The 144,179-nt window shown below is 42.7% G+C and overlaps 1 protein-coding gene and 1 long non-coding RNA gene across 4 annotated transcripts; one reads left to right on the top strand and one right to left on the bottom strand.

Annotated features, from left to right (window-relative positions):
- Window positions 1-27,461: 27,461 nt before the first annotated feature.
- MME (membrane metalloendopeptidase) lies at window positions 27,462-129,717 on the bottom strand. Of its 3 annotated transcripts, none has more exons than XM_029068977.1 (23): window positions 129,629-129,717; window positions 123,902-124,069; window positions 123,099-123,134; window positions 89,881-90,042; window positions 88,945-89,025; window positions 88,733-88,828; window positions 88,503-88,621; window positions 85,712-85,777; window positions 82,505-82,639; window positions 81,140-81,241; window positions 73,918-74,054; window positions 73,730-73,823; window positions 72,658-72,786; window positions 70,477-70,575; window positions 68,246-68,326; window positions 66,555-66,658; window positions 54,045-54,103; window positions 43,081-43,200; window positions 40,154-40,287; window positions 39,970-40,035; window positions 36,933-37,028; window positions 36,461-36,537; window positions 27,462-28,819 (listed from the first exon to the last, which is right to left on the bottom strand). In XM_029068977.1, exons 2-23 carry the CDS (start codon window positions 124,059-124,061, stop codon window positions 28,720-28,722), a joined length of 2,253 nt encoding a protein of 750 aa, XP_028924810.1. In that variant the 5' UTR covers window positions 124,062-124,069; window positions 129,629-129,717; the 3' UTR covers window positions 27,462-28,719. The 3 variants fall into 3 exon arrangements, with proteins under 3 accessions (XP_028924810.1, XP_028924818.1, XP_028924823.1); XM_029068985.1 differs by lacking the exon at window positions 129,629-129,717 and adding an exon at window positions 128,870-128,974; XM_029068990.1 differs by lacking the exon at window positions 129,629-129,717 and adding an exon at window positions 128,070-128,086.
- On the top strand, window positions 117,670-124,448 carry LOC114813223. The gene is made up of 4 exons (XR_003760897.2): window positions 117,670-117,869; window positions 118,623-118,756; window positions 120,043-120,225; window positions 124,218-124,448. It is a non-coding gene; the product is annotated as an uncharacterized LOC114813223 (long non-coding RNA).
- Window positions 129,718-144,179: the final 14,462 nt, after the last annotated feature.

Raw genomic sequence — 144,179 nt, 5'->3', positions numbered from 1 at the left:
GGATGTCAGGAAGACAAGAAGGAGTTGAGAATTTGATGAAGCGTCTCTAAGGCCTTGTTGGTGTTCAGGAATGCAGGAGTGGTGGCAAGTGAAGGGGCCAGGTCTGCCATTTCCCTAAATTTCCAGGTTTTCTAGGAGGAAACAAGAAGGCCGTGGAAGCAAAGGCTGTGATCTCTTCTCTGCAACCTTGATCAATCCATGAGTAACATTCAGTAAGTACTTAAAATGTACCCAGCACCATACTCAGGCCTGGGGCAATCCATAGATCTTGACACTTTCTTTGTCCCCAAAGGGCTCGCTATTTTAAGAGGGAAGTCTAAGGTGTTGAGAATACAAGTTGACTAGTGAGAAGAAGCTTGGCTTAGTGGAAAGAGCATGGGCTGGGAGTCAGAGGACATGTGTTCTAATCCCAGCGCTGCCACTTGTCTGCTGTGTGACTTTGGGCAAGCCACTTAACTTCTCTGTGCCTCAGTTATCTCGTCTGTAGAATGAGGATTAAGCCTGTGAACCCCATGTGGGACAGGACTGTGTACAACCTAATTAGCTTGTACCTACCCCAGCACTTAAAACAGTAAGTGCTTCACAAATACCAGAATTATTATTATTATTTTCATTATTAATAATAATAATAAAGAGCTCAGGGCCAGGAGTTACAGGCTCAGGTTCTATTCACAGCTCTGCCACTTGCCTGCTGTGTGATGTTGAGTGAATCATCTAACTTCTCTGTCCTTAGTTTCCTCATCTGTAAAATGGGGATTAAATATCTGTCCTCCTACACTCTATGCTAACAGCCCCATGTGGGACAGGGACAGGGACTGCATCTGATCTAGATTAAATTGTAAATATCTCAGATTTAGCAAAGTGCTCTGCACATGCTTTTAGTAACTGTCACAATTATTATTATTATTATTGAAGGCACATTTCCAAGAGGCCTTCTCTAACTCCTAATTTCATCTTCTCCCTCTCCCTTCTGCATCACCTGTGTACTTGGATTTCCACCCTTTATTCACCTCTCCCTCAGCTCCTCAGGATTTATGTACATATTTGTAATTTGTTTATTTCTATTAATGTCTGTCTACCCTTCTAGACTGCAAGCTTGTTATACTCTATTCTCCCAAGCACTTAGTAAAAAGTGTTCTGCACATAGTAGGCATTCAATAAATACCACTGATTGGTGGACTGATTATTATTACTAAGAGGGAAAGAAAAGTCAGCAAGAAACAGGCTCATGCAACTAAAAAGGTACTGGTTCAGTACAGCCTGGAGGAGATGGTCCTCCCACTCCTTGCTATTCCAGGGTGGGAATCTGTGGACAAGCATCCAACTCTCCATTTCAAATGTTGGAAAGGAAATTGCCTCCTTCCCCAGCTCCAGAGGAGTTGGAGGTGGCATCTTAGTCCTCGGGCCATGGGGCAGCATCTCATGGGATTGTCTGAGATAGATCCCTGCTCCCCCAACTCCAGCTTCTGCAAAAGTCAGATGGCAGGAGAAAGGGAGGGCATTATTTTAACATCTGTCTCCCCCTTTAGATTGTAAATTTCTTGTGGGCAGGGATTGTGTCTACCAACTCTCTTGTACTGTGTCTCCCAAGTGCTTAATACTGTGCTCTGCACACAGTAAGTGCTCAATAAATACCACTGATAAGAGCCAGAGAAGTGCCTCCTTTTCTATTTTCCCCCTTTCCCCCTTCCTCTTTGGTCTCTTTGTCTTTCTTATTTTTTTCTTTTCTTCAGATAGGTGCACTTCTGAATCAAGCATCCTGAGAGGATCTGGCACCTCACTCCCATTTTACTGTACAAAATGTATACAGATTTGCTCTGTTCTTCCTTTTCTCAGACACCATACTGAGAGTCAAGCAAAGTCCTATCCAATCAATTAATCAGTGGTATTTATTGAGTGCTTATTGTGTGCAGAGCACTGTACTAAGCCAATCATAGTCAATCTTATTTAATGACCTCTTGCTGTGTTCAGAGTACTGTACTAAATGCTCAGAAGAGTACAATATAACAATATTAACGACATTCACAGCCCACAACAGGCTTACAGTCTAGAGGGACGGTTCCTGGGAGAGTAGAGTGTAACAGTTTTAGTAGACACATTCCCTGCCCACAGTGAGATTTCCATCAGTCAGCCTGAATTTACCGTCAGTGAAGTCAGTCAGTCAATCACATTTATTGAGAGCTGACTGTATGTCAAGCACTGAACTGTTTGGGAGAATAAACCATAACAATACTACAGACACATTTCTTGCTCTATACTTTCTAAATTCATTTAGATTAGCTCAAGTTTAGCTTTTCCATGCACTGGACAGTGGTCTGAGACCACAGAGGAGTTAATTTTCTTCCAGTGTAGCAAATACCTTGTCAATGTAAATTGGATTATTCCAATTTTTCTTTATGGTCCCATTCTCCCCATCATCTTTGAGCAGTGCCCACTGAAGGCAAAAATTTCGTCTAGCTCCTTTCCCACTGAATGACTCATTGATCGTTTTTAAATGGTAGTAAATCTGGCCAATCTGACACTTAGGAGAGAGTGAACTCTTTCCCGCTGAGCTAGTAGAAACTGTAAAGTTAACCACAATTCATTATCCTTGGGCACTGGTTAAACTCAGCTTTCAGGGAAATGAAATGTTTGCCCACTGAAGTAGTAAAAGATGATTTGCAGAACCAGCTACATTTTCACAGCCTTCTCTTGTTGGTTTTCTGGGCTGTGGAAGATATTTTTGTTTTAGACGCTATAGAAGAGATACCTATAAATATTTTCCTGACACTCTAATGCTTGCAGAACGAAAATTCTCACTGTGGTTAATTAGTTTGCAAGCTGTGATGAAAGGTGGTGATTGGCAAGGCTTGTTTGTGACGGGCGTAATGTTTCTTTTATAAAGGCCAACATTTGGTCTTTGTACTAGTGAATCAAAGAGGCTTCCTGATTGCAGCTGGAAATGAAAATTCTAATTATAAGGCAGTGGGCAGTACAAGTTAATTCCACATGAAATAGGTGAGTGAAAAGATGTTATTATCCTTTCAGCTTCCTTCGACACTATCGACCGTGCCCTTCTCCTGGAAACATTATCCAACCTCCACTTCAGTGACAGTATCCTTTCCTGACTCTCCCGCTATCTCTCTGGCCATTTGTTTTCATTCTTTTTCTTAGGCTCCTCCTCTGCCTCCCTCCCTCAAGGTTCAGTTCTGGGCCTCCTTCTAGTCTCCCTCTACATCCTTCCCTTGGAGAACTGATTCACTCCAATGGCTTCAACCACCACCTCCATGCAGATGATTCCCAAACCTACATTTCTAGCTTTTCTCTCTCCCCCTCACTGCAGTATCACATTTCCTCCTGCTTTCAGGACATCTCTACTTAGATATCCCTCTGACACCTCAAACTTAACATGTCTAAAACTGAACTCCTTATCTTCCCACTCAAACGCTGTCTTCCTCCTGGCTTTTCCGTCACTGTTGATAGTGTCAGTCAGTTGGTCAGCCAATCGTATTTTTTGAGTGTTTACTGTGTGCAGAGCACTGTACTAAGTGCCTGGGAGAGTAAAATATAACAATATAGCAGGCACATTCCCTGTCCACAAGAATCTTACAGTCAAGAAGGAGAGACAGACTAATTTAAACATGATGCTACCATCCTTCCTGTCTCACAAGCCCATAATCTTGACATTATCTTTAACTCTGCTCTCTCATTCATCCTGCATAATCAATCTATCACTAAATCCTGTTGGTTCAACCTTCACCACATCACTAAAATCCACCCTTTCCTCTCCATCCAAACTGCTACCACGTTAATCCAAGCATGTACTGTATCAGCCTCCTCGCTAACCTCCCTGCATCCTGCCTCTCCCCACTCCAGTCCGTACTTCATTTTGCTGCCCCGATCATTTTTCTATAAAAACATTCAGCTCCATGATTCCCCACTCCTCAAGAACATCCAGTGGCTGCCCATCCACCTCCCCATCAAACAGAAACTCCTTAACGTTGGTTTTACATCAGTCACCTCACTGTTCTATTACAACACAGCCCATACAATTCTCTTCTCTACTGGCAACCTATCCACTCTACCTCGATCTCATCTATCTGGCTGCTGGCCTCTCACCCACGTCCAACCTCTGGCCTGGAATATCCTCCCTCACCATAGGATCCAGCCCCACAGCATTTATATACAGATCCATAATTTATTTATTTCTATTAGTGTCTCTCTCCCCCTTCAGACTGTAAGTTTACTGTGGGCAGAGAATGTGCCTACCTACTAACTCTGTTATATTGTAATCTCCCAGGAGTTTAATACACGGTAAGTGCTCAATAAATACAATTGATTGATTGAGGAAACATATTTTTCAAAAAAGAACTGGATCTAGATTTGTATCTTATTTTCAGAATTAGGTTGCAACATCATAAATACGTATAACCATGGCCTCTAAGGATCCCATAACTTTTATCAAGCAATATCTAATACTTACTTGAGACTTTTCAAAGAGTCAAAGCTGCAGTTGTTTTCAAACTGGGGAAAATAAATCCCTTTTCCAAGATCTCTTAAGGTATGTTTACATTATTCAATGCCAAGAAATAAATTACCCAGGAAAGCATTCTCATTCTTTTTACCACCATCTGGGCCAAAAATCTCCATTTGATTTTTGCCTCATTTGGAGCAAATTAGTAGGAGGTATTTTACCCAGTCGAAACCACATAAGAGAGAGGGGAAAGTGTGAAATATCTTTTTTGCTGCTGGAGAATATGCTACATGGTCATCTCTTTAAGCCAGAAAAAAGTCCCATTTTCCCAATAGTGACTCTATGGAAACGCCTCCGTTGAGGCTATTGGGTTAAAGAGATTCTCTAGGAAACTGGAAGATTATATAGTTGCTTTCTATAGATCCATGATGATCCATGATGAGCTCCCTGGTCATTCAATCAATCAATCATATTTATTGAGACCTTACTGTGTGCAGAGCACTGTACTAAGAGCTTGGGAGAGTACAATATAACAGAGTTGGTAAATATATTCACTACCCATAATAAGCTTACAGTCTCCTATGCTTTCTCCAGACATCATGATGGCATTGGGCCTCAGTTTGGCTTCTGCCGTGGTCTTAAAAACTTTCAATTTAAGTTTTTTGTGTATGGGGGGAAAAAATCATGCTTTTAAAGGACAGCTTTGTAAAGATACATATATCTTTATGAGAGATAGATGGATACAAAGATATATAGGTAGATATATAGATAGATAGATATTCTGATTGTGATTATGTGTTGGGCAGAAAATTAATGCAAATCCAAGTTAATTTACTGCAATGGAGTCTTGCAACACAACAAATTTGAACAGAAAGGAAATGTAGTAAAAATAACCCCAATCCATAGCTCCAAGCTTTAGATAAGGTTGTGTTATTTTATTTTATCTCCAAGCCTATAGATAGCCTTACATTGTCATATTTCAGGAAAAGTTCTGGCTGTGCTGTATTATTAACAGAATCTGCTTCTCCTGGCCCCTTACTGCCATTTTCATCCTGGATTCTTCACTCTTCTTACAAAGACTTCAAAGCCTGCCTGGGGCATTTTTTTTTTTTTTTATAATTCATGTTCCTGCCACCCGTGTTCAAAGCCAATCAACTATGCAGTGGTTGCTGCATCCATGCTGCTGACTTCAAGAGGAAGATGAGCATGAGGTAGAGAGGGGTCTGTGAATGGAAGTGGGTAGGCATGTGTGTGTATGTGTGTGTATGTATGAGAGAGAGAGAGAGATGGGAGGAGAAAGAGAAAGGGGGAAGAGAAAGAAAGAGAGATGAGAGAGGTGGGGTAGAGAGAAAGAAGGAGAGATGGGAAAGGAGAGAGAGATAACTCATATATGTTAAGGTTGTACAGGGAAAAGCTAGGAATCCTTTAATGATTATGGTATTTGTTAATAATAATAATAATGATGGCATTTGTTAAGCACTTACTCTGTGCAAAGCACTGTTCTAAGCACTGGGAAGGATATTAGATGATCTGGTTGTCCCACATGGGGCTCACAGTCTTAATGCCCATTCTATATATGAGGGAACTGAGGCACAGAGAAGTGAAGTGACTTGCCCAAAGTCACACAGCTGACAAGCGGCAAAACCGGGATTTGAACCTATGACCTCTGACGACTCCCAAGCCCATGCTCTTTCCACTGAGCCACGCTGCTTCTCAAGCACTTACACTGTTAAGCACTTACACTGTGCTGAATACTGAGGCAGATACACTACGCGCCCATCAGGCTCATCAAGGATTTAAATACATTTACAAATAGCTCCAATTATGGGTTATCGGAAGGCTGTTGGAGGGTAGTTTCTTAATTGGCCATTACTTTGCGTTGTCAGGTGATTTCTGTCAAAGTTTCAGCATCACTGTCCACTCTTGCACTGAAATCTCCCATTATAATGGTGATATTTTTAAGCACATATTATGTGTCAAGCACTGCAGTAAGTGTTGGGATAGATACAAGAGAATTAGGTCAAACACAGTCCTTGTCCTGCATGGAGCTCACAGTTTTAGTAGGAGGGAGAACAGGGATTTACTTCCCATTTTACCATAATAATGATGTGTTACATTTGTTAAAAGCATACTATGCACCAAGCACTGTAGTAAGCACCTGGGCAGATACAAATTAATTAGGTAGGACATAATCCCTGTCCCATATGGGGCTTGCTGTTTAAGTAGGAGGAGAACAGTTATTGAGTTCACATTTTTGAGATTAAGAAAATGAGAAACAGTGAAGTTGAATGAGTTGCCCATGCACACAAGTGGCAAAGCTGGGTTTAGAACCCAGGTCCTTGGGCTTCCAGGCCTGTGTTCTTTCTACTAGGCCATGCTTCCTATACTTCTGAGGAGGTCCAGATTAACCCAGGGGCTTTTAGGGCCTGAAGCCCTGGGCCCAAAGTTAAGGGGGGAAATCGTTACCCATTCCCCATCCAGGGGTCTATGACTCAAGCTACTGCCACTTCAGATGGCAATTGCATGTCTCCTGACCAAACCAACATGGCCATATCTTGGACACTGTAAAGATGGCACCCATGCCAAGCCAACCATATCCAGGATGGCCGGCATACATGTGCGATGTCATCTAACCCTATCCCTCGTTCTGATACTGTGCTTGCATAGCAGTCATGTAAAATTTCTTCGCTTTGTGAAGGGGAGTGTGGCTGAGAGAGATGTGTGGTGTGGAGTTGGTCTGGGGCTCCATGCAGAGTTTATTTCCACTCCCTAGATGCTGCCCTGCCCACCCCATGGTCCCTACCAAGCCCACCACCAGGGAAGAAGGAGCCCACTCCAGCCAATCTGTAGTTTGCCCAAGTCCTTGCACCCGGGGTGGGGGTGCACGGGGTGGGGGTGGGAGGGCGGGGAGTGCCTGGCTCTTAAAGTGGACCCAGCCCTGTACATAAAAGCATGGTAACTATTCCCCAGTCCTGAGCCAGCAGACCCCAAGTCCTGGTTAAATGTGTCAAATGGGAAAACCCAAGCTAAGTGAGGAAGAGGTATACGTGAAGAGAAGAGGCATGGCGTAGTGGATCGAACACAGGCTTGGGAGTCAGAAGGTCATGGGTTCTAGCCCTGACTCCAGCACTTGTCTGTTGTGTCACCTTGGGTAAGTCACTTTACTTCTTGGTGCTCTCATCTGTAAAATGGGAATTGAGACTGAGCGCCCCTCATGGGACAGGGACTGTGTCCAACCCAATTTGCTTGTATCGACCCCAGCACTTAGTATAGTGCCTTGCATATAGTAAGCACTTTACAAATACCATAATTATTATTATTATTACACAAAACTGTCTAGGCTTTAGCAAGTGGAGATCGTTGCCAAGTCTTCCTCCCTCACTCTTGTGTGTTCATTCACTCTCTTGTCCTCTCCCTGAGGTCAGGATCAAGGTAGGGTCCTCCACCCTATGGAGTAAGCATAAGTGGCTTAATGAAAAGAGCCCAGGCTTGGGAGTCAGAGGTTGTAGGTTCTAATCCCAGCTCTGCCACTTATCAACTGTGTGACTTTGAGCCAGTCACTTGACTTCTCTGTGCCTCAGTTACTTCATCTGTAAAATGGGGATTAAGACTATGAGCCCTATGTAGGACAACCTACTTACCTTGTATCTACCCCAATGCTTAGAACAGTGCTTGGCACATACTAAGCGCTTAACAAATACCATCATCATTATTATTATTATGAGTGAAAGTGGTAGATTGATGGTGATCCCATTGGAAAAAGCCAAGCCTGCCAGCTTTACCCTTTTCCCCTCAGCATGGTTCCTGTTCCCCTCCCAGACCCCCAGCAGATGGTGTTGGAAATCAAGACTCTCTTTTCCAAGTGGGGAGGAAGAAGGTGAGGAAAGGGTCTCTAATAATAACTATGGCATTTCTTAAGTATTTACTATGTGCTAGGTACCGTTCTAAGCACTGGGGTAGATACAGGTTAATCTGGTTGGACACAGTTCCTGTCCCACATAGGGTTCACAGTCTTAATCCCCATTTGACAGATGAAGTAACAGACACAGAGAATTTAGGTGACTTGCCCAAGGTCACACTGCAGACAAGGGACTGAGCCGAGATTAGGACCCAAGATCTTCCGACTCCCAGTTCTGGGGTCTATCCACTAAGACATGCTGCTTCTCATCTGGTGACCAGGGAATAGAAAAGGTGCAAAGGGGTCCCCATAAAATGGATTATTTCCAAGGTCCATGGGATATTAACCTGGCCCTGATGCTGGGGTAAATCTACTTTAAGGAATCTTCCTCCGCATTGGTGTCAGTCTTTGTGCGATCATATGCACGGTTGCTGATAGCCTAGAGGGAAGCACAGGTCATTTAGAAGCTCGTTAATGTCTTTGAATAGATTTGGAAAGCTTGAGACAAGTAAATGATTGCAAAGCCTGCACCTGTGAGTCTTCTTTCAGAACAGAAAAGAGCTCTGGAGAAAGAAGAGCATCTGGTTCTATTTCTGGGAACTGTCCTTGTTACAGTAATCATTATTATGGGATCTGTTAAGCACTTACTATGTTCCAGGCATTGTACTAAGCGCTGGAGTGGGTACAAGCAAATCAGGTTGGACACAGTCCCTGTTCCACATGGGGCTCATAATCTCAATCCCCACTTGACAGATGATGGAACTGAGGCACAGAGAAGTGAAGCAACTTGCCCAAGGTCACACAGCAGACAAGTGGTGAAACTAGGATTAGAACCCATGACCTTCTGACTCCCAGGCCTGTGCTCTAGCCAATATGTCATGCTGAGCTCTGCAAGATTGGGAAGGAAAGGAGGTGCTTTGTTTGACTGGGCTCTTCTGAGACAGATGGACAATTGAAGAGATGCTCTTGGTTTTCCAAGATGCTTATCAGTAGACTGAAAAAAATTGTGCCTTTTTAAATGGTATTTATTGAGCACTTACTATGTGCTAGGCACTCTACTAAGTTTTGGGGTAGACACAAGCTAATTAGGTTGGGCACTACATAGGGCTCATAGTCTTAATCTTCCTCTTGCAGATGAGATAAGTGAGACAGAGAGAAGTTAAGTGTCTTGCCCAAGGTCCCACAAAAGACGAGTGACAGAGCCAGGATTAGAACCCAGATCTTTCTGGCTTCTAGGCCTCTGCTTCATCCACTAGGCCATGCTGCTTTTCGTATGTCGATTGTGCTCTGGAATAAAAGACCCAAGAAGACATGCAGCTGATTATGAGCCCTATCGGAATCAGCAAGGTACACTGAACTGGAAATTTGTCTGAAAACGACCAGGTTACAATCCAACCCAAACCTGGAAATCCCAATCTCCAAAGAACACCTAGAGTTGAATTCAGGGTCACTGAATTCTGCAACTTGGGCAGTACACTGCCCAGTGGCCCAAGGATCAGCAAGAAGGAAGAAAATGTAATCCAACCAAACTCAAACCAAAGTATACTGTTCCTCTCACTGTGGGAGACTGTTGACAGAATGTGACCCAAACATGGCATTGTTACAAAGGGAACTTCAATCAATCAATAGTATTTATTGAGTGCTGACTGTGCAGAGCACTGTACTAAGCACTTGGAAGAGTACAAAATAACAGAGTTGGAAGGACATGTTCCCTTTCCACAATGAGGTTACAGTATAGAGAGGAGTGGAGTGGCCAACCTCCTGACAGGCTGCAAGACCCATGTATAGTACAGGCAGCAACTCAGACTACCAGAGCAGATTCACCATTGCCTTCTCTGGGCAACCAGTTCACATCCAGTGGCAAGGTAGGACTTTAAAGGATGAGGTCCTGGAATGCATTCTGCTTATCACCATTGACGTAATTCTCTTCATATTATAGTAGTGCAAAGGGGAACATGAGATTGAATGAAAACAGGAAGCCAAACTCTTTGGGGAGACCAAATAGGGAAAATATACATGAGATGTACAGAAATTGGACTTCATTGGCACATTGAAATGGGCCTCAAAAGACATGGCATGACAATGAACCAATTGACAGACGGCAGCAGAAGGGAAGAGCCTGGCATGTTGCATTTAGAAATTGAATGATTAACATACTGCAGAGATTTATGGACGATCATATAACCAGAAGGGAGAAATAAGTCAAACACTCCAACAATACATCAAGGGACAAATTTACATGGCCACGATGACTTATCAGTAGTGTTATCCAAAGGACGGCTCTCACTTTTTTTTCCCTATCCCTCTCCTGTCTTATTTCTTTCTCTTTGTGTCTCTCTCCCTCTCTCTTCATCTCCTCTCTCATGTATCTGTACATATGATTACACACTCAACATACTAGTCAGCTCAAACATTCACCACTCACAGAGAAAGTACCTTTTTTGTCCAACATCACCCTGCAAGTCATTGACCAAGCCTAAACCAAACTCAGTAGTCCCAAACTGGCAAATCTAACACTACTCCAGTAAACTGTACTGTTCCTCACTAAATGCAAGATAGGTTTAAATCTTCTTTCTCAGAGGCTAATAGGAATCTTCAAACAGTAACATGCATAGGTAGAATGAATAAGGGCAGATTTCTTGGGTAATGGAGGCAGAGGTGAGAATGATGAAGAGTTAATGTTTTGTGGTATTTGTTAGATGCTTTCTTTGTGCCAGGCACGGTTCTGAGCGCTGGGGTAGATACAAGATAATTGAATTGGACACAGTCCCTGTTCCACATAAGATTCACAGTCATAATCCCCATTTTACAGATGAGCAAACTGAGGCACAGCAAAGTTAAGTCACTCGCCTAAGGTCACACAGCAGACAGGGGCAGAATCGGCATTAGAACCATGACCTTCTGACTCCCAGGGCCATGCTTGATCCACTATACTATGCTGCTTCTCAGTTGTAAGTGAATCATTTGCTGAAGTGTTTCTTGAAGCACAAGAAGTCAAAGCTAAGGCCCTTGTAAAGAAATTCTGCCAGAGAGTGACCTAGTGGAAGATGCACGGGCCTGGGAATCAGAGGACCTTGGTTCTAATATTGGGTCTGCCACTTTACCTGGTTTGTGACCTTGATTAAACAACTTACCTACTGTGTGCCTCAATTCCTTATCTGCAGAATGGGGATTCACTACCTTATTGTTATTATTATCATTATTATTATTAATGCCTAGAACAGAGAAAGCCCTTAACGATATCACAATTTTTATTGTTATTGGTGTCTAGCACATAATAAGTGTTTAATAAATGCCATTAAAAAAGAGGATTGTTATAGCTAAATTCCTTTTGCTTTTCCAGTCCCTAGCTCAACGAGACCTAAGTGAAGTCATTTTCTTATTGCTACTGCTATGTTGTAAATGAATCAAATCAGTGGCAAGAAATTGCCAGTTTTTCCCACTTTGTTTAATTTTTTCCCCTCTTTTCTTCCTTGCTATTATAATTTAAATCCCTCTGTCCCTTGAAGTAAAGAAATGTTTAGCAGCTGTCTGTTTACATATGAAATAACCATCAGAAATTGGTCACATGTTGCTCTCATTGCATTCATTCATTCATTCATTCATGCAATCCTATTTTTTAAGTGCTTACTGTGCAGAGTACTGTACTAACCAGTTGGGAAAGTACAATACAACATTAAACAGTGACATTCCCTGCCTACAGTGATCTTACAGTCTAGAGGTGGGGAGACAGGCAACGGTACAAATCAATAAAATTACAGATAGGTACATAAGTGCTATGGGGCTGAAAGAAAGGAAGATCAAAGAGAGCAAATCAGGGCAACCCAAAAGGGAGTGGGAAATGAAGAAAAGTGAGGCTTAGTCTGGGAAGGCCTCTGGGAGGAGATGCATCTTCAATAAAGCATTGAATATGGGGAGAATAATTATCTGTCGGATTTCAGGAAGGAGGGTGTTCCAGGCCAGAGGCAGGACATGGACTAGAGGTTGATGATGATACAAGCGAGAGGGAAGCACAATAAGAAGGTTAGCACCAGAGGAGTGAAGTGTGCAGGCTGGGTTGTAGAAAGAGAGAAGCAAGGTGAGGTAGGAGAGGGCAAGGTGGTGGAGTGCTTTAAAGCCAATGAAGAGGAGTGTTTGTTTGATATGGAGGTGGATGGGCAACCACTGGAGTTTTTTGAGGAGCCAGGTGACATGTCTTGAATGTTTTTGTAGAAAAATAATCCAGGCAGCAGAGTGAAGTATGGACTGGAGTGGGGAGAGATAGGAGCCTCGGAGGTCAGCAAGGATGCTGATGCAGTAATCCAGGCAGATTAGGATGAGTGATTGTATTAATGTGGTAGCAGTTTGGATGGAGAGGAAAGGGTGGATTTTAGCCATTTGTGAAGGACAGGATTTAGTGATGGTTTGAATATGTGGGTTGAATGAGAGAGAGGAGTCAAGGATAATGCCTAGGTTGTGGGCTTGTGAGACAGGATGGATGGTCTACCATCTACAGTGATGGGAAAGCCAAGCTAAAACAGAGTTTGGATGGGAAGGTAAAAAGTTCTGTTTTGGACATGTTAAGTTTGAGGTGATGGGAGGACATCCAAGTAGAGATTTCATGAAGGCAGGAATAGATGTGCGACTGGAGAGAGGGCGAGAGATCAGGGCTGGAGTTGTAGATTTGGGTATCATCCTCATAGAGGTGGTAGTTGAAGCCATGGGAGAGAATTTCTCGAAGGGAGTGGGTGTAGAAAGGGAATAGAAGGGGACACAGAGCTGAACTTTAAGAATGTCCACAGTTAGGGGGTGGGAGGCAAATGAGGAGTCCGTGAAGGAGACTGAGATTGAATGCCCAGAGAGATAAGAGGATAACCAGTAAAGGACAGAGTCTAGGAATAATAGGTTGGATAACATTTTCAGGAGAAGAGCATGGTCCACAGTGTCAAAGGCAGCTGAGAGTTTGAGGAGGATTAAGATGGAGTAGAGACAGTTGGATTTGGCTACAAGTAGATCATTGGTGACCTTTGAGAGGGCGGGTTTCTGTGAAGAGGATGGAAGCCAGATTGAAGGGGGTCCAGGAGTAAATTGGAAGAGAGGAATTTGAGACAGCAGGTGTAGACAACTTGCTCAAGGAGTTTGGAGAGGAATGGTGGGAGACATGGTAGTGTGCCTTACTGTAGCATGTTGCTATATTTGCGATCTCGCTTTTTATTGTTTATTGTCGTCAGACTTTGAATTTGATCAGGTCGCCCCTTAATCGAGTCTACCCCCGACCCTGATCATCACCCCTTTTATTAACACGACTATATTGTATCATACTGTATCATGTTGCTATATTAGCACTACTGTATTGTATCATATTGTATCATGTTGCTATATTACCGATTTCGTTTATTACTGTTTATTGTTGTCAGTGCTGCCACCCACCTCTCTGGCCTCGTCATGTCCCTCCTCCCCCCCTCCCCCCTCTCGCCCCTTCCTATCCTCCCCTTCCCCTCTCTTGCTCAGCTCTTTCCCGCTCTCTCCTCTGTCTCCTCCCCCCCTCCTCTCTCCCGCCCTAGAACCCCACTTTACCAGCGCTACCCCTCTTCCCCCTCCCCCTACTCTTCCCCCCACCAAACCCCCTCTTCACCCCCTCCCCCCTTCTCTCTTCCCCACCCATGCCCCATCCCAGTCCTCTTGTCCCACCGCCACCCCTCATCCCCCTCTCCTCGTCCAGGGCCCTGCCACCTCCTTCCCATCCAAACCCTCCCCTCCCCCTGCCCTTCCCCCCCTCCTCCCCTTGCACCCACAGCTACTTTCAAGTGTGGCCTCTGGAACCCCCGCTCTATTACAGGCAAGCTACCTTTCATCCATGACCTTTTCCTCTCCCGCTCTCTCCTCCTCCTCGCCCTTTCGGAAACGTGGCTCTCTCCCGAAGACACGGTCTCCGCCGCCGCTCTCTCCGGCGGAGGCCTCTCCTTCTCCCACTCCCCCAGACTCACAGGTAAGGGAGGAGGCATCGGCTTCCTCCTCTCGCCCCATTGCCGCTTCCGCACTATCCCTCCTCCCCCCTCCCTCTCCTTCCCCTCCTTCGAAGCCCATATCATTCGCCGCTACCACCCACTCCAGTTACTTGTCGCCGTCATCTACCGCCCTCCCGGTCCCACCTCCGACTTCTTCAACCACCTTGACCCCTTTCTCACCTTCCTTCTCTCCTTCTCTCTGCCCACTCTGATCCTTGGAGACTTCAACATCCATACGGATGTACCCGACGACTCCTCTGCCGCCCGCCTGCTATCCCTCCTCGACTCTGCCGACCTCCTCCTCCACCATACCGCGCCCACTCACCGACTCGGTCACACCCTCGATCTCGTCATCTCCTACCGCTGCACTATCTCCTCCCTCACCGACTCTGAAATCCCTCTCTCTGACCATAACCTTCTCACCTGCCTCATCTCTCACACTCCCTCCCCCTGCAAATCTTCGCTACTGCCCCACAGAGACCTCCGCTCTCTCGATCCCATCCGTCTTTCCAATAGCATCTCTCCTCACCTTGCCGCCCTGTCCTCTCTTCCCACTCTCGACGAGCGGGTCTCCGCTCTCAACTCCACCCTCTCTACTCATCTCGACTCTCTCGCCCCCCTTTCCCTCCGCCGCTCTCGCTCCACCACAGCCCTGGATCACCTCCTCCGTCCGCCTCCTACGCTCCTATGCTCGAGCTGCTGAGCGCCGCTGGCGAAAGTCCAAGCACCAAGCCGACCTCACACACTTGAAATTTATCCTTTCCTGCCTTAACTCTGCCCTCTCTTCCGCCAGGCAAAGCTTCTTCTCCTCCCTCATCGACACCCATGCCCGTCACCCCCGCCGATTGTTCCGGACCTTTAACTCTCTCCTTAGGCCCCCTGTTCCTCCCCCTCCCCCATCTCTCACCCCTAATGATCTGGCCACCTATTTCCTCACGAAAATCAACACGATCAGGTCTGAGCTCCCCAAAGTCACCCCTCCGTCTCTCCCCTCCCCCCCAACAACCCCCTCCCCTACTTTCCCATCCTTCCCTGCAGTATCCTCAGAGGAGATCTCCTCCCTCCTCGCAAGTGCCATCCCCTCCACCTGCGCCTCGGACCCCATTCCCTCTCACCTTCTTAAAACCATCGCCCCTGCCCTCCTCCCTTCCTTAACTTCTATTTTTAACCACTCAATCTCCAAGGGCTCCTTCCCCTCTGCCTTCAAACATGCCCACGTCTCCCCCATCCTAAAAAAACCCGCTCTTGACCCCACTTCCCCCTCCAGTTATCGTCCTATCTCCCTACTACCCTTCCTTTCCAAAATCCTAGAACGAGTCGTCTACAATCGATGCCTAGAATTCCTTAACTCCCATTCTCTCCTAGACCCCCTCCAATCTGGCTTCCGTCCCCTCCACTCTACCGAGATTGCTCTCTCTAAGGTCACCCATGACCTCCTTCTTGCCAAATCCAATGGCTCCTACTCCATTCTGATCCTCCTTGACCTCTCTGCTGCCTTTGACACTGTCGACCATCCCCTCCTCCTCCATACCTTATCTCACCTTGGCTTCACGGACTCTGTCCTCTCCTGGTTCTCCTCTTACCTCTCTGGCCGATCATTCTCGGTCTCCTTTGCTGGAGCCTCCTCCCCCTCCCATCCTTTAACTGTTGGAGTTCCTCAAGGGTCAGTTCTTGGCCCTCTTCTGTTCTCCATTTACACTCACTCCCTCGGTGAACTCATCCGCTCTCACGGCTTTGACTACCATCTCTACGCAGATGACACGCAGATCTACATCTCCGCCCCTGTCCTCTCCCCCTCCCTTCAGGCTCGCATCTCCTCCTGCCTCCGGGACGTCTCCACCTGGATGTCGGCCCGCCACCTAAAACTCAACATGAGCAAGACTGAGCTCCTCATCTTCCCTCCCAAACCCGGTCCTCTCCCAGACTTCTCTATCACCGTGGATGGCACGACCATCCTTCCCGTCCCGCAGGCCCGCAATCTCGGTGTCATCCTTGACTCATCCCTCTCGTTCACCCCACACATCCTATCCGTTACCGAGACCTGCCGGTTTCACCTCTACAATATCGCCAAGATCCGCCCTTTCCTCTCCACCCAAACGGCTACCTTACTATTACGGGCTCTCGTTATATCCCGGCTAGACTACTGTGTCAGCCTTCTCTCTGACCTCCCTTCCTCCTCTCTCGCCCCGCTCCGGTCTATTCTTCACTCCGCTGCCCGGCTCATCTTCCTGCAGAAACGATCTGGGCATGTCACTCCCCTTCTTAAACAACTCCAGTGGTTGCCTATCGACCTCCGCTCCAAACAAAAACTCCTCACTCTAGGCTTCAAGGCTCTCCATCACCTTGCCCCTTCCTACCTCTCCTCCCTTCTCTCTTTCTACCGCCCAACCCGCACGTTCCGCTCCTCCGCCGCCCACCTCCTCACCGTTCCTCGGTCTCGCCTATCCCGCCGTCGACCCCTGGGTCACGTCCTCCCGCGGTCCTGGAACGCCCTCCCTCCTCACCTCCGCCAAACTGATTCTCTTTCCCTCTTCAAAACCCTACTTAAAAATCACCTCCTCCCAGAGGCGTTCCCAGACTGAGCTCCTCTTCCCCCTCTACTCCCTCTGCCATCCCCCCTTTACCTCTCCGCAGCTAAACCCTCATTTTCCCCTTTTCCCTCTGCTCCTCCACCTCTCCCTTCCCATCCCCACAGCACTGTACTTGTCCGCTCAACTGTATATATTTTCGTTACCCTATTTATTTTGTTAATGAATTGTACATCGCCTTGATTCTATTTAGTTGCCATTGTTTTTACGAGATGTTCTTCCCCTTGATGCTGTTTAGTGCCATTGTTCTTGTCTGTCCGTCTCCCCCGATTAGACTGTAAGCCCGTCAAACAGCAGGGACTGTCTCTATCTGTTGCCGACTTGTTCATCCCAAGCGCTTAGTACAGTGCTCTGCACATAGTAAGCGCTCAATAAATACTATTGAATGAATGAATGAATGTTTGAAAGCAGTGGGGAAGAAGCCATTGGAGAGCAAATAGTTGAAGATGGCTGTTAGGGAGGGAAGGGGCAAGAGTTTCAATAAGGTGCAGAGGATGTGCTTGTGGAGGGTATGGCTTTTGAGAGGAGGCAGGAGATCTCCTCTAGAGATATTGATGGAAAAGATGGGAAAGTTGAAGAAGGGTTAGGAAGGGGGAGGAACTGGGGAGGGGCAGGGACAATTTTAGGGAGCTCACACCTGATGTGTCAATTTTCTTAATAAAGTAGATGGCCAGGTCACTGGGGCTAGGAGTGGGGGAAGTGGAAGGACAGGGGGCCTGAGGAGGGAGTTAAATGTCTGAAACAACTGGCAAGGGTGATGGACATGGATACCAATAAGGGTAGAATAATAGTTTTGCCAGGCAGAGGAGAGAGCAGTGTTAGTGCATGCAAGGAAACACTTGAAGTAGAAAAAGCCTGATATTTAGATTTCTGCCAGCAGCCCTCTGCTGCTTGAGCACAAGAGCGAAGGAGGCAGACTTTGCAGGTGACCCAGGAGTGTGGGTTAGGGGGACAAAATCGGTGAAGAGATAGGGGACTGAGTGAGTTGATCTGAGTAGAGAGGTTGGTGCTGAGAATGTCTATTTGGTCATCAAAGGAGGGTAGCTTGGGTATGGAGGCTAAGCACTGTGGCTCAATGGAAAGAGCGCAGGCTTGGGAGTCAGAGGTCATGGGTTCTAATCCCAGCTCTGCCACTTAGCTGTGTGACTTGGACAAGTCATTTAACTTCTCTGTGCCCCAGTTACTTCATCTGGAAAGTGCGGATTAAGACTGTGAGCCCCACGTGGGACAACCTGATTACCCTGTATCTACCCATCGCTTAGAATAGTGCTTGGCACATAGTAAGCACTTAACAAATGCCAAATTATTATTATTATTATTAAGGGGGGCATGATGAGTTCAGAAAATTGGATGGAGTCCAGAGATCAGAGGTCTCTGTTGGAGAATAGTATAGATTTGTGGGGAGGAGGTGTTTGGGAGAGGAGGCAAGTGAGGAGGTTGTGGTCAGATTGAGGTATTTCAGAGTTAGTGAGGTTAGAGATGTGCAGTGATTAGAGATGATGAGCTCTAGTATGTGTCCAAGTTCGTGAGTGGGGGAAGTGGGAGTGGAGGAGTGATAGAAGGAGGGCAGCAGAAGGGTCATCAGGAACAACTAAGTGGATATTGAAGTTCTCAAGGGTCAATGTGGGCATGGAGAAAGAGAGAAGGAATGTGAGAAAGGGATCAAAATGGTTAAAGAAGTTGGAGGTGGGACCTGGGGAGTGGTAGATGACAGGTACAAGAATCTGGAGGGAGTGTTAGAGGCAGATGATATGGGCTTCAAAAGAATGGAAAGAAAAGGGATGAGGGACATGGAATGCTGCAAAAGTGGCACTGGGGTGAGGGAAGGAAGCCAACACCTCCTCCTTTCCCAGTGAGTCTGGGAGAGTGAGAGAAGATGAGGCCCCTTCTGGAGAGAGCAGCGTGGGAGACCGACTGTGTTGTCTTGGGAAATTTAGGTTTCAGTGATGACGAGGAGGAGTGACTAAGACTAGAACAAGTAAAGGATGAAGGGAAGCTTCCCCATGGTGGAGCGACGGTTCCACAGGCTACACTTGGTGGAGGTTGGGGAGAGGGTGTTGGGAGAGGGGACAGTGGGAGGGGTGGGGAGGATTTGGATGGGAGTGGGTTTAGGATGTCCAGCACAGGGGAGGGGGATTGGGGTGACACTTGGACAGGAGGACAGGGATAGGGCAGGGAGGAAGGATGGGGGAAGTGTAAGGGGAGGGGAAGAGTTGGGTGGTGGAGGTGAGGTGGGAGGGGAAGACTGGGATGGGATGGACTGGGATGATGGGAAGTGGAGGGAAGGAGGAATTAAAGGGCCATAGTGGGGTCGAGGAGGTAAACGACAGCCATAACAATTTAGTAAATGACAGAAATCCTACAGTCATAACAATTTAGTAAATAACAGAAATCCGGTGATACCCATAGATGGTTGAATTGTCCTTGGGCCTTGAGTGTGAAAAGGCCAGTGACTATGGGAGCCCTAGGGTGAGAGTTGAATTGCCCTGGGCTGTGGAGAGTGAAGAATCCAGTGTTCAGGAAAATCCTGAGAAGGTGGTTGAATTGTCCTAGGGGGCTAGGGAGCAAAGAGGCCAGAGAATAAGAGTAAATACCCTAGGTTGGGCAGAGTAGGTGAAAAGGGAAGCAGCTATTGCACTGTGGTGATTAAAGACAGCAGTGTTTCTAAAATCACTGGTGTCTGGCAGTTAGTAAAGTTAACTTCCCATAGGTGTAAATATGCTCTGTTTCAATGTGATGTTTGACTGCCTGGATTGTTCCCATTGCCCAAACAGGACAATATGATATGTCTGAGCTCCTCAGGATGATCAGTGTAGATTAAAATCATAGTGATTTTGCCAAAGAAATTTAGTAATAAGCCTTATTTCTTCTCAGAAACATGCTTAGTGCAAGAAGTTACTTCCAGCAATCCATGGAGGAGAAAGTTTGTGGGATTTACTGCATTATATCCATGTTCAATTATCTCATTTTAGGAGTCATTCATCTCATAATTGTGGCATTTAAGTGTGTTTTATGATCCAAGCCTTATACTAGGCACTGGGGTAGATTCAATATAAGCAGATCAGACAGAGCCCCTGCCCCTTGCTAAGTAAGCCCAGGTGCTCTGCTTCTTATAAACTCCCAATTACATACTATGAGTATGAGTTCCAAATAGTATGTTCTCATAACCATCATCATCCTCTCCACAAAATAGACTGAATTTCAATTGGCAGAAACCTTCACACTTAAATTCAAACTCTACCATCAGATATCAAGCATCTTAATTCAATTGCATTTCTCCCGGCCTCTTAAGGTGGTTGAGCCCCCTGTGGAACTGGGGCTGTGTCTGTGATGAGTTTTTTTGACTCCCCCACTGCTTAGCAAAATGCTTTGGCACATAGGTAACACTTAATGAATGCCATAATTGCTATGAAAACTGCAGTAGAGTATTTAATAACAATAATGGTATTTGTTGAGCAATTGCAAAATGCCAAGTACTGTAGTAAATTCTAGAGTAGATACAGGATTATCATCAGATCAGTCACAATCTCTGTCCCACTAGGGACTCAGAAATTTGTATTTGTAGAATTCAAATTCAAGACTTTAGTATGTACAGACTCTGAATATAACATCTGAAGCATTTAGATTCATTAATTTTCTGGGTTCTATGTATGGAGATTGAAAATTCAACATATATGCTCAGAAGGACCTGGGTCATTAACTGGGCTTCATAACTGAAAATGATCGTTGTTTTCCTAGTCCAAAGGAAATTCAGAAGTATAAAAATAAATTAGTCATAATTACAAGTCTTCCTCTTCTCTCTTCCCTGCCACAACAGATATCCCAACATTATTTGTGGAATGATTCCATGTGCACTTTCTCCTAGGCTTCCGTTTTAAAACTCAGAGGATCTGTTTCTTGGAACAACAAATTGAAAGGATTAAATTTTGATTGGTTAGCTGTGAACATTCATGTAGATTTCCTCCCTTCAAACCCATTTCAGAGTTATTTTTTTTTAAGAAACAACACAACTAGCTGAAAAAAATATTTCTTTTTTTTTTTAATGCCATCCACTCTGTGGGCAGCAATCTTTACTTAAGTGGCCAGTGTAAGTAGCTTTGTCCAAAGAAAGCTCACAGAGGTGCCCAGGGCAATGTGTGTGTCTTATGAGTCTCCATGTAACTTCCTGTGTTGCTTGGCATCCCTTTCATTTGGCTTCTCAAAGTAAATCTGATTAGATGCCTGTGGTATCTTCTGGGGGGAAAAAAGTCATCTATTGTTCATGATAGAAAGGACTGTTTAGACAGCCTTGTGAACACAAGGTTATGTGTGGGTAAATCCACCCAAATCCTTGCTGGTAGTTAGTTGTGAATGGGCAGGGTAGGGAGAGGGGCTCTAAGGAAGGATTTTAAAGTACTGGAGTGAGCATAAAAGATTTTGTTCTTGAGGCTGGGGCCTGAGTGTATTCCTGATGACTTTTATATGGTATTTGTTAAGTTCTTACTGTGTTTCAAACAATGTTCTAAGCCCTAGGGTAGATATAAGTGAATTAGGTTGGATACAGTCCCTGTCCTGCATTGTGTTCACAGTCTAAGTAGGAGGGAGAAAAGGAGAAGTGAGGCACAGAGAAGTTAAGTGATTTGTTCAATTTCACATTGGCAGCATTTGGCAGAGCCAGGATTAGAATCCAGGTCCTCTCACTCCCAGGCCTGTGCTCTCTCCACTAGGCAACACTGCTTCTCAGGCCATGCTGCTTCTCAGTAATTGGCCCAAGTCCCACTTTCCTTCTATTTCTGGAATTCTATTTCACACTTTTAGGAGTGATTTGGATTGGTTAGAAAGAAGTAAGGCTCTGACATATTGGATGCAGGCAGTATTTAATAATGATCATGGTATTTGTTAAGCACTTAATATGTGTCAAACACTGTACTAAACACAGTGTTTAAGATAACCAGGTCCCACATGGCTTTCACAGTTAAAGTAGGATGGAGAATAGGTATTGAATCCCCATTCCATTATAGGCAGGGATTGTGTCTGCTAATTATATTATTATGTACTGTCCCAAGCATCTAGTACAGTACTCAGCTCATAGTAAGTGCTCAATAATTACCACTGATTGATTGAGGGAACTGAGGCACAGAGAAATGAAATGACTTGATCCAGATCATGCAACAGACAAGTAGCAGAGCTGAGACTAGAACCCAGGGCCTCTGACTCTTAGGGCCGGCTCTTTCCACTAGGCCACACCGCTCCTCAGCTCCTCAGACCGCTCCTCAGCATGTCTTAGAGTCTGGTGCCAGGGTTCAAATGACTATATTCCTCAGATTGGCATCAGCTTGGATAGGGAATGGTGAGAGAGGAAAGTGGTTGAAGACCAGAAGGTCCTGGGAGGAATTTCTTTCCCAACTTTATCCCTTCTAAACTTCAGTCTACTGGTGCCAGAGCTCTGCTCACAGGCACAGTGAAGATGCAAGCAACCGTGGACCAGTGCTCATGGGTGCATACCTAAATCTAAGGGAAGGGTGAATAACAAGTCCTTAAAGGGTACATATTTAAGGGCATAAATGATGAAGAAGAGAGATGGAATAGAGGAAGTGAGGACTTAGTTGGAGCTGACCTCTTAGAGATGTGATTTTAATAAGGCTTTGGAGGTGGGGAGTGTGATCATCTATCTGATTTGAAGAGGGAGAGTGTTCCAGGATAGAGGCAGGATGTGAGCGAAAGGTTGACAATGAGATAGATGAGCTCGAAGTACAGTGAGTATGTTGGCATTAGAGGAACAAAGTGCGCAGGCTGGGTTGTTGTAGAAAATCAAGGAGGTAAGGGAGGAGGGGTAGAACAGATTGAACATCTTAAAATAAAATGGAATAACCTACGGCCGTGGCTATATGGAGCCAGCTCAAAGGCATCCTGGAAGGAAATCATAAAATCCCTTGTGGGAATCTAAATGGGCCAAATGCCATCTCATTTATTAGCCAGACCTCCTTAGAGGTGCTTGGTACCTGTTCTTTATCACAATTCAGGGTGGTAAGATTCAAGACCGTTAGGTTTGGGCAGGTAGAGTGTGTTTCCAAGGACATTGTTTTAGGCCTCCTTATTGGCTGATTAACATCTGCTGTTCTAGGGGGGTTGGATCACATCCTGTTGTCCTCACTGGCATGGTCAAGCAGCCTGTGGGGACCCATTATTCTGCCTTGAAACTTTTCAGAGCAGCAGATGAACAGGGTTGAAAATACAAATTGATTTATAAGTATGGAGCTCATTGTGGGCAGGGAATGTGTCCACCAACTCTGTTACAACTGTTCTCTCCCAAACAGTACAGTGCTCTGTATACAGTGAGCACTCAGTGCGTATAATTGATTGATGAAGCTGAGGGTACAGAAGTCCTAAAATGCCGTCTGTCAAACAGGGACATTATTGGGTGCCTGGGATCAGCTGGGAGCTGAAATTGGTGAATATTATCCCCAGATCCATTAAGTGCATGGAACATTCTCCACTGAAAATAGTTAAACGCTTTTTGGGTAAGAGCAAATATTGAGAGTTTCTATAGGAAAATTCTTTTCAAAGAATTTGCCTACTCCCCACCGACATCATCACTAGCACCAACTTGATTCCCAAACTCTACCTGAACCTGTGCTATAAATAATCCAAATACTCATTTACCACATCCTTCAGGTGATGACAATGTGAATAAATTATATTAACGGAGGGCAGCGATCTTTCCTATTTTTCTTGGCTCTAACTCATGGAAAACATTTCATTCAATAATAGCCAGTCGTTAAAATGGGCCTCGGAGAAATCTGATTCCGTTTGACTGGAACTACTCCCCAAGCATCCTAATCCTGGATAGGAACTCTTTGGTAGAGAGATAATGCCAAAATGCATCACCACTGTCATTTCAAATGTGAACAGTTTTCTTTTGCCATATGTTGGATTTTGTTGCAAAAGTGCCCTTCGGACCAGGGGTGGAAGGAAGGCAGTGGGGTCCAGAATTGGGCATCACAAAAGAATGAGCACCAATTTGCCCATTCTGACTTGCTTGATTTCTAAATGAATGCTAATTTTCTTTACTTCTTTTGGCTCCAGTGGCACAGGGCTGGGCCATCCTACTCTGGGATATGTGCCAGGGATGGCATTTGAGCACACAACTCCATCCCCTCCCCTCACCAGCCATGGCATAGGGCCCAGAATGCGGTATGCCAGGTGGCCTCTTGGCTAACAGCAGCACTTTCAAGCTTGCTGTGGGCAGGGACTGTGTCTGTTTATTGCTATGATGTAATCTCCCAAGCACTTGGTAGAGTGCTCTGCACATGGTAAGTGCCCAATAAATACAATTGACTGACGCCAGAATGAACTGGAAGCATAATGGCTTAGTGGATAGAACATGGGCCTGGGAGTCAAAAGGCCATGGGCCCTAATCTTGACATGGCCACTTATCTGCTGTGTGACCTTGGGCAAGTCACTTCACTTCTCTGGGCCTCAGTTCCCTTTTCTGTAAAATGGGGATTAAGACTGTGAGCCCCATGTGGGACATGGACTGTGCCCAACCTGATTAGTTTAGATCTACATCAGTACTTAATACGCTGCCTAAAAAATAGTAAGAACTTAATGGATACCATAAAAAAGTTACTTGGAGTATTTTCTGAGGTCTGTAAAAGGTCCATGGGCTTTGGAAAGGAAGGGAGGGTAACTGTCGGGCCCAGCTGACCACCACAGGGACAATGTCCCAATTAGCCAAGCTGTCTATTTTCTAGATTCCAGGAGGAACCAGAATATCTATTGCCCACAACCACATATTTCCAGATGTCATCATCAAACCTGAACATAATTTCAATCATTGAAAAACTCCACTAGCGCTAGAATTGGAACAGAAGGGTCAAGGTAGAAATTAATACTGGGGCTAGCATTTGAGCCAGGGTTCAGGTCAGGTTAGGAAAGAGCAAAACAAGTTGAGAGTTGAGGATAGAGCTTGGTGATTAATTTGTTAATTGTTACAGAGTTAATCACAAAGTGGCAGATTCATTTGTTGATGATTGGTTTATAAGTAGTTTAATTTTTGATCGTTTGTTCTATTTCAGATTTTAAACTGCTAATGGATTCACATCAATCATTTGTGAGGAACTGGTGATTTTGCAGAATGTCTTTCACTGCATCGGATAATTTAGGATGGGGACTCCAGTTTCCCAAGGTGTTTAAACATCCTCTAGACTGAAAACTTGTTGTGGGTAGGGAATATGTTTATCAGTTCTGTTATATTATTATTATTGGTAATAATAATAATTATAGTGGTATTTGTTAAACACATACTATGTGCCAGGCACTGTACTCATGAGGCTCACAGTCTTAATCCCCATTTAATAAATGAGGTAACTGAGGCAAAGAAAAGGGAAGTGACTGACTTTCCCAAGGTCACACAGAAGATAAATTGCAGAGCTGGGATTACCATAATAATGATGGAATTTGTTAAGCGCTTACTATGTGCCAAGCACTGTTCTAAGCACTGGGGTGAATACAAGGTAATCAGGTTGTCGCATATGGGGCTCACAGTCTTAATCCCCACTTTACAGATGAGGAAACTGGCAGAGAGAAGTTAAGTGACTTGCCCAAAGTAACACAGCTGACAAGTGGCAGAGCAGGGATTAGAATTTATGACCTCTGACTCCCAAGCCCATGCTCTTTCCACTTAAGTAGATCCTTTTGACTGCAGGTCATGCTCTATCCACTAGGCCATGCTGCTCTGTATTGTATTCTCTCAAGCACTTAGTACAGTGCTCTGTACACACTAAGCACTCGAACGATTGATTTACAAGGGATGGGAGTGTCTGAAATGGGTAGGGGTTGGAAGGGGAAAAGGGTCAAATGCTGATCAGGGTACCCAGCTACTCTTCCTCCTCGTTTCTATCTTTACCATGACCTCACTCAAGGGATTACAGAGCAGATAATTTATACAGCACTCACTGTGTGCCTCTCCACTACTGGATACAGCAGAAGCTGCTGGTGGAAAAGCATATGTTTAAAATGTCCTTGCTGTAGAAGACCTAGTTCCTAATCTTGGCTCTGCCTGTTGTTTGCTCAGTGACCTTGGCTAGTCTCCTGTCTTCTCTGTGCCAGTTTCCTCATCTGTTCAATAGGGATTAAATATCTGCTCTTCCTTCTACTCAGACTGTGAGCCCTTTGTGAGACAGGGACTACCCCCTACCTGAATGTCTCATATTTAACCCAGTGCTGAATATAATGCTTCTCGCCTTGTAAGATCTGAACATGTACCACACTAATTAATAGTAGTAATCTTTGGCACATAGTAAGAATTTAACAAACATCACTCTTTTAAGGAACGTAATGTATCAACTTTACTATATTGTGTCCCCATTTTTTTTTAAAAGGAGAGCAAACAAATTAAAACCACATTTAAAGGGGATAATTAATCATCTGATATGGACATGCTGTTTTTTGCCTTGGCCCCTTTATATTCACCCTGGTATTTGACCACTCAGCCTTCTGGCCTGAAAATCATCTAATTTACGTGCTGATCTGGCATCGAGAAAGATCAATGAACCTAGGTATAGACAGGATGACTTCAGGACCGAGAACTTGCATGAAAGAAATGCTCTTCATGGTAGAGGTTTCCACCATGCCCTCCCTCATTCCTGCCAGCAGTATTTGGTCTAAACAAGTGCGTAAGTGAGGTAAATATGAGAATAAGTGAATAAGAGAAGCAGTGTTACCTAGTGGATAGAGCTCAGACTGAAAGTCAGAAAGACGTTGCTCTAATCCCAGCTCTACCATAAGTTAATCAATTTACCCAAGGCCACACAGCAGGCCAGGGACAGATCCAGGATTATAGCCCAGGTCCTCTGCCCTGAGGCCCATGATTTATTTACCAGGCTTTGCTGTTTCCAAGTCACTAACTAACTAACTAGATGGTTCTTTAGTTAGAAATGTCCCCACTGATAGCATAGCTCCAGCAGGCATTTTCCAACTTCGATTTTAGTAGTTTAGTGGTTTCTCATTGCCTTCTTCCACAAAGTAAGCTTGATTCTCCACCCTTGACTCTCTCTCTTGCTGCTGCTGCCCAGCATGGGCGAGTTTTGACTTGTAGCAGATTGCCTTCCACTTGGTAGCCACTGGCCAAACTAGGAATGGAATGATTCTGCTTGACTCTCCCTCCCGTAGCTGACACTGGTAGAGTCCTGGAAAGTCTCCAAGTGTGATCCTGAAAGGGGGCAGAACTACCAGCACAGGGAAAATCCCAAAGAAGAAACTTTAATTTTCCAAAAACCAACAGAGAAACATGGTGCAACACCTCTAGATGACTTATTTGTCAGAGCCTGAAAAGTAAGAAGAGAAGGAAAAACTAAGTCAAAGACCTGGGATAATCTACCAATTGGATAGCAGCCCTCAGGAATCAAAAGCTTGTTAATTCCTGCTATGAGCTCCATTCTCCCCTGCTGGCATTCTTCGGGCCATAGGAGCCCAAGTCGAGATATTTAGCCTCCGTTAACATCTCCATAGTCAGACATGCACTGGATCCAAAAGATACAAACAACAAGCAGCAATCATGTAATGAGCATCTCGCTCACGATTTCAATTTAATATCAAAATGTAAAATGTTTTCATCAGATGACAAACATTGAAAGATAAAGTGAAGATGACATTATACAGATATAGCTGTCTTCATTGGGATAGTCATCTGAGGTATCTCTTTTTTTGGTGAAATCTGACTGCTTCTAAACTAGAAGCAGCATTGCCCTTGGGCAAACTGGGTAATGGCAGTTCATTCCTATCAGAACATAGATAAAGCTCTTCACAAATGTTGATTGGATTATAATAAAAAAAAGTCTGAAACATTCTTCTATACATCACTTTACAGATTTTGGTTTGCAGATGCTTCCTTAATATACAGAACTGAACACTGCTCAACCTGAAATAACTCCCAATTATAGAGATGAAATGATCAAGTAGATACTAATTACTTTATGCCATTAGTGTAGCTAATAATTAAATATAAAAATTATGATTTATACATTGCTACAAATCTTTTAAAAAGACATTCTTGAGAGAACAAGAACTGCTTGATCTCATTATTAGTGAATATATGTGCAGAAGTAATACATTTTCTTTTTTCTTTTTTCATTTTTGCTTGTACACGCCTGAAATCAAGATGTGCTAAATTGAATCAGTCCTGGGGTAATCACAGGAAAAATAGTGAATCCTTCTCAAACCACAATTTCAGTAGTTTTTTAAAGATTCTTTCTCTTTTTGGGGGAACAAATATATCAAGACAAAACGTAAAGCAAAACAATTTGTAGAACACATTTTTAGAGGCAGGAAACAAAGTCCAACACTTGGAGTTGCAAACTGCCCTCTCAGGGTGATGCTTTATTTTCCCTGTTTCTTTCCTCCCTTTGTATAGAAATATCAGTCTACACCGGCATGTGATTAATCCTGTTCCCTAGTGAGAAGAGAAAGTCTGAAGACCAAATGGGAAACTCAATTTAACTAGGACAACACTGTTTAAGAGGCAAGCACATTATATACACAATTAAAAGTGATAGATTTGGCAGATATCAAACCCCTTCCAAACCAGCTAGTTGCCACCATAGGTCGAATGGTGATTTTTCCAGCTTCTTCAACACCACCATCATCAAGTAGTCAATCTACGGAAGTCATTACTTTGAAGCATCCCTTTTCTCCTATTAATTTTCTCATCCTTAAAATTGTACTGAGTTTGGTACAGTTCTCTTCCTCGTACACAGTTCCATTTGTCAATTGGCCTGGGAAGATTGGCTCCGGGTTAATTACTTTCTAATTTGATCACCACACGCGGCATTTCTTTCTTGGATTCATGTAGTCATTATGACGACAATTAAAGGCTTCCGTGAACTCTGGGGAGTTCTGCAATGTCCCTATAATCCTTGAAAACAAAACAAAAGCCACCATGTCAAAAGTGTTCCCACACCAGCCCTTTGACTTGAGGCAGTTGAATGTTTATTGCTCCTCAGAACGTCTCTACTTCACTGGCTCTGAAAATTGGAAAGCTGATGTGATGCACCCCAGTAGAATAATGTTCCCTGCATCATATTTGGATTACTCAAATTGGAAGTGTACTTATGTTGGAGGGATTTTTGAAAGGAGGTAGTTAACAAGTGTCTGAGCAGGGAATAAAAGTCTCTTAACTGGTTCCCCTAGTCTGCAAGCTTCTTGTCTTCCAACTCTATTGTATTGTTTGCTCCTAGGTGAATTGTTTGCTCCTAAGTACAATGCTCTGAACACGGTGAGCATTCAGTAGATACTATTAATGGATTGAGTGGTTCGAGGTTGAAGCTTGGAAGTTCTTTGCATTGGTCATGCCCGGATATCCAATTAGGTCCCGTTTGCTTGTCACTACCACAGGAATAGAGAATTTCTGGTGAGGTTTACAGCTAAAGTCACCTTGCTTCCCCACACCCCTGGGTGAGGAAGCAGCGTGGCCTAGTGAAAGAGTATGGGCTTGGGAGTCAGAGGTCATGGGTTCTAATCCTGATCCTCTACTTGTCTTCTCTGTGACATTGGGCAAGTCATCTAATTTCTCTGTGTCTTAGTTCCATCATCGGTAAAATGGGGATTAAGACTGTATATGACCTGATTACCTCACATCTACTCCAGTCCTTAGAACAGTGCTTGGCACATAATAAGCACTTCACAAATACCCCAATTATTATCATCATTAAATAAGTGGACTTCCTTAGTGTTCCCTTGTATTTAAGAAAGGGACCCTTCACAGGTGGGGAGGATTGTTGTCATCACTGCAAAAGGCAGTTTCTCAAACCATGCACTTATCACTGGATGGATGAGCATGCCAATGCAGTCTTCAAATTGGAGTTCCCAGACTCATTCCAAGATGACTGGGGTCTGGAGGCAGGAGGAGGGGGAGTCTTATGGGTCTGCCTCTTGTCCCTCGCTGCTGTTCCTGCCATCCCTCCCATCAGAGCTTCACTAGTTCCTGAGGCGAAGCAATGATGGAGAAGGCCATGGTGGGCTCCTTCTCACTTCCTAGCAGTAGGCTCTGAAAGGTACTTTGGTGGGAAAAAGAGATTGAGATTGTTCTCTCTATTGGGAAAATGTGCAGAACATATGGATTGAAATCTTAAGTCACATTCACTGGAACACTCAAACTTCCTGTTTCTTAAAATACAAAAGTAATGAAGAGATTTGAGACATCTTAGACTTCCAAAGGTTCCTTCAAAACAATGGTTCCAATTTCAAATTCAAGGGATTCAAAGACATGAATCCATGTTTCCCAGAACACAGAGGGAAGAAGAAGTACTTACAAATGGTTTTCAGTAAGTCAGTTGCTAACCCATGATGCTCCAGAGGTCAACCTAGTTCCTTTTCATTTTTTGCTCTTTCTGTTAAGATCTGACACTTCATTTGAAAATGGAATATTAGGATAATTTTATTTGGTCAAAAAATAATTTGGCCAAAGCAAACTTCCCAAGTCTAATCAGCAGTCAGAACTGCAGAATTACAATCATTACATGGGACCATTTGTTTTATCATCATCAGTTAAATTTTTTAAACACTCAACTGCTAGGGGCCTCAAAGGAGATTGGGGAGATTTCAACATCAGTAGCACTGTGGCATCAACTTTGAATTAAAAGGTCAAATCTAGATCCCAAGAGAAGCAGTCCAGCTGAATGGAAAGAACATGGGCCTAAGAATCAGAGCCAAATTCTGACTCTGCCCCTTGCCTGCTTTGTGACCTTAGGCAAGTCAGTTAGCTTCTCTGAGCCTCCCTTTTCTCATCTGTAAAATGGAGTGAAATATCTGCTCCCTCTCTCCCTTACGGTGAGTGTCTCATAATAATGATGGGATTTGTTAAGCGCTTACTATGTACCTAGGACTGGGCCTGTTCTAAGTGCTGGGGTTGATACAAGGTAATCAGATTGTCCCACGTGGGACTCAGTCTTAATCCCCATTTTACAGATGAGGTAACTGAGGCACAGAGAAATTAGTGACTTGTTCAAAGTCACATAGCTGACAAGTGATAGAGGCAGGACTGGAACCCACGACTTCTGACTAATGGTAATAAAAGATGGCAAATTAGTACTAGGAAGAATATTTGGAAGACTAAATGATGTCCCCCAACCAACTTCCTCTACCTTGATTTCAACTCTTTCACCATCAACTCCTTGTTCGTGTCCTCCCTCTGGTCTGGAACTCCCTCTCCTTTCATGTCTGAAAGGCCACCAGTCTCTTCATTTTCAAAACCCTCCTAAATCTCACCTCCTCTAACTGGCCTTGCCTGACTAAACCTTCATTTGCCCCATCTGTCCTCTGCTCTGTCTCACCTATGCACTTGGGTGTATACCCCTTAAGCAGTTTGGTACCCAACCCCCAGCTCCTAGGCACTTATGCAATATCCTTATACTCTGTGGATTTACCTGGCTGTAATTTATTTTAATGTCTGTCTCCCCTACTAGGATTGTAAGTTCATGGAGGGCAGAATTGGGTTTTTTAACTCGTATAGTACTCTCAAAAGCTTTTAGTAATGTCATGTGCACACAGTAAGCACTCAACAAGTTCTATTGACAGATTGATTTTGGCACTGTGGGCATTGCCAGTCACCAATCAATTAATCATATTTATTGAGTGCTTACTTTGTGCATAGCACTGTACTGAGGACTTGGGAGAATACAATATTACAGGTTTGATAGATATTCTCCCTGCCCACAAGGATCTTATAGTCTAGAAGGGGAGACAAACATCAGATGTACCTGTTCAGTTGAATTTGAACAAAAGCATCAGAGTTCCTTATAAAGCAGTTTACATAAAAATTTACATACCTATTTTCTCTATCTAATGGTACTTAGAACAGTGCTTTGCACATAGTAAGCACTTAACAAATGCCATCATCATTATTATTATTATTGTTACGGTCAATTGCCCAACCTAGATTATAAGCTTCTTAGAGGCAAAGATCATTTTTACTTAATTGTAGTTTCCTAAATGCTTAATACAGGACTCTGAACACAGTAAGTGCTCAATAAATACTATTGACTGAATACACCCAATTCTCCTTTAATGTGAGGTTAAGTCTTGAGAAATCTCAAGTAAAAGAAGACTTGGGGATCATGTCTATTAGTTTGAGTAGGATATTCTCCCAAGCGCTCTGCACACTGTAGGTCCTTGATAAGTATTGCCTGATTTTTAATTGAGATATTTTCTGTACAAATGTAGTATTTTGTCTGGGAATAGATGAGGATACTGACAGGTCTATACATTCTTCCTTTTATCTTTAAACCTGAGACTGTTTAAGAACAGACACTTTAAATCTGCCTATTTCTGATATAGTTCAATCAATCAGTAGTATTTATTGAAGCAGTGTGGCTCAGTGGAAAGAGCACGGGCTTTGGAGTCAGGGCTCATGAGTTCGAATCCCAGCTCTGCCACTTGTCGGCTGTGTGACTGTGGGCAAGTCACTTAACTTCTCTGTGCCTCAGTTCCCTCATCTGTAAAATGGGGATTAAGACTGTGAGCCCCACGTGGGACAACCTGATTCCCCTATGTCTACCCCAGCGCTTAGAACAGTGCTCGGCACATAGTAAGCGCTTAACAAAACCAACATTATTATTATTATTATTATTATTGAATGTTACTATGTGTAGAGCATGGTACAAAGCACTTAGGAGTGTACAATATAACAAAGTTGGCAGAAATAATCCCTAACCTCAAGGAGCCAGAGGGGGAGGCAGTTATTGAAATAAATAAATTACAGATATATACCATAATTGCCTAAAAGGTACAGCTCCAAATACATAGACAAATTAGAAGGGAAAGGAAGTAGGGGAAAAGATGGCTTAATTGAGGAAAAGCTTCTTGGAAGAGATGTTTTAATATCTGTCACCCGCTTTTGACTAGAAGCTCATTTTGGGTAGGGAACTACCTACCAACTCTCGTTTTGTACTCTCCCAAGCACTTAATAGAGTGCTCTGTACACGAGTGCTCAATTAATATAACTGATTGATTGCTGTGATTTTAGTTAGGCATTAAAGATGGGGAGAGTGATTGTCTGTCATATATAGAGGGCAAAGGAGTTTCAGATCAGAGGAAGAGCATGGGCAAGGGGTCAGTGGTAAGATAGGCAAGAGTGAGTACAGTGAGGAAGTTGGTGCTAGAGGAATGAAATCAGCGAGTGATGTAGGAAAAGGAGAGCTAATTGAGTGCTTTAAAGACTATGGTAAGGATTTTCTGTTTGATGTGGGGATAGATGGGCAATCATGGGAGGTTCTTAAAGACTGGAGAAATGTGGTCTGAATGTTTTTTAGAAAGTAATCTTAACAGCAGAGTGAAGTATGGACTGCAGTGGGGAGAGGAAGGAGGCAGGGAGGTTAATGAGGAGGCTGATACAGTAATCAAGGTGGGATAAGATAAAGCCCTTGGGATTCAATAGAGTAACGGTTTGGACAAAGGGGAAAGGGCAGATTTTAATGATGTTGAGAAGGTAGAACCAACACTGCTGACAGATTTGGTGACAGACTGAATTTGTGGGTTGAATGAGAACAATGAGTTGTGGCTAATGCCAAGTTTATGGGCTTGTGAGTTGGGGAGACAGTGGTGTTATCTACAGTGATAGGGAAGACAAGGTTAGGACAGGTTTGGGGTGAGAAGATGAGCGCATATTTAGTTTGAGGTGTTGGTGGACCATCTGGTAGAGATATTCTGAAGCTAGGAGGAAATGCGAGACTGCAGAGGAAAAGGATAAGGGCTGGAAAGGTAGATTTAAGAATCATCCATACCTGGTTGGTAGTTGAGGCCATGGGAGCAAGTAATAATAAAAATAATTGTGGTATTTGTTAAGCTCTTACTATGTGCCAGGCACTGTACTAAGTGCTGGGGTGAACATCAGCAAATAGGGTTGGATACAGTCCTTGTCCCATGTGAGGCTCACAGTCTCAATCCCCATTTTGCAGATGAGATAACTGAAGCACAGAGAAGAGAAGTGACTTGTCCAAGGCCACACAGCAGCCAATTGGCAGGGCTGGGATTAGAACCCATGACTTTAGGTACCCAGAACTGATATCTGAGAGACTCCCATGATTAGAGGGAGAGAGATAAAGAAGAGGCCTGCTACAGAGACTGAGGAGTGGTCAGAGAGATAGGAGAACCAAGAGAGAGCAGTGTCAGTAAGTATGACAATGTTTCAGAGAAGAGGGTAGTCCATAATTTTGAAGGTGTTGATTGGTCAAGGAGGATTAGAATGGAATAGAGGACATTGAATTTGGAACAAAGAAGGTCACTAGTGACAGAGAGGCAGTTTCTAGGGAAAGACGGGGGCAATAGTCAGATTTGAGGGGGGCGGGGTCAGGAGAGAATTGGAGGCACTGGGTATAGACAGTTCTCTTTGAATGAAGGAGATGGTGTAATAGCTGGAGGGAGTCATAGGGTCATGTAATCCCTAGGTTTAGGCTAGGAGATACACAAGCATGTTTGAAAATAGTGGGGAAGAAGCAATGGAAAGTGAATTGTTGAAAATGGTGGTCTGGTAGGGAAGAAAAGAGGGAGAAAGTGTTTTAATGGGGTGTGTAGAGATGGGGTCGGCAGTGCAGGTGAAGGGGTCAGTTTTGAGAGGAGGTTGAAGATTCGTTCATTCATTCAATTCATTCAATCATATTTATTGAGCGCTTACTGAGTACAGAGCACTGTACTAAGCACTTGGGATGGTACAATACAAAAATGGACACATTCCTTGCCCACAGTGATCTTACAGTCTAGAATCAGGGAGAGAGAAATCAATATAAATAAATTACAGATATGTACATAAGTGCTGTGAGGCTGGGAGCAGGAAAGAACAGAGGGAGCAAGTCAGGGCAACTCAGAAGGGAGTGTGGGGGGGGCGCTTAGTCTGGGAAGACCTCTTGAAAGAGATGTGCCTTCAATAAGACTTTGAAATGGGGGGAGAATAACTGTCTTTCGGATTTGAGGAGGGAGGGTGTTCCAGGCCAGAGGCAGGAGGCAAGGTAGGCAAGATAAAGACACAGTGAGAAGCTTAGCACTAGAGGAGTGAAGTGTGTAAGCTGGGTTGTAGAAAGAGAGTAGCAGGGTGAGGTAGGAAAGGTCAAGATGGTGGAGCACTTTAAAGCTAATGGTGGGGAGTTTTTGTTTGATGCGGAGGTGGATGGGCAATACTGGAGTTTTTCGAAGAGTTGGGTGACATGTCCTGAACATTTTTATAGTGAAATGATCTGGGCAGAAGTGTGAAGCATGGACTGGAGGGGGGAGAGGCAGGAGGCTGGGTGGTCAGCAAGGAGGCTGATGCAGTAACCCAGGTGGTATAGGATGAGTGACTGTATTAACATGGTAGCAGTTTGGATGGAGAGGAAAGGGAAGGTATTAGCTATGTTGTGAAAGTGGGACTAACAAGATTTAGTGATGGATTGAATTTCTTGAGATTCTGCTGGGAAAGATGAGAGATTTCAAAGAGGAGGCAGGAGGAAGGAAGAGATGGGAGGATCAGGGAAGATTTTAGGGAGCTCACATATGATGGTTTCAATTTTATCAGTAAAGTATGTGGCCAGGTCATTAAGGGAAGAAGGTGGGAAAGGGAATAGGGGGCTTGAGGAGGGAGTTTTATACAAATCTCCCAATTGTCATTTTACAGCAGCAACTTGAGGTCTGAGAGATTTATCTGGTCTTTTCAAAACTGAGGTTTGTGCACTCAGAACTGAGGTTTCTCCCCTCCCAGCCCCATGGCACTTATGTACATAATATCCATAATTTATTTATACTAATTTCTGCTTTCTCTTCTAGACTGTAAACTGGTGTGGCCAGGGGATGTGTCTATTTACTTTCATATTGTACTCTCCCAAGTGCCTAGTACAGTTCTCTGCACACAGTAAGCACTCAATAAATATGATTGAATGGATGACTGAATGAATGCACTCCCAGAAAGTGGCGTAATCCAAGGCCAAATGGAATTCTGACACTTAGCCAAGAAAGCCCATTTGCCTCTGGAGAAAATGCCAATATCCTTGGCAAATGATTGTTCCTCTTACTCTGAGCCTTATGCAGTTTGAACCTCAAGAAGTACATGAAAGAGCTTCAGAGGGGCCCTCAGGGTCTAAAGTTGCTTTCATATAATTTTCCAACTTCAGAAAAAGATCCGGCCAACTCCAAATATGAGCTAATAAAAAACCTAATTATTCTTTATTTATGAACTTGAAAGAACAGACCTGTAATGCACGCAAAACCTGATCTATGGAACTAGGTAGTGCTGAAGCCCCAGCGATGCAGTGCCACTGAGGTAGGAACAGTCTGAAGATGGGAACCAAATCACACCTTCTTCCTTAGAACCCTTACAGATTCTCAATATTATAGTCCTTAAGGATCCACAATTAATCCACATATCCTCACTGTATTCAGGTGTAATATACTAAGAATGTTAATGGGTCTGGCACTATCTTGAAAGGTGATGTCAAGTGGATAAAAGAATCTAGAAGTTTTCCCAATTTGGTAGCTGTAAGGTTTCATTTTTAAATAGACTGTTGATATACTTATTTTGTGAATAAGCACCAACCTAAAGTTTCCTGGGCTGTGGACGTCTGTTTTAATGGCGTTGACAGCGTATTCTGGCCTGTATGTACCACACCACACCTACAGACAAAAGACAAAGACACAGTGTGAAATATTTAATAGTTTCCAAATGTTACTTTTCGAAGGGGAAAAAAAATTGTGTGTGCTTCAATTCAGATGTCTAGGTTGTGGAAATAAAAACTAAATTCACATCTCAATATTGAGATGGAATTCCATACTATAAGATTCACACTGTAGGATTACTGGCTCAGTGAACTTTCAACAGGTATTGAATTATGAGACCAATTTATCCGTCATTATTATTATGAAGCTGACTTCTTGCCTGTGGGTGAATGTCGACAAGTTGATACGTTCTGCCACATTCCATTAAAATGATAAAAGTCAGTTGCATGCTTACTATGAAATTGTAACTCAAGAATGATTTTCCTATCCATCCATCAAGAAGTGTACAATACCTGTGCAAAGTTCAGGAAGAACAGCTGTTTGTGGTTCAAGTCAAGGCCAGGAAGTAATTTTTCTTCTCCGTTCTTTTTAACCAAGTTTTGATAGGCCTAAAAAATGGGAATAAAATGGAAATTTGACTTTTATAAAAATTATTTCTCTGGATCAACAGGAACAATGCACATTCATAGCTATACCTGCTATATTTTGAAAGGCATTTTTCCCTGTTCACAAAAGCCATTTCATTCAGGTGAGCCAACAGAACTTACTTAACAGATGAAGAATTTGTAAGCTCCTGGAGGGCTAGGATTATGCCTACCAACTCTAGTATCATCTCAAGTGCTTAATATAGTATTGTGCACACTGTAAGTGCTCAGTAAATGCCATTGACTGAATTGTAGGACTCAATTTGTGCACTTTTGCAAGGAATAGGGTATTGGATTACCATGACTTCATTAAGGATAAGGCCTCTCAAAGGAATCAAAACTTCTCAATTGATGCGGCAGGCTAAGTAAATGTCAGTCTGCCAGTCAATGGTATTTATTGAGCACTTACTGTGTGCAGAACACTGTACTATGCATTTGGGAGAGTACAATACAACAGACATATTCCCTGCCCAGATTGATCTTACAGTCTGTGAGAGAAGACAGATATTAATATGAATAAGTACATTACAGATAGGTACATAAGTGCTCTGGGGCTGGGAGGAGGGATGAATAAAGGGAGCAAATCAGGGTAATGTAGAAGGGAGAGAGAAAAGAGGAAAGGAGGGCATGATCAGGGAAGGCCTCTTGGAGGAGATGTGTCTTCAATGAGGTTTCGAAGCCGGGGAGAGTAATTGTCAGATATGAGGAGGGAGGGCATTCCAGGCCAGAGCCAGGATGTGAGTGAGAGGTCAGAGGCGAGATAGATAAGATCAAGGTACAGTGGAAAGGTTAGCATTAGAGAATAGAAGTGTGTGGGCCAGGTTGTAGTAGGAGAGAGCAAGGTGAGGAAAGAAGAATCAAGATAGATGTGATCTATGTTGTCATCAGTAAACCTGTGCATTCTGTCCTGCACATTTACTCATCAATAAACCAGACTGAGTTGTGGATCCCAGGGGTTTCAGTGGTGCTTAGCTGGCCAGACCATCATTGTCAGAAATTAGATTTTAATGGATCAATACTGGGAGCACAGAACCACTTCTCTACTGTGAACAGTCCTGGAGCTCCTCTTGTTTTAGATTTTCATCAAGGTACCAGGTAATGGACTAGAGAAGATGTTCATACAGAACATACAGAATACAGATCCACCTAAAATTGCTACCATGAGATCCAACCACTTATCTTATCCCAATTTGACTTCTGCATCATTGTCCTCGCTAGCCTCCCTGAAACTGTCTCTCCCTACTCCAATCCATACCTCACATACCTTTCCATATCTTTCCCACATCCTTCCCTTAGCCTGGAATTTCCTTCTTCTCGAAATATGCCAGACCACCACTTTCCCCACCTTCAAATCATTATTAATGTCACATCTTCTCCAGACGGTTTTCCCCAATTAATTCCTCTTTTCCTGGGCTCCCACTCCCTTCTGGGTTGTTTAAGCACTTGGATCTGTGACCTTTGGACATTTGATATTCATTCCACCCTGAGCCCACAGCATGATATTCACATATGTTTAAATTATATATGATAAATTATTTATGTATCCTAATGTCTGTCTGCCCCTCTAGACTATAAATTCACTGTGGGCAGGGAAAGTGCCTCCCAACTCTGTTAAACTGTACTCTCACAAGTGTTTAATACAGAGCTCTGTGCATACTAAGCACTCAGTAAATACTATTGATGATGATGATAATAATGAATGTAGATGGCATAAACCTGGGAAAGCTGTGGCCAACTCAGTCGAGTGGATAAAATTTAACATGCCTGTCATAAATTGGAGAAGAGATCTCAAACAGAATCAAATTTGATAAGGACATGCACCTGATAAGGGTAAACAGACTACAAATATGAGATTGGGATAGGCTGGTTTGTAGTGCATAGGGAAGCAACATGACCTAGAGGAATGGGCACAGGACTGCAAACTCCTTGTGGGTTAGGATTGCATCGACCAACTCTTGTTCTCCCAAATGCTTAGGAGAGTGTTCTGTACACAGTGCACTCAATCAATATGATTGATTGATTGGGAATCAGGAGACCCAACTCTAGCCCCCCCATATCACTCACTGTCCTGCTGTGTGACTTTGGGAATGTCACTTGAGGTGTTTCTAAAGCAAGAGATATAAGAGATATAAGATATATAAGAGATATAAGAGATATAAGAGATAGAGCAAGAGTTTCTAAAGCAAGTCCACAAAATAGCCAATCTTCCCGAGGATCTCCCTCTTTTACTCTTTTTCTGCCTCTCCTTTCCAATCCCACTATTCAAAGATACTCTACTAACACCACAACTTAGAGGATAAACAAACATAAAACAACCTAAAGAAATTTAATGAGGTGAACAAATCCCACTCATAAAACTCTAAAAGGAAATGATCCAAGATTTGCATTGGTTTGGCTGAACACTAAAAGGTTATTTAATTAATCTTGAGAGCTGGAGAGCAGGGATTTCTACTTAAAGGTAATTAAAACAATTGTAGGTACTATGAATGCGGATTCTATTTTTCTCCCACTTTCCTGATGATTGTGAAGCAGTATGGTCTAATGGAAAGAGTCTGGGCTTGGGAGTCAGAGGACCTGGTTTTTAATCCTAGCTCTGCCACTTGTCTGCTGTGCAACCTTGGGCAAGTCACATCACTTCCCTGTGCCTTACCTTCCTGATTAATTAAAATAGGGATTAATTCCTCCTCTCTCCTACTTAAACTGTGAACCCCTTGTGGGAGAGGGAGTGTGTCCAACCTAATTATCTTGGATCTACTTGAGAACTTAGTGCTTGGACTATAGTAAGCTCTAAACAAATATAATCACTAGTAATTATTTCATTTTAGCTAACACCCAAGTGATTCTGCCTGCACACAGAAATGGAAAAATGAAAAAAAAAGGAAAAAAACAACCAAAAGTTTCTCACCCGGTATGCTTGACCAATGCCACCGTTATCAGCAATGTTTTCTCCCAGAGTGTTTAGTCCGTTGAGCTGTTAAAAACACACACAAACCTAGCATGTATTAGGTTTGATGCTGGAGAAAGCAGAGCGGAATACAGCAAAGTTACAAATGTCCACGTAATTTAGCAAGGAGAATCTAATGACATACATGTTGTCCACTTGCTAAGTCCCATGAGAAGTTTCCATACTGGTGTACCATGCACTCAGACTGCTCTTTAAAGTTTTTTGCAGATTGTTGAGTCCACCAATCCACGAGGTCCCCATCCTGGTTAAAGTTTCTTCCTGAATGCATCCATTGAAAGAGATTTACTACAACAGTGGTTACAGTTAAAAGCAGTTTTTATTCCTTCACTAGGGGTCAAATGACAACCCCAGTTGACCACATGGGAGAGACCTGCAGAGGCAGAATGAGTAAGCCCCAGAGTTGATGCAATATGAACTGCAGAGCATTAACAGGCCTCCTTGTGACCCCCAAAATGTCTCCTTATGGAAGACAAAAGGCCACTTTGGCCTGTTTTCCAGCTCTTCTGCCTCTGGCTGTGACATTCTCCAGCCAGTGTCAGCCTGCAGGTGGGTAACCCTGCCCCAACCCCAGGGTCACCACAGGATCTGAACTGAAGGACCATGGACTGCCTTGGGTGAAACGGCACTGCTCTGGGCAATGGCTCCTAGTTTGGGATTTCCCTCTAGAGGCTGAGACCGTTCTGGACAACCTCCCTGGTCCAGATGGGCTGTGTAAGAATTCAGGCTCAGCAGACCTTCAGGATTTCTCTGAAGCCCAGAGGCATGCTGGGTGAGAAGGGAAATTTGCATCATGGCCCTGGTTCAGTGAGGGTCCTTGTTCTGGAAGCCATCCCACCCCGCTCTGGACCTCTCTGGGCTTCCCAGAAACCCCACCTACATTCTTCCAAACCTCAACAACCCTGAAAAGTCAGAATCACTGTTGCAGCTAAAAAGGGCTAAAGTAGTTGATTACTCTCCCTGCCTCTTTAAAGCCTTATTTAAGGCATTATTTCCTTCAAGAAGCCTTCCCTGATTGAGCCCTCTTTTCCTCTTCTCCCACTCTCTTCTGCGTCTCCCTGACTTGCTCCCTTTATTCTTCCCCCTCCCAGCTCCACGACACTTACATATCTATCACTTATTTATTCATATTAATGTTTGTCTCCCCCCTCTACTGTAAGCTCATTGTGGGCTGGGAATGTTTCTGTTGTGTTGTACTCTCCCAAGTGCTCAGTTCAGTGTGCTGCACTCAGTATTGATTTGTTCATTCAGTACTATTTATTAAGCCCTTCCTGTGCTCAAAACACTGTACAATATAACAGACACATTCTCCGCCCACAGCAAGCTTACAGTCTAGAGAGGGAGACAGACAATAACAGTAAATGCTCAGTACATACAATTGACTGACTAGTTAATAATAATGATGGCATTTGTTAAGTGCTTACTATATGCCATGCACTGTTCTAAGCTCTGGAGTGGAAAGAGCCCAGGCTTGGGAGTCAGAGGTCATGGGTTCGAATCCCCACTCTACCCCTTGTCAGCTGTGTGACTGTGGGCAAGTCACAACTTTTCTGTGCCTCTGTTCCCTCATCTGTAAAATGGGGATGAAGACTGTGAGCCTCACGTGGGGCAACCTCATTCCCCTCTATCTACCCCAGCACTTAGAACAGTGCTGTCTCTGCATGCAGTAAGCACTTAACAAATACCAACATTATTATTACAAGGTAGTCAGGTAGTCCCATATGGGACTCACAGTCTTAATCCCCATTCTACAGATGAGGTAACTGAGGTACAGAGAAGTTAAGTGACTTGCCCAAGATCATACAGCAGACAAGTGGTAGACCAAGAATTTTTTGAGAACTTAGATTCAACCACCAAGTGGAGAAGCCCAGACTTCTTTCCTGAACTGGATGCAGATTCCATGAGGGCTTTTTCCAGCTGATACTTGATATAATAAGGAGTCAGTACCCCAAGGCATTGGTGCCAGGCTAATGGGTACTGTGCATGCAACTTACTGCTCTACTGGTAGCTGGGTGGAAGAGGACCCCACTAGCTGTAATAGTCCTCTGGATTCAAGTCTGGGAATTGCAGCAAAACAGGAACAGAAGAGTGGAAGAACAGGATTCCAGAACTGAGTAGGATTTCCTATATCAGCTGAGAGACCCAGCTTTTTCACTTATTAATTCACTTGTATTTATTGAGCACTTACTGTGTACAAAGCACAGTGCTAAGCACTTGGGAGAGTACAATATAACAATCAACAGATACATTCCCTGCCCACTCCCTCTGTCTTATTGCTACGGGCAGGCTCCAGGACTCTGGGGTCTGAAATGATCTGACCCTCGATCTAACTTTAGTTGATTGCTCTTTGAGTCAGAACCCCAACAAAGACCCTCCCAGCTTTTGCCCATCACCATCCTGGACAATTGATCATCCTGTATATTCTTATAAGCAGAAGCCTAAGGAGCTATCTTGACCTCTAAACTGTAAGCTTGCTGTGGACAGGGAACATAATAATAATAATAATGTTGGTATTTGTTAAGTGCTTACTATATGCAGAACACTGTTCTAAGCACTGAGGTACACACAGGGGAATCAGGTTGTCCCACGTGGGGCTCACAGTCTTAATCTCCATTTTACAGATGAGGGAACTGAGGCACAGAGAAATTAAGTGATTTGCCCAAAGTCACACAGCTGACAAGTGGCAGAGTCGGGATTCGAACCCATGACCTCTGACTCCAAAGCCTGTGCTCTTTCCACTGAGAACACATCTCTCAACTCTGTTGTAATATCTCAAGCACTTAGTACAGTGCTCTGCACACAGTAAGTGCTCGATAAATACCACTGGTGATGACCAACATTGGTCCTCCTTGTCTCCACTGTGTATCTGGTCCAACACTGAACTTCCTCACCATTGGCTGTTTTTTCTTTGAAGAAACTGTTACCTGAAATGCTCTGAGGCTTGGGAGATTAGCTCTTATTGAAATACCCCAATCGGATTTTGGGCCCTTGACCATGGATTTTTTCACTCACAGGATATGTGTAAGAAGAGGAAATACAAATACGGTGTCTTACCATTGTCATCAAAGCCGTGAGTGATTTCATGCCCAATGACCATGCCGATGCCACCATAATTCAGTGAATTGGCTTGACTGGCACTGAAGAAAGGTGGCTGCAAAATTCCAGCTGGGAAAACTGTAACAAAAAGAGACAGTTACTTATTCCCATTCAGTTTCTAAAAACTGCAGCTCCCACTACTGTTCCTGGACAGGACGATTCACAACACCACTCATTATACCAATAGTTAGGAACATTTACAGTTCAGGATATGATGTGCTGTGCTATCCCTTATAGTCTCTTAATTAACCAAAGGCACTGATGGGTTTATGGGAACTAGAATGGAGTTGGTAGAGCCATTATCAGTTAGGTATAACCTAAGTTCTGTTCCATGAAATAATTATAGTGATAACATCTGGAGAAAGGAAAGAAAGAGAAAAGAAAAAAAACCTACAACTGTTGGGCATTAAGGCCAGATTTTTTAGATCAAACTTTACAGAATAAACATCCATTTTATGAACATGGTGCAAGCATTATTAAAGTAATGCCATGGTTCCCAGAGTCAGATGGCAAATAGGGGTCAGTTTTCCTAGATTACATTTTGGCAGTACTTATTTTCTTCACAGCTCTAGAGTTATTTCATGGTTTTTCAAACAGAAAATGTGTGCTAAATGTATAACACATCAAATGGTAATGTTTAGAGAAACCATATAGGTATAAATGCAAAGAATTGGTTGCCATTTCTCAGGGGATGACAGACTCCAGATTGTAAACTCTGTCTCTAGACTGTAAACTCGTTGTAAGAAAGGGAATAAGTCTGTTTTTATATATTGTGCTCTCCCAAGCATTCAGTACAGTACTCTGCAATACATCATTGATCGACTCATATAACTTAGGCCTTTTATCTTGTACAACTTCAAACTCAACCTCAAAAATCTCTGAAGACCAGAGAAAAGGCAGGCAAATATAACCAGACATCTTTGGATCTCGACTTCTACTCTCTTCTTAGGAAGGTGCAGCATCCTCTTAGGGAGAGAAAATAAACCTTGGATTTCAGACTTGTTCCTGTCCCCAGCATTAGACATACAGGAATTGTAATTATCTACTATTATAGATCACATTCTGAAAGATTCCAACATATTTTATCACTGTTAGAGAAGCAGCAAGGCCTAGTGGAAAGAGCACAGGTCTGGGAGTCAGAAGACCTGGGTTCTAATCCTGGCTATGCCACTTAACTGCTGTGTGACCATGAGCAAATCACTTAACTTCTTGGTGTCTCAGTTTCCTCATCTGTAAAATGGGGTTTTAAATACCTATTCTTCCCCCCCTTAGACTGTCATCACCACTAAAGGCAGAGACTGGGTCCAACCTAATTATGTTGCATCTTCCCCAGACCTTAGAACAGTGTTTGGCAAATAGTAAGAAGTTAACAAATACCATAAAAAAGGTGATCGTCCACACAGCCCTTACAGCCTAGCAGTCCCTCATCACAAATATCTACCCAATCTCAGCTCTCCCCTTCTTCAAAGTCCTCCTAAAACCCCAACTCCTCAAGCAAGTTGTCCCTGATTAATTCACCACACTAAACACTACAGTCACATCAACCCTATTGCTAGCAATTATGCATTTTATTCCTATGCTTAGCACTTATGGACTGGTGTCTATTTTTGTTTACATATTTAATTATTTATTCAACAATTTCACCTTGACACAAAGTGAAAAACAGCTTGGCCAATATTGAAAAACTTCTTCATGAGTTTGATTGAAATGGGTTCCAAAAACTCTCAAAAAATACATGCAATAAGTGAAATGTTAAGCATTCAGAGATAACTTAAACCTGTATGCATCAGCCTCTTCCTAGGCAGAATGGTCAGCAATGACCCACACATGAGAAACAGACCACAAGATGCAAGTGACATCATATGTTACACTAGCATGTAGCGTAACATCATGAACTTTGATGGACACATTTTTATGTAAGCTTGCCCAATTCTGGGGCAATTCACCTAAACCTATAGCATTTCTCTGAGATACCTCAATCCCTCCACCTGCTCCAGGGTTGTTATTGTATTCCCTACCCAGATCCATAGAAACTTGGACACCACATCTAAGTGGTAGAACTCAGTGGCTAGAGGTAGGACGGAGAGAGGTTCAGCAAGGAACCTAGATGTCATATATTTCCCCTATGCCTGTCTTCCCCTGTACATTACAAGTTCCTTTTCAGCAAAATTCATGCCTACCAACTCTACTGCATTGTACTCTCCCAAGTGCTTGTACAGTACTCTGCAAACAGTAAGTGCTCAGTAAATAACATTGACTAATTGCATATTAATATATTGGCATAAAAGTATCCGCCCCTTACAGGGTTAGAAAGGGATATATATATATCCAGTGGTCAGTTGGTCTATCCCCTATCTGGTAGTGATATGAAAACCAGAATGGCCATTGTCAAACTGGACAACTGGCAAACAATAATAATAATAATGGTATTTGTTAAGCGCTTACTATGTGCCAAGCACTGTTCTAATTGCTGGGGGTGGGGACTACATGGTAATCAGGCATCTTATCCCAATTTTAAAAAGAGGAACCTGAGACACAGAGAAGGTATGTGACTTGCACAAGATCACAAAGTGTGCAAGTGGAAGAACTGGGATAAGAACCTAGGTCTCTTGAGTCCTAGGCTGTGTTGCTTTTCAAACCTGCCTCTAGCCCCTTCCCCCATTCAGTCCCAGACTCTAGCCTCTCTCTCTCTCATTCAGTCCATACTACACAAATACACACTCCTGTTCAAATAATCTTCCTGAAAGGTCACTTGGCACACATCTCTCTATTTGTCTCACACAATGCTCCAAATCTAAGAAGTAGCCAGAGCAGATACTTTATTCCCATTTTACAGATGTGGAATCAGAAGCCCAGAGATGTTAAGTAACTTGTCTAAGATCACACAGAAGGACTGTGTAAAGACTGGTACTAGTAACCAATTACCATGATCCACTCAGGCCCGTGTTCTTTACAGGTGACAAAGCTAGCCAAATGAAATGGCCAGGGAGTCCCGACCCAGTTGATACTCCACTGGGAGTTCCATCGTTGAATTCTTATTTAGTGGGGCTAGGAGAGAAGTCAATGGCTAAGAAGGCAGGAGGCTGAGGTTTACAATTTGGTATATCAAGAAAAGGGAGCAAGGTGCCTCGGCATGTCAACAACTATTTATGTCAGGAGTCAGAGGAATGAAAACTTTGGTCCTTTCCGTGGGGTCCTTTGCAAAGAGATTCACTTTTGAATATGAGAGGTGAGGGAACGATTAGTTCATTTTGAGAACAATTAGAGAGAGCTGCCTTTGTGCTGCACAAGTAAAAGCCATGGAAATGAAATAAATGATGATATCTGTTCTACCTGTTTTCCCTCCTGGTTCCTGTCCCTGTTCTCCCTCCTACTTAGACTATGAGCCTCATGTGGGACCTGATTGTCTTGTATTCATTCATTCCTTCAGTCATATTCATTGAGCACTTACTATGTGCAGAGCACTATACTAAGAGCTTGGAATGTACAATTTGGCAACTGATAGAGACAATCCCTGCCCAACAATGGGCTCACAGTGCTTAGTACAGTGCTTGACACATAGTAAGCACTTAAAAAAACCAGAATTATTATCATTATTATTTAATCCATCAATCATATTTGAGGACTTACTGTGTGCAGAGCACTGTACTAAGCACTTGGAAGAATACAATATAATGGAGTTGGTAGACACATATCATTATTATCCAATGTAGTCTTTCCAGCACTACTTATAATACTTGGCGCTCTGTAGGTGTTCAGCAAATACCACCGACTGAGTCACTGAAATGAGCATAAATGCTGCAGTTTTGATACTTAGGACAAGACACACATATTCTTCTATTTGTACAATCCACTCTAGTTCTACTGCCCACTAGAGAGTGGAAACTCACAGCACTTACATATCTTTAAGCTATATATTATAAATTATTTATTCTTAATGTCTGTCTCCCCCTCTAGACTGTAAGCTTGTTATGGGCAGGGAACCTGTCTGCTAATTCTGTTGTACTGTACTCTCTCAAGCTCAGCACATAGTAAGAACTCAATAACTACCATTGATTGACTGATGAATGCTTTTTTTAGAAACAGTCTATTAACTGATCCTTTTAGGTTGGCACAGTGCTACTCCTGAAGGGTCACTCCTTCCTTTGAAGCTCTAGGTGGTATGTCCCAGTCAAGTAAGACTCAACCCTTGCTGCTTTCACTCTGAGAAATCCAGAGATTTGTTCAGTGACCCTGGGGCATCAAAACCTACGACTTTTATCTTTTGAAAAGGGATAATGCTGAGAGCCTGAGCCTCCTAGGGAGTTATGAGGGTTAAGTATTAGACCAGTTTAAAATATCTTTCTAATGAAATGCTAACAAGATGAAAAAAGAGAACCAATTAATGGCTCTCAGGTCTCGATAAAACCAATGTAGAAGTTTAGCAGAAACTAGTCTCAAATAGGCAGAGAGATAGAGTGACAGGTTCCTGAGACCTTCATTATAAAGCTTCAGCCTCAAAACAAGCTGGCTTAGTTATCACAGCTCCAAATGATTATTTTCAATACGAAGTGTAAAAATCATGCTCAGTACTTATTATTAATTGAAAATGAGCACTAAATGGTTCCCTCAGTCTGCTCTATGATTAAAATTCACCCAGAAGGTTAAAATTTTCTTTTGGAACACACAATCAAGATTAATCACTGACTCTAAAGATCATGCTGCTTTAATTATACGCTGCTCAGTACTGTTTAAATACAAGATAAGGTTTTACTGTTCATATTTACCACTAGTCATCAGATTCAGACTGGCAAGTTAAGATTCAAATTCCACTCACTAATGATAAAATTCAAATAAGGCTTGGTGAGCAAAATTTTCTGCTGAATATTGTAGAGATTGTATTTTTTTAGCTTGCTCACTGTTTTAATAGACTCACAAAGTTAAAGACCATAGCTTAATTTTACTAAGTTCTTATTTTAACATGGTAAAATATCATGACTGATCAACACTGTTGCTATCTCTGAATTGAGATCTTTTTTTTCTTTATCTATTTAGAGGGAACAAAGCCTTACTCTTTTGGAGGAGGTACTTTGTAGTAATTAATAGCATAGCACTTTAGAGAAGCTGATAGGAATAAAAATGTTTCATTATTAAATTAATAGCTAGTTTATAGACAGTAGGTTTCATTAGTCCAGTTCACAGGCATCTCTCTCAGAGTAAATGAGCTGTATTACCTCATATAGGACAATAAGGGATTGTTAGTGAACTGTAGCGATCACTTAGAAAATGGGCTTGGATGATCTGAAATGCTCACAGTGGGAAAACTAGAACCCCAAAGTTATTGAGCCAGAAGCTTGTCGAATAGCTGACTCTTTTCAAGAGCTAGTGTGAGATTCATGAAAGAGGGAGACATCACCTTAATTTTCTTTTGGAGAGAAAAGTAACACAGTAATGTTGTGGTCTGGAGTAGAGTTTTTAGGCAGAGATTGCCAAGTCACTGCCACATCAAAATGGAAAAACTAAGAAATGGAAGGGAAGGTGGGTTGATTTCAAGTTCTTGCCCAGAATCACGTTTAAATTCCAGATTTCTGACTCTATGGCTTTTTCTCTGTTGAATAAGGCAAAGTGTTTTATTTCAGAAAGCTATTTCCATGCTGCCATGGAATACCTCTCCCAAATGGCCACCAATCCTGTGGTGGGGATGGCCAGGAGGGGAGGTGGGAGCAAGCAAATGGAAACTGGTGCAGTCAGATGGCATTTCTCCACAGGGGCAGAATGGTTGGACTGTACCTTCCATTTCCAGTGTAATTGCTAGAGAATGAGGTAGGGCAAATAAGCCTTGTTGATTATTCTGAACCCAACAGTCCAACACAGCCATTATTCAGAAATCCTGGAAACTGATGCAATCATTTAAAAATGGGGAATGTTGCAGCAGTGAAGGAGAGCATAAAATTGAATTTCTAAAAAGAACAGGGATTTTAGCTGCTGTGAATTTTGAAAGGGATATTTCACCAAATGCAATATCATTCTCAGTTTTGTACCCTGAACCTTTTGTTTTATGATATTTGTGAAGTGCTTACTATGTGCCAGGCACTGTTCTAAGAGCTGGGGTAGATATAAGCTAATGGGTTTGGACATAGTCCATATCCCATATGAGGCTCACAGTCACCTAGTGGATAAAGCACAGGCCTGGGAGTCAGGAAGATGTGGAATCTAATCCCAGCCCCGCCACCAGTCTGCCCAGTGACCTGGGGCAAGTCACTTAACTTCTCTTGGCCTCAGTTACCTCATCTATAAAATGGGGATTAAGACTGTGAGCCCCATGTGGGACAGAGACTGTGTCCAACCTGCTTGCTTGTATCCACCCCAGTACTTAGTACAGTTCCTGGCATATAGTAAGTGCTTAACAAATATCACAACTATTATTATCATTATTATTATTATTATGTCATGAGCCAACTGATTTATTAAATTTGCCATGATACTTTAAGGTTTCTGAATAATGCTTTTGGAGTAGTTTGAGATAGTCTCACATTGAAGTTGGGTTTTCCCTTTTCATTCATTCATTTGATAGTATTTATTGAGCGCTTACTATGTGCAGAGCACTGTACTAAGCTCTTGGAATGTACAATTCGGCAACCGATAGAGACAATCCCAGCTCACTGACGGGCTTATAGTCTAATCGGGGGAGACAGATGGACAAAAACAAGGCAATTTAATCACTATAAATAGAATCAAGGGGACGTACACCTCATTAATAAAATAAATAGGGCAATTAAAATATATACAAATGGGCACAGTGCTAAGGGGAGGGAAAGGGAGGGGGAAGGAGCAGAGGGAAAGGGGGGAAAGGGGGTTTAGCTGAGGGGAGGGGAAGGGGAGGAAGGGGGAGGGAGCAGAGGGCAGAGGGGTAGCAGAAAGGGAGCAGAGGGAGCAGAGGGAAAAGGGGAAGCTCAGTCTGGGAAGGCCTCTTGGAGAAGGTGAGCTCTCAGTAGGGCTTTAAAGAGGGGAAGAGAGTTAGTTTGGCAGAGGTGAGGAGGGAGAGCATCCCAAGACAGTGGTAGAATGTGGGCCAGAGGTCGACGCTGGGATAGGTGTGAATGGGGGACGGTGAAGAGGTGAGCGGCAGAGGAGCAGAGTGTATGGGGTGGCCAGTAGCAAGAGAGAAGGGAGGTGAGGTAGGAGAGGGCAAGGTGATGGAGAGCCTTGAAGCCCAGAGTGAGAAGTTTTTGTTTCGTGTGGGGGTTGATAGGCAACCACTGGAGGTTTTTAAGGAGGGGAGTGACATGCCCAGACCGTTTCTGCAGGAAGATGATCCAGGCAGCGGAATGAAGAATAGACTGGAGTGGGGAGAGACAGGAGGAAGGGAGATCAAAGAGAAGGCTGACACAATAATCCAGTCGGGATATTATGAGAGCTTGTACAAGTAAGATGGCCATTTGGATGGAGAGAAAAGGGAGGATCTTGGTGACATTGTAAAGATGAGAGCCGCAGGCATTGGTGACGGATTGGATGCGTGGGGTGAATGAGAGAGCTGAGTCAAGGACGACACCAAGGTTGCGGGCTTGAGAGACGGGAAGGATGGTAGTAACGTCCACAGTGACAGGGAAGTCAGGGAGAGGAAAGGGCCTGGGAGGGAAGATAAGGAGCTCAGTTTTGGACATGTTGAGTTTTAGGTGGCGGGCAGACATCCAGGTGGAGATGTCCTGGAGGCAGGAGGAGATACGAGCCTGAAAGGATGGGAGAGAACGGGGGGAAGCAGCGTGGCTCAGTGGAAAAGAGCCTGGGCTTCGGAGTCAGAGGTCATGAGTTTGACTCCCGGCTCTGCCACTTGTCAGCTGTGTGATTGTAGGCAAGTCACTTAACTTCTCTGGGCCTCAGTTACCTCATCTGTAAAATGGGGATTAACTGTGAGTCTCACGAGGGACAACCTGATTACCCTGTATCTACCCCAGCGCTTAGAACAGTGCTCTGCACATAGTAAGCGCTTAACAAATACCAACATTATTATTATTATTAGATTTGTGTGTCATCTGCATAGAGATGATAGTTGAAGCCATGGGAGCAAATGAGTTCACCAAGGGAGTGAGTGAAGATGGAGAACAGAAGATGTGCAAAAACTGACTGACCCTTGAGGAACCCCTACAGTTAGAGGATGGGAGGGGGAGGAGGAGCCAGCAAAGGAGACCGAGAATGACCAGCCAGAGAGATAAGAGGAGAACCAGGAAAGGATGGAGTCCTCGAAGCCAAGGTGAGATAAGGTGTGGAGAAGGGGATGGACGAAAGTGTCAAAGGCAACTGAGAGGTGGAGGATGATAAGGATAGAGTAGGAGTCATTGGATTTGGCAAGAAGGAGGTCATGGGTGACCTGTTAGAGAGCAGTCTCGGTAGAGTGGAGGGGATGGAAGCCAGATTGGAGGTGGTCCAGGAGAGAGTTGGAGTTAAGGAATTCTAGGCAGCGAATGTAGACGACTCGTTCTAAGAGCTTGGAAAGGAATGGTTGTATTCATTCATTCAATAGTATTTATTGAGCACTTACTATGTGCAGAGCACTGTACTAAGCGCTTGGAATGAACAAGTCGGCAACAGATAGAGACGGTCCCTGCTGTTTGACGGGCTTACAGTCTAATCGGGGGAGACGGACAGACAAGAACAATGGCAATAAATAGAGTCAAGGGGAAGAACATCTTGTAAAAACAATGGCAACTAAATAGAATCAAGGCGATGTACATTTCATTAACAAAATAAATAGGGTAACGGAAATATATACAGTTGAGCGGACGAGTACAGTGCTGAGGGGATGGGAAGGGAGAGGGGGAGGAGCAGAGGGAAAGGGGGAAAAGAGGGTTTAGCTGCGGAGAGGTGAAGGGGGGTGGTAGAGGGAGTAGAGGGAGAAGAGGAGCTCAGTCTGGGAAGGCCTCTTGGGTTGTAGGGAGATAGGGAGATAACTGGAAGGGGAAGTAGGGTCGAGAGAGGGTTTTTTTAGGATGGGGGAGACATCGGCATATTTGAAGGCAGAGGAGAAGAAGCCATTGGAGAGTGAGTGGTTAAAGATAGAAGTTAAGGAGGGGAGGAGGGAAGGGGCAATGATTTTTATAAGGTGAGCAGGAATGGGGTCCGAAAGTCAGGTGGAGGCGTTGGCACTTGTGGGGAGGGAGGGGATCTCCTCTGAGGATACTGCAGGGAAGGATGGGAAAGTAGGGGAGAGGGTGGCAGGGGGGAGGCAGAATGGGGAGGGGTGACTTTGGGGAGCCCTTCTTCCTGGCAAAGCTGCAGAGACCTGCATTTTCATTGTTCTCTTTCCACCAGATTGCAGAGTTAAAGAGAGTGGCCAGTTGGTTTTAGGACAATTCTGAAGATGTGGATCTAGACTGGGATGGACTGGGGAGTCCCAGAGCAACCTGGGAAGGTTCATTCTGGGTTCAGAGCTCCCTATTCGTGGAGGACCCTTGAAAGAATGTGGAACTATCCTAGGAGTTTTCATCCATTCATTCAATCGTATTTATTAAGTGCTTACTGTGTGCAGAACACTGTACTAAGAGCTTGGGAAAGTACAATGCAACAATAAACAGTGACATTCCCTGCCTACAGTGAGCTCACAGTCTAGATGGGGGGAGATGGACATCCATATAAATGAATAAAATTAGAGATGTGCATATAAGTGCTGTAGGGGGTGGGAGAAGAAGAAAGGGAGCATGTCAGGGTGATGCAGAAGGGTGTGGGAGATGAGGAAATGTGGGGCTTAGGTTTCATCTCCCCAGTAGGAGATGGTAGGATCCCTGTGGTAGGATGGACATTGTAGAAGTGTCCTCCACAGAATTCAACCTCTCAAGATTGGTCTTGGGCCCTCAAAGATTGTAACAAACAGGAGACTGGACAGGATCATCATAGAATCACCTGCAGCCTGGAAGCTGTTCACACTTACTGCTTAGGGAGTTGGTGCAAGGGTTTCAAGCCAATGGAAAAGGAAAAAATTTGCATTTCCTTCCATGGCACTGACTCTGAGAAAGTTATGCAGTCAACATTATTTTCCTGAGTTACACTTAAGAGACTACAGAATGAAAACTCAGAATGAAGATAAATAATCTCAAATGCCAACTGAAACATTGCAAAAGAAACAGAGATATTTAGAATTTAGGGGAATTGTAGTAATAGTTTCTTGTTCAGCTATATAATGAAGGAAAGGCAAACACAGCTGTGCTCATTTTTTAAGAAGTATAATCAATAAGTCAGTGTTTCCATTCCAACTCTGCTCCTTTTGGGAGCTGTAAATTTCTTCATTTCTATCATGAAAAATAACCAAACATTAAAATATCATTTAGTAAGGGCAATTTTCAAATATACAGACACACGTATGTCTGGGTGTGTATATATCATATATATATATATATATATATATATGTATATAAGAAGATGTTCTGATTGGCTGACTGCCTTGAGCATTCTGATTGGCTTAGAGATGACTCTCAGGCATTGATTGGCAGGATGGCTACACCTTTGTAGGAAATAAATTGGGGGCAAGGGTAATGGGAAGAGGTAGGGAGGAGGAAGATCAGGGAAAGGAGTCAAGGGAGCTTGGAAGGTGAGAGAGCTGTGACCTGAGAGACTGAAGCCATCATTATCATCACCATGATCTTCATTCATTTGTATTTATTGAGTGCTGACTGTATGCAGAGCACTGTACTAAACTCTTCATCATCATCATGACGATCATCATTGTGATCATCATCAACAACATTAGTAATATCTGGAGCAGAATTTGAACATCTTCTGGGTGTAAAGCACAGCACTAACCATTTGGGAACAGGGTAGCTGAGAGAGTAGAGCAGCAGAGATGTCCCTAGGGACACAATCCTACCCTTGAGGAAGCAGGGACAGGCTTAACTGTGGGGACAGGATGAAGGGAGGATGAGAGATAGACCAGACATTACTATTAGTCTTACCTATTTGATTTCTACCTGAAGAATAGAAAGCGTTCACTACAGCCGCTCCGCTTATCCACCTACAGAAGACAAAATAATCTGTTTCAGATACATTATCCAATCTGACCAGTAGCAGAAATTAAAATTTACAGGATGTTTAAAGTTCACCTTCTTCATTTCTTGAGGGAAATGCAATCTGCGAAGTGTGCAAAGAGCTCCCTTGGGAGTATTTATATTAGTTGAAAACCAAGCTGCAAACTAGAGTTTGCAATCTGTTATTCCTGTATGATGCACTGGCTTTTTTGAGGTAAAACTGGACTGAGTATCTGAAGGAGCACCAGAGGTAGGGCCAGGGCAGTGTCCAATTTGTCTGATCTTGCAATACCCTGTTTCCAGTTCTATTTTCCCTTTAGGCCTCTAGCATGGACCATCGCCAGGCAAGGTGCCAACTTTTCATTTTAAATGCTGGGCAAAGAGAGGAAAGGGCAAGGCCTGGGAAGGGACAGAATTCACAGAGCTAATCGGCAAGAAAGCTGAGATTTCAGCATGGCTTAGTAAATACAGACCGGGCCTGTGAGTCAGAAGGACATGGGATCTAATCCCGGTTCCACCACATGTCTGTTGTGTGAATTTGGGTAAATCACTTCATGTTTCTAAGCCTCAGTTATCTCAACTATTAAATGGGGCTAAGAGTGTGAGCCCCATGTGAGACAGGGATTGTGTCCAACCTGATTAACTTGTATCTACTTTAACATTTAGAACAGTATTAGGCATGTAGTAAGCACATAACAAGAACTATTATTATTATTACCATTATTATTTAGCCCTAACTGGAGAAACTCAGTCAGGTCCATATGAGGCCTAGGTGAGCCAGCCTGCTGATCCAGCTCATCCAGTGGAGGGTACCTCTGAGAGAGGAGAGCGAACACCTCTGGCTGCAGACCCAGCACCTCAGTCAGTCAACTGTACTTAATGAGCACTTACTGTGTGCAGAGCACTGTACTAAGTGCTTGGGAGAGTACAATATAAGAATAAACAGACCTATTTCCTGCCCATACTGAGCTTACAGTCTAGAAAGAGAGACAGACATTAATATAAATATCATACCACCATACTTCCTGTCTCACAAGCCTATAACCTGTCAGCAAAATAAGTAAATAAATGAATACATTACAGATAGAATAAATTATAGATACAACCTCTCAGCACTGCTGGGCAGACGCGAAGGGATTCCAAGTGGAGCACCTGAGACATCATTTTTCATAGCTCCAGCTGGGAGTCAGACCTTGTGAGAGTCTATCAATCATATTTATTGAGCATGCAAACTGTGTGCAGAGCACTGTACTAAGCACCTGGGAGAGTAAAATGTAAGAGTTGGTAATTATGTTTCCAGCCCACAACAAAAAGGGTTTATTTCCTTCTTTCTCCACTGCTGCTCTGGTTGAAAGCAGGTGTCATGCCCACCAACTCTACTGAACTGTACTCTCCCAGTCACTTAGCATAGTGCTCTGCACCACAGTAAATGCTTAATAAATACCTTTCAATGCTTGACTGATGGGACAAGCAGTGGCAGAATCCCAGGGGGCATGCAGGGCCACTGAAATAACCACTGGACCCTAGATCTCGATTAACTATACTCAGAGGGGAAAGGTGGGCAGGGCAGGGCAAATGAAAACTGTGCAGATAAAAATGACAAGTAGATAAGCAATTCTCTAGAAATTACTTTGCATTTCAAGTGAAATGGTTATATTGTCATGAACACCTAATAATGATAAGGAACATCTGGTCTCCCCAAGTGGAAAACCTATGGCCCTATAAATTGTCCCTGACAGAACTCACAATAAGTGAGACAGCTAAATTCCTATGCTTGATGAATATTCACATTTACTACCTAGCACTCCTGAAATGGATATTGCCTCAACTCAGGTTGGTGTGTAGAGTTTGGCACATAAGTATGAATCATCCATCACTATACACATAAGCAATTTCTCTGATAATGCTCCTTTCTAAAGGAGCATTTAAGGATATTACTGTTCAGATTTTGGAATGAAGTACATTATTTTCAGAAGGAGTGTTCATAGTTATAGGGTAGTAAATCTGGATTTTTACACTATCCTTGTAAGAACTGCAAAGCTTTAAGACTGAAATATGGGTTTCAGCCTCGCATTGGATTTCTAGAATGAGATACCAGTTTGGAGTATTAATTTATCATGGTTTGGGGTTTAAGGTCATCGCTTTGCCAAAGACCCTTAAAACATCCCTACAGTGTTGTAAACCTATTAAAACCACAAATGGTTTGTTCAGTTGAGACTACTATTCCTAATATTTCTATTGAACTCTCCTAAGCGCTTAGTACAGTGTTCTGCCTAAAGTAAGCACTTGATAAACATGACTGATTGATAGTACCCATGCTATTTTCTTGCAAGCCTTGGGAGATATTAGTAGTCTTCCCCTCTAGACTGTAAAATGAGGGCAGGGAAAGTGTCTACCAAGTCCCTTATATCTTACTCTCCCAAATGCTTAGTACAGTGTCCTGCAACAGTAAGCTCTTAATAAATATGATTGATTGATTGATTACCCCTAGTAACTAGGGGTTCCCTAGGGCATTAATTGGGCAAGTTAATTCATTCATGCATTCAATCATATTTATTAAGTGCTTGCTGGGTGAAGAGCACTGTACTAAGCACTTGGGAGAGTACAACATAACAATAAGCAGACACATTCCCCGCTCACAACAAGCTGATAGTCTAGAGGGGGGTTTGGACTGCATAAATGGACTCCTGTAGGCACCTGAAAGCTTCCAGTGAGGGGAAACCACCAGTCAATCAATCAATCAATCAATCAATCAATCACATTCATGGGTTCGAAGCCCGGCTCTGCCTCTTGTCAGCTGTGTGACTGTGGGCAAGTCACTTCACTTCTCTGTGCCTCAGTTACCTCATCTGTAAAATGGGAATTAACTGTGAGCCTCATGTGGGACAACCTGATGACCCTGTATTTCCCCCAGCGCTTAGAATAGTGCTCTGCACATAGTAAGCGCTTAACAAAAATACAAATACCAATATTATTTATTGAGGGCTTACAGTGTGCAGAGCAGTCAAAGGTCAATGGACCCAAATGGGGAAATTACCAGCCGGCTATCCACCCAATAATTCTAACCTGGTGATGGGGCATCCCCACCCATCTCTTCATTCCTCATCTGTGAAGAGATGCCTGTCATCCCAGGCCTCATTAAAGTGAATGGATCTGAGGGGTTCAGACCCCAGAAAGCTGAAATGGTTTAGATAGCTTTTTCCAAGAGGCTTCTGTTTCAGCCCAGGGATAGTCTGGCTCACTCTAGGCCAGCAGGCATCGGGGGTCTGGAAAGGGAGCCAAGAAATGGTCGCACAGTAACTACGGCTGACCTCTTCACTCAGTCTGGGGAGTTTTGGCACTGGACGCTAATATGATCTTCAGAAGTGAGCAGTTCTTTTCCCCTTTCAGTGGGGAGGCCAGATGCCACATCTGGCTTAGTAGATAGAGCACGAGCCTGGAAGTCAGATGAACCTGGGTTTTAATCCCGGCTCTGCCACATGTGTGCTATGCAACCTTGGGCAAGTCACATCACTTCTCTGTGCCTCATTTACCTCATCTGTAAAATGGGGATTAAGACTGTGAGCCCCATGTGAGACAGGGGCTGTGATCCAACCTGATTAATCTGTATCTACCCCAGTTCTTGAAACAGTGCTTGGCAAATAATAAGTGCTTAACTAGTACCATAAGCAGTGTGGCTCAGTGGAAAGAGCACGGACTTGGGAGTCAGAGGTCATGGGTTCGAATTCTGGCTCTGCCTATTGTCTCTGTGTGACTGTGAGCAAGTCACAACTTCTCTGTGCCTCAGTTCCCTCATCTGTAAAATGGGGATTAAGACTGTGAGCCTCAGGTGGGACAATCTGATTACCCTGTGTCTACCCCAGCACTTAGAACAGTGCCCTGCACATAGTAAGTGCTTAACAAATACCAACATTATTATTATTATTTAGGAGGAGGAGTCTGTATTCCTGTATTTGTTCTACTGGTCTCTGTCAGTAGATTTGGCAAGAAATCTCAGAAATTCTCTGTTCATTATCCCCTTAATGATGATTTCATTACTTTAAATGAGCTCGGTCTTCCCTCTGCCCAGGTTTAGAGTTGTGCTTAATGACGGTGGTGGCTGACAGACCTCCAGAATAACTGATCAGGAGACACATGTAGGTCACGTGCCATTACACCTGGCACAGAAGATAAGGTGATTACTTTATAGCTTCCTTTTGGGGAACAGCAGTGATATAGTACAATCTTAGAACACTTCTCCAGCTGAATCCCTAAATTACCCTCTTTCTCCAGAACTGTTGCATTCCCCTTCCAGATCAGTGTGAAGTTGGGGGCTGAATTCTCACCATGGAACCCAGAAGTTGTGACAAAGAGAGGCTGAGAGCCCAAAATAGACATGAAAACATGGGAGGGAAGCAGCTTGGCCTAGATCCAGAGAACCAGAGTACCTGTGCTCTAATCCCAGCTCCTCCACTTGCCTGCTCTGTGTCCTCAGGCAAGTCACTTAACTTCTCTGTGCCTCAGTTTCCTCAACTGCAAAATGGGGGTTCAATTCCTGTTCTCCCTCCTACTTAGACTGTGAGCCCCATGTGGGACAGGGACTATATTCAGCCTGTTGAACTTGTATCTACCCCAGAACTTTAGAATAGTACTTGCCACATAATAAGCACTTAAGAAATTCCACCAAAAAACAAAAAATGAGCCCGGTCTTCCCGAAAACAAACAAACAAAAAATCTCCATATTGGAACCAGACAGGGGATAGGCTAACCAAAAATCACACTTCTCTAGTATAAAACCAGTAGACCGTGCACTCTATTTAGCTGAATGCTCTGTAACTGAACTCTGATTTAAGCCCACTTCCTCTTGTTCAGTCTCCTGGGATTATGGGAAGAAGTAGTGTGAATCATGAAAACCTCTCAGATGCTTGAGGCAGTGTGGCTTAGTGAAAGGAGCTCGGGCTTGGGGGTCAGAGATATTGGGCTCTAATCCTGGCTTTGCCACTTGTCAGCTGTGTGACTCTGTGCCTCAGTTACCTCATCTGTAAAATGCAAATTGACTGTGAGCCCCACGTGGGGCAACATAACTACCTTTTATCTCCCCTGGCACTTAGAACAGTGTGTGGCACATAGTAAGCGCTTAGCAAATACCATCATCATTATTATTATTGTTAATTACTAATTCATCTCACAGTCTTCTCTGCCCCCCAAGTTTCCTTAACCTTCCCTCAAAAAAAAAAAGATTATTTTACTAAAATAATTGCAATGGCAAATATATGAACTTCAACAGAAAGTTTTAAGAAATTTGCTTTTTTAAAAAGCTATAGCACATAATAGGCTCTCTGGAAATAAACTACTCTTCATCCAAAGTGGACTTAGCATAAGGGTCCTCTAGATTCTTTTACAGCCCTGAGAAGACAGCAACTCAGTACTGTGAGCAGAATATTTTGGAGAAAGAAATTGCCATTCAAGAATGAGTACTTACATCCAGAGAGTAATTTACTTTTGATAGAATCACCAAGTAGAGGCACAAATAACTTGAAAGCTTAAGCTCACTGCTGCGAAAGAGAGGGAAGGGAAGTGGAAGGGGGAAATTTGTTTAGCCTTCCATTTCATAAGCAGAGTGTTAGAGGCCCATGTAGCTAAGCTTCACTGAACTATTCTGTTTGGGTGTCATCTGACTCAAATCTAGATATTTGGCAAATGAAATTTCTTGTTTCCAAGATGAATAGTTTAAATTGTCTTAATAAAAAAAAGTCCTCCTGGACATAACTTTTCTCTCACCAAATTGTTTTGGATAAGTGTGAGAGAGTTAAACAGATGGATTTAATTTATTTTCAAAATCACAAGCTTCTGAAAACAAAGGAGAAAAGCATTAGAGACAAATATGTTTTGTTTTGGATTTTTGGTCAACTGAGATTATTTGAACAACTTTCAAGGTATCCAGTCCACCATGATTATCACTGTTCACCTGCCTGACATTAAGACAACAGTCCTTAGGAAAACAAAATGAACTATTTATTGCAGGAGATGATTACAATGTCAGCTTTGTTTTTCCTTTTCTAAAGGCCAAACACTTTTATGTGACTCCTTAACAACACTAAAGATTTACCCTTTGTTATTCTATTCCTTGAAAGACACTGGTTGTGTAATTAAAGTTTAATTAGGCAATAAATTTCATGAGATTTGGGGATCAACCCAAATGTTAAATGGGAAAAACAGCTGAATAGCAATGAAGCAAATTTAGTTCCTTAGGGATTTTTGTGTTTTCCTGGGCCATGGGGGAGAAGTAAATGTGAAAAAGAAATGGGAATAAGAAGAGATGAAATGATGAAACCAGATTTTTACATGCTAAACTATTTGAAATTCAGAAGAACTTGGATAAATTCAATTTGGGTAATATTTTTCTGGAATGTACAATGTTGGGATAGAGTGAATGTCAGGACTTCTGCTTTTAATGTCTGCCTCTTACTATTCCAATGGGCCCTTCATGACTCCATGCAGCTCTAGTTTAATTAGAATTTGTAACATTTGGAAGGAAAGATAGGTAGCAAGTTTGACTTCTACTAGAGCTCGTTCTCCCAATCCAGTGGTTTCCTATCTGATTCTGTAGCTAAGTGGCCCCTTTCCAGCCCTATGTCCATAGCTTTGCCACAAGCCCCGACTGTTATCATCCATAATAGTTACTAAGCTCCCAGTATAGCACCCTCAAAGGGCCCACACTTTCACAGTCACACATGGTGGGAACAGCACATGTGCAACACCACCTGCACTGGAGTGGCTGATTTAGAGCCCAGGACACCCCTCGCAGGGTCCCTTGATGCAGGGAAAACATGGCTGCCCACTCCAATCCCAAAGGACATTGTACACAACTTCTTGTGGAAAGCTATTCAGAGAGCACTTCCCTGCCTTAACAGCCCCACTGCCACCTCCTGGCAACAGGGCTCCCCTGGACCCAAACTTCCACCCTGCTAACACCCTGAAAGAGCGCGGGCTTGGGAGTCAAAGGTCAAGGGTTCTAATCCCAGCTCCGCCGCTTGTCAGCTGTGTGACTTTGGGCAAGTCACTTAACTTCTCTGTGCCTCAGTTACCTCATCTGTAAAATGGGGATGAAAACTGTGAGCCACATGTGGGACAACCTGATCACCTTGTATCCCCCCCCAGCACTTAGAACAGTGTTTTGCACATAGTAAGCGCTTAACAAATATCATTATCATTATTATTATTATTAACATATCACTCTGCCCTGCACACAACACAAACCTACGGCCACCATCTTAGAGAAGGTCATAGGGACAAGTAGCCCTTGTCTCCAACATCTCCAACAGCTAGGATCTCACTCCTGTCATACCACACCCTTTGACTGTGAACCAGAGAAGGGCAGTATGTACGGCATTCATATTGTGATTGGTGAGCGAGTGATAGCGAATACATGTAGTTGTGTGTATGGAGGTGTATAACCATATACTCCTATATACTCCTAAATAATTCATTCATCACCTATTAGAGCATTAATTTTGCAAGTTATTTTCTAGACATCAGGCAGTGGATTAATAATATTAGTAAGTGGTGATATGTGGTCTTGGGAATTACATGTGGTGGAACACTGGGGGAAAGACAGGGGATGAGGCTGGTGGGTGGGGAGCCGAACAAGAAAATGTAACATGGGATGTGACCGCCAATCAGAAAAAGGAAACACGGGCTGCTGGCGTTTGGGGTCCCTCCTTCTGCAGCTAGAGGGGGTTTAGGGAAGTTGGGGAGGGAAAGGGGATGAAAGAATGCTGATATTTTAAAACACAGGGACTAGGCAAGATGTTGGTCCAACTAATTAGCAATTATGTAGTTCTGGGAAATTCAGTATGAAAGGGAGAAAGAAGCAAGAATGACAGTTCCACTCCAAGCAAAATCTGCTAAAGAGGATAGGGGTGAGGGCTGTAAATCCTGAGCTCAGGACCAGGGGCTTTGCTTCCTAATGTTGTGGAACAGAGAAGACTGAATGGTGATGACACAGCTAGCCAACAACGTTTAGCCCACAGAGGTGGCTGTGGCATAGGGCAAAACTTTCTGGACACCTAAGGAGGGGGGTTTCATTGGTCACCAAAGGATCTAGCCATGATAATAGTAACTGTGGCATTTGTTAAGGGCTTGCAAAGTGCCAAGCATTGTTCTAAGCATTGGGTTAGACCCAACATAAACAGATCAGACAAAGTCCCTGTATCAGAGTTTCAGAGACAGAATTACAGGAGGGAGTCAAGTATTTTATCCCAATTTCACAGATGAAGAGACTGAGGCAGGGAGAAATCAAGTGGCATGTCCCAGGTCACACAGCAGGCAATTGTGGAGCTAGGATTAGAACCCAAGCCTCTTGACTCTCTTTCTGGTGCTTTTTTCCACTTGGCCATGCTGCTTCTCAAGCACTAATGAACTTATTTATACTCATCCTTAGCACTCAAGTATATATGTGTATTCAATTATTTATTTTGGCCACTCCAGTTGTAAATATGTTGTGTTTGCCTCTCCTTTTAGAGTATATGCATCTTGTGGGCAGTGAACATCTCACTCCTTCATTATGAACTTCCCGATTATCATTATAGTGTATGGCACCAAGTGGGTGCTCAATAAATACTACCACTACTATTCTTAATATGATAGTCAGCTAGGGGCCATATGGGACCCAAGGGCCCTGGTCTCCATTCCAATTAACTCAGGCTCCCATACTGGCCTGGCACCCCATAGGGGAGGTGGGAAAGAAGGTGATGATAAGCACAGCATGACTTAGTGGCTAGAGCTCGGACCTGGGAATCAGAGGTCATGGGTTCTAATTCCACCACAGCCACTGGTCTGCTGTGTGACTTTGGGCAAATCACTTCATTTTTCTGTGCTTCAATTACCTCATCTGTAAAATGGGAATTGAGACTGTGAGCCCCACATGGGACAGGAACTGTGATCAACCTGATTTGTTTGTAACCATCAGTATTAGTACAGTGCATGGCATATAGTAAGTTCTTATCAAATACTTAAAGAGGCAGCATGGCCTAGTGGCAAGAGCATGAGCTTGGGAGTCAGAGGAGGTGGGTTCTAATCCCAACTCTGCCACTTGTCTACTGTGTGACTTTGGGCAAATCATTTCACTTCTCTGTGCTTCAGTTACCTCATCTGTAAAATGGAGATTGAGACTGTGAGCCCCAGTGGGACAGAGACTGTGTCCAACCTGATTACCTTATATGTACCCTAGAGCTAAGAACAGTACTTGGTACATAGTAAGTGCTTAACGAATACCATAATTATAATTTTAATTATTAGGCGGGTCCACACCAATGGGAAGGATTTTGGAGTGAAAATGGCACCGCATCTATTTGGGGATTTTTTTGTACTCTCAGTGATTTTTCCCCAAATGGCTTTCCAGGGCTCCTTTAATAGTAGTTTACCCAGTTTGGAAAACATTTTCCATGTTGTTGCTTATGGAGTTTGGGAACGAGCTCTGGAGAACATAGCGCTCTTGGGTGACTGAGCATTATGCTATCAACAGCCAGATCTTCGCTTCGTGGGTCAGAGTGTCTGAAAAGATCACAGTGTGATTGACATTCTTCCATTCTATGCCCATAATGATAATCTGTTGCATCTACAGTTAAATAAGCCTCTACCTCTCCTCCTTCATTTTCCCTCCTTTGGAATTCCAGTAAAAAAGTAGTTGTAAGCATAATCTTTTCTTCTGCAAAACAAAGTAGCAGAAAAATGGGGAAGGGTGATTTGTATTTTCTTCATGAAAATGGTGCAAAGCTAAGAGTTTTATTTTCAACACCAGGTGCAGAGCATTAGCCCATCATCATGAGGCAGGATCCTTTTTAAACATCTGGCAGTCTGGCACTGGGACTACATGTCTAAGGCTTGCTTTTGGCTCACCCAAACCACTTTGAGAAAACATAATCTCTTTTTTCATCTGATGTGGACCTTAGCCTAGAGCAACTTGTTTCCGAAGGCCTGTTTGAGGCTGCCTCTAACCTTTCTGTTTGTCAGTCCTACTCCATTTACCTACTTAGACAGTAAGTCCCATGTGGGACAGGGATAGGTCTGACCCAATTGTTTTGATCAACACTAGTCTTAGTACAGTGTTCGGCATATAGGCAGAGCTTGACTAATACCAAAGTTATTACTATAATTGTTGTTATTGTTACCTATATATATATATATAATATATATATATATATATATATAACATTTTTATTACCCAATCCTCGAAGGAAGACTGATGAGGATGCAGAAACCTGCTTGAGAGGAGGGGGAACAAATAGGAATAAACAATGCTTGAAATTCAGGAGGTTTGCTAACAGCTTTGGGGATTGACTTGAAAACACTGTTGAGATTTAAAAGGAGGAGGAGGCAGCACCCTTACCTGGGACACCTTTTTATTGACATTTTCCATGGCACTATTATTTTGGGCAGAAGAAACAAGGTCCTAGAGAGAGTCACTTCAGTGGCCACTGATCAGTAAGAACTTCAACTATTATGGGTACTGCAGCTTCTGCCATCAAATGAGCTCAAACAGCTGAGGACCGTGCAGCTTTGGGCGTGCAAATCCAAGTATGTCAATTATTTTAGGCTACTAGGAGACCCTTCAGCTTGCCCAATTAGTCATTTTATGCGACACTCCTTACATTTTTTAGCTCTTGGTAAATGGCACACTTATTAATACACATCCTCAGTATTCATTCGACTGTAAAGTCCTTGAGGAGAGAGAGTGTGTCTACCAACTATATTCTACTCTCCCAAGTGCTTAGTGCAGTATTCTGCACAAAATAAGCACTCATAAATATGATTGATTGATTTTTATATATTAGGGTATTGAATTGTTTATTTTGATTATTTCAGTAGGTATAATTAACTTTATCTCCCTCATGAGTATAAAAACTGGTTGGGCAAGGAGAAACTTACTTTATCCTGAATTTTCCAAATGTTTGGTACAGTGTCCTGCACTGAGTGCTTACTTAGCTATGCTGCTATGGTCAACCAATAATTCATTGCTTAGACCACATTAATAATATTTTAATAATAATGATAATAATAATGTCATTTGTTAAGCACTTACTACGTGCCAGGTACTGTACCAAGCTCTGGGGTGGATTCAAGCAAATCCATTTGGACACAATCCCTGTCCCACAAGGGGCTTACGGTCTCACTTACCATTTTACCGATGAGGTCACTGAGGCACAGAGAGGTGAACTGGTGAAGAAGGAGGTTGGGATATTCTATGATCCCTGCTCCTACCCCTCTGCATTCATCCATCTCCTCCCCTCACACTCTCTGCACCTCCTTTCAATCCATCAGAGAGGAAGAAGCTGTGGAGACTTGGTGTTATGTTGGCAGAGACAATAAGCACTGTGGGGCTAGTGAGGGTGTATGAGGCTCATGTAGCAATCCTTCTCCAACAAACAAAGGAATTGGGACTCAGGTGTTCTATAGGAAATAAAAATCCCTGGCCTGGAATTTCTTCCCACCAGCTTTAATGACAAGCAAGAATTGGAAAGAAAAATTTTGTGCGAATGGCAGATGTTCCAATCAATCAGATTGTGTCTGCAGGAACCAATCAGAGGACATGGCTCAGTGGGTCATAAATCAACCCCTTTGACTGGGTGGAGGATAAGAAGCTAGGAACACCCAAGCACAATGACAAACTGGTAATTCAAATAAATGAACCTTAGGCAATCCGCCCCTTTGTTGGGTACCCTGTCCTAGGGAAAGTCACAAAAACAATTAAGGAGATGAGAAGAAGGGTTTATAGAGAATAATTAAGCACCAGAGATGTTCAGCCAGAAAGAGACAACTCCTTTAGGTAAGAAAAGAATCTAGTCACTGTCCTTAGAAAGAGAAAGACTGAGATGTGGGTTGAAATGACAACAGTGGAATTAAATTGATCCAACTTTTACTCTTTTGTAGCAAGAGAGGTTTAAGTTCATTTCTTCTTAGAATTAGCCTAAACTATTTGGGAAGTGAAACACACTCTATATTCCGTGAACTAGCTAATTGCTTTCAAAGTGGCATGGTCAAACCCACTTTTCCATTGACAAAGTCCCTTGAATGGCCAAGACAAAAAACACTAATTTTAGTAATTTTTGTCTTTGGTCCCACAAGACCTCTTTTGTCCATTCCAAAGAGCCTCACCCATACCAGGCAGGATCCATTGAGAAGCAACCTAGCCATAAATGGACCATGATTGGATTGAAACCAGCGGGCAGACCTGTTCTGAAACTTCCCATAATTTCAGCTTGACCAGGGCTCAGCAAGTCCAGAGCAGAAAGGATATTAACACGGTCAGTCCCTTCATTAAGACAGCCAAATAGATGCCATTAGAAAAAGAAAACCCAGAAAATCCCTTTGGATAAATTAAACTTCTAATTCCCTCTTGATTTGGTTCAGTAAAGAGCATACAGTGAATGAGTAGATTATAGATTTATGTCTACATACTCTTCCTTGTCCACCTTTTCCCGGAGTTTCTTTAGTCGTTTTTTTTGGTTAAAAACCAGATTTTGAAGGATGTTTTCAAAGAACTCTTCCTCTTGGTAGTTCAGCTAAATGATGTCCAAAAAAAAAAGTGTTTTGTTAAAAAATAATCTAGGTAGAGAATTATCTTTCTTTTTAAGATCATACATATAGACTATCAAGGATTTGAAACTTTCTAAAGTTACACTGAAGTTGAAATAAGACTAATAATAAATAGTAACTGCCCATTTTGACCGCACCATGAAATCCCAAGTTCAACTGTGCAGTCAAAATGGGTGGTTACTATTTATCATCATGTAGGCATAGTCTTATACAATTGATTGAGTGACTTGAGTTACTGTTTCATACTATACACTGATTTTTCTTTGCATTCTGATTCGTATATGGAACCACCCATAATCTTTCTATCTTTCAATCACCAGGTTGAACTCTGAGGCTAGTTTGTTTCTGGTTTGCAAAAGGTAGGAAGCAAAGAAAAATCATAGGGCAAATGTTTTGCTCCCCTCAGTTTGTTTTCAGGGCAAATGGAATTGGAATTAGCATAAGTGAAAGATAACATCAATTTTTCACACTCTTGCAAGAGTTTGAACTCTTTCAAATACTTGGCTTTTGTGTAAACCAAATTGATTCGGCTGCAAGAATAGACTAACCATTACCAAAGAGACCGATTTTCAATCTGTAAATCTACATTACTTATGAGACTTGCCCTACATTTCTAAGAAAGTAAACAACGAAGAAGAGACCTGAAACTCTGAAAATACTGTATGAGCTTCCAGGCAGGATCTCACAGTTGGGTACAGTCATCTCTGGAGAATGACCAATTCCAAGGCTCTTTCATGAAGATTCTTACAATAAATCCTTCTACAAACCTGGAATTAGTCATCCAACAGCACAGTCTTGCTACCAATGTCAGTCTTAACACCAGACATGATGAACTTTCAACTCCAAGGGCTGGCTGGCTATTGGCCAGGCCTCTCTATCTAGACTGAATCACTATCTTGTCCTTTAGGTTTAAAGTGTGGAGTGAAGGGATATAAGCACTACAGGAAAGGGAAATAAGGAACATCCACCTGTCCAACACCTGCTTCCTGTAGCCTGGCCTCACTCAAGTTCTAGGGTTTATGGAATAGATCACTCCATGACTATCCCATGGTTATTCTGTAATAGCCCACACCTATTTTAAGGACCACTACTTCTCCGAAAGTTGTCCCTCCCTGAAACCAGGCAATCATTGGTATTCATTGAGTGGTTACTGTGTGCAGAGAACTGTACTAAGCACTTGGGAGAGTGCAATACAACAGAAATGGTACACAAATTCCTTGGCCACAATGAGCTCAGAGTCTAGAGTTAGTAAAATATTTTGAAACCCGAAATATTTTAAAGGTCAGATCTTGTAGACCCCATCTGATCATTTAAAACCTGGAGGTTATGCATTTCAATCAATTTCCTGATCTATTTACTCTTTAAAATCAGGGAGGCTAGAGAATCTAGTGAACTCAAGAGATGATCCAAACTCTATTGTCAGTTCCACGACTTCTCTATTTAGTGACCACTGGGTGCATCACAAAACTACATTTATCTTCTAGTCTTTCAGTAATTACATTATCATCATTAGAAGGCACGAGTTATGTAAGTCCCCCCTTATGGCCACTTACCTCACTGTATTCTTTATTTAGTTTATCGTTGTCTGTAAGAATGTCATCAGGATAACCTATCCTTTCTCGAATTGCTTTGGCCTAGGGAAATTATAACATTTAATTTGAAGTCTAAGTACCAAGAGCTCAAAGTAAAATCACATTCTGGACACGTGTTAGAAAAAAAATTAGGTGAGAGCATGTAAACATGCCTTTCCAATGGTTACTCCTCAGCTCACATAGAAAAAAAAGTGTTATTTGCAAAAAACAAGCGAGTAGAAGCAAGTCCAATTTTTCTAAAACTTTTGTTCTGATGTAAGCTACAGCCTTAAAGCACCAACTCTTCAAGAGGAAGTGAATATGGACAAGCCATGATTCTATATTTGTTTTTGCTCTGATCAGAATTTTGGGGGGTGGTGAAAGATTCCTTCTTAAGGAACTATTAGAAGGGCAATCCTCGTGTTTCCTTCTGGCTGCTCGTAATTATCTTTCCACTCCATTACTTTGGCTGAGAAAGCCGGAATGTGTTTACAGGCTTAGTGCTAATACTAGTCGGAAATTAGGAAGACTTCTCATGGGAACAGTGCTGGAAACTGTGGTCCTACAGACTCCACTGGCCCTACCTGCAGATGCTACGCTTACAGTTCCAAATCCAATCTCTCTGTCTTTCTCTGCAGTCTACAGACTTTTCCCATCTTGTTGCCACTCAATTTCTCCCCTTCCTTCTATTTCTCTTATTTCCTATCTTTCTATTTCTCCCTTTCTTTTCTCTTCAATTTCCCTTCAATCTTCCTCATCCTCCTGCTCTCATCTTTGACAGCAAACTTGCCCACAACAAGGGGCAGGGACTGATAGTAGTTAATTGGTGAGCAGACTGCCCTACTTAGACGTAGTTCAGGGGAGCCTAATACAGAGGTCCTGCTTCAAGAGACACAAATCCATTCTGTGGCACATGGGAATGTGCTTAGCATCCTAGAAGTAGATAATCCAGCTTGTCCAGAAGATATTGATGCTGCTTCCCAAAGAGCCTTATTCACTTTTAGGGAACAGCTTGTCCACTGGGAGCATTTGTTTGTATTAATAATAATAATAGCATTTGTTAAGCACTTACTATGTGCCATACACTGTTCTAAGTGCTGGAGTAGTTACAAGGTAATCAGGTGGGGCCCACGTGGGTCTCACAGTCTTAATCCCCATTTACAGATGAGGTAACTGAGGCACAGAGAAGTTAAATGTCCTCAGCATGGCTTAGTGGAAAGAGTCCAGCCTTGGGAGTCAGAGGTCATGGGTTCAAATCCCAGCTCAGCCACTTGTCAGCTGTATGACTTTGGGCAAGTCACTTAACTTCTCTGTGCCTCAGTTACCCCATCTGTAAAATGGGGATTAAGACTGTGAACCCCACGTGGGACAACCTGATCACCTTGTATCCTCCCCAGCGCTTAAAACAGTGCTTTGCACATAGTAAGTGCTTAACAAATGCCATCATTAAATAACTTGCCAAAAGTCACACAGCTGACAAGTGGCAGAGCTGGGATTAGAATGCACATCCTCTGGCTCCCAAGCTCGTGCTGTTTCCACTAAGCCATGCTGCTTCTGGTATTTGTTAAGCACGTACTATGGTTCAAGCTCCTTTCTAAGCACTGGAGTAGATACAAGTTAATCAGGTTGGACACGGTCTGTTCCAAATGGGGCTTGTAGACGAAGTAGGAGGGAGAAAACATCATACGATGCCGCATAACTTTAACGAGGTATCATATATGCCCTATGTTACATTTTCTAAACCAACACTTTTTATTACTTCCACCTTAACAGTAAGGCTAGTAGAAGAACAGTTTTGTACACCAGTCTGGAGTTTGATGGTGAAATATGAGCTTGGGAGACTTTATGTAATTGAAGTGGAATTTTTTTGAGAAACAGTTTAAGAGACAGGAGGAAATAAAATAGTAATCAAATATCTTCAAGATGTTCACTTTTCCTTACTCTATTTCTAGCTCTTGTTTAACACCAAAAAGGAGCAGGTTTTTAGAAAGTTTGAGAAGTGGATACAGGCTATTTTGGGTGCAAAAGTATGTTGGATTCATTTTGAAAATAATTTAAATTATTCAGAAATATCTTTAAGGACAACTGATCATGATAAGTGTTTAACAAAATTGCTGTAGTTTCAAGACTTTGGTTTCAAATTTTACACTGAGACAGTGCATTCCTAGTAAAATGATCTTTCCTTAAGCAGCAAGCTCTGTTTTTCTCTTTACCTTTTGCTCTGCTTTCATTTTGGTTTCTGCATCCATCCAAGTGAGTTCATCCAAAGTATTAATAAAAGACTCCCGGATCCGCATGATCAAATCTTCAACCTCAAAGAAAAACAATACCAGTCAAAAAAAATCTATTCTCTCTTGAGAAGAAACATGGTCTAGTGGTAAGAGCATTGACCTGGGAATCAGAAGACCTGGGTTCAAATCCTGCCTCTTCCACTTGTCTATTCTGTGACCTTGAACAAATCACTTAACTTCTCTGGGCCTAAGTTCCCTCATCTGCAAAATGGAGATTCAATACTTGTCCTCCCTCTTACTTAGACTGTGAGTCCCTTGTGGGAGCTGATTATCTTGTATACACCCCAACGCTTACTACAATGCTCGATACATAATAGCACTTAAATTCCACAAGAATTATTATTGATTGGCTTGATTTTCCTCTACTCAGAAAATAAATGATCATTGTATACCTTGGTGTTTGTTTTAACACTCGAAATCCCTGAAGCAGGTAGGGTTGTGTGATTTTTAGATAGCTTAAGGAGAGGAAGATGCCACTAATGGTGAAGAATACTCCCACTAAAACTAAAACTGACATAAAAAAGCATGATATGTAGCTATAATGCTACATGATCTCTCCATGTCTCCCCACCTCACCCAAACGCTTCCATGTACATAGCTGACATTTACCGGTGAATTAAGGGTCTTCTAGACACCTAAGAATCATCCCTCTTGGATTCTAACCAATTTTTAAATCTCCAGAGATCCCATGTCCAATTTAGGGCGAACTAGGAACATCTGTTGTTATAGTGCACTCTCCTAAGTGCTTACTACAGTGCTTTGCACACAGTAAGCGCTCGTGGCTCAGTGGAAAGAGCATGGACTTAGGAGTCAGAGACCAAGGGTTCTAATCCCGGCTCCACTGCTTGTCAGCTGTTTGACTTTGGGCAAGTCACTTCACTTCTCTGCACCTCAGTTACCTCATCTGGAAAATGGGGATTAAGGCTGTGAGACCCATGTGGGACAACCTGATCACCTTGCATTCTGCCAGTGCTTAGAACAGTGCTTTGCACATAGTAAGTGCTGAACAAATACCATTATTATTATTAATAAATATGATTGAATGAATCCTACAGACTAATCAAACCAGCTCCTCACACAGAGAAACTTGCTCACCTATGTACCTGGATTTGTACACTTTGAGCATTCAATAATAAAACCACCTTCAGCCCCATTGCACTTATATATGTATCTGTAATTTATTTATTTATAGAAATATCTGGTTCCCCTTCTAAACTGTGAGTTCCAATGTCTACCAACTTTGTCTATTGTACTCTCTCAAGTGCTAAAGCCCTCTACAAAATAACTGCTTAGTAAATATTACCAATTTACTGATTGCTTTGAGAAACTCCAACTGCCAGGTTCATCTGGTAAGGTGTTTAAACGAATGATCTGGCTTATGGGCAGTAAGTCAATCAATCGTATTTATTAAGAGCTTACTGTACTAAGTGCTTGGGAGAGTACAGTAGAATGATAGACACATTCCCTGATCACAGTGCGCTTACAGTCTAGAGTGGGAGAGAGATATTGATATGAATAGATTACAGATATTAAATGTGTTGTGAGGTTGGGGCGGAGGATGAACAAAAAGAGCAAGTCAGGGTGGTACAAAAGGGAGTGGAGAAAGGAAAGGAGGTATGAGTCAGGGAAGACCTCTTGGAGGAGGTGTGCCTTCACCAAGGTTTTGTAGCAGGGCAGAGTAACTGTCTGCTGGCAGGGAACTTGTCTACCATCTCTATTAGACTGTACTCTCCTAAGTGCTTAGTACAGTACTCTGCACACAGTAAGTGCTCAATAACTATGATTGATTGGTTAACTGACTGAAGAAAATTATAGGAAACACTACTTCAGCAGTTGCAAGTAGCTTGCTCCTACTGGAATGTTACCTTTCACTTCTGTTCATATTTGGCTCATAATCCTTAAATTTCAAAGGTATAAATGAAAATTAGATGTACACTGACTGCATGGTGAACCTAGTCATGAGAGGATTGAATGGGAAATGAACAACAATTATGAATCAGGGGTCCTGCCCAAATGAACAAGAAATGAACTGAACTACTGACTACTGCATCATCTCATGACTGCAAATAAGCTGCTGATGTTTAGTTGTACGGCAAACTTTACCACATGTTTACTGTCTCCAGCAAATGCTTCCTGTACATACAGCCTTCCAACGGCATTTTCCATGTTTCCATTGACGTAGTTTGCACAACGACGCCAAATGGCTGTTTCGGATGTTGTGCCATACAGTGCCTGTTGGACACAAATAGGAAATAAAATGGTTGGCACTTTATCCAAGAAGATGGTTGGGGTCAGGCCCAAAGGAGAGAAAAAAAACTGGACAGAAGTCAACTCTGACAATATACCTGATTTCTATTTCTACTTAGGCATCCTTCCCCACTGCACCAAGACCCCCATTTTCTATGCAATTGTTTGCTGTAATTATTATAAAACTAAACCTGGTGGTCAGTACCTTTGCCTACTGAAATCCCTTGTTAGATATAAGCGTTCTTCAGAATATAGAATTAAATGCTGTCAACCTATTGCTGTCCTAAACCTAAGCTTAAAAAACGTTCCCCAACAGTATTTCATTAAAACTCATTTTCTTTAGCAAGAGCCAATTTCTGGCAATAAATGTAGCTCAGACTAGGGTTCTACCCATGCAAGGATCAGCTTAAGTGAACTTCAACCTGGCTGGGAGAGTCTGAACTGTTTGAGCAGTTTGTGCCTTTAGGCACATGGTTTGCCCTTTTAGGACTATCAAAGTCTGCCAAGTTGCCATGTAAATAATTACAGTACTCTAGGTCAGAAAGTTAAGATCAGCCTTTAACCTTTTACGCAAAATGTGATCCCGTGAAATATAAACAAATACATGTATCTTTGGAACCAGAATTATAGCATAGAGGATTCACCTTAGCTTAGAAGCCCAAATAGGACACTGTTTTAAAACATGTGCATAAGCCTGATAAAGTCTTGTTCACACTGGCCTATGTGATCTCATGGTTATAATCATCTTGTTGACGCTCTGCCCAACAGTGGCCAAATAATATCCAAATAATCTTGCTGAAGCTTTGGGGCACATGTTTTTTTTTATTCTTGCAAAGTTTCCCACCTCCAAACTTTTTATGCTTTTCACTATGAGTCTCCTTTACTGGCTACAAAACATTAGGTCCTAAGAAAAGAGAAGTGTCTTCACCTTTCGAAAAGCATTTCTTGTCTCCTTGTAATCCTGGCTAAGATTGTTCACAAGGTCCATTATGAATCGCCAAGCCATATAATTTTGAAGCTCTCTGAATTAAAAGAGAATACAGGAATAAAAACATATGAGGCTGTGAAGTTTCTGGAGGGATATTTGTTCAGAATCATGGGTTCTCTGCCACCTACCTGGGAGAATACTTGATGAGAACCGTTTTAAGTTTGGTCAAATATTCTGGAGCATAAACAACTATATTCTCCTCATTTGGAATATTAGTTTGTACAGTTGACATGATTTCATTTATGAAATGTGACCAGTTGAATTCCTGGAAAAGAGTTATTGTTAATGTTAACTTCAGCAAAGGATTAAGTTTTTGGCTCCAAAATTTAAACATGTTTGAGGGTTAAATACTAGAAAAGGGGCAAGTCATACATCTAGAGTAATGAAAGGATACATGCATTTTAATATTTATTTGGGACTTTTGAATCATAACCAGTTGGGAGCACATTTTCTGAGTAAACTGTCATACTCCAAGAATTTACTAGCTAACCTGTTGACCTCTTTTTGGGGAAAGGTCAAAATAAGAAAGTTAGACCACATTTTAGCTTCTTTTTTAACTTCTGACCAAATAATCCTTCATTTGAAGACATCTCTCTCAAAGACTAAGCCCTGTTTGGTTTGGGAAATTGAAATTATTGGTTATACCTACTGCCTCTACTTCGTTCCCTCCAATTCTCTCCTTGACCCCCTCCAATCTGATTTCTTGTCCCCTGCACTCCACCAAAACAGCCCGCTCTTGCATCATTGTCCTCCTTTTCACCAAATCCAACAGTTTCCACTCCATCCTAATCCTCCCTGATGTTTCAGCTGCTTTCCATACTGTTGATTACCCCATTCTCTTTGAAACATTATCCAACCTTGGCTTCACAACAATAATAATAATGTTGGTATTTGTTAAGCGCTTACTATGTGCAGAGCACTGTTCTAAGCACTGGGGTAGATACAGGGTAATCAGGTTGTCCCATGTGAGGCTCACAGTTAATCCCCACTTTACAGATGAGGTAATTGATGCACAGAGAAGTTAAGTGACTTGCCCACAGTCACACAGCTGCCAAGTGGCAGAGCCGGGATTCGAACCCATGACCTCTGACTCCCAAGCCCGGGCTCTTTCCACTGAGCCATGCTGCTTCTCTAGCCACACTGCTTCTCTAGGCACTGTCCTCCCCTGGTCTCCTCCTATTTCCCTGGACACTCATTCTCAGTATCTTTTGAGGTTCCCCCTCTGCTTCCCACCCCCAACTGAGGGAAGTCCAACAAGTTCTGGGTCTTCTGTTCTCCATCTACACCCACTCCCTTGGAGAACTCATTTAGTCCCATGGCTTCAACAACCAACTCTCTGCAGATGATTCCCCGATATACATCTCCAGTACTGATCTCTCTCCTTCTCTGCCATCTCGTATTACCTTCTGCCTTCAGGACTATGTCCTGCCAACACATCAACTTTACATGTCCAAAGTGGATCTCATCTTCCCACCGATATCCTGTCTTCCACTTGACTTAGCTATCACTGTAGAGAGCACCACAATTCTCCCTGTCTCAGAAGTTCATAACCTTGGTGCTATCCTCAACTCATTGCTCTCATTCAAACCACATATTCAATCTCTCACTAAATCCTGTCAGTTTAACCTTCGCAACATTGTTAAAATCTGGCCTTTCTATTACCATGTCATCAGTTCCCTCTACTCAACAACCTCCAGCAGTTGCCCATCCACCTTCTCATCAATAAAAATTCCTTATCTTGGACTTTAAAGCATTCAATCACCTTTCTTCTTCCTATCTTACCTCGCTGCTTTTCTACTACAACCCAAACCACACGCTTCACTCCTCTAATGTTAACCTACTTAATCTATTTCAAACTCATCTATCTTTGCTGCTGATCTCCTGTTCACATTCTTTCTCTGGTCTGGAATGCCCTCCCTCTTTCTTTCTTACAGACATTCTGCCTACCTCCAAAGACTTATTAAAAATAGTACAGTGCTTTGCACACAATAAGCATTCAATAAATATGATTGAATGAATGAATGATCAGCACATCTCTAAGAGTCCTTCCCTTACTAAGCCCTTATTTCCTCTTCTCCCACTCCATTCATTCACTCAATCATGTTTATTGAGCACTTACTGTGTGCAGAGCAATGTAATAATAATAATAATGTTGGTATTTGTTAAGCGCTTACTATGTGCCGAGCACTGTTCTAAGCGCTGGGGTAGACACAGGGGAATCAGGTTGTCCCACGTGGGGCTCACAGTCTGCAACCCCATTTTACAGATGAGGTAACTGAGGCACCGAGAAGTTAAGTGACTTGCCCAAAGTCACACAGCTGACAAGTGACCGAGCCGGGATTCGAACCCATGATCTCTGACTCCAAAGCCCGTCCTCTTTCCACTGAGCCACGCTGCTTCTTCTGTAGTAAATACTTGGAAAGTACAATAAAGCAATGGAGACAATCCCTGCCCACAATGGGCTCACAGGCTAGAGACAGGGAGACAGACATCAATAAAAGTAAAACAGGCATCAGTTTAAATAGAATTATAGATATATACATATATGCATAAGTGCTGTGGGGCATGGAGGGGGGAAAGAGCAAAGGGAGTGAGTCATGGTAGCATGGAAGGGAGTGGGAGCTGAGGAAAAGCGGGGTTTAGTCTGGGAAGCCTCTTGGAAGACGTGTGCCTTCAGTAGGACTTTGAAGCGGGGAAGAGTGACTGTTTGGCAGATTTGAGAAGGGAGGCCAATCAGGCCAAAGGCAGGACGTGGGCCAGGGGTCGATAGCAAACAGGCGAGATCGAGGCACAGCAAGAAGGTTAGCACCAGAGGGGCAGAGTGTGCAGACTAGGATGTAGAAGGAGAGAAGGGAGGTGAGGTAGGAGGGGGCAAGGTGATAGATAGCTTTAAAGCCAATAGTGAGGAGTTTTTATTTGCACCCTGTATTCACCCCTCCCTCAGTCCCATAGCATTTATACATATATCCATAATTGATTTATTCATATTAATATCTGTAGCCCATTCTAGACTGTGTGGTCCTTGTGGGAAGGGAACGTGTCTACCAACTCTGTTAGATTGTACTCTCCCAGGATGTTAGTACTGTGTTCTGCACACAGTAAGCATTCAATAAATATAACTGATTGATTGATCAACTGATTACTACAACCCAACATGCACACTTTGCTCCTCTAATGCCAAATTTCTCAATCAATCTCAATCTCGTCTATCTTGCAACCAATCTCTTACCCACATCTTTTCTCTGCCTTGGAGCTCCCTCCCTCTTCACATCTTACAGAGGATCATTCTCCCCATCTTTAAAGCCTTTTTAAAGGTACATCTCCTTCAAAATGCCTTCCCCAACTAAGCCCTCAGTTCTTCTTCTCCTTTTGTGTTGCCCTTTGCACTTGTATCTCTACCCATTATTTACCCCTCCCTCATTCCCACAGCACTTGTGTACATAGCTGGAATTTATTTATATCAATCTCTCTCTCCCTCTATACTCCAATTTCTTTGTATGCAGAAAATGTTTCTACCAACTCTGCTTACTGGATTTGCCCAAGCAATTAATGGAGTGTGCTCCCCACATAGTGAGTAATCAATAAATATGATTGCTTGATTGATTGAAACTGGAATTGTAAGGTTGATTTATCAGTGGCTCATGTAATCTAAAATCTAGCCCAAAATGAGAAACATGAAAGTAAAGTCAGTCATCTATTATTGCAACAATTCCTTAAAGGAACCTTTTTTTTTGCTGGGGCTCTCAACAGGGTCATGGGAAGAGTGTGAGACTTTCAATCTTATTCTTGTTTTCCTTTAATTGATTCAGTCACCCTCACCCTTAGTTACTGCAAGTAAAGGATTCTATCCAAACATGCTCTGCCTTTAGCCATGGAATAGTTTCTTTGCAAAGGTTCTTTAAAACACACCAATTCAAACCTGACAAAGAGTACATATCTTTGAATGAATGAGTTGGCTGGCCCTTCATTACAAACTGCTAATTAAAGTATAATCACGGTCCTCTGTTGGATTGACTTTCATATTTGCTAATGCAATAGCCTGGTAATCAGCATCTCATAGTTGATCATCAGTTAATGAATTGTTTTAGCTAATATGAATGTCATGCTAATGAAACAATGCGATTATAATTTTAATTAGCACTTTGTAATGAAATGAAATGCATTCATGATCTATGAGAGACTGTAAGGGCCTTGAGGTCAGGAACTGTGTCTACTTATGTTATTTTACTGTTCCAAGCACTTAGCGTAATGCTCTGCATACAGTAAGCACTTAATAAATATCACTGATTGACTGAATTTAGCAGTCCCTTGTTCCAGTTTACCATTCTGCCTCTAAATCTTCTTTACCTCTACAAGAAATCATAAGAAGATCCCATCAGTATGTTATCTTTTATAATCAGAAAATTTTGATCTTCATTATTGATGAAGCAGCGTGGCTCAGTGGAAAGAGCACGGGCTTTGGAGTCAGGGCTCATGAGTTCGAATCCCAGCTCTGCCACTTGTCGGCTGTGTGACTGTGGGCAAGTCACTTAACTTCTCTGTGCCTCAGTTCCCTCATCTGTAAAATGGGGATTAAGATTGTGAGCCCCACGTGGGACAACCTGATTCCCCTATGTCTACCCCAGTGCTTAGAACAGTGCTCGGCACATAGTAAGCGCTTAACAAATACCAACATTATTATTATTATTATTATTGTGTCTGTAATCAAGTCAGATTATTGTCTAATGGTCTTCTGAAATGAATTTCTCTTGGAGCATTTTCTAGGAACCTTGTTTCTGTGGTTCTGAATATCACTAGCCATCTTTTCACTTAATGTTAATGTTTTTATAACTATCTTCAATTCATTTTGTCACATCTTACAGTGGAATTTATTGGCATTTCAAAGTCTTCTATGTTCAATTTTAAGAATCTAAAGGGTTTTTACCTCTATTTTACTCTCCCAAGTACCTAGAGCATTGCTCTGTACATAGTAGGTGTCAGTTCAGTATGTGGTATCAGGAAATGCACTACTCTTTACACAAAATCAATCAATCCATCGTATTTCTTGAGCACTTACTATGTGCAGAGCACTGTACTATGTCCTTGGGAGAGTACAATATAATGATATATCAGAGTTGATAGACACATTTCCTGCTCACAGCTAGCTTACATTATGGGGGGGAGACAGATATTAATATAAATAAATTACTGATATGTACATAGGTGCTGTGGGCCTGAGGGTGTGGGGGGTGAATAAAGGGGGCACATCAGGGTTACACAGAAGGTAGTGGGAGAAGAAGAAGAAATGAGGGCTTAGGAAGGGAAGGCCTCTTGGAGGAGATGTGCCCTCAGTAAGGCTTTGGAACTGGGGAAAGCAATTAACGGTTGGATATAAAGAGGGAGGGCATTCCAAGCTAGAGGCAGGTTGTGGGTGAGATGCTGGTGGTGAGATAGATGAGACTGAGGTACACTGAGTAGGCTGACAATAGAGGAGTGAAGTATGAGAGCTGGGTTGAAGTAGGAGAGCAGCAAAGTGAAGCAGGAGGGGGCAAGGTGATTGAATGCTTTAAAGTAGATGGTAAGTTTTTCTTTGATGTGGAGGCAGATGGGCAACCACTTGACCTTCTGAAGGAGTGGGGAATCACGGATTGAACATTTTTGTAGGAAAGTGATCTGGGCAGCAGAATAAAGTTGGGGCTGAAGTGCAGAGAGATAGGAGGCAGGGAAGTCAGCAAAGGAGGTTGTTTCAGTAATCAAGGAGAGATAGGATGAGTGTTTGGATCAATGGGGTAGGTGTTTGGATGGAGAGGAAAGGGCAGATTTAGTTTCACATTTTGATGTTGTGATGGTTGAACGAATATGATTTTAGTGATAGATTGAATATGTTAGTTGAATGAGAGAGAGGAGTCAAGTATAACACCAAGGTTATGGGTTTGTGAGACAAGAAGGATGAGGGTGCTTCTACAGTGATGGGAATGTCAGGAAGAGATTAGAGTTTGGATGGGAAGATAATGAATCCTATTTTGCATATGCAGTGACAGGACATCCAAGTGGAGATGTCTTGAAGGCAGGAGGAAATGTGAAACTGCAGAGAAGGAGAGAGATCAAGGGCTGAAGTTGTAGTTTTGGGATCCACCCACATAGAAGTGGCATTTGAAGCCATGCCAGTAAATGAGTTTGCTGAGGGAGAGGGTGTAGATGGAGAATAGAGGGGGACCCAGAAGTGAACCTTGAGGGACACCCACAGTTAAGAGGTGGGAGACAGCGGAATAGCCTGAGAAAGAGATTGAAAATGAGCGGCCAGAGAGATAGGAGGAAAACCAGGAAAGGACAGTGTCAGTGAAGCAGAAGTTGAATAATGTTTGCAGAAGGGGTTGATTGACTGTGTTGAAGGTAGCTGAGAGATTGAGGAGGCTTGGGATAGCATAGAGGCCATTGGATTTGGCAAGAAGGAGATCACTTGTGACCTTTGAGAGGGTGGTTTCTGAGGAGTGAAGGGGAGAGAAGCTACTTAGGAGGGGGGCAAGGAGCGAGTTGGAGGAGAAAAATTTGAGATAGCAGATGTAATAATAATAACAACAATGATGGTAGTATTTGTTAAGCTCTTACTATGTGCCAGGCAAAGTACTAAGGGCTGGGGTGGATACAAGCAAATCAGGTTGGACACAGTCCCTGTTCCACATGGGGCTCACAGTCTCAACCCCCATTTTAAAGATGAAGTAACTGAGGCACAGAGAAGTGAAGTGACTTGCTCAAGGCTACCCAGCAGAGAAGTGACAGAGCCTGGATTAGAACCCATGACTTTCTGACTCCCAGGGTCATGCTCTATCCACTACACCATGCTACTTCTCATGGCAACTTGCTCAAGGAGTTTGGAGAGGAATGGTAGGAGGGAGATGGAGCGATAACTGGATGGAGTCATGAGGGTCAAGAGAGGTGTTTTTTTTAGGATAAGGGGGACAAGAGCATGTTTGAAAACAGTGGGGAAGAAGCCACTGAAAAGAGAGCAGATGAAGATGATGGTCAAAGGAAGAAGTGAGGAGGTAAGTGCTCTGATAAAGTGGGAAGAGATGGGGTTGGATGCACAGGAGGAGAGAAGACAGAATATCTTCTCTTGTGTTTCTGCTGAGAAAGATAGGAGAGTTGAAGAAAGGGCAAGAGGAGAGAGGGACTGGAGAAGAGCAGGGGAGATTTTAAGGAAATCACACCTAAGTTTAGTGGGTGTCCAGAAGGAGCTCAGTAAACACTCCCGGCGGAATGAATAAACAAAAGTATTTTCCAAGGTGTTTTTTTCCCCCCAAAAGGAACACCCTTTTTGTTCCAGTTTCATGAAATTGAAGAGATACCAATTTCAGAAAATGTGCAACTTACCTTTCTATTAATAGTCAATGAAAAGTTCCTTTGGATTTCTTCTAGAGTCATCTTATTGTACAGCAGCACTGGATCATTTCTGTCTTCCGCTCTCGTTGTCACCTACAGAGTTTATTTTAGGTCATTATTTCTGGATTTAGAAATTTGCTAACTGATGGGGTGAAAGTGCTTTCAGAATGAAAAGAGGGAGGAGAACCAAGGGATGGAAATATGTTAAGGTTTTTGAGGGCACGGCCTGGCCTTCATCTACTATTGCTTGTTTCCAAATGCTCTGCACCAAATAGGCATTCAAAAATGCTGCCGATGATGATGATCTGGAAAGAAATATTAAACTGAAGAGTCGTCGTATGAGCAACAAAGGGCTTGAAACAATCCCAAAGGGTCCCTTAAAATGACTGAAGAAAAAAAATCCCCTCTTCCCTGGATGGAGTCGACCAAAGTCTAGAATCACATGGACTGATGTTTTTCTGCCCCGGGATGTGTTATGAAAGTTTTGCAGCAATTTATCTCCTTTCATTGGCTTTATATTGATCTGTATCTCATTCTGGAGAGATAATATTTGTTTACTGATACTTGGTGGGTAGGTCTACTTCATATATTGGAAATAGACACTAACTGACCCAGGCCCCCTCCACCAGTGGACACACAACCCCTGCTCTCATCCCCAAAGCCTCTCCGTTTACCTGTCTTTCCTCCCTTTCCCCTTCTTGTGTCCTCACTCCCCATTAAAACTAATCAATCCATCAATCACTGGTATTTATTGAGCATTTACTGCATGCAGAGTACCTTTCTAAGCACTAGGGAGAGTATAATTCACCACAAAAAGAGGACTAGGGAAGAGCAGAATGGGTAGCAGGCATGCAGAATTAGGGCCGTACATGCCTCTGAGAAAGTCCCTGTAGACTAGAAGCTCCTCATGGGCAAAAAGTATGTCTACTAGCTCTGTTGTACTGTACTTTCCCAGAGGTTTAGTACAGTGCTCTGCCCACAGGAAGCCTTCAGTGCCAAATGATTAATTTCCAAAAGGTGAATTTTGCCTTGGGATTTTGACTACCTGTAGCCCTCCAGTCATTGGATGTCTTAGGCCACATTTGCAGGAGATTAGGATAGCAGAATAAGATTGTCAGATATGCCAGGATCCTAGGACAGCATGACAGGAAGTAGCTCCAGTCAATTCACACTATATTATTGTTTCAGCTCCCCAAACATTGCTTTACCCCAAACATCTCAACACAACTGTGTCCATCCTCATTATCTTGTATATACCCCAGAGCTTAGTACAGTGCCTGACACACAGTAAATGCCAACAAATCCCATAAAAAAGTTTGAAATATTATTCAGCATATCAGCAAAAAGACGCTTTACATTGGCAATTTCTTTCTCCAGCTCCATAACTCTGTTCATTTCCAAGGTAAGTTGAGTTTTATTGACAGACAATTTTTGCTCCTGACGAACTATTGTAGCCACAGCAACCATGAAATTCACATATGCTTCACATGCCTGCAAGAAGAATTACAATTCACTGTTGAAGAACTTTCCACATGTTAGAAACATAATTCAGGGAAAAAATATATTTTACTTCAACTTAATATTTTAACTCTATAATTTGAAACAATAAAACATTCACAAAATCAGAACTGCCCTCAGTGCCTGAGGAAAATGCATTTTAGAAAATCCTATACCAACAAAATGACAGGGTCACAAACCTATGAAAGAATGATCATAAATATCTAAGAATGTGTATGTGTTAGCTTGTAAAGAGAGTGTCAATTGGTCCAGAGTCAAGGAAAATAAAATGACTGAAAGAAGAAAATATGATTAAGAGTCCATGACACCCTACGCTGTAGGGGGAAGACTTGGGTATTTATGGGAGTTGCATGGAGGTGTACACATGCCCAGGGATTTTTATGATGCTATTTTTGATGTCCTTTCTAGGTCTTTCATTCTCTAGGAGCTTCCTGTTGAGTTGGTTCGTTGGTTTTGACACTGACAAACACTGAGGAGAACTTGAAGCCTATTAGTTGGAGATAATTTCTGACATGTTGCCATAATCTGGATCTGTTACACAATGATGATGATGATGGAGTTTGTTAAGTGCTTATGTGCCAAGCACTGTTCTAAGCACTGGGGTAGATACAAGGTTATCAGGTTGTCCCATGTGGGGCTCAGTCTTAATCCCCATTTTACAGATGAGGTAACTGAGGCACAGAGAAGTGAAGTGACTTGTCCAAAGTCACAAAGCTGACAAGTGGTGGAGACGGAATTAGAACCCATGATCTCTAACTCCCAAGCCCGGGGTCTTTCCACTAAGCCAGGGAGAGACAGAGAATAATGAGAAAGGTGCAACTGTTAGCCCGCTCACTAAACTGGGTAAACTATTGTCCTTTCATCTGTTGCCAGTGATCATCGGCGGTGATAGCATCTCCATTGAAAATGATGGGCTAGCCAAGAGACTGAGCGGAGGAATTGAATACAGTGGTCGTGGTTTGTGCAGCCTCACTCATATGCTGTCATCCTTTCTATGGCAATTCCAGTGGAGCATCGAGGGCAAGGTGTGAAGGTGGGCAGATGTGCAGCTCATTGCAAAGTGCTCACAAAGTCTTCTTACAAAGACTATAAACTCTACTGTATGGTATTTTCCCAAGTGCTTAATAATCAGTAAACACAATACAATACAGTAAATGCTTAATAATCCCCATCTATAAAATGGGGATTAAGACTGTGAGCCCCATGTGGGGCATGGACTGTGTTCAACCTGACTGACTTGTATCTAACCCAGATGTTAATACAGTGCCTAGCATGCATTAAATGCTTAACAATACCATTCAAACAACAAAAACTTACATATCCTTATAATCCACTATTTCCCCCATCTGTAACTTTGTCCTCCTATTTTTATGGGCAGGGATCAAGGGTTTCATACAGTGCTTGATAAATACCACTGATCGATTGAATGAGGAATTTTAGCAACTGGCATTCAAATAAAGAACCAAAAGAGTTTGAACCTCAAGGTTCCTATTTCAAAACTCAAGAGCTAAAGAGAAAACCCCCACAAAATCAGTTGAAGGACTTCTGTGCCTGACCTCTCTCCCTGAGCAGGGAATGTGTCTGTTATATGGCTATACTGTACTCTCTTAAGTGCTTAGTACACTATTGTGTTATCAATAAACACAATAGCCTAGCTGGAACATTGTCGAATAGATAGGAAAGTAGGAATGAAAATGAGTTAGGTTTCATTCTCTTTCACTCACTTGTATCAACTATGCAATATTTCATATTGTATAAAATATTAGTTTTCTCATATGCATTCCTTAAAGTACTCATTTGAATGTGGGCTGCATCTACATCACCAACATAGTGTCATGGCTCCAGTAGTTATTAAAACCACATGAGTAGCCAATAATGCCAATATCATTCAGTATCCCAAGTCATTGAGTCCAAGATACAAAGCAGTGGACTGTTTTTTATGCCAGCGTTCGAAACCAGCTCCACCCTTATGCAAACTGGAAAAATGATGTTTAAAACAAAGTTTTCAGAATTGCCTCAAGATCCAGTGGAAGTTTGCCTCAGTTTGCCATTTTAGGTCTATCCATTCCTTTGTCTGTCAAAGAGAGTAGCCCTTCCAAAGTAGTCCAGTTATGAAATCAAGTAAAGATTTCTGTGAACCAAGATTTGCACAATTACTAGAATGAGTAGAAATGCTCCCTGTGGGCAGGGAAACATGCCTACCAACTCCAACTCCATTATAATGTACTCTCCTGAGTACTTAGTAGAGTGTTCTGTACATAATAAGTGCTTGGTAAATATAATTGATTCATAAATGGATTTCAAGGGCTAGCCAGGGTCCGCCCCAGGGCACTAGCATCACTTTTTAGTGTGGGGCTGCAGATCTGAAGTACTTATTATCCTTCCCAGTGCGTTTCCCAATACCTCCTCCTAGCTTCCCTCCCTTCTCACCCTCAACTGACTTTCCTATAATTAGCTTAATAGAGTCTGCTTGCAGCAAATATACCCAGAATCCCATCACCACACATGTAACTTTCCATAAAACTAAATCCAAAGGAAATAGAAAATAAAGTATATTAGATTTCTCAATAAGTTTTGGGTTCAAGGATCAGTGCCCTGCACTTAATAAACATTCAACAAATACTGTTAATTGTTTGACAACTGATCTAATTTTCTGGTGACTCCCATCAGCATGTAGATAATAGCCATCGATGAATTTTTCAGCCTCACCCTTAATTCTACCATTAAAACTTCAAACTAAAATTCATCATTCAAAAAACTATAGTGAAAGAGCATTGCATTTAAATCTCAAATACAAGTACAAACAAGGTAAAGTTCAAATTCCTCACCCTTTTTTTAGAAAATTCTCTTTACTCCCTCTTTGTCGCCTAGGAAGGTAGGCACCTTGAGCCTGGAGTGATAGGAAACCTCTGCATTACATGAGCTAAAACAAGCTACAGGGGACAAACTACAATGGTGCAAAGATAGGGTCAAGTTTTCATGTAAAAATAGACATTCCAGTATTTACGAATTGAGTGCAGAATTGTTCTGGGGCGCATCTATTACCTCCTTATATATACCGGTGCATTCATAGTAGTCGCGGGATGGGAGACCAAGTCCAGGCTGATCAATCTAACCAAAAAAAAACACAAAGAAAATAAGCCATTCAAATGGTATAAAACACCAATCCGGACAAAATGTTTTTAGCTTGGCAGGCTGTGACCCTTTCTTTCTATAATAAATGGATAGGATGCCCAGGGGATTCAAAACACGTGAATAGAAAGCTAGACATACTGCTTTGGCAGAATCAGAATCTTCCAAGAGTCAGGCATGCAGTGGGATTGTTACACCTCTGTATGTAGAAAGTCATGGATGTAAGGGGACCTAATAATAATAATAATAATGGTATTTGTTAAGCGCTTACTATGTTCCAAGCACTGTTCTAAGCACTGGGGTAGATAAAAGGTAATCAGGTTGTCCCACCTGGGGCTCACTGTCTTAATACCCATTTTACAGTTGGGGTAATTGAGGCACAGAGAAGTGAAGTGACTTGCCCAAAGTCACACAGCTGATAAGTGGCGAAGCTGGAATTAGAATTCATGACCTCTGACTCCCAAGCCCATGCTCTTTCCACTAAGCCACACTGCTTCCCTAGAGGAGAACTGCCTTGGAAATCTGTAACAGTGGATTCAATATATTTGAAAAACAAATTCACCTGAGGTACCACCATTATGTGAACAATTAGAATTACTCTGTATTTATCATTCAAGATCAGGAGTAACACAAATAATAAGTGATGGTAAGGAAGCCTACAGTTTTCATGTACTCAGTTTGGAGACTTTGGAGAGGATCTCCTCTTATTGGACATGCTCAGAAACGTTAGTAAATCTAGGGCAAACCCTGGTGCTGTTGCTTGGAAACTAATAACAATAATAATAGTTGTAGTATTTGTTAAGTGCTTACTGTGTTCCAGGCAGTGTACTAAGCGCTGGGGTGGATACAAGCAAATTTGGTTAGACACAGTCCTTGTTTCACATGGGGCTCACAGTCTCAATCCCCATTTTACAAATGAGGTAACTGAGGCCCAGAGTAGTGAAGTGACTTGCACAAGGTCACAGAGCGGACAAGTAACAGAGCCGGAATTAGAACACATGACCTTCTGACTCCCAGGCCCATGCTTTATCCTGTGGTGAATGAGTGAGCTGTAATGTGTGAACTTGAAGGTGGGTGAAGATCAAAGGGTCAATTTTGATTTCTCAAGAAATGGGGATCATAAATGTACTGAAGCAGGAGTTTGAATTAGTGTAAATCAGTTTGAACAGGTCTAGCTAACCAGGTTTGTTAGGTCACGTACTTGTTTATATGGTGAGTGTTGTGCAGAAAGGGAAGTGTTTCATAATTTTCTGACAATTAAGTCATGACTAGACCTTTTTCATCTTGGGCAACCCCATATATTCCTTGACCCTAGATCATTTCCTCTTTGGCATTGCTTTTCCAAACTGATTATCTTGCTTAGTACCCCAGGGCTTAGTACAATGGCTGGCACAGAGTAAGCGCTTAACAAATAGCATACAAAAATTGTCTGTAGCTTTTAGGAGGGATCTGCAAAAAGGCTTTATTTAGGTGGCATCTACATAGCTATTATGGCATTCCATTTTTTTTTAACCCTGTGATGTATTCAGCATCCTTTATACTTAGTCCATGCAGAATACTAAACCTTGTTCTTTACAGTAATACTTTGATTATACATTTGAAAGAACAGTTATCAAAGCCATGTCTATTGAATAATTCTTCACCCTATAACTCACTCCAGGGACTCTCATGACCACACCTTCCCCAGCCCCAAAACAAAGAAAACCCACAGTGGGATGCTCTCAGCATCCCAACAGATCTGAAAGGTTTGGACAGGAAGGGCTCAAGGTGGGGCTCAAGAGGAAAAGGAGGCCAGCTCATTTTACCCTTCCATCACTTGGCTTTTTACTGCCATGGCTAAAAAGTTATTTGGAACTCTATGACTCCAGCCTCCGAAATCCACTCAAAGATTCCCCATGGATTCATTTCCCTCATCAGCCGGGACAAGGACGCATCTCAGGCTTATCCCTGAGATCGCAGGGCCACTGGGTAAAGCTTCTAAGGGCAGGGCATGTTTAGGGCACTGACTGGACTGTTGTCAACACAGGGGTGGGCTAGGGCAGATCATTCATTCTATCGTATTTACTGAGCATTTACTGGGTGCAGAGCACTGTACTAAGTGCTTGGAAAGTACAACTGGTTCATGAGGACTCCTACCACCATCCCTGCTCCCTCTGGAAAAGTGTGGCTTCTCCAACTAGCTTCAGGGCAAATACCCAGAAACCTTGCAGGACAGAAACTCCCAGCCTCTGGGCGCTATGGCCCCTGGTTTGAGAAAGAATGTCACAGAGACCAAGGAGGCAGATATAAACCCCTTCAAAGCTCTCCATAGTCTCTGTGGGAATTCTAATAGATTCACCTCCATTCCCTTCTTGCTACAAACTCAGCCCACTCATCTTTCATGAGGAGAGAGCCATATCTTGGCATTGGCCTTTGCGGGAAACCTGTTGAAGTGAGACTTGCCTCACTGGGATCAGCATTTTGGACATACGGACTCAAGAGGATAGCCTCCAAGGAGAGGCGCGTTTGAAACAAATTGGACGGAAGCCATTTTTTTTTTTAAGTGGACACACCAGGTAAAAAGTACAAATATGATTTTCCTTCAGCTTCTCATAACATTTAAAAGAATAAATACTGAACTTTGGGATATCGGTAACATTAAGGTATATGATTGCTTTATTGTACGTTAAAGATAATTTTGACCGTGCCTGCCACACAAACTTACATGGATAATATGGTTCATAGAGTTCTTATCATCAGTGCCAACAAAAAAATTAATAAGGACTTTTTTCCCATATTTAGAGTTCAGATGTGCAATAGCTTTCTCAGCAGTCCAAGTAGTACCTAAAGCAATGAAAGGTGAAATCTGTCTTTTAGGGTCTTCAGTATAGAGAGATATTAAAATATAGGCAGATTTGAATGCGGAAATTTAATAGACTGTGGAAATTGCCTTACCAAATGTTGTGTCCCAGTCATCCACTGCTACGGGCCATCCAAACAAATCCGGTAACAACAGAATCAAAGGCTTTCCTTCCCTGACATCAATAGCAGCTTTTGAAAATGGTAAGAAAAGAATGCAACGTGAACACTTCTGGGTAGGCTTGCACCCAAAGGTGGACACCTCCTAATATGTCACATCATTTTTAATCCTCTGAAGAGCAACTTACTTTCATTTATACACGATCTGTACAAAGTTTTTGCTTTCTGCACTGCTAAAATATCTTCAGGGCTTGTCTTCTGAAGGACGCCTGAAACAGGGCATTTAAAACACATGAACATTATAATGTCTCATTTAAAACTATGATTGTTTCTATGGGAATTCAATGAAAACTTTACTTTTCCAATTGTTTCTATGTGAATTCAATGAAAACCTTACTTTTCCTAATTTTTTTAAAAGTTAAAATAATTCCTTTGCTATCTCATTATTTCCAGTTTGTTATTTTCCTTCAGAGTACTGGATGAAAATAAATTTGACTAGGTTATCCTTTTGGGGTGTAAAAATATTACCTGCTTTAGTTTGCCTTGTGACAATCTCTCTCAAAGATAAAGATGACTTTAAAAACAACACAAAATAACTGGGAGGCTGTCAACATTCATTAGGTAATCAGTGTCTTTTGGTGGTTAAGGAGAACCATTTATATGGACTAAAATATTTTCATTCCACAAGTTTGCTTGTTTGGCTGTTGCAAAATATCAAGGTCTTGTATTTCCCTAGAATAACCACCAAGTGGAGAATAACAACATCTATTTCAGTAAGAATGTAGCTCTTGTTTACCTCTCTGGATAGAATTGCTTTTTAAAGACCGAAGGAATCTAAGAAGTGACATTACACAGACAGACACACACACACTCCAACAATCCTACTATTTGAACATATCTATTTCATGGTCCGATCAAAGGATAGTATCACTACAAAAACTCAGATCATGTTCCAGATAGTCTGGGTTATTAACTGCCTAAAGAAATGGAGTAAAAAGCTAGTGATTTTAAGCTTTTTAAATCTGGTTTGGCCATTCCAGACTGTTGTAAAAAAATAATAATAATAATAATGACCCAGTGCCAAAAGAGAAACCTTTTGAAACAAGAACATCAACTCCACTGACCTTTCAAAATGACTTCAAGATCATCTCTCAAAATGTCAAAGTTACTGTAACGGGAGTTGGTCTCAGGAATGACATTCCTCTTAAGCCAGCCTCCACAAGCATAATGGAAAAAGTCCTTGCAAGGTTCCACATTGGCATCCATGTTCTCAATCAGACGGGCAGCTGAAATTGAAGAGAAGTAAATGCATAGATACGCAAACACTCAGTCATGCATGCACACCCAGGCACACAAACACACACATATACATTCCACTTCGAGATGTTGAGGATGGAAGAAGATTCTGGCAAATTTTCATGATTTCATCAGCCAATGGGATCTAAGGGGGAAAAAAAATCCTATCCTACTGGAGTAAATCAATGCAGTACTCTTAAAGTACATCTGTAAGAACTGGATGGATACTTTCCACAGAGCTGTGAATATCAGGCAATTTCTGAATTCACTGAAATCAGAGATATCTGGGTGTTCCCAGAATGTGCACACAGTGATTCAAATATGCCCATTTTTCCCATAAAGTTTGCTGAAGTGTTTGCAGAAGAGTTTGCTGAAGTGTACACCAAAGGACATAACAACATTCTCATGCTCGGAGACAACACCGAGAAGCAGATCCTTCGATCATATATAATTGAGAAAACAGGAAGTGAACTGCAGGAGGAAGAGGAGGAGTTAAAGAGGAGAATAAACAAGATGAGGAGGAAGATCTGATCTGCCTACAGAGGTGATTTTCCTAGATTCACAGAAGTTCTAATAATACAATAATAATAATGACTGAGGTATGTATCACATTATATTAAGTGATGAGGTAGATACAAGATAACCAGGTTGAACATAATCCCTGTCTCACATGAGGCTCACCATTTTACTAGGAGGGAGGGAAAACAGGTATTGAATCCCCAATTTACAGATGAGGAAGCTGAAGCCTCAATAAATTAAGTGATTTGCCCAAGGTCACATAACTTATAAGTGGCAGAACTGAGATTAGAATAATAATTAGAAGCAGCGTGGCTCAGTGGAAAGAGCACGGGCTTGGGAGTCAGAGGTCATGGGTTCGAATCCCAGCTCTGCTGTGTGACTGTGGGCAAGTCACTTAACTTCTCTGGGCCTCAATTACCTCATCTGTAAAATGGGATTAAGACTATGAGCCTCATGTGGAACAACCTGATTACCCTGTATCTACCCCAGCACTTAGAACAGTGCTCTGTACATAGTAAGCACTTTACAAATGAGAAGCAGCGTGGCGCAGTGGAAAGAGCACGGGCTTTGGAGTCAGGGCTCATGAGTTCGAATCCCAGCTCTGCCACTTGTCAGCTGTGTGACTGTGGGCAAGTCACTTAACTTCTCTGTGCCTCAGTTCCCTCATCTGTAAAATGGGGATTAAGACTGTGAGCCCTACGTGGGACAACCTGATTCCCCTGTGTCTACCCCAGCGCTTAGAACAGTGCTCGGCACATAGTAAGCGCTTAACAAATACCAACATTATTACAAATACCAACATTATTATTATTATTAATAATGGTATTTGTTAAGTGCTTCCTATGTACCAAGCACTGTTCTAAGCACCTAGTGTCCCCCATGTTCTTCCCACAAGGTGTTAGTACTTCCAGGGGTGCAGAATGTTTACTGGGGAGAACAGTCTAAAGAATCTGTATGGGATGTACTGAGGAGCATCTAGAGTAAAATAATGAGGTTTCTGCTTTAAAGGAAGAAAATAAGTGAGGTGAGGTAGGGAGAAGGGATAAAAAACAAACTGTGAGAGTATGCAGAAGAGGGTTGAGAGGCTAATTAGAAGTACAAAAGCGAACAGGTAAAAGTTGAAATGAATCTTCCAAGAAAACACTACCCTTTGCGTAAGCAGCTTAAGCAGCAGGGAATAGTGGGTAGCGCATGGGCCTTGGAGTCATAATCCCGGCTATGCCACTTGTCTGCTGTGTGACCTTGGGCAAGTCACTTCATTTCTCTGTGCCTCAGTTACCTCATCTGTAAAATGGGGATTGAGACTTTAAGCACCACAGTTAGAATGTGTCCAACTCGATTTGCTTGTATCCACCCCAGTGTTTACTACATTGCCTGATACATAGTAAATGCTTAATAAAAGCATAATTATTATTATTGTTAATGAAATGTGTGAACAAGAGTTTAAAGAAAGCATCTTACTTCATCAGGATCCATATCTTAAGAGCTTTTCATTTCAGTGGAATAGCCTAGAAGTAGTTAGCATTTCATCTGAGATTTCATTTTCATTGCTTCTAAAATACTGAAAGTTCATTCTTTTTAGGAAATGAAGGGAGTCATTAATAATTATGGTATTTATGTAGCACTGATAATGGGTCAAGCACTATACTAAGTCCTGGGGGTAAACACAGGAGAATCAAATTGTTCACGGTTCTACCCAACATGGGACTAGCAGTCTAAGTGAGAGTGAAAACAGGTATGAAATCCCCATCTTATAGATAAGAAAACTGAGGTACACAGAGGTGAAATGACTTGCCCAAAGTCACACAGACGCCAATAGGATTAGAACTCAGTCCTCTGACTTCCAATCAATCAATCAATCAATCAATTATACTTATTGAGCACTTACTGTGTGCAGAGCATTGTACTAAGCACTTGGGAAAATGCAACAGAGTTTCCTGCTCACAATGAGCTTAGAGGCTGTAGTTGAAGCCATCGGGGCAAATGAGTTCTCTGAGGGAGTGGGTATAGATGGAGAATAGAAGAGGACTTGAACTGAATCCACTTAGAACTGAAACTTAATGGACTCCCACGGCTAGGTTTTTGTTTTTTTTAAGGATAGGGTATATTTGAGCAGGCCTGTGCATTATTATTATTATTATTATCATTATTATGGTATTTGTTAATAATAATAATAGTGGCATTTGTTAAGCACTTACTATGTGCAAAGCACTGTTCCAAGTGCTAGGAGGATACAAGGTGATCAGGTTGTTCCACGATGGGCTCACAGTCTTGATCCCCATTTTACAGATGAGGAAACTGAGGCACAGAGAAGTTAAGTGACTTGCCCAAAGTCTCACAGCTGACAAGACAGAGCCAGGATTAGAACCCTTGATCTCTGACTCCCAAGCCCTGGCTCTTGCCACTGAGCTAAGTCATCGCTTACTATGTGTCAAGCACTGTTCTAAGTGCTGGCAGAGATACAAGGTAGTCAGGCTGTTACGTGGGGCTCAGAGTCTTAATCCCCATTTTACAGATGAGGTAACTGAGGCCTAGAGAAATGAAGTGACTTGCCCAATGTCACACAGCAGACAATTGGCAGAGCCAGGATTAGAACCCATGACCTTCTGACTCCCAGGTCTGTGCTCTATTCACTACGCCATGCTGCACGAGGCCACGCTAGGAAGCAGTGTGGCTTAGTGGAAAGAGCACAAGCTTGGGAGTCAGAGGACATGGGTTCTAATCTGACTCTGCCACTTGTCTGCTGTGTGACCTTGGGCAAGCTGCTTAACTTCTCTGTGCCTCAGTTCCCTCATCTGTAAAACAGGGATTTAGACTGTGAGCCTCATGCGGGACAACCTGATTACCCTATATCTACCCCAGCGCTTAGAACAGTGCTCTGCACATAGTAAGCGCTTAACAAATAAACAAAACATTATTATTATTATTACCTCATCTGTATAATGGGGATTAAAACTGTGAGCCCCTGTGGGACAACCTGATTACTTGTATCTACCCCAGCAGTTATAACAGTGTTCAGCACATAGTAAGTGCTTAACAAATACCATAATTATTATTATTACTTACCAGTTCATTCTTAAAATTGGATGATGTGCAAATTTTTATGCTCATTTAAACATACTGCTTGCCTTCTAAATGTTCCTGTAGCATAAGTAAAAATACTGTATCCCAAATGAAAAGATCCTTGAGGATACTAATCCTGCCCCTTCCTTTAGGAGAAATGGAGAATTCTTGGGGAATTCCTGATCCCTTTTTTCTTTTAACTTTTTTTTTACAAACTGCTGGATTTAATTTTCTTTTATTTAGTGTCTTTGTAAACATGCCCAGATGCCTCATGGCTTTGGCACTTTTTTAAATAAATTATAATATAAATACAGGTGCTATGTTATCTAGACACAACATGCCTAAGAGTTTTTTGTTTTTTGTATTTCACTAAGTCCCAAATAAAACTCACCCCATTGACTTTCCTGTTCTGGGGTTTAAATCAAGCCATTCATTACAGCATTTTAATAAGTACTTTGGTGTACGCTCAGACCCCAGCTCCTTCCAAATTAGATCCTATATCCTAAGCTGTTTCAACAAAGGGGGTGGGAATTTTCAAAAGGTAACCAAAAATGAGGTAAGGAGCATTAGTTAATGGAGATTGAATGGGCCCTTCTCTCTTTTTACACCCCAGCCTGCATAGTCTGCTCCTCTGGTGCTAACCTTCTCACTGTGCCTCGATCTCACCTGTCTCACTACTGAACCCTGGCCCACATCCTATCTCTGGCCTGGAACACCCTCAAATCCACCAATCACTCTTCCCCCCTTCAAAGCACTACTGACAGTACACCTCCTCCAAGAGGCCTTCCCAGACTAAGCGCCCCTTTTACTCAGCTCCCCCTCCCACGTCACTTTGACTCGCTGTCTTTGCTCTCACCCTCCTCCCTGCCCCACAGCATTTATGTATATATGTATATAACCATAATTCTATTTATTCATATTGATTCCTGTTTACCTGCTTTAATGTGTCTCACCACCCCCACCCTTCTAGACCGTGAGCCCGATATGGGCAAGGCTTATCTCTATTTCTGTATTTTATTTTCCAAGCACTTAGTAAAGTGCTCTGCACACAGTAAGGGCTCAGTAAAAACGATTGAATGAATGAGACATGAACTTTTACTCAGGCTCTCTCCCTGCCCTGTTGTTCAATTTTGGGGAAGTCACTTAACCTCTCTACATTTCCCTTTTTCCATCTGTAAAATGGATGTGGGAAGGGACCAAGTCCTATCTGATTATCTTGTATCTTCCCCCATGTTAGCACAATCCTTAGCACGTAATAAGCACTCAGTAAATACCATTATTAAGCCAAGGACTAGGAAGGAAATAAACCAGCATTTGCTTTCAGCCTGTTCCATCAAGGTGATTTTATTTCCATTTTAGGACAACTCTATGGGGTAAACTGAATAAATGTGTATGATGTGTTCTTGATAGGTCGTTCATATCCCCTCGTGATCTCAAAACTCAACTAAGGATGCAGCTCCTCCAGACAACAAAGGGAGCTCTGTGTTTGGGAAAACACACTCTCCCTCTTCAAAGTTTTTTTGAAGGAATGTCTCCTCCAAAAGGCCTACCCTGACTAAACCCTCTTTTCCTCTTCTTCTACTCCCTTCTGCTTCACCATGACATGCTCCCTTTATTCATTCCCCATCCCAGTTCCACAACACTTATATACATAGCTATGATTTATATTAGTGTCTGTCTCCCCCTCTAGACTATAAGCTCATTGTGAGTAGGGAATATGTCCGTTTATTGTTGTATTATACTCTCCCAAGCGCTTAGTACAGTGCTCAACACAGCAGGCACTCAATAAATTCGACTGACAATGAATAAACACTGGGGATCTGGGCTAAGGCAAGAATTTGGCTGTGAGTGCTGCTGTGCTAGCTGTCTCTTTGATCAACCTTCCTTTAATGCCTTGTGGAGAGGGGATTCTTATTTTGTAGCTCCCATTCTGGACCTCCTCAGAGCTGAGTTCCCTCTGAAATGCAGGGGAACAACTGTGGATAGGTCTTTAGGTAGCCTACTGCACAAGAATGAAGTGGCTTGTAATTGTTTGCATGTTCTGATCTGTGTTTTGCATTCCACAGTCTTTCCCTACCATCACACCTGGACCACCTCCTCTGGCTTCCACAATTAGTAAATCACTGATGTCTGCCTGAAATCGCCCTAGGGTGCAGAGACTATTTCTTTTGCTTTTGGTGTACTCTCCCGATTACTTTGACCAGTGCTCTGCACAGAGTAGGCCCCATAAGTACCAATGATGACGATGATGGCACTATCACCTGGCCTCTAGCTTTTGGACACACAGGTGAGAATGTAAAATCTTAGACACAAAGAGGTAGCCTCTTAGGTGATCAGCCCGGCTATCACTGTGACCAATCTCTTGATTTTTTTTTGTGACATTTGTTAAGCACTTACTATGTGTCAAGTACTGTTCTAAACACTGGAGTGGATACAAGTATAATCAATTTGGATAGAGTCCCTGTCCCACTTGCAGTCACAGTCTAGGTAGGAGGGAGAACAATTATATCCCCATTTTATAGATGAAAAACTGAGGCACAACATGAAATTGGTAGAGCCAGGATTAGAAATCAGCTCCTCTGACTCCCAAGCCCATGCTCTTTCCACTAGGCCATAACTACTGGGAAGCAGCGTGGCGCAGTGGCAAGAGCCCGGGCTTTGGAGTCAGAGGTCATGGGTTTGAATCCTGGCTCTGCCACTTGTCAGCTGTGTGACTGTGGGCAAGTCACTTCACTTCTCTGTGCCTCAGTTCCCTCATCTGTAAAATGGGGATTAAAACTGTGAGCCCCACGTGGGACAATCTGATTCCCCTGTGTCTACCCAGTGCTTAGAACAGTGTTCTGCACCTAGTAAGCGCTTAACAAATACCAACATAATTATTATTATCATTATTACTTCTATCTTTAGTGCAGTGTTGGACTCTATTAAGCTGCATAAATACCATAATAATTATAGGTGATCTTTCTGGAGACACACTTTTTTGGGGGGTCAGCATTGCACACTTTATGAAATAGGTAAAGGAATACCTATAAATAAATAACATTTTAAAATAATTTGAAGTCATTTTATAACGTACAGCTTACGTACTGTTCATCATAATGAAGAGAGAGAACACAAGCCCAAAGAGGCTCCTGTTTCTTAACTAGTCTTTATCTAATACTAAAATAATTATGGCATTTGTTAAGTGCTTACTATGTGCCAAGCACTGTTCTAAGCATTGGGGTAGATACAAAGTAATCAGGTTGTGTCACATGGGGATCATAGTCTTAATCCTCATTTTGGAGAAGAGGTAACTGAGGCACAGAGAAGTTAAGTGGCTTGCCTAAAGTCACACAGCAGATAAGTGTAAGAGCCAGGATTAGAACCCATGTCCTTTGACTCCCAAGCCCGTGATCTTTCCACTGAGCCACATTGCTGAGAGATATATGTGTCAACCCTGGCCAATATTGCTTGATTTTATGATTTCTTAATCTCTTGATTCATGATTTCATGAATGTCCAAAGAATCCTTTACATCTTCCCAGACTCTCTAAGGGAGAGATGGTCCAAACTTAAATACTGGAAATGAAGACCATTACCTCTATCTGCCCTTTCTGTTCAGAGAGGAGAGCTTTGTTCAGTCAGTAAATTAATCAATGGTACTTATTGAGTGCTTACTGTGTATAGAGTTTGTAAACACATTCCCTACCCACAAGGAGCTTTTAGTTTGGCTTTGAAAGCTGTGTAGGAAAATCAGTCAGTTCTAACTCTCTGGCTGCTCCTTCTTAGCCTCTTTCACAGACTCCTCCTCTTCCTCCCGCCCTTCTCTAATTGTGGGGGTCCCTCAGGACTCATTTCTGGATCCTCTCCTGTTCTCTACCCACACTCACTTCCATGGAGAACTCAAACTCCCATGGCTCCAACTATTATCTCTATATAGATGATTCCCAGGTCTAGCTCTCCAGCCCTGACCTCTTTCCTCTGCAACCTCATGTATTATTCTGTCCTCAGAACATCCCTATGAGGATATCCTGACAACACCTCAAATTTAACATGTTCAAAACAGAAATTCTCCCTTTTTTATTTTTGAAGGATATTTATCAAGGGTTTACTACCTGCCAGTTACTGTACTAAGTGCTGGGGTAGATCCAAGATAATCAGGTTGGACACAGTCCATGGTCCACATGGGGTTCACAGTCTTAATCTCTATTTTACAGATGAGGTAGCTGAGGCACATTAACTTGTCCAGTGTCACACAAGTCACGGAGCCAGGATTATAGCTCAGCTCCTTCTAACTCCCAGGCCTGTGTTTTATCTACTAGTTCCCATGCCGATGGAAGCATGATAGGCCATGTTATCCTGCCTTTACTACTGAAATTGCCTCTCTGCCTCCTGTCTCCCTCCACTCCAGTCATATTTCTTACCACTGACTTTAAAGCACTCAAAGAGCTTGACCCCTCCCACCTTACCTCCATGATCTCCTACTATGGCCCAGCCCTCACACTTCACTTCTCTAGGACCAACTTGCTCACTGTGCCTTAATCTATCCTATCTCATTGCGGAAGCTTGGAGCACAGTTGGAGCAAGAGAGACAGCTAATTTCCTAGGAGTCTCTGGCCAGGTTTCATGAACTGGGGAACTTCGCTATTCATGAACTCCAATCAGCGATATGGCCAAAAAATAAACCTGAAGCGAGTCCTTGTTTTGGGTTTGTTTTGCATTTTGAATCCTGACCTAGTTTCCAGCTGCAACAGTTCTTTTTGCATGCTACTTGTTACCTAAAATAACCTAGTAAGGCTGCATACAGCGTTTAACAGTCACATTTCTCAGAAGGGATATTGGGATTGTTATTTAGATGAAACTCCAGGTCAATTTGGGTGTTTGGGTCTTTAGACTCCAGACAGTTGGAGTTTCAAGCCATCAAGGAACTGGGATCCCATTGATTCACAAGCATCCCTAAATACTGCAAAGTGGCTGCAACTCTGAAACCTGACAATCAGTTTTGGTAACTCTTTTCACCAAACGTTAGACCAGGAACCACTTTCTGCCTTGAAAAAACCCTGCAACCCTGTCTTGCAGAAACTTTTTCACCAAATATTAGCCCAGGCATGACCTTCTGTTAGTATTAAATGGCATTAAAGTGGCCCCTTTCTCTTCTCTGGTAGAATCAATCAATGACTGGTATTTATTAAGCACTTACTGTGTGCAGAGCACTGTACTAAGAGCTTGCGAGTGCAGTACAATAGAGTTGGTAAACAAGTTCCCTGCCCACAGTGAGCTTACAGTCTAGAGGGGGAAACAGACATTAATATAAAAAAAAATTTATAGATATGTATGTAAGTGCTGTAAGGCTAATACCAATGCCCAGAGTACGCAGATCCAAGTGCATACACAACAAAGAGGTGAGAAGATGGGTAGAAGATGTCTGAATCAGGGAAGGCCTCTTGAAGGAAATATATTCTTAATAAGCCTTTGAAGGTTGAGAGAATTATGGTTGGAACAATTCAAACTCGGAACAATTCAAGCCTTCTGAAAATGTGGAGACCTTGACCCAAAGATTTCTCATCCGAGTGTTCCCTTCTGCCTATAGCTATGCTATAATTCTCTAGGCTTCATTTTGGTGTTCCACAAACATTTACCCTGGACCAAGCATCCTTTTCCAGTTTACATGGCCACTGTTTGTCTTGTTTTATGCAGTCGAGTTGTCTCCAACCCATAACAACGCCATGGACACATCTCTCCCAGAAAGCCCCACCTCCATCTGCAATCATTCTGGTAGTATCCATAGTTTTTTTGGTAAAAATATGGAGTGGCTTACCATAGCCTCCTTCAGTGCAGTAAACTTGAATCTTCACCCTCAACTCTCTCCCATGTCACTGCTGCCCAGCACAAGTGAATTTTGACTTGTAGCAGATTGCCTTCAACTAGCTAGCCACTACCCAAGCTAGGATTGGAATGGGTATGGGTCTGCTTGACTCTCCCTCCCATAGTCGAGACTGGTGGAGAAGCAGCGTGGCTCAGTGGAAAGAGCATGGGCTTTGGAGTCAGAGGTCATGAGTTCAAATCCCAGCTCTGCCATTTGTCAGCTGTGTGACTGTGGGCAAGTCACTTGACTTCTCTGTGCCTCAGTTACCTCATCTGTAAAATGGGGATTAAGACTGTGAGCCCCACGTGGGACATCCTGATTCCCCTGTGTCTACCCCAGCGCTTAGAACAGTGCTTGGTACATAGTAAGCGCTTAACAAATACCAACATTATTATTATTAGAGTACTGGATACTCGCCAGGTGCGACCCTGAGAGGCATAGCCAATGCTTAACAAAAGTTAATATAATCTCATTCCCACAGCACCTGTGCCAAAAATGGACACTGCCGAATAAATCTTATGACTTACTGGCTTTTCTTTTGAATCATTCACATGGGCAGCCTTGACATGGCCTATTTCATGAAGTGACAAGTCGTCAAAATCCCCAACTTAAGTGACTAAGTGACAATCAGCCATTTCTGGTATCCAAAGCAATTCCAATAAAAATTCAAACTGTTTCCCCCCAAAACCTAGTTGCTAATGTTATTCATGTTGACTTATTCTTTTTTTACAGCACACACAGCCATTGTAATGCAGGAGTTGCATTCCTTAGGAACCCCACGCGAAGGATAATTCACATTACAGTACTTGCCTCTTGGCCAACATTGTGGGCACACACACTGTTAATTTCTTCCAACATCACATTATGTTCTACCCAGATAGAAGCACACTGTCACAAAAATGTTCCTTAATTCCCTCACAGCATTCTATCCAACCACATAGTAAAAGTGTACATTATAGATGAACTGAGAGTTCCTACCATTAGAAATACACAAAACACTAATGGTATTATTTCCTCCTTTGTCAATGTATCATGCATTTAAAAAAATAAAAATGTTACTCATTTACCTAGAGCAGAACTCAATCCATTATGTTTTTTCACAGAATACCTGTTTTCCAGTCATCTGTCCACAATTCTTCTACTTAGCAAAGTCCTCCTATTATTATAGCATTTATTAAGTGCTTTCTATGTGCAAAGTGCTAGCTTAGAGTTAAGGATTTTACAGTTCCTGTAAAACCTGGGCTCCCAATCTGCTTTATCCATCAGTGGCATTTATTGAGTGCTTACTGTGTACAGAGCATACTTGATAGAGTATAGTGTAACAGACTCATTTGACATGTTCCCTGCCCACAAGAAGCTTACATTTTAGAAAAATGATCCAGGTAGAAGAGTGAAGGACTGGAGAGGGGAGAGGCAGGAGGCAGGGAAATCAACAAGGAGGCAATTGCAGTAGACAAGGTGAGATAGGATAAGTGCTTGGATCAACATGGAAAGAGTTTGAATGGAGAAGGGTGGATTCTAGCAATGTTGGGAAGTTGGAATTGCCAGGATTTGGTGGCAGATTAAATGTGTTTGTTTTGAGATGAGATGAGGATAATACCATGGTTATAGGTTTGTGAGATGGGAGGATGATGTCTACAGTGATGAAAAAGTCAGGAATAAGAAAGGGTTTTGGTGGGAAGATGAGGTGTTCTTTTTGGACATGTTAAGCTTGAGGTGTTGGTAGGGCATCCAAATAAAAGTGTCCTGAAAAAAGCACACTATGCAAGACTACAGAGGAGAGAAGTCAGGGCTGGAGAGCTAAATTTGAGAATCATCTGTGTAGATGTGGTAGTTGGGGCAGTGGAAGATTTTGAGTTATCCAAGGGAGTGGGTGAAGATAGAAAATTGGAGATAACTCAGTACTGAGCCTTGAAGGACCTCCACAGTTAGAGGGAGGGAGTGAAAGGAGCCACCTAGGAAGGACCCCCACAGTATGAGGGTGGGAGTGATAGCAGGAGCCTTTCAAAGACGCTGAGAAGGAACAGCCAGAGTGAGATAGGAAGAGATCCAGGAGAGAACAGGGTCAGTGGAGAGGCTCCATTATTTGCATGATTGAAATCCTGCCATTCAGTTCATCCTATACAAACACATCCAGTGTCTTCAGGGAGAAAACAGAAAACAACCCAGAGTCCTATTTACCAACTCTATTGCACTTCCCCGAGTACTAAGTATAGTGCTCCACACCCAAAAATTGCTCAATCAATACCACTGTCTGATGGAGTTACCATCCTCATTTTCTATCTCACACACCGGAGCTTGGTAGGTAATGATTCTGGTCACAGTCAAGCATTTGTTTGTCTGGAACACATTAGATTGGGCTCATTGAGGACCAGGCAATCATCCTTACATTTGCTTACCCAGGTGGATCCCCATGCCTTCTTTGGTGGACAGCTGATGCCTTTAGGGGATTTTGGCAGTCTCCTCTCCTCTCTTTCCCTCCCACTGAACTCTCCCAAGCTGGTAAGAGCCCAATAAATAGGATTGATTAATTGACTGGGAGAGTACAATATAGCAATATTACTGAGTTGTTAGACACATTCCCTCTTGCCTGCTGCATTCTTCTTTCTGAATGCCTCATCTTCCATTCAGCTCTCAGCTGTAGGAACCAGGGAGCAATGATAAGGACAGTGGAGGTGATGAAAATGGAGTCTTTCACCGAGAACAACTTGAGAAGCCTCCATCCAGAAAGCTCAACAGGGCCGGCTTCAGAAGGTAAGTGAGAGAGGCAGCCGCCTTAGGGGGTACCATCAGAGATGGTGGCCTTAGTTGAATATTTGAAAGTTTGTCCTCCAGCCACCTCAAAAAATGTCTGGATGATTCTTCTGTCAGAAGCTTATGCCCTGATGGTTTTAGTCCAGTGTATAATTGCCAAGGTTGAACCAAGTTGCTCCCACTGGGCCAGCAAGGCCATAATAGCCTTAACAGTTTCAATCTCAGTGAAACCTACTTGTTATTAATAATAATAATATTTTATAAAGTTACTGCTTCATCCATGCATCTTCAACTCTAAGACTTTCCAACCTTATTTCACCTCCTTGCCAAAGTTTGTTTCGTAATGCTAATCACTAATATATCCGGGTGTATCACACTCAGCCTTGAAGTGAGTTCATTTAAGGAAACATTCCTCCTCTGAAATGTGCCCTTACTTCCTGACATTTCCAGCTCCTTGCTGGGAGATATTATGTACGGTGCTTTGAGCAGTTCACAATTATGCTAATATCCTTTAGAATATTCTTTCCTCCACTTCTTTTCACTCAGTTTTGATCCTATTGTTTTCCCTTGATAAGAATATAACCATCTAAGGCTTCAGAGCCTCAGATCTTTAATTGCCCTGGTTAAATAATGAATTGGCAGTTCTGTGAATATTCAGGAAGAATGAATTCCTTTTCAGTCTGGATGAGAGCTGAAACACAAGTTTTCTGCTGCTTCTCTGTCCCCTGGTTATATCCTACATAAAAATAATAATAATAGCATTTGTTAAGTGCTTACTATGTGCAAAGCACTGTTCTACGTGCTGGGGTAGATACAAGGTGATCAGGTTGTCCCACGTGGGGCTCACAAGTCTTAATCCCCATTTTACAGATGAGGTAACTGGGGCACAGAGAAGTGAAGTGACTTGCCCAAAGTCACACAGCTGACAAGCAGTGGAGCCGGGATTAGAACCCGTGATCTCTGACTCCCAAGCCTGGGCTCTTTCCACTGAGCCACACTGAAATTCCACTAACAAAATCATTCCTAAAACTATTTAATTCCTGGAAACAACCACCATCCCTCTCAGAGAACAAGTTCAATACTAGAATTAGGTTCAAATGGAGAAGGTTATTTGGTGAGTTCCTTCTTGAACAGGGTTGCCTTGCTATCCACTAGAATCTGAAACAAAAGAAAGTGTAGCCAAGAATTTCCAAGTCATTGGGGGGTTTTCATGGTATTTGTTAAACACTTACTACTCTCAAGAATTGTTCTAACTGCTGGGATGAGTACATGTTAATTAGGTTGAGCATACTCCCTCTCCCACACTGGTCTCCCACTCTAATTCTATTAGAATGGGAAAGGAGGAAGAGGGCCTGGAAAACTGTATGTGTAACATCCTTTCTACCTTTAACGTATGGACATGACAGAGAAGATAAATCCCAGACTCTTGTCTCAAGAAAGGTATCCTGGGATTCAATTAATATGTATAGGATCATTTCCATTCAAATATATTAGCTGTTATACATGGGAAGCAGCATGGTCCATTGGAAAGAACATGGACCTCCAGGCTCTGCCACTTGGCGGCTGTGTAACCCCAGGAAAGTCACTTAAGGTCTCTGGGCCTCAGTTTCCTCATGTGTAAAAGCAGGGATTAAATTTCTGTTCTCCCACCCTCTTAAACTGTGAGTCCCTTGTGGGACAGGAACTGTATCTGGCCTGATTATCTTGTACATTTATTGAGTTCTTAAAGAACTTAAAGAAGGAAGTGTTGAGTAACTTGAGAGAAGCAGCATGGCTCAGTGGAAAGAGCCCGGGCTTGGGAGTCAGAGGTCTTGGGTTCGAATGCTGGTTCTGCCACTTGTCAGCTATGTGACTGTGGGCAAGTCATTTAACTTCTCTGTGCCTAAATTACCTTATCTGTAAAATGGGGATTAACTGTGAGCTTCATGTGGGACAATCTGATTACCCTGGATCTACCCCAGCACTTAGAACAGTGCTCTGCACATAGTAAGTGCTTAACAAATACCAACATTATTATGATTATTATTATTAAACTCATTGTGAGGAAAGAATGTGTCTACCTAGTCTTTTGTATTGTACTCTCCCAAGAGCTTAGTAGCGCAATCTGCACACACATGGTAAGTGTTGAGTAGATATTACTGACTGATTTATTGATAGTACAATAGAGACCACAGGCATGATTCCTGCCTTCAAGGAGCTTATTCATTCATTCATTAAATCATATTTATTGAGCAATTACTGTGCTATTATTCATTGTTGCCATTAATTATAGCAACATATCTGCAAAAACCATAGTAGTTTTTTGACCAACTTCCTCTTCTTGTAATCTTGTTTCTAACAGTAAGCTGTTCTGCTGACAAGACAAAACTCTTATAAATCTCTAACAAATAATGCAAATCTGTTTTTTTTTCAAGGGCCACATGCTATGTTGCTTATGCATAAACAACATTCCTAGTGTACAGTGTTGACAAGACAAGCAAGACCTGAAATAGAATGATATAATCTGCAATTTCTTAAATCTGGGTTTATCATATTTCCTGGTTTACTCAGGACAGTTCCATATTTTTGAGCTATGTCAGGGTGATTTTAGATAAAAAGAGATCATCGCAGTTAACCTAATCGGTCTATTTTGCTTCTTTCCTCAGCTGCTCTTTCTACCACACCTTCAACTCCCACATTTGGACTGGAGCACAGGCAGAATAGGTTTCTCAGAATTCTGGGCCTTTATATTCTCTGGCCTCCCCCAGAATGCTGGGGAACATTATCCCCCGCCCCCACCCCACCTACTTCTCAACGAGCCATGAAGGGGAAGGCAAGAGAGTATGGGGTAGTGTCCTGATTTGCAAAATTCATCATGCTTTATGCAGTCAGCCTCCTTAAACTCTAGCCATGGTGAGAGGCCAGAGGATGAGATCCTGGGCTATCCCACCTCATTACTTTCCCTGATTTGTACTGGCACCCAATTTCCTTTGCTATTACAAAATTACTGAATTCCATATTTTTCATTTTCCTATAGTGCAGTTGGAGTCCAGCCTCTTCCCCTTGATTCCAGATACTGCTAGCCACCATGATCTGTAGGAGAAATTTACCAGTGAACCTTACTTATGCTAACTGTCCCACCTGCCTACCTTACAAAGCACCAATAGTAGAAAATGTATTCTCCTTAAGAACATAGTTCCAATAGTTTTTGATCTGTATTAGTCATTTTAGTCTAATATAGAGTATGCTGGTTTCCCCTAATAAAAGATGCAAGTAAAGATGGTGCATTTTTTAACCTGACAGAATCTCAAGTATCCTTAAACCATTTGACTCTCTCTTCCACAGTATCAGTAAATTTCCTTTAAGACATTAACTACATTTATTCTTTACTAAATGCATCTAGTACTGCATGTGCAATTTTCCCTGAAATAATCAAAAAGAACTTTATTTTGGGTCATTTAGCAGACTCATTGCCCTAGATGATAGGCATTTCTCCTAGCAAGTATGAACTATTTAAGTAAGCCATCAAGAAGTTTGCATATTTCCCTTTTCTGTGAGTCATTCGTTCTGTTTCAGATTTCACAAATAAGGTAATAAGGCACAGAGACCTCCACTGACAACCAAGGTCACATGCCAGCTCATTTTTGTATCTTGGAATCAGCGTATTGGTATTACCTGGCACTAAGGCTGTGATCGTTGAAGTAAAGTGAAGTGGAAGGTTTGGAGAATCATGGGGTTTTTTTGTTTGTTTATTATTGTATTTAAGTGTTTATTATGTGTCAAGCACTATTTTAAGCACTAGGGTAAATACAAATGACCAGGCCAGATGCAGTCCTTGTCCTACATGGGACTCACATTCTAAGTAGGAAGGAGAACAGGAACTGAATTCTGATTTTGCAGTTGAGGAAACTGAGGCAGAAATAAGTTAAGTGACTTGCCCATGGTCATATAGCAGGTGAGTTAAAAATTAAAATGTTAAAAATAAATCTGCCTAAAATACCTTTACTGTTAAAAATGATCCAAAGAAACCATCCATAAGACCCTCAGTAAAATGTGGCTGCATTAAAACAATGGTCCACCTATATCAAATATTCCATCCACCAATGGCAACAGGATGTTTGAGAAACTGATGGCTGCTCTTCTTGACATCTGTTTTCCAGGATTTGAATTTCCCACTAATATCCATAACATTTTCCATACATCCCTGAGTGCTCAATAAATACCACTGATTAGTATCCGAGGAACTAGTTATGGACTACTTGTACAATGTACCTATTTCCTCTTGAAGTTACTGCTAATATTTCTGCCTGCACTGTTTCCACGGGTAAAAATTCCACAGCCCTACCACTTGCTGAGTGAAAGAGTGTTTAGTGTGTTCTTTCTGAACTTACTGACATTAAGCTTCAACAAATGCCGTCTCATGTTGGTAGTATAGCATTTGGTGAGCAGAAATTACATGTTTGTATCATCCATGCCCTTCATGATTCTATTAACTTCAATCGTGTCCCTTCTCAACCTTCACAGTTCCTGGCTGAGAAGTCTGAGAAGCACCATGGCCTAGTGGAAATAGCCCAGGCCTGGGTGTCAGGAGACTCAGCTTCTAATCCTGGCTCCATCTCTTGCTTTCTGTGTGATCTTGGGCAAGTCGCAACTTCTCTTAGCCTCATTTCCCTTGTCTATAAAATTGGGATGAAATGACTGTTCTCCCTCCTCTTCAGACTGTGCACCCCATGTGGGACAGAGACTGTGTGTAATTTTACTCTACTCTACCCAATTCTAAGCAAGATGCTTGGCAAAGAGTAAGTGTTGAAAAAATAACGCAAATATTTTTAAAGTCTCATATTAGTATTGATGATAAAAGCTGCTCTACCCCATTTTCTCCATTCATCAAACTGTCTCTATGATTGTTCCACTGGCACACTCAATAACTCGTGACTTTGAAGGGCTTGAAGAGGTTCCAGAAGTTCCACTGAGGACAAGTGGAAGTAAAACTTTTCCCTAAACACACCTTGGTTCCACCAGACTTTCCAAAAAGCCCAGAAGCAGCTGTAGTATCTACAGGAACCTTGACCTGGAAACATGGAATAGATTGGATTTCAGAGTGGGAACGTAGTAAACCAATATTAGGATGAGACCTTTGGAGACCCAGTACATGGCATCGGCCATTTGGTCAGGTTTGACGGCTGCTAACTTCTGCAGATGTCATTGAAATAACATCAGACCCAGAGAGCCTGCCAGCATGATAGACATTCACTCCTCCTTCAGCCTCACAGCATGTAAGTACATATGCGGCAATTTATTTATTTACGTTAATGTCTGTCTCCCTGTCTATACTGTAAGCTTGCTGGGGGAAGGGAACATGTCTACCGACTCTGTTATACTCTACCAAGTGCTTAATATAGTGTTCTACACAGAGTAAGTGTTCAATAAATATGATTGATTGATTTATTGACTGACTGATGACAGATTGGTTGCTCTGGGACTTCTCCAGCAATGTCATGTTCTCTTATGGGTGATTCCCCTGCCTCCCTGTTTCTGTCTAAATAATCCTTTCTAAATAATTCCTTCAGTACTTCCCAAAGTGAAAACAACATATTTTTTCCACAAAAAGATCATGGATTTGACTTTAAGGTACTTCAGTTTTCTGCAGTAAAAATTCTGCATTCATCAAATACCAAGATGAACTCTTATGCAGAAGGCAAGATCACTATAGTGATTATCTGAACAGATTTTCCAGGATTGTGAAGGAGGCCCTTCAATGCATTGAAAACCTGTCAAAATGTGAATGCGTGGATTAGGTTTGGCCATCAAAGCTATGAATATAATAGAGCACCCAATCCTGATGGAATTCTCACAGGGACCCACAAGCAGAGAGAGCATCTTGTCTTTAGAAATTTACACCACCTCTTCCTCAATGCTGAGAAACTGCCCCAGGACTTAGGAGTTGCTGCCATAACCACCACCTTCAAGAAAAAAGGGAGAGAGAGGACTGAGGAAACTACCAGGGCTTCTCAGTTCTCTCCATTGCTGACATGATTTTAGCCAGAATCCTTATGGACAGACTTCTAAAAATATACTAAAGGGACCAAAACTAAAAAGCAGCACTGTGGCTTCAGATCAAAAATGCGGCAGAGATGTGTCCTTCATAGCACAAAAGTTATAGGGAAGTGCAGTGAATCCTATGCCTTACATATTCTTTTCATCGTCTATCAATTGACTAGAGCTCTGACTATTGTTCAGCATATTTAGCAGTCCTGAGAGGTTCGTCAAGACCCACAAAGTACTCCATGGCTGTCATATCAGGTGCCCTTCTTGACCTCTTCCCAATCACCACTGAAGCAAGCAGGATGGGTGATAAATTCAGACCTGTTCAACGAGATTATGCTGCCACGCTGGAGGACATTATGAGGCATCTGCAAGTTGGAATTGTAATTTATTTTTGAAGTATTGGGAGACTCTTCCAATGCAATAGATTTTGAGCATGGATAAAATATTTCAGGCAGTCATCCAAGGACTGTTAAATGTTGACAACTGCTTAAGGGACTTGCACAAGAGGATAGCCACTTCTTCAAAGATTGAGCGCAGCAGTCTATATAGCACAGTATAACTAACACCTTAAGTAAACCATGGTTGACTACCTGCCTACTCATGAGAAATCCTTCATATGTAAGCAAAGATACAAGAATTAGTGTCATCACCAAATTCTACCTCCTAAGCAGCACAATACACAGTAGTGCAGGAGAAGCAAAGCAGAAGAAAATAACAAAGAGGCCAATATAGTTTTGGGGAGATGAAAAGACAGATATTGGTTATATTTTTCATGAAGTTTACACTGAGTTGAAGGTCTATAGCTATAAGGATAGTCAATCTTCTATTCTGCTGAGAGAGAAGTGGGCCCACTAGAAGATATATAACTAGTTTCTGGAGCAGGTTGGCTTGAGTCACTAATGAACCATATCTAACATCAAAAGGCAGGAAAAGATTACCAATGAAGGCCTGGCATGCAGTTACTAGCAGCAGTGAGGCAATGTTCAAACCAACACAACTTCGCTGGACAAGTCACATGAGGAAGATGGATGAGTGATTGCAGGAAACCCAAGCATTAGCCAGGAGGAGAGACTAAGCAATTTTAGCCAAAATAACCACATAGTGTGAAATGATATGATGAAATAAAGGACTGTTGGGAGACCACTGCAGCAAACAAACCAGTCTGGTGGACAGTCAATCAATAAATCAGTGGTCTTGGAATGCCCGTGGACTCTGACACATCATACTAAGCGTTTTACAGAGTGATGACAGAAATGATGGCTGAGCTTCAGAGCTGAGACTTCAGAACTCAGAATTTGTGCAGAAGAAACAATGTGGCCTAATGGATAGAGCATGGGCCTGGGTGTCAGAAAAACCTGGGTTCTAATTCCAGCTCCATCACTTTGCTGTGTGAGCTTGTGAAAAATCACTTAATTTTTCTGAGCCTCTACCTCATCTGTAAAATAGGAATAAAGACTGTGAGCCCTTTGTGGCACAGGGGCTGTTTCCAACTTGATTATCTTATGTCTACCCCAGTGTTTTGTAGAGTGCCTGGCAAGTACTAAGTGCTTAACAGATAATATTAAAAAACAAAACAAAACTGATCATAGTACTAATGGCTTGCACTGGGCCACTTGCAGTCAGGATAGAGTGGAAGTTCACAAAGATCAGACTCCCAAGAGAAAAATCTCCATCAAGATTAATAAACACTTGGGAGAATACAATACAAAAGGGTTTGTAGACATGAACCCTGGTATCAAAGAACTTGTACTTGTGAAATAATATATCTACAATCTGTTGAGTATTTTGAGTGCCAAAGCACTTCACATTATTTATCTGATCTCAGTCCTCTGATTACCCTTATTTTACAGATGGAGAAACTGAAATGTGGAAAGGTAAGTGACTTAACCAAAGTGGCAGAGCAGGCAAGTGGCCAAGTTGGGACTAGAACCCAGTTCCTCAACCTTTCAGTAAGGCACTTTTTCCACTCTGCCACACTGGCTCAAAGAGAGCCAAGTCCTTTATAAGGCCATGTGTCGTTATTTTCACGTAAAGTGAAGGAGAGCAACCTGCACATAAGGATATTTTCACTCACTCCAGTGTAATCTCACCAACAGTAGCTTCAGCTTAATAAATGAAGACCAGCGGCAGTATAATTTTGCATTCACTGTTAACCCTATTTTCATCCAGTACTAGTTCATGACCTTGCCATTGTATTTGTTTTGCATTCTAACAAAACTGTTTTAACTGAGTTTCTTCTAAGTCTTCAACTTGATTGCCTGGGGTTATTAATGTGATTATTTTTATCTCCTATTTATATTAGGTTTGCATTGGATCGTTTTCAAAATACAAATAAACGTGAATAGGGAACTTTTATCTTGTCATGGCAATTAAATGCCCATATGTATGCCTCTAGAGAGAGATAATAGCAATTATTTTTGACATTCATAAGGTCAGCAAACACAGCTCTAACTTTGAAGCCCCTTAGGATTTCTGTCAATGATTTCCTAAGGGTCTGAACATTATTTAGGTGTCCAGAATGTTTTAGAGAGCAAATTATTTTTTATCTTTTGGTATTTCTCTAGTTTCCAATCTATTGTTGTGGACACCACCTGCATGAATAAATTTACATTATGCTGCAAATTGGCTAATTGGGAATGCAATCAACCACCAGTGAGTGAAACTAGCTATTTGCTTTCTTTTTCCATGCAATTTTTAGTGCAAAAATGACAACCAGGAGATGAGAGTAGTAAAAGGAGGTGTGGTTTGTTTTTTGGGTTTTTTTTTTTTTTTGGAAAGTGCCCTCAAGGGTTTGTCGGTAATAGCAAACTAAGGGCACCATGTTGATGAAGACTGAAGAAAAGAATCCTGGATTAAAGGGCTATGTTCAAATCCTGCCTCTCTTCCCACCCGAAATGACCTAGAACAAAAAAGCACTAATGAGTCACCTCCCAGTCAGAGGGACCTAATGCTGCTTCCAAAAGACTTAACATATTCTCAGGAAATAAATTCAGACACTTGGAGAGGCTTTTTAAATAATGTATCTGAAAATGGAACTATGTAAATCAATGTAAGCTCATCCTACAGTTACCCTGTGGATTTTATAGAATGATTGATACATTAAAATGAATCCTTTTAGAATAAACTCAAACATTTGGATCTATCCGGGGTTATGCTTATTGAATCAGCTTCCTCTGTGGTTTCTCTCTTTTCCAGTCATTCTTCACTCTGCTTCAGGATGATTTTTCTTAAGTATTATTCCACACACAGTCTCCCCACTCTTCTAAAACCTCTAATGATTATCCATTCCTCTTTTCATCAAGCAGATATTCCTGACTTTAGGGCAGCCCTTCCCACTTATCCACTCTCTCCTCCCACTATATTCTAGCTCTCTCTCTCCATTCCTCTCAACCAAACTTACTCACTGTGACTTTTTCCAGTCTCCTCACTTGTCAACCTCTTCCTCATGCCCTTCCCCTTCCTGGAACCTCCCTTCCCCTGTCAAATCCATCACACCATATCCCATCTTCAAAGTCCTTCTGAACTGCTTCTCCAGAAGGGTTTCCCCAATTTCCCCCAATTCCCCAAGAGGCAGCATGGCTTAGTGGGAAGAGCATGAGCCCAGAAGTCAGAGAACCTGGGTTCTAATCCTAGCTCTGCCACTTGTCCACTGCATGAACTTGGGCAAGTCACATAACTTCTCTATGCCTCATTTGCCTCATCTGTAAAATGGGGATTACCCTTGTGAGTCCCATTTGGGACATGGATCATGTCCAACCCGACTAGTTTATACCCCAACACTTAGTACACTGCTTGGAACACTGTAAGTGATTAAATACTATAAAAAACTTAAAATGTAGTCTCTTTAGATCCTATCTGCCCAACTGACACTCCAGCACTTCTGTACCACCTGAGCACTTGTGAACTCACTACCTCTTGTAAGATTTATATGTATTTTACATATGCTAGTACTTATGAACTTGGATATATAATGCTATTTCCTTGCACCATTCTGTAATTTCCTTTTGTGAGTCTTCTCCATTAGATTGTAAGCTCCTTGCAGGCAGTGATTGTACTTTTATATACTCCCAAGCACTTAGAGCAGTACTCAGCACACTATAGATACTAAATTCTGGAGATTGAGTAATCCAAATACAGGTTCTTATGAAGTAATGATAATAATAATAATGATGATAGTATTTATTAAGCACTTACTATGTGGTAAGCACTGTTCTAAGTCCTGGGGTAGATACAAGATAATCAGGTTGTCCTACATGGGATTCACAGTCTCAGTCCCCATTTTACAGATGAGGTAACTGAGGCACAGAGAAGTTAAGTGGCTTGCCCAAGGTCACACAACAGACAAGTGGCAGAGCTGGGATTAGAACCCATGTCCTCTGACTCCCAAGCCCGTGCTCTTTCCACTAAGCCAAGCTGCTTCTCCAAAGATGTCTTTAGATTTTATTAAGCAAAATTTCCCACTTGAGAAATATCCCTCTTTAAACACATAAATCTTCCAGGTCATTTCAGCTTCCTATGCCTCTGATCATATCTGTATTTAATAATGATAATAATAATAATTGTGGTATTTGTTAAGCACATACACAGTAGTAAGCTCTGCAGTGGAGACAAGTAAATCATATTGGGCACAGTCCTTGTCCCACATGGGGTTCATAGTCTTAATCTCCATTTTACAGATGAGGTGACTGAGGTCCAGAAAAGTGAAGTGACTTGCCCAAGGTCACACAGTAGACAAACAGAGGACCCTGGATTAGAACCCTAGTCCTTATGACTCTCAGGCCCGGGCTCTATCCACTAGACCATGCTGCTTCCTGTCTTTAAGAAATCTGTGTCATGCCAATGGTAAATTCTGCTTTATATCTATACCATCATAAATATTTATGCCTCACTGTTAAATTATTTTCTGATCACACTCAAAAAACATCTGTATGACCTTTTTCTGGTACTGGAGAGCACATGCTCCTATAAAACTGAGAATGGCTGTTTGAAAAGCCAAAAAGAATGAGTTTTCTAGTGACAAAGACCTCTCAGTGAAAGGGAACACCACCCTGAAAACTACAGCTTAGTTTACATTGAATCCTCAAACCTACCCTCCCACCACACACACACCCAAAAACCTACATTTATTTAATGCCTGAGCATCAATCATTCTTAGAAAATAAACCACACATTTTAATAGGCATATATGAAATGCAATTTGATGATCAAATGGCATATTTCTCTAGCATGGGATTTGATCCAATTTCCAATAAGACTAAAAAGCAGGCTCAAAACTGGTCTAAACCCATCTTCAATTGCTTTTGCCTTCCTGGAAAGTCCTTGGAAACTTTGTATTCGGGGGATTGAATGAAACTTTAAACTTTCTCCTTTGTGGACTGTAGTTTTCTGATTTTTTGTCCATCTAGTTCATTTCTCCTAATCAATTATTTGTTCTCTTTGACACTGATTTCAGCTCCACAACTGAACATAAGGTACTCTCAATAGATGGAAAACCCCCTCTCTGGATCACAAAAGCAGGTTACATTTTCCAGCAGCTTTTCCCCTAAGTAATTCATCTTCTATAATTTTTTGTTCTTTTCATGAAAATACATTCAAGTGATAATTAGTTATCTGCCTAAGTTCCCACCTACTCACTTTCCAAAGAGATCAGTAGTAAAATGCCTAAAATAAAGACATCATGGATAAAAATGATAAAAATCAAATAAGAAGATTAAAAAGCTAATTCTTCTTAGGGAGAAACATTATTTGACTATGGATAAGACTAGCCCTCTTTGTGGCTGGGGAATCATAAGGGTTTGCTGCATCGCTGTCTTGAGAACTGTTTGGGCAAAGCCACTCAGAGCCAATTGCCAGCTCTTGTGCTTAGACTAATGGAAAATTGTGGCTCAGCAGTTTCCTCACTAAGCCTACTGAGTTTTTATTGCCTGAGGGAGTTTTGCAGATTTAATTACTCGATAAAATACCTTCATCTAGTACCTTAAAAGAATACCATAAAGACTGATAGGCCTCCAACTTGGATGGAAGGCATCTTTCCTTGGACCTGCTTACCCAGTTTGCTGTGTGTGTTTTAGACTGTGCCAACATGGGCCCTGTGACCCAAAAAGTCAAGGAGCAGCAGCTGCTGCAGCCATTTCCACTTGAACAACTCTAAAACTATTTACCCAACCACCAAAATGCAAAAAAATACGGTTGGGAAGATGACCTTCCACGAATCATCCTTCCAGACATGGATTCTATGGTTCCATGATACAGGAACATTTCTGCAATTTAAAAAAGTTTCAGCTTTAAGGATCCAGAGCCTCCTTTAAGCAAGATTTGGAAAAATAATACATTACATTAAAAGTACTTCAACAGTATGGCTTCACAGCCTTATGTGGCTACTGGTGGGCCCTCCTGAAAGGTTGGCCATTTTGTCTCGGACTCTCAGGGGTTGGCCATTTTGTCTCACACGCTGGCTCTAAGAACTGTTATCTGTTAAATAGTGCCTTCAAAATTGCGAGCCTTGGGTAAACGTTTTTCTAGAAGTGTCTTTCAAACATTCAAGTAATTTTTCTTCTTTTTTTTACATTATGTAATTCCACTTCAAGGATATCACTAGGATTTAAATTATAGATGCTCAGATTGGCAGGTCTATTCTTCAGAGTCATTCTTCTTAAAGTAATTTGAGAGCAGTCCTCTTTGCCATCCATATTCTTTGTAACATTGTGGACTGGTTTCACCTCTCCTTCTTGATGAGAGAGGATCCAGATTAATGGCAAAGTGCAAATTTCAGCTATGAAGCAATTCCTTCTACCTCCCCTTAACTCTTCAAAGATCACTTTACTTGTTTTGAACTCATCCAGATCCCTTAACTTGCTCAAAAGAATAGCTGGCAGGATTTTTTAATTCAACTTATTTTCAGGATGTCCCTTGAGTGATCTTAATTCATAAAACAGGCTAAAGTATTTGGCAACCTTCTAGAACAATAGTTGTGCTTCCTGCGGCAGAAAATGAGATTTTCAGGGCTTGCCATGAAATTACATGCACTTCTCTCAAACTCCTCAAGATGATCCCTAACAGTTAATGTAAATATTCAAAGAACTCAGAACTCTGAGAGAAGAAAAATCTTCTTGGGAGTATACCTTGACAGATAAAAGGTACAATAAATTCTCACTGCTCCAAAACACTAGCCCATATCTGGACTCTTGGAATATTTCCATCAACTACAACTGGTCTTTCTTGTCAGCCATGTTTACAGGAAATAAGTTTAGACATCTTTGGGGCCCAGAGAGTGTAATGGGTACTTGTTTTAAAATATGAATGGGTTTTAACAGTATCCAACCTCTGAAATCTGAAGACTGGGGACTTAACCTGGAGATGATAGTGTCTCACCGAAACAGGTTCCTCCAAAGACACTGAAACAGATTCAACCCTCTCTCCAGTGAAGAGAAAATTTTGGATCACTGATCCTAGTTCACACCACTTTAAACAGTCAAGATAATGTCTGTTTGTATTTGTGGTGGGGTGTGATTCTGGGAGGAAGATTTTATTCTATTCGGGAACAGGTAAGATCCAGAGATGGATGGCAGAGAGTGCAGTATGCAGAGCATTGGTTTAGAGGACTACAGTGCTAAGGGCTTAGTACAGTGCTTTGCACACACTAAGTGCTCTAATATGATTGAATAAATGATTGAATTGTGTGTAAATTATGAGCTGGGCAGCAACTGGGGCATTGAAGAAAATCCAACACATCTCCTTTTTCTCTTTTCTCTCACCCCTATCAGCTTGATCTGCTACAGGCAAGATAGTACTTCTGCAAAGACACATCCTCATGAGGAATCCCTTGTTGGCTCTGGGGTCCGGAACATTACTGACAAAACTGATTGAATGCTACCATGTACAGAGCCCTGTATTAGACAATTAGGAGACATGAAAGGTCCACAGTCTCTATGCTCAAGTTGCTTACACTCTAAGTCCTCCCAGTTGAGTAGTTAGGAATACTGCTGTCTCTGAGCTTCCTCTAGTAATAATAATAATTGTAAGAATATAATTGTAGCATTCGTTAAGTATCTACATTAAGGATCTACAATATGTGAAGCACTGTACTAAGCTCTGTGATGGATACAAGTAATAATAATAATTGTGGTGTTTATTAAGCATTTACTATGTGCCAGGCACTGAACTAAGTGCTGGGAGTATACAAGCAAATCAGGTTGGACAAGGTCCCTGTCCTAAGTAGGCCTCACAGTCTCAATCCCCATTTTACAGATGAGGTAACTGAGGACAGAGAAGTGAAGTGACTTGCCCAAGGTCACACAGCACAAGACTGGCAGGGTCAGGATTAGAACCCATGACTTTCTGACTCCTAGGCCTGTGCTCCAGGTCAAATACAGTCTCCATCCCACACAGGACTCCCAGTCTAGGAAGAAGGGAGAACAGGAAACAGAAGCAAAGAGAAGTTGAATGACTTGTTTTTGATCGTGCTGCTGGTAAGTGGAAGAGCCAGGATGAGAATCCAGGTTCTCCGAGTCTCTTGCCCATGCTTCTTCCACTGAGTAATACCCCTTATTCTAGCCCGACTCTACATTACAGAATGAACTGAGAGTCTACCAGTGTGGCAGTGGAGAGAAGCTTCAGGCCTCAGTTAGGAAATAATCAAAATAATCTCGTTCAGTCATGAAGACTTGTTGGGGAAGGGTTCCGAGTGGGCAGCCACATGGGTCTGAAAGGCTAAGAGGGCCTGAAATCTTTTTGTTCTTGAGGTTTTGCCTATATCTGATCAGTCCAGTGATCTGTACACAATAAGTGCTCAAATATGATGGAATGATTGATCTGGTTTATTAGGCTAATGTGAGCAATCTAGATAATTCAGGTCAAACAATTAAAAAAATCTACTTTGAAGTCTACTTTGATTATTTTGAAGTCTGAATTATCCAGTTGGGCTTTCTGTACTGAACCAATGAACTGGCTAATTGGCGATCATCCCTTCATTTGGTACTATGCTGACATATGCCAATTGTCTCACATACAGTCAGGAATAAAATAAGGGAGGGAGCCCTTTTCTTCTGAGCCGGTCTCTGATGCCAAATCCTCTCCCAACCTCTTGTCTTCCCTATTCAGACCAGCATTCAGTGGAATAGTTTGTTGTCAGTGTGCCCTGCCACCAATTGAGGCCGAATAACTTGGAGAGAAACTTTCTGCAGAAGCCTGAACTGGAGTGGAGATGATATTTGGGAGCACAGGGCCACTAGACTTGGACTGAGAGCTGAGGCAACATCTCTCAGCTTTCTAGTAATGCACCACCGCTGCAAAAAAACAAAATAATAATGATCCTAAAGTTCTAGAACTTCAACTTTTCTCTCCCATTATGAGTCATTTGAGCAGTATAAACATTCTGAAAGCATTAGTACTTGCCAAAAAGCAACACAAGAGAATGGGGTGTTCTGAGGTTGTCTGTGGCTGAACACAGCCAGATGAAACTGAAAAATCCCAGCTGTATTCATTGACTCCCTTACACTGCTTTTGAACACATCCCCAAGTTTGGCAGTTAGAGCATAAGACACCAGTCTTACCATTATTTAGTCATATGAATAAGCCATGAAATCCAGTAATCTTTTGCTTTAAGAATAAGGTCTTTTGCAATGACCCCCTCTAATAATAATTAAGCATTTACTATGTCCCATATACTGTTCTAAATGCTGTAGTAAAATTAGCAGGTTGAACACAGGCCCTGTCCCACATGGGGCTCACACTCTTAATCCCCACTTTACAGATGAGATAACTGAAGCCCAGATTAAGTGAAATGACTTGCCCAAGGTCACACAGCAGCCATGTGGCAGAGTCAGGATTAGAACCCAGGTCCTTCTGACTCCCTGGCCCATGCTCTATCCTCTAAGCCATGCTGCTCTAGACTGTAAGCTCTTTATGGGCAGGGAACATGCCTAGCAACTTTGTAGTGTTGTACTCTCCCAAAAGCTTAGTACAGTGCTCAGCACACAGTAAGCACTCAATTTACTGAGTGCTTGATTGATTGATATGTATTCAAACTCTATTCAAACTCACTAATTTCTGGCTACAAACTTTGAGTGGAAGCAAATTCTGTATGCTTTCTTTTTTCTAAGTGTTCTCTTTTGTTTGTTTTTGAGCCTTCCAAACCTGCTCACTCTCAGACTGTATCTTTCCAAACTGAAGAGTTCATACTTTGTCTAGTTTCATTTTCATACATGATGATAATCCTGTTTGCTCTTCTCAGTGTCTTTGCCAGCTCTACTGTGTTCTTAAGGTGCACTGACCAGAATTGCACCCAGCGTTCCAGAAATAGGTTCACCTCTTTTATGAAATGGCAAACTACAACTTTTGTTTTCTCTCCTCCTTGTGAAACCAGAAATTCAGCTGAACATATGCGTCACTGCTGCACAAGGAACAGATGTTTCAGAAGACCCATTTCCAGTGTCTCCAAGATCTTCCCTGAAATGTGACTGATAGCTTCAAACCTGACATCATTTAGTTGCAATCTGGGTTAGTATTGTTTATGTGCATTACTTTCTGCATGCTCCCACTGAGGTTCATCTGCTATTTTTCAGCCCTCCTACTCATCTTTGAAGTGGTCTTCTTTAATGTCATGGTATTTTACCACCCAAGATGCCCCACTCTCTCTTCCAGATCATTTTTGAAGATGTTAAACAAACCAGTCCTAAAGCAGAATCCCCAAACCACCCCACCATTTATACTTGCACATTAGCAGTAGTAGTGATGATTTTTGTTAAGCAACGCATTGTACTAAAGGATTGGAAAAGTGCAACAGAAAATAAAGACCTACTCTGTCTATAAAGACCTTGCATTCTAATAAGGGAGACAGTCTAGCCTTACCAGATCTAGATTTTTACTTTGCTGCTTTCCTCTATCCACCTTCTCACTGATGCTTTCAAAGAACTCAGATTACTGAGAAGCAATTTCCCTTTACAGAAACCATGCTCCAAAGGATCATCTCTATAAGTGTTTTTATAGATAAGTTCACTGGTGATCCACCAATCCTTGGGGATGGAGACTGTTTGTAATGATAACGAAAAGTGTCACAACTCCCCTTGCAAATTCTTTCCAAATTCTTAAATGAAGGTCTTTGGGTCAATTAATAGTATTTACTGACCAGTTACTGTGTGCAGAGCACTGTACTAAGCTCTTAGGAGAGTACAATATAATAGAGCTGGTAGGCATAATCCCTGTTCACATGGGACATACAGTATAGATGAGGAGACAGATTGAAATATGTTGCAGGTAGGGGAAATAGCCAGGTATAATGCTGTGTACATAAATGCTGGGGGATTGAGGGTATGGTAAATAGCGATTTATTTCTATGTAATTCATCTATTTTGTGTAAAACATCCTCTATGGTCACCATAAATGGATCTAGTTTCTCTGGCTTGTGTGCCCTCAAATTAAAGAATTCATTGAGCCTCTAGGCTATTTACTTTGTGTCATCAAATGTACTGTTGACTTCACAATTTCAGATGACCCTACTGATTTTCTAGCTAGCCTTAGATTTGTATATATTTGGAGAATCTCTGGGAATTGGTTTTACCATTCTTTGCAGGGTGTTCTTCAAAATTACTTTTTGGCCATCTAAAATCCTATTGGCACTTGACTGGCCAATCAATCAGTGCTACTTATTGAGCATCTAACCAAGGGTAGAGCACTGAACTAAGTACTTGGAGAGTACAGCAGAAAGACACATGCATTCCCTGACCTCAAGGAATTTACAACTTACTCTTCATGGATTTCTTTTTTCCTCCCTGTAACCTCCACAGTTGCCTTCTAGAGCTGCAGCACCATCGTCTCTGCATTAATGCCAATTGGAGCATGCTTACATTCTTTACAAAGTTGTTGGGGCTGGACTGGCGGAGGGAGAAGTTTAACCCGACTCCTCTTGCCAAGGCCCGGAGACTCTGCTCCCAGAACAGGGACCTTCAGAGCCATAGAGGAGAAAGAGGGTGAGCTGAGAGCCGGGAATTTTGGGGGGCAGAGCCCATACCCACATATTTTTGGATCGGGATTCACCCTTGAGCAATGGATATGAGATGACAAGATGGAAATAAGAAAAACCTACCTGGCTGGATTGCCTTTTTAAATGACATGTAATAATCATAATAATAATTGTATTTGTTAAGCATTTACTATGTGCCAAACACTATACTACGCGTTGAGGTAGAGAAAGCTCGTTGTAATCAGGGAACGTGTCTGTTTATTGTTATATTGTAGTCTTCAAGTACTTAGTACACAGTAAGCGTTCAATAAATATGGTTGAATGAATGAATGAATGCAAGATAATTAGGTAGGGCACAGCCCCTGTCCTATATGGGGTTCACATTCTAAGTGGAATGGGGAAGAGATTTCATCCCCATTGTACAGAGGAGGAAACTAAGGACCAGAGAAGTTACATGACTTACCCAAGATCACACAGCAGGTATGTGGAGGAGCTGAGATTAGATCCTGGGTCCTCTGACTCCAAGGCCTGACCTCTTTCCACTAGGCCAAGCTGCTTCTCATATCTACTGAAAGGGATCGAACTGAAAGACCATTTTATCTGAAGAGATATAGAGGACACAAGGTCTTGGGGCCTCTCCCGAGAAAGGGATGTATAATCAATCAGTCATATTTATTGAGTGCTTACCATGTGCAGAACACTGTACTGAACACTTGGAAGACTACAGTACACCAGAATTAGCAGACATTCTCTGCCCAAAATGAGCTTACAGTCTAGAGGGGGAGACAGACATTACCATGAATAAGTAACTTATGATATATAATTTAGAGATGTGTACATAAGTGCTATGGGATTGTGGGCGGGGTGAATATCAAATGTCCAAGGGTCACAGATCCAAGTGCAAACCCCAGGAATATAAGCAGACATCCCTTGTTGAGGTGCTGCAATTAAATCATTGATAACACTTTTATCCACAATTCCGGGAGGAGAGTCCACTTAATGGCTCAAATGACACACAAAAGCAGAGAACCTCCACAGCTGATAATCCTCTCCCTGGATCAATGTCCGTGGAAAGGGTTGAATAATAGTAATAATGATGGTGTCTATTAGGCACTCACTATATACCAGGCACAGTACTAAGGGCTGGGGTATATACAAGCCAATTGAGTTGGACACAGTCCCTGTCCCATGTGGGGCTCAAAGTCTCAATCCCCAATTTACAGATGGTGTAACTGAGGCCCAGAGAAGTGAAGTGACTTGACCAGATTCACTTAGCAGACAGTTGGCAGAGCCAGGAGTAGAACCCATTATCTTCTGACACCTAGGCCTATGCTCTATCCACTACATGAGGCTATCCCTCCCTCAATGAGCATTCAGCATGTTGCCATGGTGCAGAGATCCCCTGGGGCAAGATGGGCATCAGTGGGTCTAATAGCTCTTTATGTCCCCCTGAATTATTCTAAGCATGTAGTCCTCTAGTAAACTTGCTACTGCTGCGGTATCTGTCTCCTTGTGGGTTGAGCTAGTCTCAGTGACATCGGGGGAATGAGAACCTGAACCCCACCCCCATAGTTAGGTTTGGAGTTGAATAGAATACCATCTTTGAGGGGTCTTTAGTTGCAGTGTCTTTAAGGTCTCCCGTTACTTGTGGAAGTGTTCAATTCTTTAGCCATCTCTCTCCCCGAGATAGGAAACTATCTCCATTTTCCACCCAAAGTCCTGTTGTGATTGACATTAACTTCCTGGCCCCTCTGGTCTGTGTATATATTAACCTTAGATTGGCTCACCCATACACCCTAAAGCTGTGATTCAGACCCCATTAATATAGCCATGAGACTATTCTCCTCTGCTTTGATTTTCTTCTTTTTTTTTAATGGTATTCATTAAGCATTTACTATGTGCTAGGCACAGTACTAAACTCTGGGATACAAGCTAATCGGGTTGGACATAGTCCATGTCCCACATGGGGCTTATAGTCTTAACCCCCATTTTACAGATAAGGCATAGAGAAGTTAAGTGATTTGCTCAAGGTCATACAGCAGACGTGTGGCAGAGCCAGGATCAGAACCCAGGTCCTCTGGCTCATTCATTCATTCAATAGTATTTATTGAGCGTTTATTATGTGCAGAGCACTGTACTAAGCACTTACTAAGCACTGCACTAAGACTCCGAAGCCCTTACTCTTTCCAGGAGGTCATTCTGCTTCTCCATTTTTCCTCTGTCAGTAATAAACTAGAGAGGCAGTATTACAATAAAGGGAAGAAGGCTACATTAAAGCAAAGTAACTTGGTAAGGAACAATGCTAGGAAATATTTAAAGAGTTCATAGTATTTTGATACATGCATATATAATGGTTTCTAAGCACAGAAAATCTAGCTATTAGAATACTAATAGCACCTAAAAGATAAATTTATGGGTGGTCTGAATGACCAAAGAGTTCATTCGCCTCTCTGGAATACAATCATTGAAAAAATGGACCATATAGAATGAAACCTCTTCTGTCTTCCAAAAAGAATATTAATTTCCTGATTTCAATTCAATTTGAATCACTTAATTTTTGACTATGGCTTATTTTCTCAGTATTGATTTCTTTGTTAAAAATGGACAAATAAGGGTAGAGCCATGCAATACATTAATCTTTTTTTACACCTTTCAACCCAAAGATGTGAAAGATAAGAAAATGAGAGGAAGTTCAGAAGGGGTAAGAAGAGGCCAAGACAAAATTACGGCAGTACTTGGGTAATAAGTGCTGAGTACAATACTCTGCACACAGTAGGTACACAATAAATACACTTAATTAGTTCATTGCTGAGAAACTGGTTTCCTACTATGCAGAGATATTTATGAGAATTAAACTGGAAAAAAAAATATATTTCTTACCTGATTTTATACAGTCTGCAGTCTTGCAAATGCCATCTGGAAAAAATGGGGACAGACGGTTTGGGACATTGTATAATCATGGAGTAATTGGTATTTTTATATTTAAAATTATAGTGGTAAATCCATTCAAAACAAAAATTTGATCTGATTTTCATACATGTTACCACTGCATCAACAACACAGTCAAATAGGAATACAATCAGCAGAAATATTCAATTCTGGAAAATAAAAATGCTTTTCACATTATCTTTTGCATTATAGAGATTTACACCCTTTCAGCTTCAGTTTTGTTAAAAAGGGTGCTTTAAGTCTGTCAATCATTTTTCCCCTTAAGAAAGCAATACTTTATCACCCTCAATGAGAAAAAAAATTAGCCTCACATGAAGTCTTTAAGATTTCAATAAATCAAGAAATGTGGTCTAATGACAGGTTTACTGAAATCTTCCATGAAACTCTACTCCTTAATCAAATAAAATTATATACCAAGGTCCTTACAGTGAAATAAGTATGATTGTGCTAAATATAGAGGGTAAATCAAAAGCTCAGCTAAAACATAAAACAACTCATACTTGAAAATCACAAGCAAATATTAGGTAATTCTGGGTTATGCTATATATATTCAGCCTGAAACTTTCTACTTTTCTCTGGGATTTTTTTTTTCAGCCAATTTCTCTCAGCTTCAAATCCAAATGAGGCGTTTAGTACTTTCCAAGTGCTTAGTACAATGCTCTGCACACAGTAAGCACTCAATAAACACAATCGAAGGAATAAATGAATATTAGGATGAAGCTATGTCTACTTACCATCGTACGTCGCATATAGTGCAATCATTGTGATGGCTATAATAGTGAGAAGGAACACTATAACCGAGAGACTTATTTCTAAGGCGCTCCATCGTTGCTTTTTCTTTGGTCTTGGAGTGTTTATTTCAGTTATATCCATCTGGCTTTCTGATTTTCCCATAACCTAGTCTAAAAAGGACAAAAAGTGCATAGTTTTAGAAACCTTATCCTTCAGAGGATTAAGGTAGCCAAATAAAAATGTAGTTGTTGCTCTAAGTACCCAAATAAAAATGTTTGTTTAATCAAATTGAAGTCATCTTGTCTTTCCTTTAAACAGAAACAAAGAGGAACACAGACAATTCCATCTCCACGTACAAGCTTACCTGTCACCATGAGGCTCAGAGGCTGCTGGACAAATAAGAATCAGACCTCACAGCTAGGAACAGCCTTCTGGCCTTTGAACTGATGGCAAAGGTTATTCAGATATTTCACTTGAATGGTCTTTTATCATCTCAGAAATTAATGACTAATATCTCAAGGTTTTGACTAAGCCAAAGTACAAGGAATATAGGAGCACATTAAAAGCTAAATTTTGAGAGATTTCCTTGATTAAAATTACAAATGTCTTTTTACCTAATTTCTATGGATACTGCTAATTTTGGGGTAGATATCCATTACTTTTGTAGTTTTTGTCCTAGCAGGTAGAAAGTCTTATTTTGCCACAAGTCAATAGCTTTTGGTTAGTAAAAAATAATATTGATGATGCTACCTGTAGTCTCTTCTACAAACCTGAAAGGGAGAGGATAAACCTTTTTCTTCTGCCAAGCAATCATTAAAATGTTTTTTTAATTTTCAAATCACCTTCACTTCTACTCTTCTGAATACCTTTCTCCCTCATTAGAAATTGTGCAGTAGTTTCTTTTTGCAAAGATTTCAGTACTTTAAGAAATAGAAGAAGCATGGCATAGTGGGTAGAGCATGCGCCTAGGAGTCACAAGGTCATGGGTTCTAATCTCTGTTCTGCCACTTGGCTGCTGTGTGACCTCGGGCAAGTCATTTCAGTTACCTCATCTGCAAAATGGAGATTGAGACTGAGAGCCCCACGAGGTACAAGGACTGTGTCCAAACTAATGTGCTTGTATCCACCCCAGCGCTTAGTACAGTACCTGGCACATAGTAAGCACTTAACGAATACCATAATTATTATTATAAAGTTCAGTGAAACATTCACAATACTGGATATCTGAAGTTTGAAGGAGTCAAACCCCAGCAGCAAGGGTTCTCGAGTTTTAGAATACTGGACAGGCCCCCACCATGACCACAGCTTTGCTTTAATTTTATTTTTTAAAGGTATTTGTTAACCACTTACTATATGTTAAGTACTGTTCAAGTGCTGGGGTAGATACAAGTTAATCAGGCCAGATAAAGGTCTATCTCACAAGGAGCTCTCAGTCAAGTAGGAGGAGAATAGATACTGAATCTCTATTTTATCATTGAGGAAAATGAGGCACAGAAGTTTAAGTGACTTGCTCTAGGTCACAGAGGAGGTGAGTGGTGAGCCAGGACTAGAACCCAGGTACTCTGGTTCCCAGTCCCATGCTTTATTCATTGGGTCATGCTGCAGCTGTGAATTTCTTTGACTGCTGGTCTCAGCCGTGAGGAGCCTGAAGTCCTGATGTTACTACTGTGTTTTATCACTGACTGAAAGATTGCTTATCTTTCATATTTTTATTTCATATTCCTTCATGTTGTCTCCAATCCCTCCTGAATTATTCTCAGAATGTGAGCCCCCTGGAATCCAGGGAATGTGCCTATATTGCAACTCTGTACTTCTTTCCCAGGGCTCAGGACAGTGCTCTGCACACATTGAGTGCTCAATAAATACCATTGATTGATGTGCTTTACCCCCAGTAGACACTTAATAAGTGCTGTTATTCCTAATACTACCTAGCTTGTTGGGAAAAGTCTATTGAATATGTATTCTGGCTTTTTAAGACTTCCTACATTTTTTCTTACCTTTAGCAGGCAGAACGCTTAGAGTCTGGGTTAAAGAACATTGAGAAAAGACTGCCTTATATGTTAACTGCAAACCCAACAAAAATCAGGGTGATGTAGAAGGGAGTGGGAAATGAGTAAAGGAGGTCTTAGTAAAGGAAGGCCTCTTGGAGAAGATGTGCCTTCAATAAGGCTTTGAAATGGGGGAGAGTATTTGTCGATTTGAAGAGGGCTGGTGCTTCGGACCAGAGGCAGGATGTGGGCCAGTGGTTGGGGGTGAGATAGAATAGTGCTTGGCACATGGTAAGCGCTTAACAAATGTCATCATTATTAGATAGAAAGATGGAGACACTGTGAGAAGGTTAGCTTTAGAGAAGTCAAGTGTGCAGGCTGGGTTGTAGTAGGAGAGTTGGGAGGTGAGGTAGGAGGGGGAATGGTGACTGAGTGCTTTGAAGCCAATGGTGAGGAGTTTTTGTTTGATGCAGAGGTGGATGGGCAACCACTGAAGTTTCTTAAGGAGTGGGGAAACATGTTCTGAATGGTTTTGTGGTAAAATGATCCAGGCAGCCGAGTGAAGTATGGATTGGAGCGAGGAGAGACAGAAGGCTGGGAGGTCAGCAAGGAGACTGATAGAGTAATCAAGGCAGAATAGGATGAGTGATTATATTAATGAGGTAGCAATTTGGATGGAGAGGAAAGGGTGGCTTTTAGCGACGTTTTGAAGTTGGAACTGACAGAATTCAGTGATGGAATTAGTAGACTCACGTATATAATGCTGCTAACCTGGACTTTTAGCTCTTTCTCTAACTGCCTTCCTCTTATCTTTTGCCTATAGTAATTAACAGTAATAATAATGGTATTTGTCAAGCACTGTTCTAGATAGAGGATTATCAAGTTGGACACAGTCCCTGTTCCACGTGGAGCTCACAGAGTAGGAGGGAAAAGGGGTATTTATAACGTTACAAAGTTCTCTTCTGCAGTCATGCTTACAGCCCCTGCATGTGACTTCACCTCTGCACAGAGATTGCCTCTACCTGCATTCTCCTCACCAAACCACGTCTCTCCCCTGTAAATGTCCGTAGGGGAAAAAAAAATACATCCTCCATGAAACCTTCCCAGATTTTCACTTCTTCCTCTGCACCCCACTCCCTAGCTCCAGGTTCCTCTGCCTCTGCCTTTGTCCAATATTCCTGTAAATATGTACACATATGCAGACTGTACTTATGGTTTTCTGTTACTTCCATCCTAGAAGTTTATAATTATACGTATATTTCTGAGACTGGTGTATTGTTTCTTTATTGGCGATTTCCCGATCTCACCTATAGACTAAACTCAGGACAAGACTTTAGCCAAGGTCTCTCCGCGCTCTGTCCTCAGCAAGTGATTGGCTTACTAATTAATCACAGAAGGATTGATTGGAGGAATTCGTTTTTCCACACTAGCAAGACCTACGCATTAAGCTCAGCTGGCCTTCTCCGCATCGTGGAGGTATAGAGAAAATACGAAACACTGAAAACGACTAGAGAAAGTAAAGGTCTGCATAAAGCCTAAATGAAGGAGACAGCTCTGCTTTCAGCCAAAAAAAGAAAAAAAATGCTCAGTAGAAGAGTTTACCATTCAAAATAGGATATAGAGTCACTCCCTGAGACAGGACGATTCCCTTAGGGCAATCTGAATTGTTTCCGATCAGTGAGGTGGGTATATTGAGGCAGTAGAGGCTTAGGGGTTAGTAATGCAAATAAGTAATCTTCAAGGCATTTCCATCCCCCTTCCCCCAAGCGCCCCCATTAAACTTCTGGCCCGTCCCTGGGTGTGAAATGTAAATGCTGGTATTATCACCTTCACTGTTGTGGAAATTACGGCACAGGGAGAGGGGTAAACAGCTTCACAATACGGCCCCGACTACCCTTCCCCAACTCGAACAATTAGCCCAGCTCATCCTGGCCAGCTAAGGTGACAGCCAAAACTGAATTTTAGCATCGGGGTAAACTGCCAGGTTTCCTTTTCTGCCCACATTGTTCCGTGATTACACGTGCAACCCCTTTTTTTCCCCCCCTGGAAAGCAAGGATTCACATCAAACAAGCGACCAGACGAGGCAAAGTATTCTTGAGCAGGAAGTGGAATACAAAACAGCTGAGTACTAAATACCCCACATTGGTTTATTTGCTGATCAGCCAGCTCCACAATGCTTACCTCGCAGAAACCTACAGCGGGCTTTAACCGTATTAACAAATGCAATTGTACTGCGAAGCGATCAGAGGTTTAGCTACAGAAGCCAGCTCTTCTAAAGAGATTACTCCATTCCTTCTTTCAGTCGTATTTATTGAGCGCTTCCTGAGTGCAGAACACTGTCCTAAGCGCTTGGAAAGTACAATTCGGCAGCAGATAGAGACAATCCCTACCCAACAACGGGCTCACGGTCTAGAGAAATATTCCAAAGCCGCAGGACGAGAAATCACCGGGAAACACTTCGGAAAACTTTCATGTCACTAAAGAACTGTCTTTCAGGGAGGTAGCGTGTAGCTTTAAGCGTATGGGGGGTGGCGGGTGTAAAAATTCCTGTCTCTTTTGATGGGAAGGGGAAAAGGGGGAGACGGGAGGCCAATTCAGGTGAACGAAAGTTAAAGCCAAGAGGGAGATGGGAGCAAAGAGAAAGCCAGCCGGAGAATCCAAGAGCCCGGCAAATGACAGGTCCTTTCAGCTCCCGGCTCGGGCCCAGAGTAATTGGGGTGGGGGGATTTCTCTATGGGCCAGAGCAACTTGCTGTTGGAGAGATGAGCAGAAAGCCACCGCATGGCTGGAGGAGAGGGTCAAGCCCTTGGGGAGCCCCTTTTTGCTCCCCACCCCCGCTCTCCTGGGTCCCACCTGCTGCCCCGTCTGCCCTGCCTGCCCTCCTCTCCCCAGCTCCCGGGACCCCTGACCCTCCCTACCCCCTTCCCTATCCCCTCCACTCTTCCCGGGGGGTCAACTCCACCGCTCCCGGAGGGACTCACCCGCACGCTGCCGGGCAAGTTCCGTCCTGATGCCCATGGACACATCCCCCGCGGGGCAAGGGGGCCAGGGGAGCAGGGGGGAGGGAGAGGAAGGAAGAGGGATGCAGGGGAGCAAGGGCCAGGGGACGAGGGGAGTGGGGGTCCAGGGGAGTAGGGGCTCAGAGGAAGAGGGGACCAAGGGCCAAGGGAGCAGGGGACGAGGGGCGCAAGGGCCAGGGGACGAGGGGCGCAGGGGTCCGGAGGCTCAGGGGAAGAGGGGCGCAGGGGTCAGGGGAGCAAGGGTCCAGGGGCGCAGGGGACGAGGGGTCCAGGGGAGCAAGGGTCAGGGGACGAGGGACGCAGGGGTCAGGGGAGCAGGGGCTCAGGCAATGAAGGGCGCAGGGATCCAGGGGAGCAGAGGCTCAGGGGTCCAGGGGCGCAGGGGAACAGAGATCTGGGGCGCAGAGGTCCAGGGGGGCAGAGGCTCAGGAGTCCAGGAGAGCAGAGGTCCAGGGGGCAGAGGCTCAGGGGTCCAGGGAGCGCAGGGGTCCTGGGAGCAGGGTCCAGGGTGCAGGCGCAGGAGGGAAGCAGAGGGGGCGAAAGGAGGTGTCGGAAGAAGAGGAGGAGGAGGCAGAGGTGGCCGCTTGCCGCGAGGTTGGGGACAGCTCCAGATGCCCCCTCCAGCTCAGACGCCCACCCTGGGAGACAGGAGAAACCGAGACATCCTTCTCCCGTTCCCTGCTTCCCTTCTTCCCTCCCTCCCCACCGCTCTTCTCTGACCTGCGAGGCGGGCTGCAGCCCCCGTCACCACCGCGCAGAGCTTGGGCTCTTGGACATTCCCTGCCCTTCTTCTTCTTCTCCTCCTCCTCCTCCTCCTTCTCCTCCTTCCCTCCTTCCCCTTTTCCCAGCCCCCCCCCCCCCCCCCCCCCGCCGCCCCTGCAGCTGTGGGGCTGGGGGCGATGCTTCAATAATAAGGATGGCATTTGTTAAATCCTTACTATGCACCAAGCACTACTCTAAGCGCTGGAGAGACCTGGGCGTCCCCACTGGGAGTGTCAACGTTGAGCCCCCCTTGGAGAGGGCGTGCAGCTCCCCAGCTCTCCAACCCTCTGCCCACCTCCTATGTCCCCTCGAACCCCTGGAGGTACGGTTTCCCGGGGATCCCCGGGAATAATGATAATAATCATTATCATTAGAAGCGGCGAGGCTCAGTGGAAAGAGCCGGGGCTTCGGAATCAGAGGTCGTGGGTTCTAATCCAGCCTCCACCACATATCAGCTGTGTGACCTTGGGGAAGTCACTTCACTTCTCTGTGCCTCAGTTCCCTCAACTGTAAAATGGGAGTGAAGACTGTGAGTCCTACGTGGGACAACTTGATTACCTTGTATCTACCCCAGTGCTTAGAAGAGTGCTTGGCACATAGTAAGCGCTTAGCAAATACCAACACTATTATTATTATTACGGTGGTGTTTGTTAAGCGCTTACTGTGTGCCAGACACTGTACTAAACGCTGAGATTGGACACGATCCCTGTCCCACATGGGGCGCACAGGCTCCATCCCCACTTTACAGATGGGGAAACTGAGGCACGGAGAAGCGACTTGCTTAAAGGAACCCGTCCCCCACCCCCGGCTAGGAAAGAGATTGCCACTTTGATGGGGGACTGAGCCTCCATCCGTTCTCCGGGTAGCCTAGCAGCTTCCAATTTCTGCATTAAGACACATCGTGACTTCTGCTCTTGAGACGGGGAATACTTTTGGTCCTGGAGGTGATCTGGGCTCAAAAGTAGCCCTCCACCATCGGCCTTTTGAATAATAATAATAGCATTTGTTAAGCACTTACTATGTGCAAAGCACTGTTCTAAGCGCTGGGGGGATAGAACGTGATCGGGTTGTACCACATGGGGCTCACAGAGAAGTTAAGTGCCTTGCCCAAAGTCACACAGCTGACAAGTGGCGGAGCTGGGATCAGAACCCACTATCTCTCATTCCCAAACCCGGGCTCTTTCCACTGAGCCACGCTGAAAGGACTTCGAGGGAGGGAGACCGGTCAGGAAGTTCCTTTTGGCTCCAGAATTTGGGCTTCAGGCACCGGCAAGCGCCTTTGTTTTTGAAAACGACTTTTTTTCCCGCCTTTCACTCTCATAAAAGCTTATTTAATGGCTGAACCACACCCCCGGGAAATACCAAACGGGCTTTCTCTTCACCTTGCAGGGTTGGGGTTTGATTCTTGTCCAGAGTCACATTCTTTCCTAAAGGAGAAGGCTACGGGCTCTTCTGGGAGCCGTCGTTGCTCGGACGGCAAAAAAAATGGGAGTCATTTTCGGGGGGTGGAAGTCAGTAATAGACTGGAGTATCTTGCATTTCTTGAAAGTAACGAGGAGGCAAGTACTTGCAATTGCATCCTTGTAAAAAAAAAAAAAAAAGCAAAAAACAAAATCTTAGCCTCCTCTAAAGCACCGCTCAGCTAATCAGCCCCTTGCCAAATCCTCCCCGTTTCTCCCTAGACAAGGTGTCCCGGAATCAACCCTTCCTCTCCACCCACAAAACAGCTCCCACCCTGCCACAAACCCCGGTCAGAGGGCGGCTGGACTATTGCATCAGCCTCTCCACCCTTCTCCGGCCCAAGCTCTACCACGCACACATCCCTCCTCTTCTCAAAACCCTCCCACTGGCTTCCTGAGTTGGGCCTCACAACCGGGTCGAAGCTCTTCCCCAACTTGGTCCAATTAACTTGTCCACTTCACTTGCTTCTCCCCAAACTGTTCTCTTCTTTCCTCCCCAGCCAACCTCCTAGCTGTGCCTCCATCCTCCCACCTGCCTTCCCTCCCTTCCCGCCGTTCCTACGGCTTCCAGCTCCCTCCTTTCCCAAATGCGACAGGCTGCAACTCCCCGCATATTTAAAACCCTCTTAAAATCCCACGACCTCCAAAAAACCTTTTCCCCTTTATTCCCAGCACTCTTCAATCCTAGAAACCCAGCAGCCATCTCTAGTCTCACTTTAGTATGTATGTTCATTCTGTTGTGCATCAATTATTGATTTTGACTTATCCATTCATAAATATTTTTAGACCTGTCTCCCTTTAGACGGTAAGCAGGGAAGGGGTCACTTCTTGTCTTCGTTTACCATTGGCTTAATTACAGACTTACACTGGGCTTAATAAATACTGTTTCTGTTGTTACTAATATGTTTCAGAGGACAAATCCTTCTGTCCTTTCCATTTTACAAAAATAGGAAACAGGCAAAGAGACAAGTGATATGTCTAAACTCACCCCAGAAGAAGGTCCAAGGGTGAGAACTCCAGAGCACAATCTACCAAACCAACACCAAAATAAATAAAAAAATAAATAAAAGACAATCTAATATAAAATCAAGAAAGCATTCCAGCTGACCTGGATTCCAATTTCACCTCTGCAGTTCACTTGTTGTGTGATCTTGGGCAACTCACTTACCTTCTCTATGCCTCAGTTTCTTCAACTGTAAAATGACTACATACCTTTTCTCCCTTCATTTAGACTATGAGCCCCATGTGGGACAGAGACTATGAGCCCCATGTGGGACAGAGGTCCCGTCTAGCCTGACTGTATTTTATCTATCCTAGCCAATCAATCAGTGGTTTTTATTGAGTACTTACAGTGCACAGAGCACTGTTCTAAACGATCAACATCTGTGCTTAGTACAGAGCTCAAGATATAGTGAGTGTTAAACGAATACTAGCAATAATCAATCAATCACATTTATTGAGCACTTAGTACGTGCAGAGCTGCGTAATTAAGCACTCAGGAGAGTACAATATAGCAGAGATGGTTGGTAGACATGTTCCCTGATCATGGGGAGCTTGCAGTCTAAAGGAAGGTACAGATATCAATGTTGAACAAATACATTTAGACTATATACATAATCGTATTTCACTCGGTTGTATTTATTGAGCACTTACTGTGTGCAAAGTAGTAATAAGCACTTGCAGTAGTAACACTGTAGTAAGCACTTGGGAGAGTCAATAAGTGTTGTGGGGCTGAGGGAGAGGTGAATAAAGGGTGCAAATCCTAGGGCAAAGGAAACAAAGAAGGGAATGGGAGAAGAGGAAATGAGGGCTTGGGGGGGGGGGGATGGTCTCTTGGAGGAGATGTGTTTTTTAATAAGCCTTTGAAGTTGAGGAGAGTAGTAGGTAGGATATGAAGAGGGAGGGTGGTAGTATAATAATGTTGTCAATATTAATTATGTTTATTATAAGCATTTATTATATTGAAATATAAGGGAAATATATTTATTGCAATACATAAATTATAGTATGATAATTAAATTGGTAATAATAACGATTATAACCCTCCTAGTATCCCCACGCCCATAAATTAGGGTAATGGAAGCATGGATTAATCAAAACTTTGACTAATCAACAGAATATCTAAATTGGACCTAGATATATTTCATTTATCAAAAGTTCCCCCGACACTTCTTGTTAAGCAGGCAAGATGTGCATAAATTATTTCCAAAACAGCGCTGAAAAGCAAAGGCATTAAGTGGCTCAAACATTTTGGACAGGAGAAAGGTTCAGAGGCCAGAAGAGGGCATAGAAGAGAACAGCAAGGGGGTGTGACCGTGCAAGACTGAAGTAACACCGAAAGTAATCAGTCTGATGATCTCCTGTTTCTCCATCCTGCCCTTGGTTAGAGGTGTCAATTGGTCCATAAAAGGTTTAAAAGGTGGGTAAAGAGGAAGAAGGACAATTGTTTATCCTCAGATAAGCAGCAGGAGAAGCCACCCTGGAGTAATCTATAGCTGATCTGACTACTTGTGATTGGACCATCTGCTTTTAGAGGAAATTGAAATTTGGTGTTAGCTGTCTTCTTTATCTACATTTCTCAACTCATGCCATTGATTCATTATAAAAATAAAGCTGAGACTTTTTTTTTTATCAAATCAGCCCTCATTTCTTTCTGCTGACATCTTTTCACTGACATAATTGCTAAATCTAATCACTTTTGGATTGTTTTACTTCACCTCCTAACTCCCGTTTTGGCACAAAAGACAATTACAAATGAAACCCTCTCTTGCTTGTTTACTCTGGTGCAACAAAATTTCATTTTTACTTTATTAAGTGAGCTGAGTGTGGAATGGTGCTGAAATCTAAGGGAAACAGGGTACAGGTTGGGGGCCACAGTTCTTGTTGAGTGGGAAAAGAATGAACAAAAATGAATAGTAATAATAATGACAATAATAATAATGGTATTTGTTAAGCGCTTACTATGTGCCAGACACCGTACTAAGCTCTGGAGTAGATACAAGTAAATCAGGTTGGACCCATTCTGTGTCCCACATGGGACTCACAGTCTTAATCCCCATTTTACAGATGTATTAACTGAGGCACAGAGAAGTGAAGTGGTTTGCCCAAGGTCACACAGCAGACAAGAGGCAGAGTTGGGATTAGAAGCCACTCCTGATTAACAGTGCTCTGGTTTCATGAGTTTGCTGACTACATATTTGATCAATACCTTAAACGTCTTGATTTTTATCCTCATGCTTCCCCTTGAAATGAGAAGCAGCATGGCATAGTGGATAGAGCATGGGCCTAGGAGTCAGAAGGTTTGGGTTCTAATCCCAACTCCGCCACTTGTCTGCTGAGTGACCTTGAGCAAGTCACTTCACTTCTCTGTGCCTCAATTAACACATCTGTAAAATGGGGATTAAGACTGTGAGTCCCATGTGGGACAGAGAAGGGGTCCAACGAGGCTCAGAGGAAAGAGCACGGACTTTGGAGTCAGAGGTCATGGGTTCGAATCCTGGCTCTGCCACTTGTCAGCTGTGTGACTGTGGGCAAGTCACTTAACTTCTCTGTGCCTCAGTTACCTCATCTGTAAAATGGGGATTAAGACTGTGAGCCCCAAGTGGGACAACCTGATTCCCCTGTGTCTCCCCAATGCTTAAAACAGTGCTCTGCACATAGTAAGTGCTTAACAAATACCAACATTATTATTATTATTATTACTTGACAAACAGTAAGCACTAAACAAATACCATGATTATTACTATTCTTCTTCTTCTTATTATTATATTATTACCATTACTTTGTATATAACAATACAGTAAGTGCTTGGCAGAGTACAATACAATAGAGAAGCAGTGTGGCTCAGTGGAAAGAGCCCAGGCTTGGGAGTCAGAGGCCATGAGTTTGAAACTCGGCTCTGCCACTTTCCAACTGTGTGACTTTGGGTAAGTCACTTAAATTCTCTGTGCCTCAGTTATCTCATCTGGAAAATGGGGATTAAGACTGTGAGCCCCACGTGAGACAACCCGATTACCTTGTATCCCCCCAGCGCTTAGAACAGTGCTTTGCACATGGTAAGCGCTTAACAAATACCACCATTATTATTATTATTATTATTAATACAGTAAGTAGCCATTCCCTACATGCAAGAGGCTTAAAGTCTAGAAGAGGAGCTTACAATCAACTGAGAAAATGAAACTTTCTCTTACATCAGCTCTATTATATTTTCCCCAGATAGTTACTACAGTGATCTGTACCCACTCAGTAAATACCATCAATTGATTACTTGACTGATTGACTTGGAAAGGATTGTGTCAAATTGGAGGAAGAGTAGGGCAGAAAGTGAAAGAACTCAAATGGGCCTGGTCCTCCTCTGGGAATCCATTAACAAGAGTTCACATCGATAGATGGACTTTTTTCCAAGGATTTCAATGAGCTTCCCAGAAAATATCAATCAATCAGTGGTAACTATTGAGGGCTTACTGTGTGCAGAGCACTGTACTAAGTGCTTGGGAGAGTATAGCTTGGCAGATACGTACCTGCTCATGTCGAGATTGGGTACTGTAGTTATAAAATAGCAATGAATGGTAGTGATGTAAAGCCATTTGATAATAATGAAGAAAGGAATTTAATCTTGGTGGTATTTTCAAGACATTTTCCCCAAATCTATTTAAGGTCCACTGCATCAGTAGTTACTGTAATGTGACTTTTTCCATGGCATTAAAGTGTTCAAGAATATAACCCCTGCAGTATAGGAGAACTGAAAAACAACATATCTTAGTGGAAAATGCATTCAATTTAATCGTATTTATTGAGTGCTTACTACATGCAGAGAGCTATACTAAGTGCTTGGGAGAGTACAATATAGCAATAAACAGACACATTCCCTGCCCATGCCTGGAAATCAGAGGACTTGGGTTCTAATCCCTGCTCCACAACTTGTCTGCTGTAAGACCTTGGGCAATTCAATTAACTGGTCTGTGCCTCAGTTATTTCATCTGCAAAATTGGGATTAAGATGATAAACCTTATATGGGACAGGGATTGTGTCCAAACTCTTTATCTCGTATCCACCCCAGTGCTTAGCACAGTGCCTGGCTTATAGTAAATTCTTAAATGCCATTAAAAAACAACAAAACACCTCCCAAAACTCCTCATGTTTAATTAGAGGAGACTCTGGATGGGCCTAAATTGTTGTTCCAATAGTTTCCTGTCCCTAATTTTGTTAAGTTTTTAGCCAGTGGGGGAGGAAGCTTACCCAGAAGGCCAACGTCTCTGTCCTTGCTCAGTTGGCTCTTCCCCCGCCCCTCCCACTCTCCCTTTGGTTTCCGGGGTCTCCAGACACCAGGACCCAATTGAAGCTCCCAGGACCCCAAAGGGCAATGTCTACCCAGCTGTTCCAAGCTGCTACTCAACATACCCTGACATTTCCAGCCACTCACAGCTGCTCACAGCCGCTCACAGTCCTCTTCCCCAAAGACCTCCTACCCTATCCATTCTGCATAGTTCTGGAAGTCTGAGGCAGGACGTGGAGAATCCTGACCTTGTGGATGACCTTGACCAAGGTGGAGCTCTTTAATCTGGCTAGGACCTTCTAGGTGAGGCTGCTCCCCCTGTACCGCTGACAGATGCTTGACCAAAGCCTGGAGGGAGAAGAGCCAGGGCAGAGGAAGCAGGGGGCTGCCCCTTGAGAATCTCCCCAACTCTGTCTGGGGCCATCGCTCACTTCCCCACCCCACAGTAGGCACTGCCCTTGCCACCTGGAGAAGTTCTCTACTCTCCAGCTTCACTGAAATCCCCACTGTCATGGTCCTTCTGACCCGAAAAAGTTATCTCATGGGAGACTTCTCCCAAGCCATGCCTGCCAGACTCCTCATTCATTCATTCAATAGTATTTATTGAGCGCTTACTATGTGCAGAGCACTGTACTAAGCGCTTGGGATGAACAAGTTGGCAACAGATAGAGACAGTCCCTGCCATTTGACGGGCTTACAGTCTAATCGGGGGAGACGGACAGACAAGAACAATGGCACTAAACAGCGTCAAGGGGAAGAACATCTCGTAAAAACAATGGCAACTAAATAGAATCAAGGCGATGTACAATTCATTAACAAAATAAATAGGGTAACGAAAATATATACAGTTGAGCGGACGGGTACAGTGCTGTGGGGATGGGAAGGGAGAGGTGGAGGAGCAGAGGGAAAAGGGGAAAATGAGGCTTTAGCTGCGGAGAGGTAAAGGGGGGATGGCAGAGGGAGTAGAGGGGGAAGAGGAGCTCAGTCTGGGAAGGCCTCTTGGAGGAGGTGATTTTTAAGTAAGGTTTTGAAGAGGGAAAGAGAATCAGTTTGGCGGAGGTGAGGAGGGAGGGCGTTCCAGGACCGCGGGAGGACGTGACCCAGGGGTCGACGGCGGGATAGGCGAGACCGAGGGACGGCGAGGAGGTGGGCGGCAGAGGAGCGGAGCGTGCGGGGTGGGCGGTAGAAAGAGAGAAGGGAGGAGAGGTAGGAAGGGGCAAGGTGATGGAGAGCCTTGAAGCCTAGAGTGAGGAGTTAGATGTGACTGTCACCACGCACTCCCCCTCCCAACCCTCCATCTCCTAAAATCTTCCAGATGGATGCTGCCCTTCAGGCCCTGCCCACAACAAACAAAAACTTTCTGACCCTTGGATTCAGGGTTCTCTGCCAGCAGGGTCCTTACCATTCCTATCTCTTCTCCCCGGCTACCCTTCATTTTGCCCTCTTCCCCAGGTGAACCTCCTGGCTGGGCATCATTCTCCCTTCCACTGTTTCTTACTCGTTGTGCGTGCTCGAGCCCCTGTGTGGTACTCCCTCTCTCCCTCCACCCTGACTCAAGTCAGCTAAACCGTAACCCTCCAGAGCTTAAAAACACTCCTAAAAATCAACCCTCCCAGGAGGCATTCCCTGATTTACCCCCAACTCCCTGACCATCCCTCCCTCACCTCATTTATTCATTCATTCAGTTGCATTTATTGAGCACTTACTGTGCAAAGAGTACTGTTCTAAGTGCTTGGAAGAGTACAAAACAACAATACACAGACACATTCCCCGTTCACAGTGAGCTCACATTCTGCATCTTCCCTTTTCCCTATAGCTTCCTCAGTCACCTGGGTCTGATCCAGCCCAGGCCTTTCCCCTGGATTTCTATTCCTTCCCCCACCCCCCTTCCTCCTTCACAGCCTTCCCAGCTCCCTGGCCCTCCAAGAGAAGAGCAAAGCAGCTGGCTGAAGTGGGATATCCCACTGACCAATGCCATGCCCTTTCCTCACACCATCCTCTTCTAACGACCCCCTCTCACCCAACCACAAGACCACCTCTAGAACCTGCCCACCCCACACAGCACCAGCCTTCCAGCAATCTCCCAAATCCCCTGCCTAAACTGAAAACAAAGTCTTCTTCTCTCACACTCTGGACACAAGAAATCGCAACCAAACCACTACTAGTCACTAGTCACCAAACCACCTTCTCCCCTCATTCTGGCCACTAGCACTCCACAGATGCTCCCATCCCTTAGCCATGCAGACTCCTCTGGCTCAGTTGTGACATTGTTGAGGTGCAGTGGTAGGGTTCCAATGGAACCAGGCTGTGTCTCTGAGCCCTCACATCTGAGGATGGCCTGGTCTGCCAGGCAGGAGACAGACCCACACCTCCACCTCTCCAGTAGTCTCTGAGCTGCAAACCTCATCCTTGGGGTCTGAGGATCTTCCCTTAACTCTATGGATGTTCGAGGGTACGAACATTCATTCATTCATTTATTTGAATTTATCGAGCGCTTGCTGTGTGCACTGCACTGTACTAAGAGCTTGGAAAGTACAATTTGGCAACAGATAGAATCTCTACCCAACAATGGGCTCACAGTCTAGAAGGGGGAGACAGACAACAAAACAAAACAAGTAGACATGCATCAATACCATCTAAATAGATAAATAGAATTATAGATATATTCACATCATTAATAAAATGAATAGAATAATAAATATGTACAAATATACACAGGTGCTGTGGGGAGGGGAAAGGGGTAGAGCATAGGGAGGGAGTAGGGTCGATGGGGAGGGGAGGAGGAGCAGAGGAAAAAGGATCTCAGTCTGGGAAAGCCTCCTGGAGGAGGTGAACTCTCAATAGGGCTTTGAAGAGGGGAAGAGAGCTAGTTTGGCGGATGTGAGGAGGGAGGGCATTCCAGGCCAGAGGTAGGACGTGGGTCGGGGGCTGACGGCAGGACAGGGGGAATGAGGCACAGTGAGGAAGTTAGAGGCAGAGGAGCGGAGTGTGCAGGCTGGGCTGTAGAAGGAGAGAAGAGAGGTGAGGTAGGAGGGGGCCAGGTGATGGAGAGCTTTGAAGCCAGTAGTGAGGAGATTTTGCTTCATGCAAAGGTTGATAGGCAACCACTATGACATGCCCAGAGCGTTGCTGTAGAACACATCTCACCTTTCCCATCCCTCACCTCTCCCAAAGCGTTCTAGTCTGAAATCACTTGCTTTCATTCTCTTCTGAATGGGTGAGGCTGGTGCAGGGCCCCTCAGCTTCCTCTAGTGGAGAGACACTGCAAGGAGGATGAAAAAGCTTCTCTGGCCCTCTTTCTCCCTCTCCCTGTGTCTGGAGAACCCCACTTCCCACTGGGAGTCTGTCATCCTGTCTCAGGAAATGGACCATCCATGCTGGTACTGCCTGTGCTGATGCTTCCAGGGTGTGGAAAGAAGAGCTCAGTATAAAGGCAGATAGTACAACTGGCTCAGTGGAAAGAGCCTGGGCTTCAGAGTCAGAGGTCATGAGTTGGACTCCCGGCTCTGCCACTTGTCAGCTGTGTGACTGTGGGCAAGTCACTTCACTTCTCTGTGCCTCAGTTCCCTCATCTGTAAAATGGGGATTGATTGTGAGCCTCACGTGGGACAACCTGATTACCCTGTATCTACCCCAGCACTTAGAACAGTGCTCTGCACATAGTAAGCGCTTAACAAATACCAACATTATTATTACAACTAAGATAATTGAGGGCAGAATGCTGTCTACTATCTCTATTTTACTCTCCCAAGTGCTTAGTTCAGTGCTCAGCACAGAGGGAATACCCAATAAAAAAGACTATCAAAACTCAAAGATAGAGTGTTGTAGTATTTGAATTTTGGATTTGATCCAACAGTGGTGATGGAATTCTGCAGAGTGGGGTTCCCTTTTATCCTCCATCTCCAACCTTCTTTCTCTCTTTAGTTCTGTCTCTCTCTTCACTCATCCTCTTTTCCCCAGGGATTACCTCCATTTTTCTGCCATTAAACCCTAGCCAATTTTTAGACTGGTTCCATACAAGGGAAATAACACTAGTGTTAATCCAATTCTAATTCTAGGACCTTGTTATACACTAGAACATGAACCATCCCTACAATTTAGAGGAATGGGTATTGTTTTTTATATTGCTTTGAGTGTCATTTGTTGATGGTCTGACTTTACCAACTTCATTTATTCATTTATTCAATTGTTTTTATTAAGCCCTTACTGTGTGCAGAGCCCTGTACTAAACACTTGGAAAAGTATGATACATCAGTAAACAGTGACAATCCCTGCCCATAACAAGCTCACAATCTAAAGTAGGGGAGATAGACATCTATACAAATAAATAAAATTACAGATATATACATAGGTGTGGGGTGGGGGAGAAGGGGGAAAGAGCAAAGGGTGATGCAGAAAGGAGTGGGATATGATGAAAAGTGGAGCTTAGTCTGAAAAGGCCTCTTGGAGGAGATATGCTTTCAATAAGGCTTTGAAGGCGGGGAGAGTAATTGTCAGATTTGAGGAGTGAGGGTATTCCAAGCCAGAGGTAGGACGTGGGCCAAGGGTTGGTGGGGAGAAAGGCAAGATTGAGGCATAGTGAGAAGGTTACTAGTAGATGAGCGAAGTACGAGAGCTGGGTTGTAGAAGGAGAGAGGCGAGATGAGGTAATAATAATAATGATAATAATGTTGGTATTTGTTAAGTGCTTACTATGTGCAGAGCACTGTTCTAAGCACCGGGGTAGACAGAGGGGAATCAGGTTGTCCCACGTGGGGCTCACAGTCTTAATCCCCATTTTCCAGATGAGGTAACTGAGGCACAGAGAAGTGAAGTGACTTGCCCACAGTCACACAGCTGACAAGTGGCAGAGCCGGGATTCAAACCCATGACATCTGACTCCAAAGCCTGTGCTCTTTCCACAGAGCCACGTGAGAGGGCAAGCTGATCTTCGTGATAAGTGGCAGTTGCCCTATCTTTTCTGAGGCCTTCCCTGCTCCCTTTGGCCAACCCAAATCTGTAGCCCACCCTCCCAGAGTCTCCAAACCCAGATCCCAAGAAAGACACTGAGGGATCTCACCTCCTTGTAGACCTGCTGCCTGATTTTACTTGGCCACTCCCTGATTCCTAAGCTCTTTATCAGCAGGGATTGTGATTCTGTTGTATTGTACTCTCCCAAGCACTTAGTACAGTGCTCTGCACACAGAAAGTGCTCAATAAATACCATTGATTGATTAACTGATTTTAGGCTTGGGTCCATCGCATATTCTAGAAAAAAATCTTTTCGAAAGAATATATGCCTTGAGCTCAATCCAGTCCAGAAGGAGTTAGTATCTGGTCCTCTCCCTTCTAGATGAATCAGAACTAGGATCTGGTGATTCCATATCATTTCCACGCTTCTTTCTTTGCTTGGGTTCCTCTCCCCACAACTTGTCTCCCAAGCAAGAACTCTGCAGCACAAGCCTCTAGACTATAAACTCTTAATAGGCAACTCTACCAACTCTATTATATTATACTCTTCCAAGTGCTTACTACAGTACTTTGTGTAAAGTACCAATGATTGAGTACCACTGACTGATTGACTGACTGACTGGTAGCACAATTTCCTTCTCTGGTCCAGCAATCCAGGGATTTTCAGGAGCTGAGCAAGTGGGCTGGTGGTACCCTATAAATACCCCATTTATTTTGTTAATGAAATGTACATCGCCTTGATTCTATTTAGTTGCCATTGTTCTTACGAGATGTTCTTCCCCTTGACTCTATTTATTGCCATTGTTCTTATCTGTCCGTCTCCCCCGATTAGACTGTAAGCCCGTCAAAGGAAAGGGACTGTCTCTATCTGCTGCCGACTTGTTCATTCTAAGTGCTTAGTACAGTGCTCTGCACATAGTAAGCGCTCAATAAATACTATTGAATGAGTGAATGAATAGACTCCCAGTGGAGGAAGCTTCCAGTCTGAGATCAGCTCAAAATTAAAAGCAGGATAACAGTGAAATGAACCTGGGCCTGGGAGTCAGAGAACCTGTATTCTAATCCTGTATCTGCCATTTACCTGCTGAGTGACCTTGATCAAGTCACTTAATTTCTTCCCGCCTCAGTTTCCCAAAGTGTAAAGTGGGGATTCAATACCTGTTCTCCCTCCTACTTAGACTGTGAGCCCCACGTGCGACGGGGACTGTGTCCAACCTGATTGACTGGTATGTACCCCAGCACTTAGAACAGTGCTTGATACATGGTAAGCGCTTAGAAAATTACTCCCTGACGCCCACCCACCCAAAAAAAAAAAATCAGGAGAAGAAGAGACACTGGAAGTAGCAGGAGCCAGCCAGGATTGAGGCTGACAAGGGCCAAAGTCATTCTTTAAGCTGTTCTTTCTGCTCCAAACTAGCAATTCCTCCTTCTCATTGTCCACTGCAGTAAATCTGGAGGATAGATAGGTCCTCAGGGCAGGAGGGTCCACGCTGATGCCTGGCCATTGGACGGGGATTCTTGGGGGTTCACGGCCTGAAATGTTCCCCCTTGGGTTGGTTTGGGCTGAGTCCCCTATCCCATTTTTCAGGTGTCCAATAAAGCTACCGTACGTTTCTCACAATTATTCAGCCACTAAAGAGTGCTAGGTGACATGGATTGCAGATATCCAATTTAGGCATGGAATGATCCCAGAGAAATAAATGAAAAGGCTGGCAAATCAAGAGAAAGCCCTGCCTTGGGCTGTTTTTTCCCTCTTTTCAGCAGGTCAGTGAATTTGACTAACAAGACCTGACCTTTCCCAAGTTCTGCTTCCTTTCCCTTTACTCAAGATCCTACAGTTTTCTAGGTGCTTGCTTGTAGATTGATAGAATGGCACAAGAATTATGCACAAGTCAGCTCAGTTCCCCAGAGCAGGAGCTGTGCACTCATTATGTTTGTGTAAGTCGAAGACAGCTGTTATTTTCACTGAAGTTCAGTTCATGATCATGAAGCAGTGGGAGTTACAGCTCTACCACTTGTCTGCTGTGTGACCTTGGGAAAGTCACTTAACTTCTCTGTGCATGAGTTCCCACCTGTAAAATGGGGATTAAGACTGTGAGCCCCATGGGGGACAGGGATTGTGTCCATCCTGATTATCCTGTAACTTCCCCTGCACTTAGAACAGTGCTTAGCACATAGTAATCACTTAACAAGTACCAAAATTATTATTATTATTCAACCACCACCAGCTTCCTTTGTTCTGACTTCACTTCAGATGCAAGTAAATTTTAACAGTTTACTTTTCCAATAGTAATCAATCAGTAGAATCTATTGAGCACTTACCCTGAGCAGAGCACTGTACAGCATGCTTAGGAATAAGTGGACCCAATCCTTGGTCACAAGGAATTTACAATCTAATGGGGAAGGCAGACACTAAAAGAAGCAGAATGGTATATTGGAAAGAGCATTGTCCTGGCAGTCAGGTTACCTGAGTTCTAAGTCAAAGTCTGCCATTTACCTGCTGTGTGGGTTTGGGTAGGAGACAACCTCTCTGTACCAATTTCCTCATCTATGAAATGAGGAAAGTTAGTGTGCCCCACATAATATTCATAATAATGATTTGTTAAGCACATACTATGAGTCAAGCACTGTTCTAAGCACTGGGGTACATACAAGCTTATCAGGTTGTCCCATGTGGGCCTCACAGTTTTAATCCCCATTTTACAGATGAGGTAACTGAGGCACAGAGAAGTTAAGTGACTTGCCCAAAGTCACATAGCTGACAAGCGGCGGAACAGGGATTAGAACCCATGACCTCTGACTCCCAAGTCCCATACTCTTTGCA

This window comes from Ornithorhynchus anatinus, chromosome 1 (genome assembly GCF_004115215.2).
Source record: "Ornithorhynchus anatinus isolate Pmale09 chromosome 1, mOrnAna1.pri.v4, whole genome shotgun sequence".
Classification (NCBI taxonomy): domain Eukaryota; kingdom Metazoa; phylum Chordata; class Mammalia; order Monotremata; family Ornithorhynchidae; genus Ornithorhynchus; species Ornithorhynchus anatinus.
Note: the sequence above shows the minus strand (reverse complement) of the source record. Positions and strands in the feature narration are given on the sequence as shown.

Coding starts and splice junctions, on each gene's coding strand:
- MME (XM_029068977.1), bottom strand. CDS start 124,061: ATGGGAAAATCAGAAAGCCAGATGGATATAACTGAAATAAACACTCCA. Junction 73,824..73,917: donor CTCATCAAGTATTCTCCCAG/GTAGGTGGCAGA, acceptor CTTTTAATTCAG/AGAGCTTCAAAATTATATGG. Junction 68,327..70,476: donor AAATGAAAGCAGAGCAAAAG/GTAAAGAGAAAA, acceptor TAATTTCCCTAG/GCCAAAGCAATTCGAGAAAG.